Here is a 140,266-nt window from a genome sequence, read left to right on the forward strand (position 1 = left end):
CATTACATTTTCCGCTGCTATCACAGTTACAGAATAAAACTATTTTATACACAAACTTCATTGAAAACCTAAAAACTTTTAGCCCTTTGTTAGAGGGAAAATGCAATATGCAGGCTTTAACTACCTGAGGATGATGATACTGTGTGTTTCCAAGTTTTTGTAAGTTATTCAACTTACTGTGTGTAAGAGAAATCTTTCTTTTTTTTTTGATGATGAAGAGAACTCAATTCTCAGCTCCTCATATTCAAGAAGACGACTAATCCCTCTTGAAGGCACTGACTCAAGGAGAGAAGAGGATTTATCTCAACAGCATTTATTTATGTCTGGTGTGCAGTGCACATTATGACTAATTTGGTAGTGAATATATTTTCTAAACACTGGACTTGATGCAGAAATCCAAAAAGCACTTTGCTGTGCAACACTTGCCCCAAAGATCACTGAGGAATTAGGCATTACATTCATGTTGCAGACCGGAGGATACCTGTAGAAGTAGTGATCGTTATAGTTTTATTTCTAGTTCATCATACTGAATGTGAATTCTTTTTTTTCTTATTGCTTTGTTGTAAGGACTGCTATGAAATAGTTAAAGCTGGTGAAAATTTTACTCTTCATAATTAAAAAAAATCTTAACAAAAGTATGAAAAATGCTCAGATTCAACAAACAGCACGTCTTATAACGGTACTCAATGTGCTATGTCATATGCATAAACATAAATAATGAAGACATACATGAATATATATATATATACATATATATGTATATGTATGTGTGTGTATATATGAAAACACTGGCGATCGAGAGACAGAAAACATTAACTGACTTCCATTTTCAATATAATATATATTTTTATAATGTGTGCTGACACATCAAAAATATTTCTATTGCAACAAGCAAATGGGAGAAGCTGTTTCTATTTTTAACACATGCTTTAAACTTTATTGGCTCTCGCTTTCATTGACAAGCAGGCACTTTCTGAACGTAGGTGTTATATTTGAATGTATTTTCTATGGAATGAATGTAATGTGATAAGGCCCAATAAATGAGTACATTAAATAAGCTCCATGGCCTACTCTTTTTACAAAATTAAACGACTAGTTAAAAGGTGACGTGTTTTTGAAGATCAAAGAAAATCTGGATCTCCCCGGGCGCCTCAGCTGCACACATTAAGCCATAAAAGCAGTGCTTTATTCAGTATTCAGACTCTCTGATTAACATATAATATTTCCTAACAAAATAAATACACTAGATAAATTGATTGTTTTATGGTCCACTGTGCATGGCCTAGATTGGAGGGTTCAGGAGTCTACGGCCATGCTAGCAGCTCTGTGATGATTGAAGCTACACACTAACCCCTGCTGATATTTCTATGGTGTCAGTGCCAGTGTGCTTATATTCGCCATCTTATTTGCAAATAAACACTACACACAGAGCTAGAAGCCAGCAGAGGGGCGGTGAAAATTTTGGACACATTAGTTTTTTTTTACCCTGATGATGGCACTATATAAAATGCCAAGAAATTAGAAATGTGCTTCTGACCACCTGAAGAATATGATTAATCTACATTTTGATCAGTTTGAGCTCAACCAACATGTGGTTCTTGAGCTGCTAATGCTAATCTCTCAATGCTTGTCTCTTAACAAGTATAGAGTAGAAGCTTATCATGAAGACTGTAGACGACTGTAAAACCAAAACAATGAGGGGAGAGATTGCAGGACGAAGGGGAACCACAGAGTTTGAAGACAATTCTTGAGTAATTCGTCTTGAGAGTTTTAAGGAAGCTGTTTACATCCCCAAAAATACTGATTTAAAAAAGAATAAAGGTTTTACTGTGACACTGTGACTCACCGTTAGTGTTTTGTGTAACCTTTGGAGTCCCTTTGCCCTCCACTGTTTCAACATTGAAAAAAAAAAAACCCCACACTCTCATTCTTCATATATTTCCTCTTATTTTGTGGGCAGCCAGAAAGTAAATTACTTTACAGAGAGTCTGTGCATGACAGGTATTCACTGTGTCTCTACACCCGCAGGGGAGGGAACATTTTGATCCTGAAGATGTGGCACTATAGGCCTACCATATTCGTCATATTTCTATTTCAGCCTTAATTTTTCTTTTTTTGGTGAAGCCTGAAAATATGTGAAAACAAGCTTCTCTGGTGGCTGGTGTGCAGTGATAGGGGTGATAGATAAAACTGTACCGTATACGATGTACTACTACAACTGAGGTATCTCTGAAATAATAAATATTTGATGCTGCCCATTTTCTGACTGAAAATACATACTGTATACTCATTACCTTTACTGCAGTTTTCCAATTAGGGTTAAGAAGACTATAGATAAATTACAAATACTTTTCTCAAGAGGGGATTACTTACTTACTTAGGCTACTTACTGCAAGTAATGCCTTAATATTTGAGATTAGAGAACATATATCGAAGAGCAAGTCGTAATAGTTACAATTTATTTCAGAATATAGACAGAAAAAAAACAATGAAACAGTTATTGCACAAATCACATTCACTGTACAGTTCTTACACATGAAAAATAGTTAAAAACAAAGCAAAAATGTTTTAACTTCTAATAACTGTGTGTACTGCATCATGACTGCTAATACTGAGTTGTTATTTACTATTCATTTAATTTGTTTAGACAATGAATAGTGGAGTCCAGCTATTTCTTTACTTCTCTAATTTTAAAGATAACTATCTGCACTGCACCAACCTCTACTCAACAAACCCCCAACCATCTGCACCATTTTATTTCATGTACATGCTAACAGCACGGAAATGGCTGGATGATGTGGTGCAGAGATACAACCACAGACACTTTTTTAAAAGGCGAAGGTTGAGGTTTCACAAGCGTGTGAGGTGAAAATGAGAAAAATAGTTCTTGGTAATATTATTGTCACTTTAGTCTCATACTTATCATTTCACTTCAGAAGTCGTCTCAATGCCAACTTTACAAAAAACTTTCTTTCTTTCTTTTTTTTTACTTGGATGTGTGTGTCCACCTCTCCTTAAATGTACAACAATCACAAATGTGTCAAAAGAGAAAAGATAATGATGATACATTTTAGTTTGAAATATATTTTAAAGCCAATTTATTTATTATTATTAGGCTACTATTAACTAAACTTACAACTACAAACAGCTGTTAAAGCTGTTAAAAGTGCCTGCAAAATTACATTCTACTCTGAAAACACAATTTCTGCAATATGAGACTGATTTCACCCATCGTGCGGTGCAACATTAACTGAGCTAAGTACATGTTTCGATGTTGGCTCAAGCTTGATTCTTCAGTTTGTGAGCAGTTGAATAGCAGATCTGTATCCTGCCAAGAGCAGAAAAGTGCGACAATAATGCTCATTTTCAGTGTGAATCAGTATAAATTTGATTTAACATCTTTTTAATTGTCCTGTTTATCAACTGCACCTTTGAAAAGAGCATTTTTCTTGCTACATGAATGCCTAGAATGACACCTCTAGATGTGTGTGGAAGCTCTTCCGTCCACAGAGCTGGACCTGGACAGGTATCGGCTGGTGGTGCGGCACTCCTCTCCCATCGCATTCTTCATGTTTGAGACCACAGATCTCATGAACTTCCGCTTGAAGTCGTTGCCCATGAAAACGTACAGAACTGGGTTGAGGAAGCTGTTCCCTGCTGCCACATAGGTGCCTATTTTGAGTCCAGCAGCTAAAATACTGTGTTCGTACTTATGGGGGTTCAGCTCAAGCAGGACAAACACGTGGTAGGGCAGCCAGCAGATGAAGAAAGCAGCGACTAATGCACTCATCACTTTGAAGGGTTTAGTAGACTTAGTCATCCTGTTGGTGCGAAGTTTGTAGATGATGACAGAGTAGCAGATGATGATGATGATGAAAGGGACAACAAATCCTGTGAGGAAGCGGCTCAGTGCAACAATCTTGTGACTGTATTGGTTTGCGGTATAATTGTTGAGGCAAACAGTCCTACCGAGGTGGGAACCAAGGTCCCGAAAGATCACAGAGGGAATGCTCAGACCGACAGCGGGAATCCAGGCCAGCACCACGACAACAGATGCCTTTTTAACAGTGCGCTGGTTCTGGGCCCAAACTGGAAACATGACGGAGATACAGCGGTCGACACTGATGACGACCAGGAGGAAGATGCTGCTGAACATGTTGAGGAACATAACGGAGGAGGTGAACTTGCACATGAAGTAGCCGAAGATCCAGTCCTCCATCACCATGTAGGCGATGTTGAACGGCAGGAAGCAGCAGAAGATGAAGTCGGAGATGGCGAGGCTCAGGTACCAGGTGGTGTTGACCGTCTTGTTCATCTTGAAGCCAGCAATCCAGATGACCAGGGCATTCCCAATGAAGCCCAGCAGGAAAATGATGACACTGACCACCAGCAAAGACACACACAAGGCCTCGTGCATACACATCGATTTGTGCTTAAAAACTGGTTCCTCGTGTGGAGTCAAATCTTCAGTGTAGTTGTAGTCGTAGTCAATGAATTGATAATCCTCCATTGTTCCTTTAGTATTGAGATCTCTGTGGAAGAACAAGAAAATTATTTTAAATGATTCTATTCAATTTTCAAATAATATAATCAGATTTTTCCATTTAAAAAAATTTAAAAATCTGATATAATCAGATAACATACAGTATATCAGATAATTAAACCTTCATACCTTCAGGACAGACCTTCTGCTGCTGCTGTCTTTGTGGTTGTCAGAGCTGAGTGTGGACAGGGTTGAGCTCTATTTCCTCTATATGTGTCAGAAACACCAAACAACCCAATATCAGCTGACTGAATGGTTTCTCAACACTTCCATCCCCCCAATGCTTTCAGTACTGCATTTTGAGGCATCTGCATGTTCCAAGGGGAGAAGAAAATTGGAGAAGAGATCTGAGTAGTCTTTCATTAATTTCTTCTAAATAACTTTTCAATCCATGTGAAACCAAAATGAGACTTATTTCTCCTTTTTCTCGTTTTCTTTTCTCAGGAACAAAAAGGTGCACAAAATCTCAATATTATATAACGACTCATTTAAAGTTTCAAGAGAGACCTCATTGAGCTCTAAATTAATTCTTAGATTATCTCAACTTTTTTTTTTTTTTTTTCAACTCTCTTTATTGATTTTTCTCATTTTGAACATAGAACACATCAGACACAACAGACATCTTACACATTTACACGTACACGTTTACATAAAAAGGGTCATTTAAATTGTATTAACTTATGTATCTCAAAATGAAAAATAGACAGATTTGATTAATTTAAAAATAAAAAAAGGAAATAAACAAGATTATACGTAGATTATCTCAACTTTTTGTGGCTCTTTTTGCTCTCAGGCAGAGAAATCAGAGCGGTCTTTCTGTGAACTCGATCTACTCTCATCCCAGCCTCTAGATTCATGCATCTCAGGTTGATCTAAATCTGAGCAAATAAAGAACCCTATAGGCACACACTCACTGAATTATAATCCAGATTTAAATATTGTTTGGGAAAAAACACGACTCACGTGTAAAACGAGGCTGAAATGAGAACCACAGTATTGTCTTCTGAGATGTAGAGCAAGCTTTGAGCCGTTTCCTCTGGGTTAGTGAGCACCCATCTTGGTTAGAAGTGTTAAACCAAACTTCTACTGACTCTCCCCTCTGATGCGAAAAGTGTTGCACATTACAAGTGTGTCTGCAATCTTTCTCTTTTCTCTGTTTCTCTTTTTTTGCCAGATGCATGTTATTGGCCAGATGTGTTGGTTCAAACAGACAGCAGAGGAAAGAGTGCTGGGCCACAAAATGTTGAGTGTCTCACACTGTAAACACAATGATTTGATATTTCAACCTCAGATAATGCAGATGTTTCTAATAGCACAGACAAAAAGCAACAGCTGTTGTAAACACAGGTCAGAGAACAGCGCTGCCATCATTACTGACTCAATCAGCCGTCCATGGTTGTCCTGTTTCATGGAGTCATTATCATCAAGGCAGATGCAAACGTTCACAGCGTTCCATGTTTCTCCTGACCTCGAGGAAGCAGCAGCAAGAACAGCTGCAAGAGGAAGAGACACAGATGTTGCTCAGTGAAGTTGTTTTGTTATCATGAGTGAGGAAGGCAGCATTGATCCAAACAGACAACCGGATTTACTCATTCAACCACAACCATCCACTGCTGAAGGCCTCTGAACTATAGTGACCCCAGGTATAAGCACAGACAAAGGGCAGACGAAGCTGGAGATTAAGATAACTTACTGAAGATAGTAATGGAGATGATGGTGCTGCAGAGTCCAGCAATGAGGCAAGAAGAGGAGGCCAGTGCTGAAATTACAGGGGGGAGATGAGGCAAAGGCTGGGGGTTGGGATACAGGCGGTAGGTAATGGACTGAAGCAGAATAGCAAGGAGCTACAAGCTGGCAGTGCGGTCGTGACAAAGCTGTGTAGAGTTCTGGAGAGCTTGATGATGGTGATGAGGAGCAGCAGGTCTGGATCTGCTCTGACTCCTGCACACCTACTCCCACTCACACACTCACACAGAGGCATGCAAAGGGAGTGATGGGGAGGTTACTTCCAGAAGATAAAAAAACTGATTAGTTAGAGGGAGATAAAGAAATTATTTTAAAAGAAAGGTTGAAAAAATACATAAGATGTCATATTATCATAGTAATGCATTTACGTCAAATTCCATACTGAGCTAGTTAGTTTGTTAGTTGGTTATGAAAGTTAGTTTATTGAAACAAACAGTTCACAATAATATTTGGGTCCAAACAATATAATAAAATAAAAATATATATCTTTATAGCTACCTTTGTTCCTTCCTCCAACAAAAGCACAAACTGATGAATTGAAATGAAATGAAACCCTAAACTGTCACCTGCTTCATGATGATAAAAAATAATAAAACTACAGCATTAGAAGACCATTAGTCTCAGACAGTTAAATGTCCGTAAATGCACTTATTGCTATATTTCACAGTAAAGAGCTACCATAACAGAGACCCTAGACAGTCACTGTAAACCATGAATTTAATTAATTAGGCTGTGGAGGCCTCTTGATTACCTTCTCCTGGGCTCACATTATCACTAGATCTAACTCCCAACATCACTCTGGTCATTTTCAACCTAGGCAGAGATCCAGTGGACCAGCATCGCTGAAAACACCTGTGTGTTGTGCAGAGCCTTTAAAGTGAGAATGAAGCAGTCTCAAATGCAGTTTATACACAACATTAACTCTATTGCTGACATCCCCCTCTAATAAAAGGATTCTGCATTGTGTGTGTGTGCGTGCGTGTGTGTGCTGGTGCTAATAAGCGCTTCTAGACATATCACATAATTCATCTTCTGTCTCTTTGATATTGCAAGTAATGATATGTTATGAAAAATTTCTTGGGCTCTGCAGAGGCATCCCACCACTGAATGCTTAATGTGTTTGCCTTTTGTATTTCCCTCTTACGCTGTAGCCCTTTCTTTCAAAACACTTGGCTGAAACAAAGAATAGCAGTAAATCTAATCTATGAAGTGGCTGAGTCAGACATGCACTGTTGTTCTCTGAAACAATGATATTAATCATGAATAATTAACACAACGATTCAATCAACTGCTTTTTGTTGTTTTTACACTGTTACTGAACTATCTGAGACATATTAAATACTGTAAGAATATAATATTCAGTATACAATGTTGATGATAATGCAGATTGTATTACTGACAGTCTGTGCATCACTCCGCTACGAGGATGTTACTGCTGTCAAAAAATGAATGAGACTCTCCAATTAGAGACAGAAAAAAACAACACACATTCACCACAGAATGTGCACTCTGGTAAATGAAAAACTATCTAATTGCATGCAGCATGCCAACCTGACCTATTTAGATGTATTTCAGCTAAATCACTTTCACCATGGAGGCCATGCAGACCTGTCAGTGCCCTGTAGATTGGATTTCCTAATGAAGGTTGAGGTTATAAATAATCGAGCACAAGCACAATAACCAGGTATTAGCTTTCTCTGGGCGGTGCACAGCAAACCCTCTGAGGAAACTCCGAGGATACTGTATATTTCAGAAGCTTCCTTTGCACTTTGATAAAGACCTACAGGCAATTCTGCTTCCTAATCCTATTTACAACAACAAAAAAACATTTTTTACAAGGGGTAATTGAAATACAGTTATATACTGGCACTACAAAGTACAATTTACATTATAGCATTCACACACAGAAAGTCTAGTGCAGTGGATCTGAGCACAGTTACACCCTGGGTTCACCAGCGCAGCACAGTAGGAAGAGGGAGGCAATCTTTCAACCGATGACTTTATTTCAAGCACCTCCAACATCCTGATGGAAGCTCAAACTGTGCTACTCCGATCTCAACAAAGAGGAGGGAACCTGAACACAACAGTCACATTACCATAAATAAAGCACTATGTTCAATTTGACTTTTTGCACAGACCCTGCAGAGTTACAGTGTAAAGTGATGGAGGCACTGTGCTGTGACCTAGCTACTAATATAGAAAAAATATCAAGATTCAGAATAAACCATATTATTTTTTTCATTTCCTACTCCTTGAGCACAGTGCACTAATAAATGTGTCTCTTCATTAATAACTGGCTCTGGAGTTATAACTCCATTGCTGTGAGAAATTGAATACCAACATTTACTGCGTATTAGATAACAAAACAAAAACAATTTTAACCATTTTTTCTCATTTTGCATCTCTGCAAATACTGTGATACAGGAACTGAAGGAGAGACAAGCCATCACAAAAGCTCATAGGAACAGACAAATGTAATAAGCTTCTGTATGTTAGTAATGCCTCTCACATTTTGTGCAATACGTTCATGTTCTTTCCAGAAACATCTGACATGAACCTTAGATATTGTGGATGTAGGTTTTCGGCTTTGAACAGATGATTCTCTCGTTGAGCAATCACTGCATAACTCACTGACATTTGGAGAGGAACTGCGTATGGATGACGTGGAAACTAACTGGTAATGTTTTGTCTCAGCTGTCAACCTCTCTGAGCCTCACTGTGGGAAATTTCCATGACATGTAACGGAAAGAAATGACCTGATCAATAATCCTATCAATCTTTTACATCCCTCCTGCCCCATAAAGTTACAACTGTGGTTATGTCTATTCATATACTGTATATACTCTGACATCATTTCTTAACATTGACTAATACTCATCCACTTTCTCTGCACCACTGATGAATGTATACAGGGATTCACAGAGTTCATTCTTCATCTACAGGCTGATGCTGAAACATGTCTTCAATAACAATGACAGTCACTTATGAAACTTTCCTGTGTGATATACATCTTGATATCAATCTACTAGTTTGTTTTTCAAGCCTTCAAAACCTGCAACACTCAACATTTATCCCTGCAATCGGACCAGCTCTCCCCCTCCTCTCCTGCAGTCCAATGAAGGGTCCTTTGCTGTGATGTATCAGGTTCCTCTCCTGCCAGCCCGAGTGCCATTTGAACTGTACTGTAAAGTAACTTGAGCATTATGACAACGTTAGTGTCTTCTCCTTGAAACCCATTATATAGATTAGAGTGTAGCAGAGATGCAGCATAAATCTGCTTACCTAAAATCCATCACCACAACCAAGATTAAAATGGGCCGAGTTTTTGAATTACAGTATCAGAAATAGATAGCAATCAGGGGTTAAAATGTGGCATTAACCTCAGGAAGTGATGTTGTAATTTCATACACCACCGTTCTTCCTGTTACCATTAGAACTATAATGGTTTTACAGCATTTCTGGAGTGATCCGATATGTGTGATGGGACCGCTGCGGCTGCAGTACCCATGCTGACGTTCATATAAGTCTATTTTTACTTTCATGGACACTCAGTACTCAAGGGTTGGGCCACACCCATCTTCAAACTCTTCATTGTCTTCACTGTAAAGTTTTGCTATTGTCGTGTCACAACTGTCCGCAGACACAAAGAAGCACACACCCACCAACTGCCCATGTCTAACTCCTGCAGTTATATCAACAACAGGTATGGGTGAAACAGTCTTTTTTTGATTTAAAATTGTTGTGGGTGCAAAAAGATTGACAATGATTCAGACAGTAGAGACTCACTAAAAAGGTTCAGAAAGTCATTTGTGATCATGTTGTAAACCTTTCATGGCAATAAACAAATGTCAAGATAAATTTGAATATTTACTGCTCTCATGTCAGACTCACCTTCACCTTCAGTCAGTGATTGCCAGTTTAGTACTGACCGCAGAATCAATTGACTCTCAGTGTGACATGAGCAGCACTGACTGTCATTGAGCCTCTTTAAAATAGGCCAGTAGTTTGATGCTGAGTGGAAAAATGTCATCCTCTAGAGTTGTGGCAACTTTGGCTTCCCCCTGCTATAGGAAAAAAGCCAGTGGCAATAGGATTATTTTTTAGCTTTGCTTGTGATGTGATTCTGGGCATAGTGTTGCTGCAGTTGGTCAAACAGTGGACCAAATTAGGCGAAAATATACTGTATCAATAACTGCTGAATGAACTGCAATTCATAAAGGCAGTCATTGTTCCAGGATGAATATCTTTAGTGAAAACCCATCCTCCTTTTCTCTAGTGCCACTACATTTATAACATATTCTATGATTTGTGTAGTTTATGATCAAACAGCTGCAAAACTAAACATTAAGCATTAATATCATCATGCTGTCCTTACACCAAATGGATTTTTAAGCAATCTTACGGTCATAGACAAATTTATATTCCAGGCAGGGATTGCAGATTATCAGCATTTTGTTAATGTTAACTCTGACAGCAGATATACAAAACTCCACACACATATATTATGCACTCACCGGCCACATTCTCTGGTAGTACACCTTTGCAGTACCACACTGGACCCCGTCTAGCCGTCAGAGCTGCCGTAATTCATCGTGGCATAGATTCATCGAAGGGCTGGAACCATTCCTCAGAGGTTTTGGTCCATTTAACATGATAGCATTTGTCAGCGGATGAGACTGAGTCTGCAGCCTGTGGATTCAAAAGATGTTTATTTGCAAAGAAGCTGAACCCCCACTTGTATTTATACCCTCATCAAAGGTTTCCGCTGCACTCTCCCAAAGCATAAGGCAGGGACTTCCAGTTTCCTTGTAATTCACTTTCCCACGCCTTCCTGTTATTGTATCTTAGCCCAACATGTCTTACTGTCCTACATAACCACACACTCATACAGTTACTCCTAGTGGAATCAGCATCATGTAAACACAACTAATATACATTTAGTATACCACTGTTGCTGCAGATTTGTTGGTTTAACACTCATGATGCAAATCTGCCACTATGCTCTATTGGACTGGGATCTGGTGACTCTAGATCATATTAGAAGAGTTTGAGAAGACTTGAATCTTGTGTCATGTCAAGTAGCTGTGAGAGGATGGGTATATTGTGGACATAAAGGCATGGACCTGGTCAGCAACAATGCTCTGGTAGGCTGTGGTGTCTAAATGATACCCAGTTGGTACGAAGGAGCCCAAACCAGCAGCCTGAACCACTGATACATGGCGGGATGAATCCACGCATTCATGTTGTTTAGGCTCTCTATTCTGACTAGTATCCCAATGCTGCAGCAGGAACCAAGACTCATTCTATTGTCCAGTGTTGGTGCCTTTGTGAATAGTAGTGGCCTTAGTTTCCGGATCTTAGCTGTCAGGAGTGGCATCATTATCTGTTGCACTTTCTAGTTTGGCCTTGGTGTCTCGCACGCTCTCTGTGTTTCCATAGATCCACCGGAGCTCCATCTCTCTGCACCAACCGCCACCTGCACCCCCCATTTCAGGGGCCAGCTCTTCTGCAGGTGTGGTGCAGAAGTAGCTGAGAACAAAACACTTGAATGGCCGCAGAGAAGCTGTTTCTGCTTTTCTCATTGACTTGGTGCCATTGACCTTTTTAACCCGAGAAAAGGCCTAAAAATAGGTTTGGTTTTTAAAACGTTAATCAGCACACCAGAAATGACAAACAACACTCCCTTTATAAAATAAGGCGCAGACAGGAGGGTATCTGCCTCCTTGTTATAAAGTAGAGTACCGTATTTTGTGTCATCTTTGTATGTACACAGTGAAAACAGATGTCTAGAAAAGGAGGACTGACTAATGCATCCAATGAATATGTTAATTTTACACTCTTGGCATCTCACTCACTGTGGAAAAGATTACCCTGTGAATGTGTTTGTACCATGTCATAGTACATTCAAAAGATACACTTTGCCTTTCCTAAACATTTACTATTATCATTATTATTTCAGATTATAAAATATTCTGCATTGAAGCATTTATTTGAAAATAAAGCTTTTATATGAAAAAAAAAATCAAACTAATAGGATAGAGCAGAAATATCATAAATAATCTAGAATCTGTGGTTTTATGTGATCATCTGTGGCGCTTTTAACCAAATCCTGTTAGAGTGATCAGACAGATCCTATGGCACTGAAAAAGTCAATTAACAACTCTAATCCTCAAACTGACCTCGGCTCATGATCATGGGATTTCTGTGTGTAATTACAGTATCACAACATGTGGCTCTCAAATATTAGTTAGATGATAATCAGTCCATCTGTGACATAATAACAACAATTTCAAATGATAGTAGGCCTATGTTTAGAATAAAAATGTCAGGGGGAAAGTTTTAATGAGATGAAAAACGTTCCTTCGCTCTCAGGTGGTTCCACGCCTCTGTTTCTTCTGAAGTGTGTAGTACAGTGTACATTTTAGGACATCCTCAGGATCAGGCTTCAACATCAGACCTCAGATGAAAAGGTATAAGGTCTCTGGAAAACCTCTGTCACACTCGCACCAAACAGGGCCTAAGAAAAAAAACTTGTCACACTGAACGGCATCAGTAACTAAGTTGTCACACTGATCATGGGGAAAAAATTGTCACACTGAACGGCATCACCACAAAAGTTGATATTCGAAGATTTGGACTTCCGGGATCAATAACTAGTTATTTGGACTTCCTAATAACTAGTTATTGATCCTGGAAGTCCGAATCTGTGAATATCAACTTTTGTGGTGATGCCGTTCAGTGTGACAATTTTTTCCCCATGATCAGTGTGACAACTTAGTTACTGATGCCGTTCAGTGTGAGGACTTTTGTCCTGAGGCCGTTCAATGTGAGAATTTTTTTTCCATGATCAGTGTGACAATTTTAACTTTAAATCCTGTAAGAGTGATAAGACAGATCCCACTGAAAAAGTCAATTAACAACTCTAATCCTTAAAACTGACCTCGGCTCATGATCATGGGATTTGTGTCACAACATTTGTGGCTCTCAAATATTAGTTAGATGATAATCAGTCCATCTGTGACATAATAACAACAATTTCAAATGATAATATGTTTAGAATAAAAATGTCAGGGGGAAAGTTTTGATGAGAGAGAAACTTTCCTTCGCTCTCAGCTGGTTCCACGCCTCTGTCTGTGTCTTCTGAAGTGTGCAGGACTGTGAGAGCTCTGGCAGACGCTGACATGTAAATACAAAGCTGGAGGGAAGGGACAGAGAGGAAGTTGCCGCTGGCTATTTGTTTTTATTTAACATGTTGAAGTCAACCTCCAGATGGGATCCCTGTATGATTACCATATGGGCCCCCACAATGATTAATTAGACATGCTGGCGCAGGATGCCTCTGGAGCACAAATAGCCAACCACCTGCCAGCAACACTGATCTCTGTCATGGGAAGTTTTCAAATGAGAGCTTTTTACATCTGGTGCTCTCACCTGTCTTTCAGATGAATAGACTGAATTCAGACTGAAGCAGCTGAATTTCACTTTCAGATCTTCTGAAAAAGGCAAAAGCAAAAGTGATTTACTTGCAATAAGAGTCCACAATGTCTACATGATGCTGACATTTATGTTTGCCATAGTCATCATCATATTAGCTTACCAATAGCAAATTACCGTAGAAAATTAAGATGAGGAAGATGTATGACGCGGGTAAAAATTAAAACTGGGGGGGGGGGTCCTAGATTCCCTGTCTGCTGTCCCAGTGTCCTGTGATCTCTAACTCTATAGCACAAATTAGGGACATGAAAAGAAAAGAAAAGTTCCCCTGCTTCGTATTTGCTCGATGTGACATGGGCTGGTGGGAACCAGCACTGCTGTGTGACTCTCAGTGTAATAGACCTACACTTGAGAGAATTTATCAGCTTATTGGGGTTAAGGTTAAGAAAGTAAGCCGTCTCGATGACCATTGACTGGGCTGGTCAAGACAGACAGAAGTTAGGATCAAGTTTGTTGAGAAAACGATTGATATTTATTGAATATTTTGTTTTGGAAACAGGTCAAATGTGACCAGAACAGTGTTGTTAACAGAATATTGAACTGGTGACCTTAAAGCAGAAGTAAGCGGAATATTTGTGTTAATATAAGTCTTAAAGGGATAGTTCAACATTTTGGCAAATTGGCCCATTGCCATAATCGCTATAGTCATAGCAGTAGGTTCGTTACCTTTAATTGTCGGTGTAAGCTATTTTTAGAACGGAGGAGCGGAGCGGCAGGCTGCTCAGGGCTATTTTCTTGGTTTTCCTCATCAAACTCATCAAATACACAACTCAACAACTCCAAAAGGCTGTCGTGGACAAGTTGTGAGCTGCACAATCACTACGCTATGAGATAATAATGGAACATTACGAGACAGAGTTGTTTTAGAGGGAAATTCATGCAAAACCGCTGATGCGCGTTGCGTTCAGTGACAGTTTTTCGGCAAGCAGACTCTGTATTTAGCCTGTATATACCTCGAAAACGGCTCCATTTCGTAACGTTCCATTATTATCTCATAGCGTGGTGATTTTGCAGGTCACTTCTTGTCCACGACAGCGTTTTGGAGTTTTGGGATTTTGTATTTGATGAGTTTGGTGAGGGAAACCAAGAAATTCCTTTAGCCTCCATAGCGTAGCTCTGAGCAGCCTGCCACTCCGCTCCTCCGTTCTAAAAATAGCTTACACCGACAAATAAAGGTAATGAACCTACTGCTATGACTATAGCGATTATGGCAATGGGCCAATTTGCCAAAATGTTGAACTATCCCTTTAAATAGTTATATCTTCCGACAGCAATCACTTATATAGAGTGTTTGGTCCGAAACACGGGTCTGTCAGTCACTCTGCTCTGCTGTAAGCCGAGGAGAAAACTTTCCTTGTATCCTTTATCCAGTGAGGAGAGAGAACGGCATAAAGGGGCGGTCCTCTCTGTGTGTGCAGCCAAGGGATGCGCGTGAATGTGGTGACGTAGGGACGAGGGCGGGGACTGCTAACTCCATCGACTGACAAGAAATTAGCCAAAATGACCGGATCGCTTACTTCTGCTTTAAGGTAGGACTTTGGGGACAAACATACACCCCCACTGAAAAGTCAGGGGACAATCAAACTAATTAGCATTCATCTTCTGAAGACTACGAATGTCTGGACAAATTTCAGGCAAATCTGTGTGAGTTGTTTTACTCTGGTGCAAAGTGCTGGACTGACTGACAGAGCCTTGCAGCCAGCCTGCCAAAAACATGGGTCCAAGAAACACTGATGTTGCTAGTTCACACCTTTCCTACCTTGCTGATATGTATTTAAATCATCATTATGCATTTTAGTTTGGGGTTATCACTGAAACATCGCTTGGAAACACTAACATACTGCACATAACTGACTGTTGACAGGCCCATTTCAAAGGCATCCAAACAGGAGCTGTGTCTGTGAGAGCTTTTGTACTCAGACAGTGTGATTAGTTTTCCGTGACACAATCAGTAATTTTGCAAAGTCTCAGAAACGAGTTACAAAACAGCTACAGGGAGGTCAGGACGCACAAGCAGACACTGTCATCCAGGAGTAGTATTGCATTTAATCATGTTACAAGGAGCAATATTTTATTTCATACAACCTTGTACGTTACCAAAGAAACCAAACAAAGTCACCAGCCAGTCATCTCTTGGTGGGTGAAGAAAATAATGAGCCGCCCACGGTTGCTAAGTCATCACCGTGTGTTGTAAGATGTGCCTGTTAGTGCTGGAATTGGTACGTCTGACAGAGCTAGTGGCTCACACACCCACTCCTCTGAACAGCACAGGCCAGTGTGGAAGTGAGATAATAAATGAAACAGCAAGAAGCGCCTCAGGGAGGTCTCTGGTAATGGCTGCCCCTCAGTGGAGAGCTAATTATGTCTGTTTCCTGTCTTTCCAGCGGATCATCTACTCACCTGTTGGTGCCGCTGAGACCCTGCGGTGGGTGACAGGCCTGCAGGACCTGACAAGGACACAGGACCTGAGGGACAATGTCTAATCTGACTTTGTGTGCTACATCTGAGGACAGTGCTGAACACATCAAGTCTATTACCAAAACCAAACATCACATGCAAAAACCTGGCTTCATTAACCATGTTTTGGTATTAAATGTTTCTCTTTAGGGGGCCGTGACAACCCAAAAAGAGAACAGACAGATAGGATCTTGAATTTAATAAATCATATGCTATTCAATTAGCCTGACAAGCCAGACTATATCATTAAAATGTACACCTACGGAGCAAATATTTGCTGCCGCTAGGGTGCGTCTAGATTTCTAGGCTACTATTCAATGCTATTCTGCAGCAAAAAAGCATTCACACAACCTCCCTCTCTGTTTCTGTTTTTACTGCACAGCCATTCATTGAATAACATAAATCATCAGTCATTCATTTGGTTTATGTATTGCAACAGTTTATTTCCTCAGTGAGATTTAAGTTCAATCAGGCGACTCAGCTACATCTTCATGAAGAACGTGCGTCAGGCAGATTGTTGGTTGGACAGCTTATTTAGAAAAAATGCCAGATGAGTAACAGAAGCAGTAGCAGCAAGTGTTCACAGTGTTTGCAGCAGAGATGAAGAAGAATGAATGGGTGGAGAATGAACAGATTAAACATACAAACTTAAGGGTGTGTTGAATAGTAGCATCTGGGATAGGCCTACTTTCATGTGAGTTGTCTGCCTGAACCACCTCTATAATTTGCTGTGTTACAGTAAAAAACGGGGAAGAAGAAATTAATGACAAGGAGTCAGATGTCAGAATAAAGTGCTGATCATTACAATGTATGTAATGAAGAAATGAAAGAAAGAAAGAAAGAAAGAAAGAAAGAAAGAAAGAAAGAAAGAAAGAAAGAAAGAAAGAAACTAAATGATTCTATGATTTTAGAGTACAGCTTTAATGTGGAGGGGATTTTGCTTCTCAGGGGTGATGTTATATTTGAAGATGAGTGTTTGGATTATAGTAAGTACATATTTGGCCATTATAGAGGGCATCTGTATGGGACTACACTTGGTGGAAGAGAAGCCTCCACAATAAATTAATAACAGTTGTATTATTTACAATTTCTGTGCACTAGAAGATACATTTTATTTGTATGTTTTTGCTGGTTGTATTTAATGTTGGTGTTGTATGTATTTTGAATGTGATAGTTACATTGCAACTGTTTTTGTTCATTATAGCCTCTACTGCACATTACAAACACGAAAAAAAGCAACAAAAAAAAAGCAAAAAACAAAAACAAAACATCATCACCTGTTTCAGGCCTTCATCAGGAGCAGAATTTAATCATCCGAGTATGACATTGTTGTGGACAGTGGTCCCTTTCTCAGTGCAGAGAGGACTGCAGGGACAGAGCTCCAGTAATTACCTGCTTGACACCCGGGGATGTCGCCACAGGTGTGCCACATGTCTTCACTTTCCTCCAACCTGCTCTGAGCTCCTTCCAGCAGAGGCAGCTTGGGGGGAGCGTCAGCAACACACTGAGACTCACCGGGCGGCTGGGTCAAAGGGAGACGTGTGGTGGAAACATCAGATTATTGTTGTTGTCACACAGTTTAGAGACTTTTTAACCTATAGTTATTTTGTTGCAGGTGTATTTTATCTCGTCTGATTTCACAGAGGAGCGTCTGGCCAAACAAAAGCAACACTCTGCCCTCTGTCACCAGGGAAAAACAAGACATCCTGACCACCACAGTCGTTGGGTTAGCAGCATTTGTCAGTCTCCCCATGGAGTGGTGTGTGGATCTTGCATTTTGGAGCAAACCCTCCATTTAGATAGGTATTTTGGATGCTGACAGTTGTTGCTCCCAGTGCAGCTCTCCTTCACTCTGTCATCCATTTTATGCCCACCCTCATCCTTGCTTTCTGAGCCATCCATACTCAGAGAGTGGAAAGAGAGCCACCATCCCTCTCCCTTTGACTGTTTAACGTGATTCTCTATCGCTGACACCCAGCTCTGTCACCCAGAACAAAGCCCCTTCTCAGACAGAAAGGCAAGCAGACTGACGGCTCCACAGAGGCTGGAGAGAGGAGAGCCGGTAGGGGAGGCGGCGAAGCGTCTGTATCAGAGGGATTTATTTCCTGCCCTGACAGGTCGCGGTTTTTTTTCTCCAGGTGGGCAGATGGATTTTCTACCTCTTGAAGCAGAGTTCCAGCAAGTAGTGAAAAGACAGGGTGTTATTTTTAAAAATAGACTTTGACAGGTCATCTTGAATGTGCTTCACGTTTACATGTCAGCTGGTGTGAGGGTCATGCTGATGCATGTAGCGATAAAATCTGCTAAATATTCAGTGAAGTTTTAATACACAGGTTAATGAGAAAGCTTGTAAATCATGTCCCATGCATCACAGTCATTTAACAGCACTGATACAGGAGATAAAGGCAATAGTGAAGGCATGCATTGAAGATAAGGAAGACACCTAACTTTTCATGAAACGGTTCCATTCTGATGATAATCCCAAAGTGATGTGGGGCGTTTAATGGCTCATTAGTAATTTTAACTGCAGTCCCGTGCTGTTTTATCTGTTTCCACAGCTGAGGGGGTTTTAGCTCATGTGAGCATATGCCAGATGGGCATAGAATTAGTCCACAGTATGACCAGAGGGCCATTCATTTCATGCCATCATTTCTCCTTGATCAGTTGCTCTCTCTGCCATATTAGACTTTGCTTTTCCACTAAAATAGGACCTAAATTCAACTGTTGTGGAAATGAAGAAGTGGCCAAGATGTCAATGATTTAATGCTTATTTGGATTGTAAATAATTGGGCAGCAGCCAAAAAAACAGGATCCAAGAGAGGAGGAAAGTTGGTGCCTCATGTTAGTTCAGCATCTGCTCATTCTGTTAAAAACCTCAATTTACAGAAGAAAACACCTAGCTAATTCCTCGAGAACAGCATTACAGTAAAAAAAAAAAAAAAAAAAAGGAAGGATGGGGATTCTCTTTGAAGACACTATCACAATTACAAGGTTAGCTTCTCAGAAAACCTTATTAAGCTAAATGGCAGGTTTTGACTTTTTCAAGAAAACTTGAGGGGAAAAAAATCAAAAAGATCCAAAAGCCTGATCTAAGGAAACCCAGGAAGGCTTTGAGACGCCCACTGGTGTCATACTCTCTGCTGCCTCCGGAGGTTTGATTATGATCAAAAATATGTTACTTTTCTGTCATTTTAGATAAAAAGGATAGCTAAAGTAATGATACTAAAGTGATACTCTCTAACCATTTCATCTACATTACAGATTTTGATGTTAGCTCATACAGATGCATTGTTTTCAGTGCAGATCACTGCAGACAAACTAGAAATGTTATCACTGTAATGTTTTGGGTTAGTTTTATCAACATTTGCAAGTATTTCATTTGTTTAAACTCTCTGAGAGTCCTTTCAATTTAAATTAGGAAAATAATCAACAGAGCTTTGGTCACCTTGTATGTGGCTACATGTAGCTCATGGAGCATATACGTGTTGTTCATAGTGCATAATTCATCAGATTTTTGCATGCAATAATAATCAACAACATCTTATATAATGTGTAGGTCTTAAGATTATCACTTTCATTTTTGCTGTGAAGAGAACAATAAATTAAAGGATCTCTTCATGTGAAAATAAAAACCTGTGAAGTCTTTGCCTTCTATCTTCCAACTGCAACCAGCTGAAGGCCTGGTTTCATACATGACACAGAGAAAGCTGCTTCCAAGCCAAAAAGTAATGAAGGTAAAAAGATTGTGATTCAGTGGCAAAGAAATTATACAGCACCAAGTCTGATTTGAGCAACACACAAAATGCAGAGCTAGTGTCCCACAGGCTGCAGCCGTCTTTCCACCCATCACAGTTAATCATTAGTGGCATGTTGATTAAATATTCCCTCAAGGTTTTTTTCTATCTATCTATCTTTCTTTTTTTTTCTATATAATTTGCTAGAGCCTTTGCATTGCTCTGAGATTTGCGTGTGACAGAGGGCAAATAACAGAAATAAAGAAATAATGCAGCTCAAGTACATTCAAACAGGCTGCTCCATTATCCTCCAAGGTGAAACTGCTGTGGGTCAGTGCAGCACAGAGGGACTCTGTGGTGGTAAATGATGTTAGTGTGCAGCTCCAGGTCTCACATAGTGCACAGTGTGCAACACAGACAAATGCAAAAGCCCAAATTTCAGACAGACCCACTGAATCTCTAAACTGCTCACACAGTCATCTACGTGGTTGTTCATTCATAACTTCCCTGCAGAGTCTGTGAGGACAGCGTGTTACTGCAGAGCCACAGCCTAATGCCTAACACTGTTGGCTTTGGCTCACAGCCACAAATCAGCCCTCATCAACACAGGCTGTTCACAGCTGGTGGTGATTTCTATCAAGGCAGTCTCACAACACTAGACATAGATTACACATATAAAAAAAGATAGAAATAGAAGCCTTTGAAAAATCCATAAAGCCTAACAAAAACTGAACATCAAGGACATTAAACACAGATATAAATAGAACTGAAAGATTAGAAAATGGTACATGAAAGAGAGGAAACAAAAGGCAAGAGGCATTTCTTAATCGTGCTTCATCCAAATACTGATTCATTTTTACTGCATTCAAAACTTCATTATAATCTTCATTGTAATGACTGGGAGGTCAAATGGCTACTGGGGTCTTCAGTGGATATGCTGCACCATGACAGTGATATTTGCATAACGGAGCAATACTGCCCTCTTCTGTTCCCTCTAAAGTGGTAGAGGAGGAACAAGTGGTAAACTGAAGATCTTGGTGTTAGTAGCTGCATAATTTAAAAAAAATAAAAATAAAAATAAAAAAGAACTACTGAGCAATTGATTCAATTTTGTCAAAAAACAACAACTTTATCTTCTGTTCCTTCATGCAAATTACGTGAAATTAAACACACACATTGCTAGGCAATAACATCCAGGTGAATTTTTTCTGTAGCTAGTACTTTCTGCTTGTCTTCAGTCAAAAAATGACATATCAGTCCCAAAATATCAGAGCATCCAGGTTTCATGAGTATTTGCACCACCTGTTTGTGAGAAATAGATTTAGTTATCATAACTCTGTGGTTGTATGAGTTATATCAGTTGAAAAAAAATTATAAAATAATCTATAATCTAAAATGATACAGATGTTCAATAAGGGATTGATAGATTGTATTGTACCCATAGATTGTATTCCACCAAGTTACTGCTCTGTGGGATAGTGCGTTATATTTCCTGAAAGACTAAACTTTGGGCAAAATGTCCCATGCTTTATCCAATCAGAGACGGTTACGAACCATCTGCTGTATTGCTGTGTTTTCAGCCAATCAGCGCCGTCCTTTATTAACATTCTGACCAATGGCGTTCGAGATTCTTCACATGTCAGCCCGAGGAGATGATGTGTATATTTTGTACACAACGGAGCTGACGCCGACACGAAGTCGATGTTTGAGTGAAGTAGCGGTGAGTTTAGTGTTTGTTTCCAGTTTAGAGTCGCACACAGGGACGACAGACGAGCTGTTGGAGGTGGAGACCTGAGCTGAAACCCCCCGCGGTGTCTCCGACTCTCCGCTGTCATGTTGGCCGCGCTCTCCGTCCTGCCCGCCGGCCGCCGGCCCTCCTAGCCGGTGTGGGTACAGCCTACATGGGCCACCGTGTCGACGACGGAGGATGGACGATTTAATCTGGGAGCATCATGGCTGCTGTGACGGTGTGGCGTTACACCAGTGGCCGAGTCCTGGGAGGATGGGGCCCGCTGCTGTGTGTCCTGGTCGGCTCTCTGGTGGTCCTCCTGATGCCCCTGGTTGGGGTGGAAAACGAGTGCTGCGCCGCCCTGAAGGGCATCGCCCAGCTCCGCTGTCATCTGTGGGGCAGCGCGCAGCAGCCTCCGGCGGTGCAGTCCACCAGCCTCACCGTCTCCTTCACGGCCCTTGACCTGCTGCCTCACAGGTCCAAGCCGAGCAAAGGTAATCCAGAGCAGATGTAGCCTACTGATCCACTGCCTTCACAGCTCAACCAGGTACCATATGTTATGTTGTCTCAAGGGCAACATCCCAACATTTAAAGTTCTCAGGTTAATTAAATATGACGATTTGGGCCTACAAATTCCCAAAGCCACGGTTTCCTGTTATGATCATTTTCATGCAATGTTATATTTTATGAGCTAAATCAGAAACAAGTAAATAGGTATCATGTTGCACTCCTATCATCTGTTATGTAGGTAGGTAGGTAGGTAGGTAGGTAGGTAGTCTAACAATTCACACTTGAAAGGTGTTTGTACCAGTGCTTCCATAGCTCAGATGTGTAGTGTGTGGCACTGTACCCATTACCTAATGTTCACCATTGTAATGTCATATAATACGTTATGATGAATATCAGTTTTCTAAACAACAGGTTATTTGATCACTGCTGGAAAATGATCCTCTGGATATTATACTTATATCCAACACTGCTGTGCTCTGTTGTCTGTTTGTTTCACCTGCTGTTGTTGACAGTGTCTCTCACGCTCTGTTTGCAGAGATGGAGCTGGAGGCCAAGGCGGCGCTGCAGCAGGCTCTGGAAATGAAGAAGCTGGGGAAGAGAGGAAAGGCTCACAAGCTGCTGGTGCATGCACTGAGCATGAACCCTGATTTTGTGGATGCCTTGACAGAGCTGGGGACCATTCTGGAGGAGGACAAGGACGTGGTCCAGGCAGACCACCTGTACACCAAGGCCTTGGCCATCTCCCCGTGTAACGAGCGGGCTCTGGTCAGCCGAGACCGAACCCTGCCCTTGGTCGAAGAGATTGACCAGCGTTACTTTAGCATCATTGACAGTAAAGTGCGCAGGCTCATGTCCATTCCTAAAGGTAACTCGGCGCTCCGCCGAGTGATGGAGGAGACCTACTACCACCACATCTACCACACGGTGGCCATCGAAGGCAGTACCCTCACTCTGTCTGAAATCCGCCACATCATCGAGACACGCTACGCCGTCGCTGGGAAGAGCCTGCAGGAGCAGAACGAGGCCATCGGGGTCGACGCGGCCATGAAGTACATCAACACCACCCTGTTGTCCAGATCAGGAGCTATGGCGGTGGGCGACATCCTGGAGATTCACAGACGGGTGCTCGGCTACGTGGACCCCGTGGAAGGAGGGCGGCTGCGCACCAACCAGGTGTTCGTGGGCCACCACATCCCGCCGCACCCCCAGGACCTGCAGAGACACATGCAGGAGCTGGTTCAGTGGCTCAACTCTGAAGAGGCCCTGCAGCTGCACCCTGTCGAGTACTCGGCTCTCGCCCACTACAAACTGGTGTACGTGCACCCGTTCGTAGACGGCAACGGACGCACGTCGCGCCTGCTGATGAACCTCGTGCTCATGCAGGCGCGATACCCACCCATCACCATCCGCAAAGAGCAAAGGGCCGAATACTACGCAGCTCTGGACACGGCTAACGAGGGCGACGTGAGGCCTTTCATTCGCTTCATAGCCAAGTGTACTGAGATAACATTGGACACACTGTTGATTTCTACGACAGAGCACGCCGTGGGACTGCCGGGAACCAGGGACGACCAGGCCTGTCCCGACTGCAAGCAGACCATCCCCATCCAGAACTGAGCCAGAGACGCCAGCATGCAGACATAGGTTCCAATTATTGATAAATAACAATCTAATGAAAATAACAATCGTGACATGTGTTGCCTTGTTCCACCTCACTGTCCCTGTGCCTCAGTCTCAGCTCTGTCCTGCTGAATTCCTTGAAGCTGCTGCAGGATGTTGAATGGATTTTTTTTTCTGCATTTATGGTTTGTTTGTTTTTTATACAAATCATTTTCCTGCACAATGAAAAGAAACATTTTCTTCCCCACTTTTAATAAGTAACAGTGTTCCCATGGGATTTAAAATCTTTTTGGTTATCATTAGAATCCAATCGGAAGGTTTGACTACTGGTGATTTGATGAGGAAACAAAGCTTTATGTCGTTTGACTTGAGATGCTTTAGTAATTTCCACTTAAGATATATACAGTCAGTGAACATTTAGTTCACCATGTCTCATAATGCTGAAAGCACTTTGTTTGAATATTTATTTTATTTTAAGATGCAATTGTTGTCTGAACTTTCATAATGTCTTCAGATTATAAACTTTCAGAATGAACAACGCTGTGAGTGTCATACTGGGATCAAAGATGATTTATACATCTTAATTAAAACAAATTTTAGAGCAGAAAAAAAAACATGACACAACTTGTTTTAATTTTTCTTTTTTTCCTACATGACCCAAAACACAGGGGTGAATGAAACAAACAGGAAAATAAATACAGTGATTGAACAGAAAAATAGCCATTTATTATTCACCTATTCAAAACATTGACTATATAAATCATACAAAACAACAGCAATGCACTCACCTCACCTTGGGTAAGGTCGAGGGTGAATTCTAAAGACCAACATATTTATTTTTTTAATTTTTAATTTTAACATTAGGCCACTTTGGTGAGAGCAATACATATAGCTTGTATTCCATCTGTTTTTAAACTTAGATTTGTATTTATTACAAACTATGGTGACCTTTTTGAAATCAACAGACTGAACATTACATACACACTCTTCACTATCCAAACAGGGCAAGCAGACTGCTGGACAAATGGTTGACTCCTAACAGAGGAAAAACAGAAATGGGAAACTGCATAGATTCTCTTCTCGTGTAGAAAGGAGCTGCAGACCTAAATAACATGGAGATGAAAGCAGAAGTCTCTTCATCGCAGCTCATCTGACACCAGCTTCATACAGACTGTGAGGTCATCTTAATGAACCCATGAAGAAAACCAGCTCCAAACCACATTTATAAAACTGTACGACTACTGTCCACGTGTACTTACTAATATTTAAGGATATGATCTAACTGTTTAACATCTAAAACTACTTCATGTGTTCTCTTATACCAATGAACGGTCGCAGGGCTGCAAGCAATCCTTATTATATATGAATCTTGTTATATTCTCAGTTAAGTGTTTTGTCTACAAAACATGAAAACTGTGAAAAGTTTGTGACATGTCATCAATTGTCTTTCTTTGTCTCATCAATTGTCCCTTATCGTTCAATTCACCATAATGTAAGAAAAGTAAAACCCAAAATCAAATACTGTTGAAAATTTCCATAAATATGGATTTAAAAGGGTTCATTATCAAAACAGTTACCAATTTATTTTCAGTTAATCACCTGCTCATTGCAGATCTTGTTGTGACGATTAGCCACTTTATGTAAACCAAACTAAAAGAACATTATGTTTAGTCTGGGATGTGTCCAGCCACCAAAGCAGCTCATCAGACTACATTCAATCTGAATCATTAACTTTTAATGTGCTATTAATGTGCACATCTGGAATAGCAAATGAGATGAAGGGAGTACGGTTCATTTCTCACTGTAGCTCGATTTCATTCCCAACATACACATCAGACTGATGTATATACGTACTGTAACAACTACAGTGACTGGATGATGGATGTTTGTACCCTGAACAGACAGGCCACATTATCAGTGATGGAAGTAAAGTATGCAAACAGATAATTCATGAGAAAATATAGTTTGTATATACTAATAGCAATATCATGTGTTAGCAGTGTGACATGAGGACAGTTGTCATACTGTAACAACTTGTCTTGAGGCCAAGATAAAGCCAGTTCACTAATACTAATTTGCTGGAGCCTGTCGGGTTCTCTTAGCATCACAATATTGATGATTACTAGCAGATGGTAACTCAGAGATGATATTATGCTAAACAAAAAAAATAATGATTAAGCTGTAGTATAGAGTCACAAAAAACTTTGCTAGTCTTGTTAGCTGTGTCCTCCTCCTCAGAGGTGAAAATAAGTTACACAAAAAAAGTCATAGGTTTCCTAAAAACATCTGGAGAATATGTCTTTAAATCACTGTAGCACGTCCAACTTATGTACACACAGCAACTATGTTACACATCTGTACTGTCAAACCTTTGCATATTACCTTTTTTTTTTTTAAACAACATTCTCAAGTTTTGTTGTTTTGAATATTTAAAAAAATACTCTCTCATATGCTTCTGTCAGGTCCCCTTCACATTTCACAACAAAAGAAGACACCTTGCACATAAGGCTTACAATTTAAACACAGTATATTTACACACAAATATGATACACTTTTCTCTTATAAAATAGCCTGCCAGCCACCTTCAAACACATCCAACAAAAACAATCTGTCACACTGGTGAAAAGTCTCAGTGGGGTTTGTGATGGAGGGCAGGAGCTTGGCGATTAAGGCAATCTCGCAGAACGGATGATAAACATGAACAAACAATGAGATTAAAGGGAAGTCAGGAAACCAATTATGGAAAAAAAAAAATCACCAACACTAATTTGTAAGGACACAAGATGGCTTTCAGTGTGAAGGCGTTCAAAAACTCTCTTGCTCATCTTCTCACTTATTGAGAAGCATCCGGGCAAAGTCTGAGTTTGACAAGGGTTTCGTCTCTGAGGCTGCGTTCGCCGACGCGCTGGCTGCTGCCGGCGCTCGCTCGGCCGCCGTCCCGTTCTCGACCTTGCTGGTGGCCTCGCTTTGTCGGTGGAGGGAACGAGGGAGCAGCGACAGCTGGGTGCGTCCTCTTCCTCTCCTGGGAAAAGAGAGAGAGAGAACAGCTCTGTATCTGCTTCTGTGAACGTGTGAGAATGGCAGACTTTCACAACAGCAGAAGAGACGTAAACTTACGCTCCAAAAACCTGTCGAGGCATCAAGTCCGTGTGTCTACTGGAACCAGGTTTGTCCATCATGTTTCTGCGAGGGGGGTTACTTATAGCAACAGAGATTTTGTTACCCTCCACTTCAGTACTGTCCATTTTCAGAACCGCCTGAGATGCCTCGATTTCATTTGCAAACTCAACATATGCCAGACCCTGCGGAGACACACAGCAGGAGAGCCAACAGTTAACTCCTCACTCAGACCGCACTAAGCATCTGCATGGTCGAGGGTGGTCACTTTTTAGCTTCATCAAGAACTCCATTTTTAGCCAAACATCTGTACTCTGTCCTTCACTTCACGCCTCACCTTGGGTTTTCCTGAGCGATACGTGACCAGACGAACTTCTTTGATGGTGCCATGACTTTTGCAGATTTCCTCCAGTTGCTCCTTAGTGCACGAGAACGGCAGCCCGGAAATGAAGATTTTGTGTTTCTCCATTGCTGTGTTGTATTTGAACACCTACGGAGACAATATGTGAATATACGGTATGTCACATTCTCCTTTTTAATGTCACAAAGAATCCAATTTAATTTGTACAGTCACGCTGGAAATACAGTTGGGGTGATACTGCCTAGATTTAGAGATTAGTAAAATTTTCGGTAATTGTTGCAATTGCATTGTATGACCTGACCCTGATAAGTGGCATAAAAGTGACAGATTAACCACTTAGAAATAATTAATTCAATTAAATGTGCAGGTCACTTGTGTTCAGTACAGAGACCAAGCTGTGTTCCAGTGACTGTGAACTCAAAAACATTTGTTCTACCTTCATCAAATGTGAACAAAACTCTGTATGTGCGTGAAAGAGCACAGGATGTCTCCAGTGAGTTCAGTCAAGCTTCAGTTATAAACACACGTGATAGGCCACACCCACTAATTCCCAAAGGGGTTAAACCCTTATTACTTTCAAGGTAAAATTTGTAAATGAAAGATTATTTAGTACTGTCTAATTTCTTTTTTTAAGAAAACTCATTGAGTGTTTTTTTAAGACTGTTTGATCCCCTGTCATGAAAACCAGATGAGTCCCCTCACGGTCATATTTACCTTAAAGTCAGGGTTTTTGTTTTTATCCACACAAGGCGACACAAACATGGGCCTGCCCTCCACCTCCAGTCTGTCCAGCTTCAGGGCTTCGGGGACCGACACCTGGGATTCAAACTGTATGTAGCAGTAGCCTTTGAAGGTTCCTTTGGTGCCGAACACCGGGCGAATCTGTTTGATGGGACCACATTTCTCAAACAGCGGCTTGAGCTTTGCCTCTGGCTCCTCCATGGTGTACGCCAGGTTGCTGATGAACACACTGCTGTTGTCGTTTCGAAGCTCTGGCTTGTCCTCGACCTGCCTTTGGGCCGCCGCCGCTGCGCCGTGCTGGACTTTTTTAGCACCAGGTGGCGCAGGTTTAAAGCCGGGGGGAGCGTTTCTCCCAAAGAGTCCTGTCTCCGTCTCCATGTCCTCTGTGCTTTGGTCCCCGTTTCCTCTGTGCCTTTTAGGGGCTTGTTCTGTCACAGAGAAATAAAAGATTAGGAACATGAATAACATTGGACTGAAAAGTCAAAGCGATAGTTCAACATTTTGGCAAATTGGCCCATTGCCATAATCCCTATGGTTCTTGGAGTAGGTTCGTTACCTTTAATTGTCAGTGCAAGCTATTTTTAGAAAGTCGGGAGCTGCTCAGAGCTACACTACGGAGGCTAATAGGATTTCTTGGTTTCCCTCATCAAACTCATCAAATACACAATCCAACAACTCCAAAACACTCTCGTGGACAAGTTGTGACCTGCACATTCACCACGCTATGAGATAATAACGGAACGTGGAGTTGCTGGATTGTCTATTTTGATGAGTTTGATGAGGGAAACCAAGAAATCCCATTAGCCTCCGTAGTGTAGCTCTGAGCAGCTCACGGCTCGGCTCCGCCGTTCTAAATATAGCTTGCACCGACAATTAAAAGTAACGAACCTACTCCTAAAACTATAGGGATTATGGCAATGGGCCAATTTGCCAAAATGTTGAACTATCCCTTTAAGTTATAACATTCACACCAAGTAGTGTATCTTACCAGAGTCTTCATTCCATTCGTCCTGATCATCATCCTGCTCCGCTTTCCTCTTCTCGCCGAATCGGGTTCCCTTCTGGACCTTCTTCTGAGTTTTCTTGTCTGACTTGGCTTTCCGCCGCTGCTCAGCTCTGTCCTCCTCTTGGCGAGCCAGGTTGGCCTCCTTCACAGCCGCCTAACAGATGGGCACAACATGGTAACATTAGCCGAGAGCAGCTGAAGGATACTGCCCCACAGTGCAGTGCTGGTATGACGTATGTGCTCACCTTTGCTCGTTGCTCATTAACCCTGTTCAGCCGGGTCTCCGTCTTCAGCACTGCCACATCCCAGTCCTCCAGAGAACCTGCATGTGTGGACACCAAATGTAGACACATTGTCATTTGTGATAATCAAATCTATACCTTTTGCTTCATTTTCATTTTGGGGCTCACCTTCTACCCTCTCGAAGGTGAGCAGGACTTCACACACATGCTCTGGGTAGTCTGACGTGCACTGAACCGCTCTGTGAAGAGCTTTCCGGCAGTGAACAGGGTCTCCGTAAGACCTGCAGTTAAAGTAAAAAAAAGAAAAAGAAAAAAAAAAGACACATTTTGGTTAAATGATTAGTCACCAGATTTCAACAACCTCTTTCTCCTCAGATGTGCACTGACAGACCTTTCAAGGTTATAGTACTCCAGCCACATGTTGGCATATTTGGCATTGCCTTTTGTCATGATGCTGTCCCACAGTTCTCTGGCTTTTTGTATGTTCTTGCAGTGGAGAGCCTGGGAGCAGAAGGAAAGGAGAATTATGAAATGTTCAGTTGTGCATCTTGTTTCCATATTGCACATGTGGCAGTGTTGTGTTTGTTCCTATTAGAATTTAAAACATGCATTGAGATTAGCAGGTAAATGACAATTTAGAGTAAATATGTCATAGTCAGGGCTTAAAGTAAAAAAAAATCCTGAGCCTGAACTTTTTTCCTAGGAGCGGGGGTGCAGTGGAGCCGACGCATAGCCTACACATTATAGGCAATTTAGAAAACAACTTTTTGGCATTGTGCTTGGTAATGTACACAGGGTTCATACACATTTTAACCAACAAATTTCCATGACTTTCCCATGACTTGGCAACAAGTTTCCATGACATTACAAGACCTCTAAAACATCAATATATGCATGAAATGTATGAAAACTATGTAAAAAAAAAAAAAAAAAAAAAAAGTGGAAAAAATAGATCTAATGACAATGGGCTTTATCCTTTTTCCACTACTTCCTGAGCTCAAGCCAGCTTCATTATTACATACAGACAAACTGATAAATCCAGGTGTGTCTGACCTCACAACAATGGTCATTCCCCCCAAGAAAATAAATGAAATGTGATTTTAACACATTGAAGCATTCTGGTGTACTCTGAGAAGAACATGAAGGGAAAATTTGTTTCAGATTTAAAAAAAAAAAAAAAAAAAAAAAAAAAGCACATTGAGTATTGACTGAGGGTCCTAATAGCTTTGTTGCCTTACAATTGTAAAGCAACAAGGCATGGCTGAAGTGTATTAACTGAACTCAACTGGTCTAGTGGGGAGCAAAAACAAATCTCATATTTTAAATCTAGGGGTCTGGACCAGCCATTCAAGGGCCCGTTTCCTCTGTTATGGGGCGTGGGGGGGGGAGGGGCACGTCCGTGCAGCGTTGCGCTGCGGACATGCACGGAGAAAAAAAAAAAAAAACGAAATCGAATGCGCGCCGTTACGTCCGCTCGGACCACCAGGTTCGTTTGTGCCGACGTCAACAGCGGCAAGAGACCCGACGCTACCTGGCGTATCACTGCCTCCAGCGAGTGACTGAGTCACGTCACCAGGCTCATACAGTACGTGCAGGCAGGCCAGGGTTGTCTTGCATACGACACATTTAGCTTTGTCTTTGTCCTCCGTCCTCTCCAGCCATGAACTTCTCTGTGTGCAGCCAAATATTGTGTGTGTTTTTTTTTTTTTTCTGAAATTTTCAAACGCCGGAGATCCGGCACGGGGCCGGAATACTTTAAGCCCTGCATAGTATTTGTACTCACTGAAGTGTTTACACAATATAACTTAAAAATGCACAAAACTAATCCATTAATAACGTCAATAAGTGAAAAGAACACACACACTAAAACCCAATTTAATACAGGGTTAACACAACTGATCATAACAGAGGTCCCGCTCTTGAAAATGGTCGTCATAGTAACAATGCTTACCTCTATTCTTGCCCAGACCTGCATGATGATACAAGATGGATCTCCACTTTCACCAAATCCTGCAAAGCCACAGCAGCAGTGAATCACATGAAAACCAGAACGAGCACAGCAGGAAAACAAACCTCAGTGAAACCCACTTACTTTCTTCCACATCTTGTTTCATGTAGTCTAGAGATCGAGAGAAGGTTCCTCTCAGCTCTTCTAACTCTTTACTTGATTCTGTTGAAAAAAGAAAGAAACATTACAAAAAACTATTTGAGTTAGGTTTTTTTTTTATTATTATTGTTTGACACACGGCTGCTCACAAACTGCTAATCACCTTTACTGAAATCCACACGTCTCCTCAGGTAGTCGAGGTATGCCTGCCAAATCTCCACATAATCTGTAGCTTGAATGAAACCTGCATTCAGCGCCTTCTCAAACACATCTGTGAGGAGGGAACAGGAATGGTGTAATATTAGAAAACGAGTTCCAACATACGTCTAAAAGGATTATTTCCCTGTGACTGTGCTATCATTTAAAAACATATTGAAGCTAGGTACGACTCTCCAACACTTAAATTGTACATACATACACTAAATACATGGAAACAGCAACCGAGTCGTGATCTGTATGGCTTCCTGCTGCACTCTGCTTGTTACCTGAGACCACCTGGTGATCGGCTCCGTGCCTCTCCAGAGCTAACACGTAGCTCTTCCACAGACCCATGGTCCACGGGCAGTTCCTCACAGCACGTTCATGAATGGGAAGAACCAAATCTTTGATCTTCAGCTGACGATCCTACAGAGCCCAGAGAGACTCTACACTTAACACTGTGGCCACAAGGAAATCCAATCCAGTAAAAACAACAACAACTTGAATTTCACTGCTTTACCCTTTGCAGATGAGAAAAAAAGATAATCATTCTTATATGTAAATTGAAGATTGTGTCCAAGTTTAGTGTTTAAGGCATCAGAAACAATCTTTGGCTGTAATTTAGCGAGATAAGCTCAACACAAGCTGCAACACTTTTGATCATGGCTGTGTTGCTCTTGCTGGCAGACAATGAAATTGGCAAGTTTCAGGTGCCAAACAAGATCAGTCTGACTGGGAGGTAATGGTGTGTGAAAACAGCTCAAACCCTACACAGCAAACATCACAGTCTCACCGGGAGCCAGCACCACACCAATCACTGACCGGTACTCACAAGATAGGTTGTGTATTTTGCCCACATGTCTGGTACCAGGCAGTTCTCAGCCAGGGTTCGCTCATAGGTTATCTGGATCCGAGCTGGGTCGCCCTCCTTTAGTTCAAAGTCGATGTAGGTCTGATACTCGGCCAGCTTCGGAGGCTCCGCCACCAGCTGCAGCGAGACAACAGCATGCAGATGTTAGACAGGGCAAATAATGCAACAGATGCAACATATTATGTTCAGACAGAATTGTAGTTACCAGTGCCTCTTCAAAACCTTTGCACTTCTCCATCTGCTGTGTAGCCTTTTTGTACTGATGTACGACCGTATCGCGGACCCCATGCTCAGACCACTCCTCGTATTCTGCATAGGTGGCTTGCATGTCTATAAGGAAACCAAACACAACACAATTTGAAAGGTGCTTTTCCCTTTGTCAGCATCATTAACACAGATACACACACCATATTTATGTGAAGGAGTAACACTGAAAAGTATCAGTTTTAAGTACATGTTTGCTACCTAAGCTCTGCTCCATATTTTAGCAAACTGAAACCATGGTCAAAGCCTAAGGAGGAGTTCTCTCTCTAATCGTGTATCGGTATTTCAAAGGCCACGTCACATCACTGCCTCTTTTCACTTATCACTTTTTAAATGAGGTAATTCACAGTTTTTCAGGGTGGCCCTTGGCCATGACACACGGCCCTCACAGCAGGAATCATGCCCACTTTACAGCAACCCGTCTGGACAGAAGAGGCGTCATGCTTACCCATTAAGGGGACGGCCAGCTGGCGGCGAAACAGTGTATGGATTCGCTCAAGCTGAGTGTTCAGCAGCTCCTGCTCCTCGCGACTGGGAATCCTGCCAGGAGGAGGCTGAGAGGAAAGGCAGCAGAGAAAACTGTGTCAAAATTTAGCAAAAGCCCATTTAGTCTCCAATCAAAGGGATTCAAGTAATTTCATTTTGAATTGCAGCAGTGGATTATCACATCAAATGCACGGACAAAAAGAGAAAAGAGACTGCAATTACCTGGACCATACTACTTCTGCAGGACAAAAGTAAGTCTCTTAAACAGTGGTGTCTTAAATTATATTATATTTTTTTAGACTAGCTCAATAAAATTAAAATCCTTCTTTCACGTACAAACATCATCAAACAAATTCAGAGTGTATGTGTCACCACCACTTCTGAGATCTGTTCTACTGATGGAAACACAAACCTGTACTGTGGACAGGATGGCGTTCTCAAACTCTCTGTACGCCTCCCACACTGTCTGTCCCTTGGTCATGTGAAGCCCCACAGCCGTCACAGCTCTTTCAAAGATGGATCGCACTTTCTCTATCCCACCTGGTGAGCCCATGCCGCCAATTGAATACTGAGCATATTCGAGCCAGATATCTGGACCTGGACATAAAGGCACAGTTAAATATTAAGATTATGAAATAACTTAATGTCAAATTAAAGGCTGTAACAATAGTGTGATGTACTCACAGATGTAGTCTTTTATAGCTTTCTCAAAAAGTTCATATACTTTCTCCCGGTTTGGCTCCTCCTCTGTCAAGCGGATCTCATCCTTGAGCCAATCCAGCCAGATCTCTGCAGGATTAAACAAAACCAGGTTTCAGTTTCACAAATAATGCAGGGCTACTTTGGGTCTATGTTATTGACCCCAATCAATATATCAGACATATACCGACCTTCAGTGAGAGGGAAAAGTTCACTCATCTTCTGCCTCGCCTTTCGCAGTCGGGAAAGCTCTCCCTCTTGTTTCAGGAGTTTGATGAGATCCACATGGCAGTTGTAGTCGAACGCATTGATTGACAGCTGAAAAACCACACAAAGATGAAAGGGGGTGATGTGTTAATGCAATGAAATACTTGAGCTTCTGCTGTACTTAGCTGTGATTTATTTTCACTGCCTAACTTGAATATATTGAATTAAAACTATAATTCGATTGCAGCACTCTTAATAAATACAGTAATTTTATAACCCAACTATTTAGGCAGCAGTTTGTTTACAGATTTTGAGCAAATTCAATACTTTAATCATAATTAGTATGCAGTTTAATGGGATAGTCCTGTTTCAACATTCAAATTTTGAGGATTTGGTGTGCTTCTTCAATTTACGTAAAGGGTTCATTTGTGTTACTTATAGTTTATTGCACAAAACAAGCGTATTGGAATAATATTATTTTCTAAGAGAAAATAAATCAAGGATGAAAACAACTGTTAGTAGGAGCCCTTAATTTAGTTATAATTGTTTGAGGTTCTTTGTCTAAACTCTTTCATTCTTGTCATTTGGCAGCAGTTTGGTGCTGGTGAACTGTGCCTTGTTATTCTGAGATGTGCATCTAATGTTTTTATTTATAGCAGAAGAGGTAGACTGACTATTGAGAGACACTTTTCAGTTTAATGCAACAGCACCACAAACTGCAGCCTCCAAAATGACCATTACTGTACGTTGAATCAATACCTCCCTGAATATAGTAACATAATACACTTTAGTAATGGCTGCATTTACTACTCAGCTTTACTGTTGAACTGCATTAGTTTGAGCAAGGTGTACCGTCCTAATAAACCTTCAACTATGGCACACAGTGATACACAGGTAACGTGATTTTGTATGTGGAAGCATGGACAACAACAGCCTTTAATATACGTAATGAATCGTTAACAATCGGCACAGATACAACTCCTTAAACATGAAGCTAGGACAGTGTGTGCTAGTGTCTACTACACATGTGTACTTCTTCTCTGACCACACTGGAGGCTGCGATGCCACACTGACTGAAAAGTAGAGAGACGCATGTGACACCGGACTGAGAAGCAAGCCATTAGCATCACAGCTAATCACGACAGCTACGTGAATGGCGTAGTTATCGAGCACACACGGCGCCCTTTTAACTGTTTATTATAATAACAGAGGCAGCAATTAATGTTTCTACACGTCTTCTTTCCTCTGAGCCCACAGACAGCGGGACAGAGCAGCCCGCGGGTTGAAAGCTACAGACTGGTTGTAGTCGGGCTGTGTTTGCCGCCCATTCATTCTCATTAGCTCCTCGGCTAACCTGAGTTAACTACGCTCGGCTTGGCTGTTGTTGGCTTTAATTACCTGCTCCTCCAAACGCTGGATTTCGGCTTCGTTTTCCTTCTCATCTTCAGACGAGTCCTCCTCCTCCTCGTCGTCGTCTGAATTTTCTACCCCCATGCCCTCCTCCTCGTCCTGCTGCTGCTCTCCGTCCGACTCCATCTCTCTCTCCTCCATCCCTGCATCTTCCTCCTCCATGTCTTGCAACTGCGTTTGCTCTGCGTTGCCTGACGCTGCCATGTTGGATCGTCTGTCTGCCTGGTAACAACCTGACGAGCCCGCGGCTGCTCCGGGAGAGGCGGAGCCAGCGGAGCGCTGCTCTGCCTGAAGCCGCCGAGGAGCCGCTACAGCACCGCCTCTCAGCCAGGCGGACTCGGACCCCTAGTGGTGCTTGGTGTAACTGCAAGGGGTACTTGAAAAATGAAAAAATAAAGTCTATGGATTGACATTTTGTAACTTCGTTTCATTTATTATTATATAAAGTGATGTGACAAAAAGGCACCATGAAATGAAAACCAAATAAAAGAACAGACAAATTCACAGACAACATCATTCCTAATAACAAAAGAGCCCGAAAAGGAATAGGAGGAAGTGTTTTCCACTTATTTAGTGCTACCCCACATACACATAAAAACTAAAATGTATCTATTCTGCAGATAGCAAATTAGGCTGAAAGTGAAATGAAACAAAAAAAAGCACAACACAACAATACAATTTTATTACTAAAGGCAATTTGCAAAGGTTCATTCATAAATGTGAGTTTAGGGTTTACACAAAGAAAACCCTATGTTGTTGCTTTTCACAATGAGCCCAAATCAGCATGTTTCCTCTTTCACGGCCGAAGTTACAGGGGGAAACAATTATTTCAGACTGTCTTTGATAAAACTAGAATACTAAAACGATGAATCAAACATTGCAAATGTGCGTAGTTTCCTTTATTTAGATGAAATCAAGCCCAGTTGTATCATGTTACACCTTCCCTGGATGCACGCGCGCTCCCGCGGCCAGGGGCAACTGTTCCTACCGGGGTTCGCACCTTGGCACGACCCCTGCTGCTGTGCAGTGTAACCATGGATGTATTAGTGAAACCACGGACGGTTGTATCTGTGGTGTAACCGCCGCTGTCGGTCGCTGGTTGGCGCTGCTCCGTCGCTGGACGCTTCCTCCTTTCTCTGTTTGTCAACAAAGTCCAGTCTTCACCGCTCGGCTCGACTCGTTGGTTTCCGTCTATCATCGGCATCGAGCTGAACATGGCGACCTTCTGCTTACGAAACTCCGCGACCTCGCTGTTGTTATTCAGAAGGAGTTTGTTGAGCCCGCGGCTGAACGCTGTCTGTTCATATCACAAAAAGGTAACCGACTAAAAATATGTTTCCAAACTGCTGCTGTGATGAAGTTAGCGAGCTGGTTAAGTTACCCAGTTAGCTTGTCGTGTCTGTTGTCTGTCTGTTGTCTAAGTACGGTTGGCTAACCTAATCAACAGAGCAGCCTACTGTCGTTTTGACTCATAATAACCCGAAACAACAGAGACGTAATGTATTGTTTTCTTCACCCGTCGTGACTCAGTTGAGGTTTACTTTTTAATCTCATGTTTTCTCTTTGTTTTTTTTATCGTATATTACTGATGTTTCTATCCTGTAATGCTGCCTTCGTGTGCTATGGTACAGATGGTATTTTCCACTTGTGACCTGGTATTTACTAGTGCGTTGTGTTCATGTGCTTTTGTTGTTGTACAGAGAAAATAAAGATGGTGGACACACAAATTCAGACTTGTTACTTGGGTAAAATCATAGATGTACACACGTGCGACATCTACATGTATATATCTATGGGGTGAAACAATCTTGGATTGCCTATAGTTCATCTCTTACAGCAAGAAGATGAATTATCAAAACTCAAACGGTAAATATTAATATTCATGGAGATTTAGCACTGGCTATTTGGCTAGCTTTTTAAAAGCGTACATAAAGTGAATAGCTGCTAACTGTTTTCTAAAGGCTTGCCTTGCTTACCATTAACGAATCTTGCGTTGCTCGCCGCCATGTTGAAAAGGTCAAAGGTTATTCTCATCTCGGCAACTCGGGCATCAAAAAATTCTACGAGTTGCCCAGTGGAAAATACCACATGAGAGGGTGTTCATGTGCACTTTTCAAGTCGTCTTTTGGTATTTACCATAATTACCATAGCACATGAAGGTAGCATTCTTATGTTGCTATGGACCTCTCTTTAGGATGTGTCTTTACTAAAGTCTATCTATCTGTCTCCCGAAGGTGGTGGACCACTATGAAAACCCCAGAAATGTGGGCTCTCTGGACAAAAGGTCAAAGAACGTGGGCACTGGGTTGGTGGGTGCACCAGCCTGTGGCGATGTAATGAAACTTCAGGTAAGGTGGAGGTGTCACATCCAAGTCACTGTTGCCATGTCTTAAAACTTTCCGCTGTGTTACATATAGGCGTGTTATTCTCTGTGTCTTTTGCAGGTCGAGGTGGATGAAAACGGCAAGATTGTGGATGCAAAATTCAAAACCTTTGGCTGCGGATCAGCCATCGCCTCCAGTTCTCTAGTCACAGAGTGGGTGAAGGGGAAGTCGGTGAGTTGGTACAGTACAACACAGATAGTAAGGAGAGGCTTTATCGTGTTTTTTGTGGTCTGTTTGTTGTTGATCTGGTTGTTTTGCTCTCACCCTGCAGGTCGACGAAGCACTGAAGATAAGGAATACAGATATTGCTAAAGAGCTCTGCCTTCCCCCAGTCAAGCTTCACTGTTCAAGTAAGTTATTAACCTAGAAACTTAATTCACAAAGAAATTGATAACAAATGAATGGAACAATTTAGAACTAAAAGTATCTCTGTTAACCTTTTTAAATGCTAATTGAAATAGTCTCCTAGTTTCCTGAGCTCCACAGTCCACACAAAAGAGTTGTTTTGATGATAGTTGATACTGTAGGTACATGACACATCCATTCAAGGTCTTGCAAAAGTGTCCAGTTTTCATACTCATACTCAAAATATTAATGAACCCCCCCAATGACCTACACTGAAGCATATGCATTTTTAAGTTTTTCCAATAATTTATTCAGTTTTTAAGTTGTTACCCATCAATATTATTTGGCTACTAGGACACAATATAAAAATGGCAACCAACCAGAAAGTTTGCCTTTCTGTTAGTTTAGCTGTTTAAAAGGATATTAAGCAGTATGGTAAATCCATGAGAAATATTATATTTTTATATAGTTTGAGTAATAATGTAATGAAACACTATAAGGCAGCTACTTAATTCATTGGATTAGCCACAACTAGATATACTCAGTGGTTTGATGCCAAAATAATTCTGATTTAAACCAGCATATACCAAAGCTTTTTCTGTAGCTAAACTTATCAAAATGTTTCTAAACCTCCACCTCTCCTTTTCTTTTAGTGCTTGCAGAAGATGCTATAAAAGCAGCGCTGTCAGACTACAGACTAAAACAACAGGACAAGAAGGAGGAACGTGTCAAAGCCAGCAGTTAGGGCTATATGGGGTATCAAACTGATATCTCTGCACCAGCTAATGTCTTGTTGCCATGCGGTCTTGTAGATGAGTGGCCATAATACTACATCCGGTCTTGCAGCCATCTGGAATTTCTGGGAGTTTAATAGCCTTTAAAAATCTCCATGGTTGTTGGGTCAGTCTCTTGACAAGAATACCCATATGTTCAAGTGCCAGGTGTTAATGGTGTGTATGGATTAATCTCATCAGATGATGAGAAATGTTAATTAATTAATGCTTTTGGTGGTGGAAGTTCATGGTGAATATTCTTAGACAACTTTGATCCTGATTGCAGCACTTTGCTATACAGAACACAACGGAGATGCATAGTAATTCAAAAGTCGAGATCAGATTTTTGGGGGTTTCTTTTGATACATTTCTTTAGGCTTTATTTTGGCTTGAATGCATTAAATAATTGCTCCCTTGTAGAGGGTTGAGTACGAAAAGGTCAACAGCTAAAGTACATGTACAAAACCATAATACAGAACATTGTATGAGACTGTGCTTATTGTGAATTAAACGATCTAAAAACATTTCCAGTCTGTGTCTTGGCTGATGTCATCCACCAGATCCCACATCGAGAGGAGCCACCATCTGTTGACGTAAGAGTACCTGTTTCAATACAAGAAGCACTGCCAGCATTAGGAGAGCCACTAACACGCACAACACGGCGAGTAGAGCGACGACCGCGGCCGAGTCTTGTGGTGTGAGCGGCCGTGGGTGGGGAGTCGGCCAGGCTGCATCTCTGTTCGTAGAGAGCAAAGGCCGTGTCCCCTCTGCAGAGGTTGTGTTACTCTCAGGAGACAAACCTGTGATGTTTTCTCTGCATTTCTGTTGCCCATCAGGAAGAGCACTGGATGTTTTCAAATGGGAGGGGCTCACCGATTGTGTTTTATTTAGGAACAAACAATCCTCGTAGGTGAGGGTCTCTAAAGTGTAGTGTTCAATGAGAGCGACTCTTGATTTTGGCTCTGACAAGTCTCCCGCAGTCCTCTTGTTTTCAAACGAGCCTTGCGCTGTTGGCACCTCTGTCGACGTCTCCAGCCTCCTCTCCGGGGCAGAGTGAGGGTCCAGGCGGTGCGTCCGCTCGTTTGGCTTCAGCACGCGAGGACAGATCGCCATGACGGAGAGGTTGAGGAGCAGACGGTGAGCGAGATGGACAGGCTCGGTGCACACCAAGTCCGTGGCCATCTTCAGCCTCCCGCTCAGCAGCCAGCGGTAGAGATAGAGGATGTCACACTCGCACACCCACAGGTTGTTGGTGAGGTCCACGGATCTGAGACGCAGCAGGCCGTCGAAGGCGCTCTCTGGGACGGAGCGCAGGCAGTTGCTGTTGATCCTCAGGACCTGCAGGTTGACCAGGGCGGACAGCGAGGGCAGGTCCAGGGTGGAGATGCAGTTGGCCGAGAGGTCTAGATGTGTGAGCGATGGGGGGAGGTTCTGGGGGAGGCTCGTGAGCTGGTTCCCTCTCAGCGACAGGATCTGCAGCTTGTTGAGACCCCGCAGGGCCTCGGGCTGGATGGCACGGATGCGGTTGTCCTCCAGATCCAGACGAGTGAGGTTCCCCAGCTGCCTCAGGGCGCCCACAGTGATGTAAGTGATCTGGTTCTCCTGCAGCAGCAGCGACTCCAGGCTGGCGGGCAGGCCGCGGGGGAAGCGGGCCAGCAGGTTGTGACTGAGGCTGAGCTCCTGGAGGCTGGAGAAGGGGCGCAGCAGGTGGTCCACGTTGCAGAGCTGGTTTCTGGCCACGGACAGAGCCGAGGTGCTGAGAGGGACGGAGCGAGGAAGAGACCTGAGGCCCAGGGACTCGCACAGGACCAGAAGTCCTGGGTGAGGACAGCAGCAGCCGGGGGGACAGGGAGACATTGTGAGGCAGGCTAGAGGACAGATGCAGAGAACCAGTAGGACACCACATGTGTACCAAAGCATGACTCACTGCGAAGAATACCAGAGGAGAGATGACCACATTAGGCACATCAAACTTTGTGAGAAAGAATCTGATGCCTCACTTATTTGAACTAAAAATAGAGTGGTACCACTTCAGATTAATGCACCCTTTCTTAAGGGTTTATAAACTGTAATTAACGGCTTTATTAAATAATTAATTAACTTGTAGTTGTAAGTTGTAGCTCAGATATTCATGGACTAATTGACCACTGATCTTTTGGAAGAGAGCTGCAGGACATCTGGACTAAAATCCATTAAAACTTTAATAACAGATTATCTATTGATTTATTAACACTTAACAATTGTGTTATATTTGGAATTATACACAATTATAATTACAACTCTTGCTCAAGGTTTAAGACACTAGAAACCTTTGATTCTTAAGTAATGACTTGACTTGATTTGACTTAATTAGCAGCTGCAGGACTGTTGTTGTTTTTTTACCCTTCATGAATGAATTTAGTGACTTATCATCCACAGGGATTCCCCACAAGTCATTCTCATCACTAGTTGATTTATAATGAATCATGAAGCTGTTACTAACAACTTATAAACAACTTATAAAATGGTACAGAAAGAGATATAAAAGCAGGAGCGCTCACCATTCCTCTGTTTCTGTATTATCTGCTCCTCCGTGGAGATGGGCAGGCATCTTTCCCCATGGTCCTCACATGATCCAATGTCTCTCTAAAGATAACCCGTTAGAATTCCAGGCAGATGCTCATCAAAGTTTAACGACAGCCTTAAGGTGCTGTATTACCTATTCTGGATCCTCTTCACCATTCAAATTGATTGAGAGGCCATATTGTCTGTCCGTGGCAGACGGTGAAGGGAAGAGACATGATGTTAAACAAAGGGAAAAAAAGGAAACGACAAGAGACGCACATGTTCCCTCATCCGAGAAGCTGGAGGTTCCTGAAAGCTGCACAGATAGTGAATCTGGTGAACCTGCCCTGTGAGAGAGATTGCTGCTGAATGATCCTGTGGCCAAGTGTCTTGTGGTGGGAGGAGTGAAAGTGAAGGGGTAGTATTTTCTCGAATTATTTAGCACCTCCTCGACAAAAGAGCTGGGAATCTGACCCTAGAGCGAGACTCTATCAGGGCTCACGTTTCAGCTGTCACAGGCTTACACTTGCTTTTTAGCTGCTGTGCTGTCACCTTTGATGTTTGATCTCTGGCAAGTTAATTAATATGTCATAAAATTTTAATTTATCACCAATTTTAAATGTGCTCTGAATGCAGCCATCAGAAAATGTAAATGTAATATATTTAAAAGCAAAGAAGAGCAACTATACACACAGCTGATTAATCATTTCTGTTGTTCACATGAGGGCAGTGTTTCGTCACTTGTTCCAAATAGCAAACACAGAAATTAAAGTTATTTGACTTCACATTTACTGGGACAAATCAGTGTGTCCAGGATTTGTATAGGCAAAACATGAGCTCCTGTTTTGGAGAGAAGGGCTCTTTATGTGTCTGCTTTACTGCTGTTGAAATATTTAAACAATCTTGTACAGTAGCCAGTGTAAGATAAAGGAGGCCCTCGTCATCTACAGGCTCTGATACCTTCTGCAGTCCTTGTGTTTGGGTGTCGTGCTGTAAGCTGCATCATCACGACCATTCAGGAAGCTGCAGCAGAGTTGGTGTTACTATGTTGTGCGTGAAACATCTCAGGCTTGAAATGTGAAGCTAGAATTTAGCATTTGTCTCGACAGAGCGTATGTCACAAATCTTGACATTCTTGAATGGATGCGGCTCAAAATTACAGATTTGCAAGTTGAACATAATGTGCACATACTGAAGCAAACATCCCCCTTTCTTAAAAATAGAAAAGCCCTGTTCGCCTTTTCTAATCTTAGGTTTCTCCAGGGCTGTATTTGTGTTTCACCATGGCACAGCTTTTACACAGTTTTCAATGTAAAATGTTCAATAAAGACAGAAACATCAATACCAACACTTTTATTAATCATAAGCAAAACAAAGTTGTCATTTTGTAAACAATAAAACTGTCACTTACAGAGGAAGCATCTGTCTGGAAACATCTGAGGATAAAAATCAAGTCTGAGGTTCAACGGAAGTAAAGTAGAAGAGTAATTAAACATGACAAAATCCTGGCCCATACGTCACATATATTGTATATCACACACTATTTCTCTATCATTAACTGAAGTAATAGGACAGGAAGTTGAATCAAATTGATCTGATAAGTAACCAGCCACATTGACTTTTTTTTAAGCTCAAGCTGTTACACTAGCAGAGCTGGCCAACTATCTGTCACTGTACTCAAGTTTTTTTTTTTCTCATTAAAAATCATTACATTAAAAATAATAACCATAATTTACCTTATACAGTAATATTTAGAAAACTCAAACCCTTATTCACAAAGATTTCATACCAAAAGAAAGCCTGCTTTAATGTGCATGCCAGTTGAAGGCAGATCAAAATTACTCACCACATAAATGATATATAGACAAACATATGTATTCTTTCTCTAACTTCAGCTACCCAGAAATAACACAGTTACAAATGATACTTTTGGTAAAAAAAAAAAAAAATCTTTGTCAAATAGGTTCGTACAGTAAGATACAATATGATATGATATAAAATAACATTATGGAAAAACAAATGTAGGTAAATATGAATGTAAATAAAGACTTTTTTTCTTCTTAAGTCCAACAGGTCAAGTTTACTGCTTTATTTACAGCACTAAAGATTTTTCTCTAAAAGACTGTTTAAGCCAATGGAGCTTAGCTGCTTAAAAGATGTCGTAGCGTACAGCAGGACAGACTGAGGAGATTCCTCTGTCTTGGCAGGCATATGGAGTAATACATCTCTCTATTAAAACACACATTTTCATTTATACCTGGTAATTGTGGGAAATTCAAATACAGTTATTTCTATGTTACGATATTCCCTTTTTCTTGTCGTTCTCCCCTTTATAAAAACATGAAGTGATGCAACCTCAATAACACAACGGTTTGATGTTAGGCTGTTGAGAATGGGTCGTTCTGCGATCACTGATAAAAGATAAAACTAATCAATGACCTTGCCCACATTTCCAAATCCCCTCACTTAGTCTCCACATGAATCAGAAACGAGATGTGGGTAACATTTGTAGACTTTTGCAAACACATTTGAGTGTTCTTCTGTTTTCTTTTTTCTTTGTGATAATACTTGATATTTCTGTGTAAGTGTTTAGATTTTAGTGTTTAAAATTTTTCATTTTTCGTATGAGGTATGATCTTCACTTCTATATGTCTCCGTCTGTGAAAAGCTCTTTCAATTAAAAGATGTTTTACACATACTGTTTCATGTCATAGTTGAAACTTTTAACCTCTTTTGCCATCCAGACCCTTGGTCTTGGTCTAGTGGTGGTGGCCCTTTTTCAGGTGGCAGGTGCACACCTGCTGACCGGAGCTGGAGCTCTGCTGCGCCTCCTCCCTGTGCCTCGACTGCTCTTTGTGCTTCGGCTCCTCCTTTCGCTTTTGCACCTCCTCTACCTCCCGGACCTTCCTGGCCTCCTGGCGCGGTGATGACCTGACATCTCTCCCTCTCTCTCCCACCAGAGCCTTCGAGGGCTGGCGCAGGTTCTTGGGGGAGGCCATAGTCTGGACCCTCTTGACATGGTCGACAGCATAAGGCCTGTCCTGGAGCTCACTTGAATTCTTGTGTCCAGCAGTCTTATCTGCCATATACTTCCTGGGTGGGTTAGGAGGGGGCTTGTAGGCCTCCAGCTTGCGCTTATGACTCATGGCAGAGGCACAGCAGATGATGAAGACCATGACAATGAGGAGAGAGGTCACAACGATGATGATGAGCAAATTTTCCTGCAGGAAATCCACCACTCGGCTCAGGACGAAGTCCTTCAGGCGGATCATGGTGGTGGTGATGCTGTTGGTGAGGGTGGGAGGTCCAGTTGCAGTGGTGATTTGTACAGGTGCACGGGTGGAGAAAGAGACTGGGAAAAGGAGCTCCAGCTCCGCGTCACCACTGCTGTCCATGGAGGCATTGTAGTACATAGGAGCAGAGTGACACACACTGCACCACAGTGAGAGCAGGGTCACACAAGTGATGTGAAGAGCCAAGTGAGACTTCATCTTGTGAGTCCTGTGAAAACAACAAAAGGAGCTGTTTTTAATTCAGGATCGGGGAAAAAAGAAAAAAAAAATTGTACTTGCACTACAATGCCACTTTAAGAAAACATGTTAAGAAAAACATTATTTACTTTCCTGCAGACGGTTAGATGAGAAGGTTCTGTACATTAATTATTCAGATAGAGTCACAGGGTGATTAGCTTACGGTAGCTTAATTTAACATGTCAAGACAGAAAACAAGCAGAAGCAGCCTGTCCAAAGCGCACAGATTAACCCATTAATTTGTGATTAATCAACAAGCTATAATGAGCAGTTGTGTTCATATGGGGACAGGGCCGTTGTATAGGGGAGAAAGGTGATGATAATTCTAGGGGCCCAGCGCCCAGTAGGGCCCACAAAAAAACCCAGTAGTCTAATCTTTGTATGACTGAATTATTCTGCATAAGACCCTGACTAATACTCATAGTAATGCTGCATTAGCATTAAAACAAAGTAGGCTAAATAAAAAATGATAATACATACGTAGTCTAAGAAAAAAAAGTGGAAAAGTCAGGGGCCCACTTTAGTATTCTTTCAGGGGGCCCAGAATTCCTAGCAACGGCCCTGTATGGGGAGTCAGATGAAACGATCTCATGGCAAACACATAAAAGCACAGACTCAAGCTGTGGAGGTGCTGACAGAGGTTTAGTTGAACAGAGCCACGTCAGATCATGGGCTCCTACTTTTATACTTGGGGTCATTCCTATGTTCCCACAGCCCTATGTTCCCACAGCCTTATGTTCCCACATTTCTAACTTTTGTTGTCACTGAAAATTAGGCCCTATGTTCCCACAGCCCTTTGGTCCCACCATTGGTTGTGTTTAGGCAATGAAGAAAGGAGTTGGTTAAGTTTAGTAAAAAAAAGACCCGGTAGAGGCTAGACAGGCCAGATAGGTAGAGCCCAGATAGGTAGAGAGTCCAGTGGGAACATAGGGCCTAATTTTGAGAAAAATCTTAGAATTGTGGGAACATAGGGCTGTGGGAACATAGGGCTGTGGGAACATAAGGCTGTGGGAACATAGGCATGGACCCCTTTACTTTACTTTATGCTAAGCTAAGCTCATTGCACTTGCACTAGTTTCATATGTAGCTAATGTACAGGCCTGGTGGTGTCATCCTGCTGTCATCAAGCCAACAAACAGTGTTTTCCCCAAAACATTTTAGTTGTTCAATACGAAGGAGGTGTTCCTCTCACATTTATCCAGTTTGAATGGTTTTTAGAGGCAAAACTATCCCGTAGTTCTCAACTGTAATAAAAAAAAAAGGTGTTGAGAAAAGTCAGGAAGGGGTCAAAATTATTTGTGTTTCGATGTATTTTACTTATTTTAATCATCTTGCAACCCCTCTTATTTTTCTTGCTAACTGTTAAGCCACTATGCTAACAAGCCTACTGACAATCAGTTGCACAGCAGACACACACTGATAAAATAATCTCATGTTTTAGGGCTGCTTCCATCTGAAATGTAACCCCAGTATCCATCTCGACTCAGTCTTGCACCAGGTCTATTTTAGCAGGCAGCAGAGTAGCCATTACTTATTTGGGGTGGAGACAGTGAGTTTGGTGCTGAAGGCCTTATAATTTGTGAAGAGGAGGGCGGCCACCCATCCACCACACCAAAGTCAGTAGGAAGCTATATACCAGAGGGAGCACAGAGGCGTGGGAGACCTGTGGCTGTGGCCTCTATATTTACACTGGGCACCAGCTGCTGCACACCAGCCCACAGCAGCACAGGCCCGATGAGGATATTTCTGCCTCCAGGGGAAACCTGCATTTACTTCCAGTACAACTGACTAAATAAACTTACCGACCCAATTTTTCCATTATTTTGTCTTCACCTCAATGTGAAATGAAACTTTAACAGAGAAAACTGAAACCTTTAGTGCAGAGCTCAGTCTGGTAGCAATACAATTCTGTTGAACTCTAATCACAGTGTGTAATTACACAGTGCTAAACTGTAAAGACAAGTTTCTAATCAGCATCAGGCTATAGTAGTGAACCTGCTGCCGTTCTGTTTTATGGTCTACGTAGTGCATGTTCGACCCCCCTCCCCCTCCCTGTGTGGTCGAGCATGCACTGTACTCTGCTGGGCCAGATGGTAGGCTGGGTCTTCATCCTTGGATGTACAGCTATAGGACAGCACTGCCCCTTAAATCCCCATAATTACAGCCATAATTACATCCCGTCTTTTACTGCAGGGCTGACATTACCTTCGACTGAAGGCCATCAACCTATGCCATCATCACACTGATATACAATTAATTCATTTTTATGACATCCCATTGAGTGTCTTTGAATTCACAAATGTATGATGGAATCACATAGGAGCTTGTCTGGTAATGTTCACACCGAGTGAAAAACACCATGTTTTTATGACTGCGTCTTGGAGATAGAAATGTAGTGGCCGTCCTACTCAAAAATCAGTAGGATGCACACAGTAGTTTTAAAAATGTCTCAACTCAAAGGTAAAAATGAGCATGCTTGGTAAAATGTGGATCTGCTGCAGAAAACTTGTCTTACATGAAACCTCATTACTGTAAACTCTGAAATCTAAAGGCTCTGTGAGGTTAAAAAAAAAAGAAAAGAAAAAAATGTTCCATTAGTATATGATAAAACTCAATCATGTCATTGATAAATAGATGTAGATAATGTTAGCAAGAGAGGAATAAGTATCTGCATTTCTTTACTCTTTTCTTTACTTAAGTTAAAGTTAAAGTTCTTAATAAAAAAAAAGATGCTCACCCACTAAAAAAGTAGACATATTATATTACAATGTATTATCACTAACATGCAAAGTAACATGTACTAATTCAGGAAATTATATGTGTCTATATACAGTATATAGTTGTTACCTTTTACACTCTGATTTGTGGCAGTGTAAGTGCATATTTATAAATACAGACCATAGGATATGGTTTCCATGAATACATGTACTGGAGTAAAAAGTAAAGTAGGTGAAGTAAGTAAAATATCATGAGTATAAATATAAAATCAAAGAATATAGTTTCTCTCTCCAGCCTCTAAAACCCCTATCTGTACTTAATCTAAAATATGAACCAAATGGATCCTAAAATCTGACTCTTACTGAACGTGTTGTCAATGTTGATACAAAGAGTGGCTTTAAATTCATAATAAATTATATACTTACAGAGAGTGTTATCCTTGGTTATTCTTCTGGACAGCTCAATGCAGTGCAGAGGACAGACAGGAAAAAAGGGGGAGGCAGAGTGATGAGAAGAAAGTAAGAAAGAAAGAGAGTTTCCGAGCACTCGCCCTCCCTGCTATGTTAGACTGAGGTTTTTTCTCACTGGGCTCTAAAAAGGCTCCTCGCTTCAAACTGATGTTCAGCCCTCTATTTTAAACCTCTCCTCCCTCTTTCTTTCTCAGCCTCCCATCCTTAGACCTCATCCTCCTCTTCTTATGAAGCCATCATTTTTATTCAACAGTGTGTATGAATTATGAATTATTATAAGAGAGAACAGTCGTGCGGAAGTGACTGTGTGCATGATGACATTTTTTGTAGCTTACTTATTATATACCGTTAATCTGTAGAAATGGCCTGAAAAGTGTGACTGACCAGAATGTGTAGATTCATTCAAAGCTTGTTAAACAGATACACATCAGCCTTCTGCTTTTAAACTAATGGCAGTAATAGCCTGTAAAGACTCTGCAGCTATAGTACAACAGTCCCATGTTTTAGGGAAATGGGTATTTCTGTACATGGGGCGAGTCCTAAGACTTCACTGCCTCCCACTGAGTCCTCTCTAATTTAGTCCATGTTGATTACAGCCTGTCTGTACATGGCATACAAGACCAGCAAAGAGAGAAAGCACCCTTTTCATCCCAAAACACATGTACAGAGTGAACATATAAACTCCATGGTCTTTTAGGAGCACTTATCTCTGTATACGTCTCTAAATATGCCAGAGATTTATTTAAGGCTGCTCATGTCTCCTTTCTTATTTTATTCAGTTGTTTTGACAGACGGTGTGAGATGTTGATATAATAGTTGGTAAGCTGTAAAGAAGGTGACAATTTACAAAACTAGAGGACGCAAGAGTCTGTTGGCAATATTGAAAACTACAGGGAGAGAGAGTTGCCGTGTGCCGTTTCTATGCTTCACATTTCTGCCATTACAAATCTGCGACTCACAACAGTCCTGCGTTTCTCCCTGATGCTATAACAGAGACGTGTCCTCAAGTGTCACAGTCTATGGTGCCCGTACCGAAACAGTTTGTTGGGTTATTTTTGGTGGCTCTCAAACAATAATAGAGTGCAATAAATCAGCTAAGGCAAAACAATACAGTTCAAAGTATCATCTCTGCTCACAAACCAGGTTCCCACACTTCAAGGACCAAGCATGGCATGATTTGAGGCACATTTATGAATTTCACCTACACAAACTTGTTGTTCTCCATGTACACACATGTAAACATGTACAGTATCTACCAGATAAGACAACATGTCCAAACTGAGTGACTGAACGAAAATGATACATCAACAAATGCAAATTGAAAACTGCACAATGAGCCCGTTTTAAAAATTCTTTATTAATTTTTCTTATAATCAATGTTTGATATTTGAAGCATGAATAATGAACAAAAATGCTGAGCAGATCTCCACATGAGGTTTCAACCTGGTTCCTTTTTGTCTGATTTTCTCTCTTGATATTCATACGACCTCCAATATAACAGAGGTTCTGTTGTCTCATGATGCATTATGGCAAGGTGCAGGGAACACAGACAAGGGGAAACATTTATAACCCACCTCCCTTACAAATACCCTCTTCAGCACAACCACAAAACAAAAATGAAATTAAAAAAAAAAAAAAAAAAATACAGAAAATATGGTCATGTTATTTACACATCTTTCACTCTTTTTATTCTAGACCTTTATTACAAACATACATCTATCTTTCAACTGCACATTTCTCCAACCTACAGTGTCCCTTTGGATTGCTATCACTACTACTCCTCAAAACACAGCTCTCGTGCCAACAGTGCTATAAAGAATCCGTAGAGTGGCAGTCTGATATACAAGATAGGGCAGTATAATTAGTCAGATCCACATTTCTGTAGCACTCTGTAGATTTCCAGTCACTAATATTCAAAGACTTCCTGCTCGAATTGCATCTTGACAACACAATGACTGAAAAAGCTGTGCGTTCAGTCGACAGCTTCTTGTTTTTAGCTTCTTCTTTTTTTTTTACTTTTTTTTTTTTTTTTTATGTGTTGAATACCCGTACCGAGGTGGAAAGTGTCAAAATGCCAGGGGCATGATGCTTTTAACAAACCCTGACCAGCAATGCTGCCTGGTGTATTGTGGGATATCATCCAGGTGGCCAACATACAGTACTTTAGGAACAGGGTCCTTTGAACATAGTGTCTGCACTAAATATAGCACCTCAAAGTGGTTTTAAAATTCGGGCACCTACCAACGCTTCCATTTACTACACGAATCTACTCACACAACAGTCCCCTACAAACACTTCCATGGTCACCTCTATGGCACTTTCAGGTCTTTACAGTGGTAACAATTGTTGAAGGCAAATAACAGACTGAACCATTACCCGTCTCGGCTTCCCACTGGGAAACAAATCTACAACATCAAGAAAATAGAGCTTTTTATCAGAGCAACGTGGCTCAGGTTGGACAATTCAACGGTTCAATGTTATTGAAGTAACTAAACTGAACGGGGGGATCCGAGAAATAACCATTAAAAAAAAAAAAAAATGTGGAAGTGCTAAGAGGGATATAAGCACAGCTGGAACAAGAAAACAGGCTAAAATTAACAGTGAACTATTCAATTCAACCAGGTTAGAGGCAAGTTTTGGATCATCTACTGAGAATCCATTTGATAACAACCCACCAAAGAAGAAACAAAGCAGGAACATCCATAGTGACAGGTACCAAAAAGGCCAAAGACATGAGGCACATATTCACACACAATCTCGGCCTTAAAGGTTGATTGTGAACAGTTTCTGTAGCAATCTCCAGTTTTATCACAGTCAAAATAGTCAAGTCAATGTGTGATTACTTGGTGTCGTCTCATATCAACTCCTGTTTGGTTTGTACAGAAATCACACATATCTGAGATGGCATGTAATGCAAAGGAACCGTGACAGAAAATAGTCACACTACACTTGACTAAACTTGTGTGCTGGGCTAACCGGTGAATACTAAACACTGAGGTTGGTGACTGAACCTCTCACAAAAACAAAAGCAGGGCTGACAGACGATTTTCTACACAGAAGGTTGAAAATCCACAAAGTTGGTGTTTTCCTTGGGCAGCACATAAAATGTCACAATAACAACGAACCAGTGTAACCGAGTCACTACAGTATAGACTTGACAGAATGAGGAATGTTACAGGAGCACCCCCCCACCCCCACCCCCCCGCACCAACAAGAGCCAATCAATCAGATTTGTGGAATGTATTTTTTCATTTTCTCCAATAAGCACACAGTGCATGTTAATGAAGCACAAGAGAAGAGAGGAATGCATGTTTACGTGGGCTACTGTGTCCACAGTCAGAATGATGTGAAGCGACGGGAATGAAAAGAAAAGAAAAGAAAAGAAAAGCAGAGAGCAGGTTTTGATTTGTGCAGCTTCAACACAGACAGAAAGAATTTGTTCTAGATGATTTATCTGAGACTGCGGCAGCTAAACACGTCTTCAGTCAAGTTTATTGGCATGTCGAGCTTCATTTTCTAACAACTGAAAATATTTTAATTCCACAGAAAGTTATTGATGAAGTTCTTCTTGTATAACCTGCACTGAACTTCCCTGTTTGTATTTTGAATATTCCCACAACAGAGAGAACGAAATACTGTTAAGGAGGTGTAAACAAAATTCAGTTTTGGCAAAAAATTTTGGAGTACGGTAACATGGAACAGCGATACCTCTTTTAAAAAAAAAAATATTTGGGTTTACAATAGTAAATGGGAGCTGCTGCTGACATTGACATTTTCTTGGTCATTATTCTAAAATGAAAAGAATTATGTAAGACCTTATTGTACAAGTAGACAAAATAAAAAGTCACCAAAAAAGCAAAGAGTATTTTCTGCTAAATTTGCCACACGTCCTTCTTATTCCACCTGTGTTAAACTGAGGGTCGGGGGCTGGCTAAGAAAAAGTTCATCTGGAATGTTGCTAGGGATCGTTGCTGGGCAGGACTCGGACAAAACGCCGTCACTGAAGAGGCAGTGTCCGGTCCTGCCCACCCCCAGCCAAAGGAACGTCCTGAATTGTAGCGGGTTGGGTAAAGGGTCTTTAAATGGCCACTTTGGACATTTGCTCTTCAAGGTTGATGATTCGCTTCTCCTGACTGCTGACCAGGTCCTTGAGGGATTTGATTTCTTTCAAGATCTCCTCCAGCTTGGCTTCAGATTTCTGTGGGAGACACAAGAGACAAATGAGACCTTTTGTCATGTTGATGCAGCCACTCATAAACCTGATACTGTATGTCTCGATATCGAAGACACCGACTGTGTCAAAAGCAGGGACTGGTACTCTGAGGGTTAACGTGTTACGCCAGCACTGGAGCCAAGTGGGCTGTGATTACAGAGCAGGATTGCAGAAAGACACATGGGCTGGGTCCTGGGCGGGAGGCTGTGTTGTGGGTGAGGTGCGGCAGGACGCCCAGCAGCAGGCGCCCAGAGCAGCAGCAGACCCCTCAGTTTGTGGGTCAGAGAGTGGGTTGAACAACATCTACAAACCACCTCATGAAGACAGACAGGAATCTGCTCTGCTTCTTCTCCACACAATTTGTTTAACACTATGAGCTCCAGGGAAGCAGCTACAGAGAGACCAGAGCAGCAGTAAGCGGCGCTGATGTCTGATGATACCGAAATATAATAGTATGGACTGATTGTCCATAACCTCAGTACTTCAAACAAACCACATGACTATTTAATTTATTATCTTTGGAAGAAATCTTTTAATGCAATAAAAAACATTTCCCAGTTCTAATGTCTGAGGTGTGAGGGTTTACTGCTTTTCTTGTCTTGTTTTGTTTTAATCAAGGTCTTTTTCTTTTGGAAACTACCCCACTAACTCACACACCCACACTCTCTCAAATAACAAACAAACAGACAAAAAAAACAGTATAGCATACAGAGATCACATCCATTAAAAAAAGGATAGAAAAGATAAATAACATGAAACTGAAAAGAAATAACAGAAGGCAGCAGCAGCACTATCTTGTTGGCCTCCATATCTTCAGCTTTTCCTGTTTGGTTCATTTTCACTAATTCATTTGGTTCTGAGCTGTTGGTTGGAAAATTAAAACCATATCAAGACATCACCTCTTCACCTCCTTGGGAAACAGTGCTAGGCTAATATGAGACGCTCCAAAGGGTTTAGAAAAACCAAATACTCACAATCGATGGAGTCGGGGAGGCAGACTTGTTGGCAGGGCTCGAGTTCTCTGTGTTCTTGGTCGCCTTGCTGTCCAAAATGTTCTTTTTGACCACCTTGAACTCGCGGTTCTTGCCCGGCACGTAGCCGTTCCTGAGGGAGATTGGTATGGGGTCTCCATTCTTGCCCTCAAACCACTCCTCGGCCTCCAGGGCAGGGTCAGGTCCAGCTGTGTCTGGGTACAAGTCGTCCTGGAACAGGTCCGACTGAGGGGGTAGAAAAGAGTGACCAGCTGTGAGGAAAAGTCTAGAGCCAGCACATTGTAAGACAAGGCCTCACTGTGCAGCCTGTGATTCGTCAGGGCACATTAGTGGTGCAGTAGCTGTGTGCAAAGTGGTAACTTGGGATGAGGACTCACCTTTCTAGGCACAGTCATCACAATAGGCTCACACTTCCTCTCATGCAGTTTATAGAACCTGGAAACAGACAAAATCAAACCAATTACCCGCAAGCCAGTGAATCATGAAACCAAATACACACTACGGCCCCCCTGTGAGATAAATGAATATGTTCTGCCTCCTGGTGGTGAAGCTCAGAGCTCCACAGTAGATGTGGCTGAGTAAACTCTAAACTCAAGATGAATTCTGTAGTAAGAAATGATGAGAAGTCGTGTATCTTTGATTAACTTACCTCGCAATTTCACACTTGTTGACATCAAGGCCCCTTTTGGGCATGTAGCCCATGCCCCTCTGGGGCTCCTTGGTGGCAAAGGTGCTGAGGAAGTGAACATATGGAGCCTCGTCTGTGATTTCAAAGTAACGGATGCTGCTGTCACCCTGTCGAGAAATAAAGTGTTTTCATTTCTGCATTAAGTTACGCTGAAATTAAATGTAATGTGCACCGTTATAACAATAGCTGATGTAATTACTGAGTGTTAAAAAGCAGCACACCTTCCCACAGAGGTAAACAACGCTGGTGTCTGGATCATAGAACGGCAACAGTACTCCGTTGCTGGTGTCCATCTCATTAACAGTCATGGGATCCTCCATGTTTTGCTGGGGGAAAAAGTATAACGATAAATCAGAATACTGTGGAAGAGACTGCAAATATAGAAAATGGAAAAAAAAGTGATGGGCTTGAAAAACAGGACGACGTGGGTGAAATTTTAATAGCTGTGGAGAATTGTAGATTCCATCGTAATAAAGTTGTGAATATAGTGATCATTTCTAACATGTGAATGGTTTTATTTATGGTGTTGGTGTTATGACTGTGGTGTAAATCAACAGTTGAAACTTCTTCTTCTTCTTCCAAGACCGACATCTTACATAATTATATGATTACATGTGACATGTGGAACCAGTGAGGAGAAGTGCAGCGAGTCAGCGTTCATGAAGCAGCCTACCGTGTTCCAGAGGGCTAGCTGTCTCTCACTCATGCGGCTGAAACCTGTGGTGAGGACGTTTCCATCAGCCAGGAAAATGGCTCTCATTGGGCGAGCACCCTCATGCGCCTTCTCCTTCTCCTGTGAAGTGCAGTTTATAGGTCAACATGATGGATGCGTGGCATGTCACCATTTCTTGAACTTGTTTATTATGGCACTTTTACTTTAGCAGCATAAAAAGAAAAGATCTGTGCGTGAATCTCTTCCGACTAATTTTGCTTTGTTGTTCTCTTGCAAATCACAGTGTAAGCTCTACTTTTAGATAAACGGCAATATAAATCATATTATTCAGCTCAGACTTTGTTTCCTTCTGAAGGTCAGCGACAGCTTTACAGCAATGAACCAGTTCAGAAATAATTCAGGGTTGAACTCAAGTACAGTTTTAAGAGCCAACCTCTATTTGACCACACCTGGATTAATATTTACCTCTCACACAGATACAAGCAAATAAACAAGAAAATATCTGAAAAGTGCTTACAGCAATAATCATCTCCTTGCGAGGGTCAATGACACGGATGCCCTTGTCCTTGCAGGAAGTGCAGATGAGGCTACCGTTGCGGTTCCAGCACACATTGTAAATGACATCAGGGTGCATGTCCTCCAGGTTGATCATGGCCTCACCTGTGCCCACGTTCCAGATGATGACCTGGTTGTCACAACCTGGGGACAGACACATGTAAGGTTGTGCAGCCAAACAGTATATCAAATTCACACACAGTGTCCTGTGTTTGCTATAAGTTGCAAATTAGTGCTCAAACAGACTTTCAGCAAGCTCCGGAGCAACTCTCAGGACCAAGGAGATTCTTTTTTACCTGCACTAAGAAGGACATTGCGAGCTGTTGGGTGCCATGTGATGATCCCAACACGCTTGGAGTGGCCCTCCAGTACCACCACTGGCTCAGACATGGAAGTGACGAGGCCATTCTCAGGAATCTGCCACACCTGTAGAGAACATCGACAGGACAGAGGTCAGGAACAGAAAACAGACAGGAACCCCGCATCAGATATCACGCGAGTACAGGCACAAAAAAACTTGTAGTTACCAGACTACACCTGAGGGAGGCAGCAGCAACTAAGACTCCAGTGGCTATGATTCACTGACAGATGGGACGTAGTCATATTTTAAAAGAACACAGTGAGCTTTCTTGTCATCAGAACTGGTGCGGTAGTGATCGTTCTTCCAGTAGTATGACCGGTATGCGGGCAACTCAGAGGGTTAACTGAGTTTTGAGGAAAATTCTGATTATAATTCCAGAGGATGAGACCACAAATGTAAATCACTGCATTGCTTAAATATCTGCCATGATTTAATACATGACAATATATATTTTCCATCATACTTTTGTTAGAAAGCTATTTAGATGCAGCACAATATTGCAGCAATTATTAGCTAGTTTTATTCATTCATGATGGGAATGTATTGCAACACAAAGCTGACACTGTGTGTGGCCATTAGGAATTGAAATCCTTCAAATTTGCAAAAGAAGAGCTTTTTGGTGATACATTGTTACCTACAGTACCATACTATCACCTTGTGCATTCCCACAGATGATCAGTTTTTGCTAAATCCATCAGTGCCACTACTTATATAACTCTGTAGGATCCATCTTCATTTAATCGCCCACTTTTATTGAGCAAACTGATACATTTTACAGTGCAAGTAAAAAGGAAAAAGTAGGCTCACATATTTTAATTGGTTTATCAGTGACGTGTAAAAATCCCATGGTATAGATGAAAAAACTATCAGACAGTATGTGTGTTGGCTGTGAACTTTTCCCATCAAATGTCACAGAGAGCAGAGCCACTCATAGTTCCTGTCTCTATAAATGGCTTATAGCTACTTCTGCAAACAAGAAATAAATGTTCCATTGATTTAGGGTGGGGTAACAGGAAGTCAGGACTTTCAGGTGAGGAAGTAGCACCTAAACAGGCAGCACACTCACGTCTGCCTTTCTCAGCCCATATAAGGACATTAGAAGGAAAGTACGACTAGATTCTCAAAAAAGTCAGTGACCTCAGCTCAATAAACAGCTAAATCATTTCCCAGCCCTGATTCCTACAACACATATTTGAGTCTAATCTAATCCAGAGGGTGAGGTCTGCACCCATCCCTGAGTTACAACAGTCCTGCCTTTCGCAATAAAAGCATGTCGGCTCTTGTCACTTATTAGCTCAAGAATGTGTGATGACGTTTTCCCTCAATTAAGAGAGCTGGAGTTCAGGTGTACAGGCGAACCTCACCATCACTGTGCAGTCCTCGGAGCCGCTGGCGATGACCTGATCATTGTGGGGGCACCAGTCAATGTCTAACACCGGGCCTGTGTGACCACACACTGTGGGGTAGGATTTGTCAATGCGTCCCGTCTGTAAAGACAAAGATAAACAACACAGAGTAATGAGATTAGTCTTAGTCTGGACCTGCTTAGAGAACATTGTCCATGCTGGAGGAGTGAGCATGTTTTGAAACAGGACAATTACAGTATAATCCCAAAGCCCACCTGCAAAATTAAGCTCTCACACACACACTCAAACAACATTTAAGAAAAGACGCTTAAACGGATTTATTCTACAATGAAACTACATGTTAGTAAGACAAATTGAAAGGAACCACTACATTTTGAACTGGGCATGTCACATTTTATATACAAACGCACATTACAAGTCAGGTGGATGTCAGAACTTACACAAATACACACATACATTGCATTTTCATTTAAGTCTTCTTACATGGCTCACTGATAAAAAAAAAAAATATTACTGTCTAAAACCAGAGAGTCATCAGTCTTGATCTTTCCCGGATTGCCAAAAAAGAGGCTTGGGTTTTATTGGCACAACACAGAAGCAAAGTGAGATTAGACTTAGCCCCTATTGGACTACCCACAGTAATTAAAGAAAGTTATTAATGGTGACGTCATTATACAGTACACACATGGCATAGTACTAACAGACCATCTCCTCACTTTAAATGTGTAACCCTGAATCTGACACGAAACTGTGCCCAGAAGTTGAAGTTGAAATGAATTTCTGACGCACGCAAACACACACTGGCAAACACACAAAGGACCTTCAATAATTGCCGTCCATCCTCCTAAAACCAGCCTGCAGCTAAATCTGACCTCTGAACTCCACAAGACAGGAGAACCAGGTGCTCTCTCTCTCTCTGCACGGTGAGGTGACTTAGCAAAGCCATGCTGTAGCGACTGGGGAGCCTGAGACACACCCTAGTCTGTGAGCACTCTGAGTACCACTGCAGGGCCAGAGGAATGATGTCACTTGCTGGGGAAAGAGTTGTGATGCTGCTGCAGCCCTATATAAAGCATGATGGCTTCCTTAATACAAAAAAAGAGAGAAAATAATCGCTCAGTGCCCACAGCTATTCTGCCATTATACTGACATAGCAGCAATAATTGGTTTAGCACCACCGCTTACTCCAGGAACAGCACATTCAGTAATGAGTAAGAGGTACAACCAAAACTAGGATTGAACCTCATGAGAACATAACTCAAAGTAATAACTAATATTAATCCAAACAAAAGATGTAAGCTCCTGTACCATGCATTTAACACCAAATAGCCACACACTATGCTTCAAAGGGAATTAAAACAGATTTATGTCAGTATACTCCAAACACATTGGGAGATCACACAAGCAAAATGACATGTTTTAATTCACAAGAAGCAGTGCATTTGACATCAGTCGTTCGACTGTATCTAGGCAGGCCAGATGAGTTTTACATTTTTTACCCAGATCTTTTTTTTTTTAAACCAGCCACAATATGCTGTAGCAATTATAGGTTATGTAATTGTTTGCGTTTCTTCAGTGGCCCTGGGGACTCATTTTTTCCAGTCTATTTCTTCTTTTTAAAAAGGTAATTCTGAATCATGTCTTCTTCCCACTGCAACTCACAAACGCTCCACGTGGTGTGGAAGTCAAACAAACTTGTTTGACTATAAAAAAGGCAGGGAAACTGATACGAGAAGTAACAGTCAAAAGTACCTATCAGACCGAGCTCACCCCCAATTGTAAATTATACATTTATAGATTACGCTGACTTAAATCTATATAAATATAAATACAGGAGGCAGTGATGACTCTTGACACTATTTCTGTCTGCAGGACACCATAACAAGAGTGGAAAATTTAAAAAAGGACAGGATTTGCAGCGGATTTGCAGCTTCACACTTAACAATTTTCGAAAAAAAACACAGTGAGAAAAACACAACTAAACAAAAAAAAAAGGCAGTATCCAGTCCAGGATATGAGTGTCATGTTGCTCAGGCATTCTTGTTCTTAGACATTTCCCTGCCCCTGCCACAGGGGATAATGCAGCTTAGCAGAATACACTTACAGCCTGCTGCTATTACCATATTCCCAGGTAACAAGATTCATATCTAAGAGGCCTCGTATTCAGTGAGACAGCAGATATAAAGGTCAGTACAGTCCCTCAGTGGCTGGACATTCATAAAAAGCACAGTAGGTGACTTGATGAAAATATTAGGCTTGTAACCATGCAGTCACCTGACTGACACAGAGTTGGGCTATGACACATAGTCCAGCTCCAAGTGTAGTGATCAAAGTCCAGTGTATGTGAGAATGTACTCTGTGTTCGTGTACGTGTAGTATGTGAAAATCACAAGATCTTGTCTAAACCTCACCCTAACGGCTGAACACACCCTGAAATCTGCCCCGAAGGAGAGTGTAAAGAAAGCAGACTTTGACACTGCGGTCAACAGGAAGCTCTGAGCCACCATCAGGTATCAGATAACATTACCATTAGATATGACTGAGACTGCTGACTGCTCCTACGCAGCACAGTCCATTTGAGGATTTTACTTTCATTTAGCAAATCCCAGTTTTCAAGTTATTTTCATTGCCAGAGAGACATGGTGTATATGTGCATAGAAATTTCAGATTTATATCACACTTTAGTTAAGGATATTCCCATACATGATGTCTTTAGGTCAGCCGAAACAGGATGTAAAGCAGGAAGTGCACAGACTGATGACCAGGTGTAGCAACAGAAACAATAAACAAACCGATCACAGAGATAAGACGAGCCAACACTTCAAACTTGTGTGCCACGGCACTTCATTTTCTCTAATAATGCTTTACCTTTGACTTCACACTATTGAAAATATCATGTTCAGTCAAGTTCAACATTTTGCACACCCACCGAAAAGATCGCTCTTCGTTATACCATTGTTAAACACGTCCTGTCATGCAAGACTGCCACTATCATTTTGACATCATGGGGCCGAGCCCTTTAATCTTTTCTGATACCAAGTACTTATGGTATATTATATTAAACTATGCTGTGCATTAACACTTAGTGAAACACTGTTTATCTTCACACAGCTGATTTTATGCTTTAAACACACACATGCAATTCTGTGCTGAAGTTTTCCAGCAGATGTTATAGTTTATGTATAAGACAAAAAGGGAGTAAACTGTGACCTGGGTATGTTTACAGCATTAGCACTGTGTACTGCAGATGCACAGTCAAATGTTAGTTATCTGAACCTCAGAGTTCAGTTTGGACTTCAGGCGGTCCTCACAGGGCTGTGAACATCAGCTTCTCTACCAATGACAAGTTTAAAAGATAGATTTTCTTGAATGTAATTACAGCCATAACATTTATGAGAAGCGCATACATTCATGTTTTCTGTCTGGATTTGCAGAAGTCTGCTGGTCAGAGCCGATGAAGATTTGGACCACCCAAATGAGCAGCATTTCAACTTCAATACTCAAGAGACACTTCACAGCCACATCACACATTAGCTCCAGTTCAGACACGCTACAGAGACTGGAATGACCCCTTACATAACTTTCAATTTGCTACAATTTTCCAGTAACATTATTAAACCACCAGAATAAGCTAAAAATAATAATAATTGTACAGTCTTTATTAATAAATAGTAGCTGCTACGGTTGTCACCTAGCAATCAACCATGAAGCCCTTGTAACACTTCTATTAAGCCATGGCGTTCGACCTCCTGATCAACCCGGGCATGGCAGAGGAGACGACAGTTTGACCAGAGAGACACACGTTCTTTACATTCCTCACCTTGGCCCCGGGGACCTCTGGTATGTGTATGGCTAATGAGAGCAAGAGGGCCGCTGAGGTGTCAAATATAGCACCCTTTGAGGTGTTAATGGTGTTTGTGTCTGATATATGATTGAGAATGCCAGGGTCTGGAGAGCTAATACAAGTGGATCTTGCCTCAAGCCTCCATACACATCTGATAACATGATACACAGGCCAGGAATGCTGTTTGTATGAAGTGAGTTCACTGTAATTGCCAGCAGCGCCAATTAAGAGTTTAACTAAAAACAACAATCCAGAGCTCAAGGTAGCTCATAACACAAGCTCAGTGCAATGGGATCAGTGTTGCAGATGGGTTAACCTACGGCGACCCGTTGCATTCAACCCTCTGTCGCTCCAGAAATGCAGCCCTTCAGGCTAATTTGCGAGCCTGAATTTGTCTCAGAATTTGACTCGACTAAAACATCTATAACATCAAGTAGCAAGCACAAGCTTAATGAGACGTTACCTCAGGAGAGGAAGATACAGGGTTATAAATCAGACATTTTATCACAAGGGGACAAACAGTCATTTAGCCAGGTCAGTTGTAGAAATTTTGTTTAATGCAACCAACACAAAACCTCTTGCTCAGACTATAGAAAATTATAAAATGAGAAAGAAAGGGACAGGACAGGGAGACACAGATTTGCCGTAACAACCAATTAGCTGGTTGTGAATTTCCTGTTTGTAGCCATTTGAACCCTGAGCAGAATATAAAACATCTTGACCTACATTTATTTGACAGGAACTAGTTCCTCTCATGCACAGGACTACGTAGCTGCAGCTCACCTCTGTGCTACATGCAAGATAAAAGTGACGCTAAACGCTATCTTACACTACACACTGAGATTATGAAAAGCTACCTACAGTGAAGCCAGCTTGCAAATTAACTCTAAAAGAGATGGGAGCAGGTATTTATTCTAATTCTCCTTCAAGTTTGATCAAATCCTGTTTTCAGATTATTTGACTATCAAATGAGTTGAATAAACCTGGTTCAACTTGTCGTAAATGTTTACTTAGTGCTGTGATAAATCCTGTTGGAGAGGATTCCTCGCAATTTGTTATGAGATCCAAGGTTTACCAACCATATCAAGCTCTTACACCTTGGCTGACAGGTGAACATTTATGTAGGAGTGTTGGTAGCATCAGACTTTCACAACACGGCTAAAAAAGGGCTCCAACAGACCAAACCAGCCAAACAAGAAAATCATCTCCACAGCAACCAGTCTAAGGTACAGAAAACATACTTGGCAAGACATGCAGCATAGAAGTGAGCATCATTTTGCCCTTAAAGGGGGAAAAAATTAACAATCGAAACGATACCTACAGCAACAGTAAGGGGCTAAACTAAGCAGCTGGATACCCAACATGTCCATAACCACCCTACAGACATTTGTATCCTGCGAGAGGAATGTCTGACGCCTAGAAAACAACCAGTTGCATAGCAACAAGTAAGACTGCAGAAAATGAGAGTGAATCACCCAGCGATAGATACAAAGCACAACACTGAAGCGCACAAAAATGGATGACCAAGATTCTCTCAAGGCGAGAGGACATTCTTTTCATTCACACAAGAGGCCAGCACACTTCATGTCCTTGCAGCCCAACATGTGATTCACACATGCACAGCACTAAAGGGTCTTCCATGCCTGCTGTCCAGTGCTGCTCAAGGCTCCATGGAAATTTCCACTTTAACAAGTCTCTGCATCTGTATGGTTGAGACAAACAGCTGAGGCAGGAGCAGCAGCAGTGCTGCTGTCACACCCGCAACCTTTTCTTAAGATTTAAAATGTCTTTATGAGGAACAATACAACCCCGCAGTACAGACGGAGTGGAAACATGAGCTATATTTAGCTGGAGAGATTACGTAGACATACTTATTGAGATATACTGTTTTGGTACATGGCTAGTGAAACCACCGCCTGCATTAGATACATTTGAAATAGTAGCTGAGACCACTATTTCTGAAAAACATTTCAGACCAGTTGCTCTGAATGAAATTTTTAATCACATCTATTGTCAGTGTCCAATTGAAGTACAAGATATTTAGACGATATTTATTTTTATTTAGACGACTGTTCTCATATGTCTAAAGACATGGTTAGTTAATGGTTGGCTGCCAATCACTGATGACAGAGAAAAGCGTATTTCCAGTATGACTATGTTCATAGCAAGTACTGCCACACACTGTAAGGGGACATTGAAAAATAATCAGGAGGGTCATTAACTTCTGTCATCTCTTTGATGAGACTGCTCTGAATAGGTATTGTATTCCCCTGTGAAGGATGTCCTCAGTACACAATGTCTCCACGTCTTCCTACTGTCTCCCCAGTGCACGCTGCGATACAGCCCAGCACCTGTGGCGTGAAAAAATGATCAGCTGCAGAAACAGGCAGCGTATGAAAGAACAGATCCTTTGTGTAATAACTTGAAACATTTCAATGACAACCCAAATAAATTATTATTATTTTGAGATTTTCTTCTGCCAGATTCGGTTAGTCTGTGAATTAACTGCTCTTTTGCGGCTGACATTTAATGTATCACATGGTTGAAAAATAGTTCTGCATACACCATCCCCTATTAAAGAGTCACAGCTTTGTTCTAAGGTTCAGAGCCCAAAAAATAGTCTGGTTTATTTAACAAAGCTATCGGGGCTCACAGCTCTATATGAATAGATTACATCATTCAGTAGCCCAAATCACTATTAACTGAATATCACATTTAAAAAAAAAGGTATAATTCAAGATAATAAATATAATATGGCGCTTGAATACAGTGAATGACTCTGTGACAGAGACAACATCTGACTTCAACCTAGTTCTCTCATCTTGGCCGCTCTTCATATTTCGGCCTATCCCAGAATTCACGTGTGTACCGACACTGCATGAAGCAGCCAATGGCAGGGCAGGGAGGAAATGGTCTTGGAAGGCTGTCAGGCAGGGAGCAGTGAATGACCATATATGGTAAAATCTGCAGTCAGCAGGACTGAGCGGCAGAAGCGGCAAAGGCAGAGGCGACTGAGCAGTATAGAGGTCTTGGAAACACAGGCTGACCAAAGTATGGGGAAAGACCCTGGATATCGCGCACATGCAAGTATTTTGGTGTGAAGAGACAAGAGTGCAGCTCAGTTAGCAGCCAAACTGGTGTATGAGAGACAGAACAGAAATAATGTGTCACTGTGCAACACACCCAGGGATTACTAACAGCAAAGGTTGAGCACTGGATGAATGGTGCATTGAGGGATTGAATCCAAATCAAACACACACTCCACATCTGATCGTCCTTTCTGCACAGAGGCAGCGTTTGAAGCACTAACGTGGAACATGCCTTCTACATTAGACAATACACTGTGTGGTGTTGAGGCTGGAGTTAAGGTCACTGAGCCGAAATAGAGAAAAGAGGAAACTAAAGATGCTAACGATTGACAAAAAGGACTGACACATGGAAAAATAAGACACTGATGGCTAAAACAGGAAGTAAAGCATGGGACATTTAACAAGGGCATGCTTTGATAAGTCAAATAAGCCATAAAAAGGGATATAAATAAAAACAACTGTAATGATTTACCGATGCTTCCCACCTCCTAAACTGAGCAGACAGAGGCGAACTATAAGGAATTTTTCACTGAACACTTGCTAGCTACTGCATTTACTCCCACAGCTTCCTTCATATGGAAATCAGGGAATAAATTAGCAGGCATCCAGCTAGGAAAGAGAAAGGGGGAGATTGAAAGCATGAGGGAAGGGAATGACATGTGTTGAGCAGGACATCTGATGCCCTCTCTATAAATCCCTGTGTTCTGACAGGAGGAAGCAACAATACTCATGGCTGTGCTGAGTCACGAAGGCCTGCCACACTAACCTCACCCCAGTGAGTCACATAAAGAGCCAGTCAAATTAGTCGACTGCTAAAAACCAGGCTCAAACCTCAGGTCAAGTCGCAGATCCACAACATCAACCTCTGCACTCTAGACGATACTTTTCCCCATCTATTTCCTGACACAATTATGACGAATCATCATGTGTATGAGGAGTGGGAGTACAATTCTTTTTTGGGGGGCGGCCACAATTTCAATGCTTTGTCGTAATGATGCAATAGTGTTAGGGGAACAAAGACGGTGCACAGTTGCATATGGTTTAATTGTGAAGGGGGAGCATCATCACACTTCTTCCTCCCCCCAGTCCAAGTGTGGTGATGACAAAGGGCTGTGCTGGGAGTGAGCGTAGGACAAAGGGCCTGAGCAGCTGGCTGCCCACAGAGACTGAGAGCAACACAGCATAGGCAGATGGGTTAGCCGGACAGATGCACCCTCACATTAGAGATGGAAAAGGGGTCGGTGGGTGGGTGGGGACATTGAGGGGATGTCTGTCCTCGGCGCAACGAAAGTAAATGAGACCCAACTGAGTCAAATATCAAATGTCTTTCAATCAACCAGGGAGTTTTATCCACACAGTGCAGCTGATTATGCCAAAACCTCATAAAATAAAATAGACTGAGGGTGCAAGGAAAAGCAGAGTGATCCACACAGAAATCAGCCCCATCAAGGTCTAATAAAACAGCAACTTCATAATCTTTTTCAATTCAGTTTATTAGAAATGTTCTCAGGTGTTTAGACTACCTCTATATTAATATTCCACTGCACTGCAGCGTAGTCATACCATTTACAAGAACAGACTCGCCCCACTTTCGAGACCTGCATTGCCAGCTGAGGCCATACTGAGATTTCCAGATGGACCTGCTTTGTCAGAAAAAAAGCATTTGAGTACTAGAGAGTACTGTGGTGATAAATTCCCCAAAATAGATGTTAAAAGTAAAATCATGGATAAGTTTAAAGAGGAATTAAATGTTTTTCCTATGACCCGGACAGTAGCTGACTTTCTTCGTTACGCAAAGCCTCGGGCAAGGCAAACAGGTTTGGTGGCAATATATAATGGTCACGGTGTCCAAAGTCATGGATTTCACACCCGACTCACGACAATTCTTAAATAACATGGTATTTCCCTTTCGGCTCCAGATTCTCAATGCACGGCCTGTAGAAATGAGGAAAACACTACATCTGAAGGATTAGTCTGTGTCACGCCTGCCAGCCTGAATGTGGGAAGATCTAAAAATCACGAGAGCTTTTTAAAATCTTTCATTAAAGGAAATTGCCTGAGGTTTGCTCTGTACATAAAGATCTTGGTCTCCCACCACTTTTAAAATTCAGCAGTGAAAGTAGACTTTGTTCAACAGACACACCATTACTGTATTGGGACATGGCATGCAGAGGGCAGCTCATTCAAACACAGACAAAGAGAGGAGGGCAGGAGGAGTGTGAAACCAGTCGAGCTCGCAGCCCACCTCCAGTACAAGCTCCGTGCTGAATGAGGCGCTGAGAGGTGTAAGCTGTGTGATGACAGGCCTGAGGATCGGCCCCCTATGCTGGAGTCTTCTCAGATGACATAGCAGTGTACTGGTGAACACTAATTACAGGCCCAGGTTAGATCTGTCAACAGTGTTGCAGTGCTTATGTCACTCATGGTGTCAGGACCTGCCGCTTGGCACTTGCTTTTAGCAGCCAAACAGAAACAGCAGCAGCCAGCAATTCACCACTATCAACCATAATGGCACCCTAGGGCTCTCTGGGGGACATGCCAGAGCCCCCCCCCCTAAATGTATTCAGTTTGACCTCTATTGCACCTTAATTAGACCAATTATGACAGAATGGTTCAAACAAAAGGGCGACATATTCACCCAGGAAACTTGTTTACGGCCAAACACTCTTCAAATGCTGTCTTGCCCAACCAAAGAGAAGTTGAAGTGAGAGGATTCCTTATATGGAGGCCAGAGTCAGGAGACCGTTCACTCCAGGGCTTTTGAGTAGTTTCTGTTGTACACATGAGGGTGTGTTTAACAGTCCGCTGGTAAACATTAATCCTAAAGTACACTGACATGTAGAGGCAGAAGTCCTTCTTGTTAGACGTAAAGCCTTCAATTCAAGCATTATTTGCTGTACACATCCCACGTCAAATATGTTTGTTAATCTCAAATCAAAAACAGAGAGGTATCCAGATTTTTGATTAGATGCTTTTATTTGCTTTACGTATTGATATCCATCCAATTAGGATCCCTCACATAAGCGTGGTTCTCCTTCTCCTTGTCGTCAAGGACAGGAGACAATATCAAGATTTCCCCCACCCGCGTCTAAAAATACTGTGACGTAATTCCATCCACTGAAATCATCCGTAACAAAAACATCACATGCACAACAGCACTCAAAAAGGCACACAATGCCTTTAAAAAGCTTAACATTATACCCTTCAGTGCATATTTTTTCTCCCACTGAGGACAAAACAAGTTACCTTCAAACTAGTTATATGTTTATATGTGAATTTCATCCCAAGACCAATGTCTGGGAGAGAACAGACAGACTGCCGACTGATTTAATGACTTTACTGTTACGAATGACCAAATTCTCAGTGGTCATTAAAATTATAAGGGTGTGCACATATATATTATAGTAATCTGCCATCTTGACTGATGTTCACCTTTGCCCTGAATAGATGGTGACCAAAAGTGTCAAGCAAGCAAAAAATGTGCACCAAAGTAAACCAACCAAAGTAGCTGACTCATAGAGAAGTGGTAAAAACTTCCTATAAACCCTGAATAACCATTGCAATGGCGGGATTTCAGCATGCGCTACTAACTGAAGGATCACTAAATGCAAACATGCCATTGCCTACACATCCAGTTCATTTTCATCAGCCCTGACTGATGTGCTCTGTACACAATACAATGTTTATTCACAGAGGAATTCATTATTATATGATACACACACACATACCTTGTGAAGAGGAAGAACGAGGAAAGCTCCGCCACCACTGGCCTCAATGATTAGGGCAACATATCTGGGATTGACTGCACAGAATGAGCTGTCCCATGTGACCCTTGAAACCCGGATATCATCGTAGCATTGGTCATTCTTCACCGCCTGGCCAAAGACATGACGGAATTTGCTCTGCCGTACAACTCGTCTCATATCTGTAGAGAGAGCAGATGTTAGGATTAAAATCACAGTCACAAAAAAAACAAAGTATGCAGCAGGATGGAGGGTGGAACTAACACATGCACAGACCATGTCAACTTTTGGAAGAACACAAAACATCCCATCCACACACTGCAGCAAAGCTTCTGGACTAGACTGAGGTCACGTGTGGGGTTTCTTTTTTTTTTTTTTTACCATTTGCTACTCCATGGGTCTCCCAGGAGTTTTACCAACACAGATTATCAATTGTGTAGTACAGTGAGTAAAGTTCAAAACTGAAACGCTCCAGTCAAACTTCATCATGATACAGAACATTAATATTAACAGTAAACACGCATGCTTGATGCCATTTCAAATGACTTCAAACAATTTGTTTATCATCTTCTATTGTGCCAAACGTTAAACTGAAATACTAAGGCGCTTTATCTGTGGCACGCTTCGAAAGAGCCACTTCCAAGGGAAAATAGGACATACCCAATCCAAACAAAAACAGACTTTGTAGCTGGTTCAGCTAAAATCTTCACCAAGACAAGAATCTGCTGGCAGAAAGGACAGCTTTGGAAAACAAGCTGATTCAAAAGCTACATGTCCCACTGCTCTGCTTACAATAACAGGACACTTCCAAAGATAATGGAAAGCTGGCTAGTTTGAGATAAACGACCAGAACCATGGTCCAGTCTGACCTACAGCCTAGACACAGACAAAAGCTCTTTAGTGGTTTTGTAAACCTCCTCAAATCGTTTTTTTTTTTTTTTTTGACACAGCACATGGTAACAGTTTCCCAGCCTGAATCACCAACATGACCAAAGCACAGGATGTGGGACATGTTTTCGAGGTGGTTTTCCATTGTGTGCGTGTGTGTATGCATGTGTGAGTGTGTGCAAGAGAGAGAGGGAGAAAGAATAAGCGCAAGCAAGAAAAGCTTGTATGGCATGTTTCCGACAGGACGAGTATCGCAACACAAGCAGGAAGTTCTTCCTGTAGGGATATGGGAGTATCCTAGCCAAAGTCTTCTGCAAAACACGTCAGTCATTACAACATTTCAGAGATCTCCAACGCCAGTGGGCAAAAGAGGCAAATTTGTTTGAATTTGATCAAACAGTTAATGACACTCAAGTGTTAATCTTCCTTGAATTGAGGAGGAGTTGCATCAGATTCAGTAAAGCCTCCCTTAAGTTTATCTGGATCAGAAGTGCATTTGTCTAGGAAATGGAATTTGATTACTCCGGGAAAGGCTGACGCATCCAATCCAATTATAAACAGTCTCCAGAAGGCCTGCTAGATATATTTGTAGTTTTTTTTTTTTTTTTTTAAAAAAGGCCACATTCATTTTAATGGCTAGGAGTGGATACTCTGAAAAAATATGTTTTATTCTCTTATTCCTAAAAACACAGCACGTCATCAAAACAATCAGCCTTTTGTCACTGCTAAGAAAAACTTACATAATCGTTTACAATTAATTTCCAACCATGTCCAAAAAGGGAAAAGTCTGTCTTCCTTACAGTAATGTGACGATACTCTGGGGAAACACTCAACAAGGACAACGTTGTCATGGAGGGGTGAGGTTTGTGTGTTACCTTTAGAGCTGTAGCTTGGTTGAAATAGAAGCTACATGTGAACAGACACCTAAATCAGCCACCTGTCTAGTGGGAGACCTGACAACCGTTAAAAACAGTCTTTATTGGGATGACAACGGAGACTGCTGCACAGTTTGCACAGTTCTAACTCCGTGGACTGACCAAGAGTCTTACATTCACAGCTAATCTAGTGATAATTCATGATACATACATGATGATCTTTGCTTCTATGTAATGGGTCCTTCTGATGATGTGCACGTGGCAGCTTTTCACCTCATGTGTGCATCAGCGCTGGCTGTAACATATGTTCTGCATACCGAGAAAATACCAGCAAATCTAAACGAGGTACAGAGTGTGCCGTGCGCATCAGGCAATTTAGACATGATGGCGTGTTTGTTCTTAGGCAGATATTCTCCCTGGCAAAATATGCGGCTCCTGGTGTGCTAGAGTATTAAACCGATAAGAGCACTGAAAAGCCTTAAATTATTTTAACAGTCCACTCATTCTCCTGCCAAATGTACAACTAGTGAGCGAGCCGGAGCAGATTGGGACTTCTGCCAGCTTGCCTTACAACTTGTTGTCAAAGACCAACTTATATATGATTATGTAATTCTGTGGTCATGAGAGAACAATGACTGCACCTTAGAAACTTCCTCAGAGTTTAGGACTTCATGTCCGACCTGAGGTGAAACAATGTACACCGTATTTTCCACAATGGAGAACATTTTTTAGGTCCAATCAGCGATAGAAATTTTGCACAGTGGAAATTTACTTAAACTGTGCAAAAAATTATTTTAGCAGCATCTTTTTTTCTCTGCCGTACAGTTACAGTTCTTTTCAGAATTCAAAATGACTTAAAAAAACCTATATCAGGGAAATTAATTCATGAAATTGGAGAGAAGGTGAATTAGGCATATTGCTTGAATTGAATGTCTGTTGAGTTGAGTTAATTGCTGGCCACTTACAGCTGGTTGTCTTCTGGAACAATTTGATAGCACCAAGTGCTTTTTCATAAAGGGGAAGGGGTTAAAAAGGGGTAGCACAGCAACCGCTGACCTATGAGGCCATCACAAGTTCATCAGAAATTTAGTGGACAACAGAAAGAAAGGTAATCTATTTTGACCATTTCTGCTTTCAAGAATGTTGTAGCTGCAATCTGTCTCCAAGACATCCTTGGTAACACAGACATGGTGCTTAGCAACATCAGGTAAATACCAAAAAACACTGCAAATAGTAAGAAATACAAACTCGTGTCTTAAAGGGTTACTTAAACAAACAACTGTTTTAAATTAAATTACATTTCCTTGTTTACAATTATTCCTCGGCCTACAAAAGCAGATAAAATTTAATGAGCTGAGATTTCTCAACAAGATTTTAGCCTGGAAAAAAACTAACGGTGCTGTGTTGAGCAGCTGTACGCCAGACCAATCAGAAAACTATGGTAGGTGTTTAGGAAGATGACAAGAACAAGCAGAGCTGTATTGAAGTAACCAAAGTAACAGCTCTTGAGATAAGATGTAGTGCAGTTTCATGATTATGTCATTGAGGAGAGCGCTCTCCAATCATTTCTTTGTTGGATAAAGTCTGGTCTAGTCATCTGCTGGATGATTTCTCTACCGATGACATCCCTAACCCACATTAAATGCTTGAGCCTTCCCCAGTCTTAACACAGAACAAGCAGTGAAACTATCCTGCTGCTCTTGGCGCTGTTTATTTGCAGCAGAATAGTGCATTGTTTTATGCAGGAGAACTTTATAAGATGTGCTGTTTTATCACCACAATAGTGAGACTAGCCTAGACAAAACAATCACCACATTCTTGAGGTTAGTCTGGGCATGCACAACGATCCTCAGTCACACTATCCTTTAGCTCTCCAAACAGCGCTACAAATGTTCAATATCACATGTCAGTGCTGTAACATCCAACCACTCTAAATACAACAAAATCAGGCTTTTGATTTAGGCAGGGCAATTTGGCCATAACATGAAATCTCTTTTTTTTTTTCAAAAGTAGGATAGTGTTTTAGTTTTCTGCCAAGATGAACTCAAGGCAAAACATGATACAAAAATTGTTTTCTTATTAAACCTATTTACGCACATGTGTAATATCAGCAATAACTGATTTTGTCATACCTGGCAACGCTGGAAAATTAGGCAGGCAAAGTTTGCTGCTTTTTCGCTGTGGTATTGTAATTGGAACCAAGCATTAAAATCTCAAAGTGACAACCACTGTTCCATTTGTGAACAATTTACAGATGTTTGCCAAATGCCTCATACAGATTATGTGCACAACGAAGCCTCTCGTCCTGATCAGTTACTTCCGCACATACAACAGGTGTGTGAACAAAGAATCGGTTAGCTAAGAGGGCCAAGGGGGCTGCTGAATGGTGAGACTTGTCTATGATTGCACATAAGGCTGTGGCTACCATTACTCAAGTCTGTTGTTGACCGACAAGCTTGGACGTGCAGGTCCTCGGCAGGGAAACAGCAGCAGCTGATGTTATTGTGGTAACAGAGAACTGCTGACATGGGCTCAAAACAATACCTAAATGTTATATTGTACCAGAAAATAATGACAATTCTTAAGCCCTATGCATTATCATCAAACGTTACCCTGATGTGTGAAAACATTTATGGGAAATGACTCCACACTACTGCAGCTGAATTAGTGTTGCCCATCATGATTCGTTGTCTGTGATTGTCCTACATGTTGAAGACATTTTAGATAAGCTAGACTGCAGACAGAGGATATGACACCTTTACAGAAAGGGTTGTGTTGTATCGGTGTACACGCCGCAGGTCAGAGCGGACTGGGTGGAGTTGCAGCTGATTATGCAATACTGAGTCTTGGTGAGAAAGCTTTGTTGTGTGGTGGTGGTATCCTGACAGGCCTTTTGGGGGCCATAGCACCATTTCTTAGTCAACGAATGTTCATTGTGGTTTGATTAAAAAAATTCCCATTTATGCATTTGTACAGTTGAGAGCAAAACATTAAATTCAGGATTCACTTTCGGGGAAATCATTTATGTGAGCCTGAAATCAAGTTTTACTTAGACCTTGGAAGTGTACATGACAGGACTTGTTACCAGCCTTACATGCAACACTCCTCTATAGTTCCAGGTAAATCTCACTTGCTTTCCTCGATCCTAACCTGCCATGGCCAAATGCCAAACCAAAAACTCCCTTATTCAACAAGAGTCTTATGTAAGAACATCATTATCTCTTACTCACACCTGATGAGCTGAGCCTGGAATGAGCAAAGCTACAAAGACCCCAGAGGCAGCAGAAAATCAAGGTGAATTCTTGTGTTGTAACTAAAGCTGTGAGTAACAATAAAAAAGGAAAATTATTATTATTATTATTAATAATAATAATAACTAAGTTATAACTTCCCACAACTCAAGGATCTCTATGAAGCAGAGCAGGACCAGGCTCAGGTGTTTGACTGTGATAAGAGAAGAGAAAAAAGCAACTGTAATGTTACAGCTGCAGTAAAATGTGATTTTCAATTTTGAAAGAGGCAGAAAATTGGTCATGTCAGTTCTATTTAAAAATAATTCTTTTCACATGTACCCTGTGTGGTTATAAAACTTTAACACTATCCTGAGTGTACTTCAGAGGTTGACAAGATGAGTTTTTGTAAAAACAGACAGGCTTCAAAGGACAACACGCAGGAACTAGAAGGGCAGGGTCATTCTGCTCAAAACCAGCAGAGGCCTTATCCAAACGACCCACTTCCTGTTAAACTCCTGTGGCTACCAGAGAAATCCTGCATGGTAATAGTAAACACAGTCATTCTCAATAGGAGTAAAACATCTATGAAGAACAAGAGTATAGCATAGGTTTTTCTCAGTACGTTGAGCACAGTGTTATGAACACGTTTAAATTAAAGAGTGACTAAGAGAAAAAGTGACGGATTTATTGGTCAAACTAAGAAAATGAATATGGCAAAACAAAGGACTGCAAAAATAACTGCAGAGCTTAAAGTGAGGACTCAGCAGTGACTGCAGCAAATTAATTATTTAATATTCAGTTTTTATGACCCATCCTCATTCATTCCCAATCATCAACATTATAAAGATCATCACAATTGTATGTTACAATGCCAGTGTAGGATATGCTGAGGCAGTGAAGGGCTGGCACCAGTTTAACAGTCTCTCCCATGCCAGAGGTACAGAGACACACCTTGGGCAAATGCGACGCCGCTCGCTCTGTGAAACTCTCCTGAGATTTACGGCTCACTGATCCAGCTCTAATTCAGGCAAAATGACCTCAACTATCTGCTGGGCAAATGAGATGAAAGGGGAGCCATGTACCTTATTGTCTCCTGAACCAGCAGAGCTGACCCTGATGTGCAGAGACAGAAGGAGGACCCCACCGCCCGGGGAAACGACTAACAGGAAGTGGGACCAGTGTGACACAGTTTTGGGAGCATCCTTCTCTGCAATCCTCAACACCACTCACATCTGTGGACACGTTTGTGTAGCAAACTGTACCTCGCTGCACCAAACCTCAGTGTCAGAGGTCATTTTAAGCACGCTGCAAGAGAACAAACAACCCTGACGTGGTTGCGGGTTCCCTTGCGATCTCACTAAATACAAGTCTTGTCATGTGTCCGTAGTGTAACAGACAACCCTACACTTCAGGAGACAGTATGAAAAGGAAGGCGAGAAGAATTCAGCTGTGTTTGAGCTCCCCGGTTAGGCCATCGAGGGTTTCCCTCTCATCTCCGCCCCAGAGTTACAGTACAGATTGCTGCCCTCCACTAAACCAGAGGGAAATTGTTTTGTTCTGACATAAGACTGCAAAAGAGCTACGGAGAGGAAACAAGTTAAAAAGAAGAAAAAGAAAGCTTAGCGCAGGCTCATGTTTAGCCAGTGAGCCAAAATGCAATTCCTACATTTGTTATTACTGGAAGAACAAAGGCTTTTTCGGTCACTTGATCCAAGATGCATCTCACTAACTGAACACTAAGATCAATGAGGAACTTGAAGGTGACCAAGTTCCAGGAAAATCTTCTCCCCTTACTTCATGTTAGTCATGATTAGAGGCCCATAAAACTGGGGCATCCAGTCTTTGGAAAGCGACTATGTAAAGATTTTGGACCATGTGCATAAATACCAAAGATTGTGGTACATCCTCTGAGACAGGAGACATTTAATGCTGCCTATCGCTGCCACACCGAATCATGTTCACACGTTCCAATTAAAACATGGGGCCACCCCATTCTGTCGACACCTATTTGCACTTCAACTGATTTCTCATTGACAGGGCTACACAATAACACCGTATCATTGCCCCACCCTAATAATGAAGATACAGCGATAGTAAAGAAATTGTTGCTCACAGAAATGTCAGGAGATTAGTGTTGTCACGATACCAACATTTTGGTACCGGTATCGGTACCAACATGTTTTTCGATACTTTTCGATACTTTTCGGTACTTTTCCACATAAAAAGAGAACACAAAAAATGTCATTATTGGCTTTATTTTAATAGAAAAATGTTGGACCATAAAACAGTAAACAGTTACTGCTGCTGCAGGATTAACATTCCATCTATATTAATCTGAACTCTTCCTAAATTAAAAAATGTCTGTTTAAAAATGAACATCAACTTGTTTTCTTTGCATTATTTGAGGTCTGAAAACACTGCATCTTTTTTTGTTATTTTGACCAGTTGTAATTTTTGGGATAAATTGTTATCAGTAGTTTATAGAATGAAACACAAATGTTCATGTTACTCAAACATCTACACCTATTGTTTCCCATATGTAGACCAAATTGATTCTGTTCCCCCCACCCCATCAACGCAATATCGTTCCGTTAATTCATCTCTGCGTAGCGCTGCTTCGCCGTGCTCACTCACTCACAGAGAGAGAGAGAGAGAGAGAGAGAGAGAGACACACAGAGAGAGCATGCAGCCAGTGGTGATCCGCGGTAAAAACAAAATTTATTAACGAGGCTGTGGCGGCCGCCTCTCTCTCGCGCGCGGCACACAGACACACACACAAACACAGGCACATGGACAGGTGGCGCTGTAACGGTAATGATAAAAAGCACCTTGCTTCGTTTGTGACTCGCTCTCTCGCTCCTCGCGGCTCAAATTACAATGCGGCGACTTCACGCGGCGACGTCACCGCTGCTGGCGGCGCAGAATGAAAGTACCGGTCCCATCTAAGCGCAGTATGGTACCGTTTTAAATGCGTTAGTACCCCGGTACCAATCTAGTACCGGTATACCGTGCAACCCTACAGGAGATACAACTCAAGTCTTCACTTCCAGGAGAAAACTCTGGACAAGGACGAGATTTACTAAACTGCTTACCTACAACATGTGGACAATGACAATGAGATCCCCGCTACGGCAGATAGCCAGTCTGACCTGGATTAAAACTCATTCCCACGTTACAGCTCTCTGAAATCCAGAGATAATGGCTTATTCTGGACAATGGGCAATGCAAAAACATGAGTGGGCAATGTTTGTCAACGCAAACCCCATAGATTGGTTTTATATTTTCACCCCTAGTGTTGTTGCGGGGCAAAACTGTTCCTGATGTCCTGTGTTTCATAGTGTGCTTGGTGAGCAAGATGTGACATAACATGAAAATCCCACAAATCAGGATGAGCTGATGTAGGAGAGGGAGGGGCGGCAGAATTAGAGCAGAATTATGACCAAGCCTAAACAGTCTCCGCTGCACAGTCATGCTGGATACTGTGTACTAGTGTCTGTTTATGGATGGACATGTAGGTATCTCTATTACTGTCTATTATTCTATTAACATGAGCTTCTATCATCAAAAATGCTCGGCACAAATATCCCTCAAATGGCTCCTCCAGTGGTTGTTAACCTGAAGAGGGGAGCTGACTGTAATGTTGACAGAAAACAGACCTGTTTCTCACAACAGGTTGAGCTGGACCAGGCAGAAAAAAGCCCACTGGTCCTCCCACAGCCTTCATATGCAGCCAGAAACATCAAGACTTCCAACCAGGAGGAGAGTAAAAGAAAAAGAGATTGTATTTTACCTTGGTAACTGACAAAAACACAGATTTTCACGGTTAACTGTTTGACTAACAGATTAACCAATAAGCTGTTTCAACACGAGAAAATATACAAACATTGTGATACTTGTGAACTTTTGACTGTAAAACAGACGTGTATTTCTGTTGGTCTGTTATCTCATTTGTCATCATCATTCACAATCCAACATTTGTCTCATCTGGTGCCATGTGTGTTGAAAATGGCATGTAGTCTGAAGCTGGGATCACTGGTGTGCGATAAAAGCCCCATTTGGAAAAACACAGTCATCAAATAAAACAAGGCTCAACGATGTTTCTCAGTCGGTCTTATCTGCTACATGTTTAGTTTCGCAATTCCTTTGTTTGTTGATGCTTTTCATCATCGTTATTGCCGACTTCCATGCAATGTGGCTGCTAATGTCATGTTAAAGGCCGCAGCCTCAGTCAGAGCAGCATCTGATACATGTGTACACATACTACACATTACTGGTGTCAGATGGTTTCCTGTTGAAACTTTAGAGACATAACTACCATCGCTCGTCACAGACTTTTCTTTCCCACACTTTTGCTACCCATGTTCCCCCTCACCCCCACTACACACACACACCAGCGATGTCGCCTCAGTGCTCTCCATACACAGGCTGCCTTTTTGCCTTTTGTCACCAAGACCGCATGAGACGCCACCTAAATCCCCTTCCTGTAACCAAGGCCACGGACCACCATTGTAATCAGATTCCAGCTACATTCCAGTGCTTTTTGCAACAATGAGATAAGGTGCCGTTTTTTCACCTCTCTCCAACCCCGAGTGACCATGCAGTCAGTCTGTGGTCTGCTCGGTTTAAATGCTACTGCAACGCAATATTTGATGCACCACTGTTTTAAGGGATGCTATTGTATTCTTTCATACTTTGTAGAGGAAATGAGATTTGCAGACACAAGACATGAATGTCTCAGAAAAGGTCTGTTTGGTGCGTAACTGAGCATGCCTTGAACTGTACTCCAGCAACCTCTTTCTAACTCTCTATCACTTTCTGTGCCATGAGTCTTAAAAGGCTAAATCCTAAACTTCTTATCCTACTTAAAAGTCAAGGTTTAAAGAGAGACCACTTTAAAATCCTATAAAATTACTCACAATAGGAAAAGCTCTGTTTTTATGTGTGCGGCTACATATGCAGCATATGACATTTGCCCAGGGTTTTTCAAACACCTTTCCTATCAGATGATAACAAAAATAGACATAAGGAAACAGGACAGAACCCAAAATCTGCTAATCTGCTCAACTCTAAAAATAATAATAGTAAAAAAAAAAAAAAAAAAAAACATGAACAAACAATACTAACAAATATTACAGTATAATTGTACGAGGCATGATCCTTCCTTTTCCTGATCCGCTACTTCCCCTTTCGCCCAGCACAGCACAAACCCCAACTTCATTTCAACAGATGTTGTCAGCTGTGGTGGGAATGACCAGTGGAAGAAACAGTATTAGTCTGTGAGCATCTGCTGGAATAACTAAGCCACAAAACATAACAAAACTAAAAGAAGAGGTTCAACAAAACAGGGAGGGGATCTGAACTGAGACTCCAAGGAAGGAAAACCAGCCTATTATTGAACATTTAAAAACACAGACAACTCAATCAAGTAATAGGCTGAAAGACACTACATCTTTTTATCTTTTTATACACATCTATGTTTTTACCATAATTATGGGTTATCATATGACGCGGTTTGGTTAATGTTTCTTTGTCACTTTTACCTATGATTTTTATTGTTCCCCTTGTAAATTGTGTATTGTCATAAAAAAAGGAACAGTCTGCAGGTTGTCTTACTGTGTAAACAATTAGCAGCACAGATTTAGCCATGTGATCCTCTTCATCCCACTGGCTGGTCCAAACAAACAAACAAACAAACGCTAACATGCTAAGCAGGCGATTAGAGACTGACATATTTCTTTCCACCTGTCCTCCTTAGAAAGATAACCACCAAACAACATTTGTGGGGAAAAAATAAATCTCGAGTAAAACAAATTCCAAAATGTGACTCAAGAGTCAGTTAAGGCTGTGCCACTTCACTCTGAAGTTTTCTGGCAGAACGTCCTGTTGAAAGAGTTCAGTGAGATAACATCATACACAGACAGGACTAGACACAAACGGAGGTATGTCAGACATGTTGAAAGAATGCAGTCTTTCGGTCCAACTGAGATACATACATGTAGACCAAGCGCTTGACCTATTATTCTGTTTCTTTCCATAGGATGATGATTGTTCCAGCAGTATGTGGGAACTAACGGTTACAAGACAGATATCAAACTACTACTACGCCATTTAGTACCTAATGTACACATGCTTTAGGCCACAAAATAAGCCCAAGCCTGACCTGCGACTTCTGAACAACTTCTCCACACTAATGAACAACAAAATGAACACGGACCACTGCGAACCGCTGGACCTCACTCAACACTGTTGGAGCAGATGCAATCAAATGAATGTGCTGGATATACTGGATATAAATCCTCATGATCCTCCTGAAGCCAATTCAAAATGTTAAAAATGCACTCAAGAGTTCATCACAGCCCACACAAGAGCGCCTTGCTACAGCTGATAGGAACCAAACACTCCCTCACATCTCATGCTTAGTTTCCCTCTGCTTCCTGACCCACTTCCTCTCTCAGCTCAGCCATAGGAAGGCAGGCTACGCACTTCTAAAGACGCTGTACTGCAAGGCAGCCGCCAGAGGTTGATGCGTCTGGAAAGGGGAACAAGCCCAAACACAGCTGTACTACCGCTGACTGTCGACCCTGAGGTTGCTGACTCTCTCGTCCCTCACCTGCTCCGCATCCCACAGCGAGACCCAGCAAGAGAAAATTCCTTCAACCCCAAAGCTGCTTAAACATGAATGTTAAGTAACCTAGTTCAGGACAGGGGCCAAATATGCAAATCATGCTGCCCTTTTGGCACACAAGCCATGGATATTACAAATCAAACTGCTCTATTGTCATGAGCAAGCAAGTGAGCTGATGGTGGCCTGCGCACAGACGGGTCACACAGAGGACTATTTGGCTCATTAGCCAGTCATTAAGGCTCAACTTCAGTGACTATTTACGACTGCCAAGTAAGGAGGAGAGCAGCATCAAGCCTTGAGTGTTCACCCTTCGACCTTCAATTTGGATCAATTTCCACCTGCAATGGCTTCCCAAGAGGGATATTGATATCTAAGAATCATATTACTCACCGCTCTATGGAAAACCAAGCCAAATTCCAGGAATGACATTCATGAATTACTAAATAGTAGCCATCAATAAATCGTTTATGAAGCAATTGATTCTTCAATCATCTCATTTGAAAATTTGTCAAATGGCTTCAGGTCCCAGTGAGCCAAATATGAAAAATGTGATTCTTTATTTATTGTGATTGTGAATTGATTATGTAATGGTTTTTGACTGATGGTTAACAAATCAGGACATTTGTAAGTGTCTTTATTTTGAGACACATTACGAATCAAAAATAACAGCCAAATAATCTTTCTCACATACCTACATGTATGTAACATAGCCTACTCCAGGATTGTATGGCCCTGTCAAACGTAACGTACTAATGTCCAACCAATTTAACCACAGCACATGTGGTCGAGTTGTAGCCTACAAACTTTAACTATTAAAAAATGTAGATAGACTATATGCAACTAATTCGGCAAAAAATGGTAATATGGATACAAATAAATACCGTCCGAGTATGACATAAGCACACCAAACCTTTTTTTTTTTTTTTTTTTCTGTGAATGGACTGTAATTACAAACAGCTGTCAACATAGAACTGGTGGACGCCATTTATAAGCAGGAATACACTCAGGTGCAGCAACATTCATGTTTCTCTGCCTGTCCTCATTACAACTACTCAGTGCTGGAGATGGCTGAAACGGTATGTGTGCGAAATCTGCGCAATTTCATACTAACAAATCTGCACGTGTTTTATGTAAAACCAAACAAGCAGAGAGGTGGAGGTGGAGAAGGACGCACGGATCAACTGTGCAACTGGGCTGGCCAGTATTTGGGAGTTGCAAGCACGGAAGCAGCGACCACTTCTGTGCTATGACCCTTTTCCCATTTTTCTTCCATAGCAGTGTGTTAGTGGGTCATATCTGAAGCTGGCATCTGGATATTAGGCTAAATGTTACGGATACGGGCGGTTTAAATCAAAGTGAGGGTTTTTTGTCTGTCTGTGCGAGTGAAGAAGCTGCTTGTTGGGTGGATTTTATGTCTGGAGCTAATGATTCAGTCAAAATAGACCATGTTAATACACAGGATGCGAGGGGGCCAGGGCGCGGTTTGTGCTGCCAGCACCTCCGTCTGTGTGTGTGGACCTATCTAAGTTTTCCTGCCGCACTATGGTTAGCTACCCCACCCCGTTCAATAACGTACAACAGCACATTTCACACCGTGAAGTGGACCACGAAACCCACCCAACACCGTCAGGGGAAAGGGGGGAAACAAAAATGACGTGGAAAAAACGGGTATTTCTTCGGTTATCGCTCAGAAACTTTCCTGGCATTGTCAGTTGAGTGCTAGCTTAAAAAAAACAGTTCACATTATATCCCGATTCATTTTAGCTAGCGCCTGCACTTTCTTCTTCTGAGGGTGGACAAACGAAGACCGTTGCAATTTTCTTAAGAAAAAAAAAAACAAAACACGTAAAACGTCGTAAACGGACCATATAATCTATAACTTACCTTCTGAGAGAAAAATGAAAGTATTCCCGAAAGCCGAGTGATATAACACAGCCCGACGTGGTGTATCCCAATTGATTCCTCCCTGTGCCGGAGCCGCTGCTGTGCCGCTGACACCACTCGCTCTGTGCTCTTTCCCCACTCCTACACTAGCCCCGCCCCCTCGTTTGGCTTGGCGAGCCCTGAGTGGATCAGCGGTGTTTGACGGACAGTTCGATTAGCCAATCAGAGCGACGTATTGAATATCCAAGGGAGCAGGATGCACGCCTCCTTTCTTCAGGTTCCCAGTCACAGAAAATCACCTTCAATTTTGTGTTTGTTGTTGTGGTTTTATTCATTCCTGTGATATTTCTATTTTCTGTTTATTGTCTATCTCTTATCTTTTTCTGTTATATTCTGGTCAGAACATTTAGAAAAGCACAAAATAGAAAAACACAGTAGCCATCTCATCAGTCAGTATGAGATGGCTACATACATTCTCTTTGATGGAGGAATAGACAAACGTGTCTCAGTAACTCATTTGTCAACATTTCTAATGCGCCAAGACTTCCACAACTTAACATACCGATTAAGGTGAAACATCAATAATTGAGTTAGTAGGGTGTGGCTTTACATGTAGATATATGTATGTACTACATCTTTGTGTAAATGTGGGTGATGGTTGCTGTTTATTATTTAGAAAATATAAGCAGCAGTATACAAAAAAATATGTAAGACTGCATGGTTCTGTGATGGAAATGTCTCTGTTAGATAATATATTCCACTTCTGATGCAGACTGTTTTTAACAACCATGACTGTAAGCTTTAAAATGCAATCTGCAGTAAACCAATCAGGCATATTTATTAGTGTTCTGGATATAATTTTACAATATTTAAAAAATGATTTCCATTCTCCTGAAGAACACAATGTACCTCTAGTGTAAAACAGTACCACAAGATGGTGCTATTTTACAAATCCATGGCGACGCAGACTTTGACAGCAGAAAACATCTGTATTCTATCATAGTTTTCTTCACTCTCCTTCAGTATTTTTGATTATGGTTGATGCAAGTGTTTGTGGTGACTCTGGCAGCCTAACATCTAAGGCCTCGTGTTCCAGGAACACACACTTCAGTGGCTGATTGCTTTTTCAATCACAAATGACTCACTGATTAATTTACCTGCCACACTGTTATTCCCAGTGTTTTGCACTATCCGGAGTTTCTACTTACTTGATACTGAAGTATATGTAGCTATATAAAGCAGTTAGCTAGATTTAAATGCCCTTACCTTTTCTTACTGATGGTTTCCTCTCGATTGCCTTGTCCGGGGATTTTTGAGGTGAGTCAAAAGCAGCCTTCATCTGTGCCACTTTCACCGACTGGCCTTGCTCATCAGCCCTGACTTCAACTGGCTTTGGCCGGTCCTGGTGGTGCTGCAGCTTTTCATGCAGTTGAATGGTCTCCTTTATGAGTTCTGATACAGGCCTAGATTTGGGAGTGCTCTGGGATTTATCTCTCAGTGTGACACCGTCATCTGTTTCTTTGCCAGGTTTTTTATCAAGCTGGTCTGTGTTAAGTGTCATATGAAGATCCTGCTTCATGCCGGTCGTGACCTCTGAGCGAGCATCAACAGCTGGAGTAACAGTGTCCTCACTGTGGTTCTTTACCTCTGTTTTCTTCACAGAATGAGTATTTTCCTTCTCAGTCCCAGATAACTTTGGATTAATCTCGCCCTCGCTGTCACTCTTTATTTTAAGAGGTAGCCTTCCAGTGCTGGTCTTTGGCTTCTCAGCAAGAAGTAAATGGCATGACTCTGCAATTTGCCCATCGCTTTTTGTGGGTGGAGGTTTTGCAACAGAGGCTGAGGAAGGTGCAGATGCCTCAGAGATCACACCACTCACTTCACATGACATTGTTTCATGTGAAGTGGCTGATTGTGAGTTGTCTGAAGACAGGTTTTTAGAGGGACACAAATCTGAGTAGGCATCTGTTGGGTTAATGTTCTTCTCTGAACTCTGACGGTCAACTTTGGAATAATGTGATTTTGCGAGTGCGCTGTCAGACACAATATTTCCAATTACCCCAGGCTGCAAACAAAGTCCATCTGAGGCCCCATTGTCGGTGGTGTCTGCCTGTTTCACGTCCGAGCCTTTGATGTGGTGATCCTTTGCTGCGAGGTTTGTTTTCTTTTTTGAATCTGCAGAGGAGGGTAAAATGGCCCTGCCGTCATATTCCGACTGATCAATCTCATCACTGGATGTGTCCGTTGCTGCACTGTCAGGCTTCTTCTCTGCATCATACTCCATCGTGTCCTTGTCGTCAAAGTCAACCTCTTTTTCTTTTGCCTCCTTTCTGTTTCTCTTCAGTAGCTTCTCCAAAATAGAGCTGGGCTCGGTGGCTGACACCGGTCTTGATGCTGTATCTGAGTCTCTCTTGTCATTTGTGATTGTTTCAGCTGTGTCCACTTGTTGATAAGGCCTCACTGACCCCCTTTGATCATCAGCACCAGTGACCTTTGGTTTTCTTGAAGAGTAGTCATTGAAAACTGGCGTCACTTCACGTGTGAGCGTTTCCTCTTTCATGTTATTCTCTGTTCTCTCTTTTGGACGTGCACAGTGAATGGTATCACTCACGTCTAATAGAGACTCTTTCTGCAGACTGTTTTTCAAAGGATGTTGGGGTTGAGCTGGAGGCGGTTCCTTCCTCTCACTCAAACAGCTCACTGTTCCTGCACAGAGCTTGATATCTCCAGATTCAGCCATCATGGCCTCAGTCTGATGGTCAGACAGCAACTTGCCTCCTGCATGAGCTCCACATCTGCTGATCTTCATCACCGCAGAGCCCTCTTCAGTGTCATCAATACAGTTTGCATCCTCTGAGGTAACAACAAGGCCATACTTTTCACAAGACCCTCCTGCTGGAAAGTTTTCACCTTGTTTCTCCTCATGGGGGGAAGTTCCTTCATCCTGATTCTCCATCTTGATCTTTGAGGATGTTCGAAGCTCCTCCTCAGTCTTCCTTCCCTCTCTCTTACTTTGACTGAACAGCTTGTATGCCGTGGTTCTTTCCTCAATCCTCGCACTACTCTTTCGGTTCTTGTCCGTCTCCTGTGGAACCTCTGGAACGGTCTTGCCTCCGTCTCCTCCTCCTCCCTCCTTTCCTGCAGCCCCTCCCTGTCTCACCTCCCTTGCAGAGAAAGGACTCTCCCGCAAATTTATGTGCTTCTCACTAGAAGGTGGTGTTGGCTCGTGGCCGGGGCTCTCGTCCAGATCCTGTGCGTCTGGCTCCCCTGAATTTTCCCCGGCGTTACCAGCCTCCAACTCGCAGGAGCTTCCTCCCTCCATGACATCACCTGTGTGACTGCCTGAACCTCCAGAGTCAGGGCACGGCCCCATCTCCTCCGATCCTTCACCCAGGGCCTGCTCTCCCCCTTCCAGTTTTTCCTGGTTCTGTCCCATGTTGGTCTGTGGAGAACAACATGGTGTTAACCTTATCGTACCACATAGGAATGCCAACACAGACGTATTTTCTTTTTAATCCGCACCCCGACTAATATGAAATAAAACACTGAGAAGTGGAAGGAGGAGGAAAAAAAGGAGCAGACACCTGGGATTAACATCACAGTCTACACAATGTTTTAGTTTCCGGAACAGACCATGTAGCATTGAGAAAACAATACATAGTCACACAGGAGCTATATTCATGCAAGTAGTGAATCGACGTATCTTATGACTGCTATAGTATACGCTCTGTTGGCTTATTCATGCACTTGCAATTTCCACACCAGTTCAACTATAGGACAAATTACAGTCACAAGATAATGCTACAATCTGAATTGTGAATTTCAATCCTTTGTTTTGGCCTGATGAGTGATTCAGCAGCATGATTTCTCTCCATACACTGAGTCAGATGTTCAATATTTCCTCACCATTGTCACTCACACAAATTGAATTGATTATTTGAATTTAACACATAAAGCCTCATCAAAAACAGTGTTGATGTGTGAAATCTGTTATCAGTGTTTCGCAATAATCAGCATCAAAGCAGTTGGGGTGAACAGATCACACTGACTGACTAAATGATTGGACTCTGTTGGTTTTCAGGGTTTACAGAGTCTTATGACAGTCTGTTCATAGGTTGTTTTTTCTCTCCCACATGTTGCATTTTAAAACTTGTTCATTCACTTCTTGTCAACTTTTTGTTCTTTCATGTGACCCAATCAATTGATTAGGCACCACTGCGCCAGTCAGTCCTGTCTTTTTATGTTCCCACATGGCTTGTATGACGTAGACATGCATCTCTATGATATACTGTAACTTTTCCACTCACCTATTAAAAAATAATTAAACCCAGAGAGCCCTGTATCATACTACATCAACTTTGCTTTTGCATTTATTTCTCCATCTCTCAGCAGCATTATATGGTACTGGTGCCTGAGGCTGTTCCTCTTACGAGGATTATCTTGATGGTTATAGTGCTGATGATGAATAATAAGATGTGAATATAGAAGTACTAGACACACAAAGCGAAATTATTAATGTTAGATGTTGTTGTCAAAAGAAAACAGAACATTAAGAAAAATCTGAATGTTGCAGACATGAACTTTTCCATGGTTGTCTAAAAGTGCGATTACTTTTCACCCACTAAACTGCAGCAGTGAGCAAAGAAGACGGCAAAGCACAATGAACAATGATGTGGCCCATGAGTGTGTTTTCCAGTCTATGGCCTCATCCATCCATCTGTGTGACAACATATGACTGCTGTTGTCTATCATCTGACAGGCCAGACACATGGCTGGGGGAGCTCATGTAATCACACTACAATGGTGGCATAGCTGCGCGAAGAAGATACAAACATGTTGTTGTTTTGTTTCTTCGTGCCAGGATATTGAGAGAAAGGGAGAAAGAGGGAGCAGAAATTCATGGTAACTTAAGACGTAAAAGACAAAAGGACAACATGCAAGGAGATCAATAAAACTGATTAACTGTCTTTTCTCTACCTCTCTTCAGATCATGTGGACTCATCAGGTTAAAGCCACTGTCAGAGCTGAGTGGAATCTGTGTTCATTGATTAACCTCCACCTACTCTACCAGGCAGTGTGGGGAACCCCTTCCCTGAAGGCAGTCCATCCCTGTTAACAACCGGCCCATTATCCTGTCTCATCCTCCCTGAATGCCCGAAGCTGATCACTTGATCACCATGTGCTCTGCTGCCTCCACATATTCAGATATACAGGAATTCAAACCAGTGAACCAGTAACCTTTCTCAAACCAAAGTTTCAGCATCTGGGAAAGTGAGAACTGAATCTTTGATATCAGCGCTGAGCTCTGAGCGATACAACACAGCACACTTAGCACAGGCCTTGCTCATGACAGCTGACTACTGACTACTTTCAATCTAATGCATGTAATATCGATCCCCTATCATATGTTGCGGCTGACACTTACCAGTAAGACGATGTAGTTGAGGCGATCGCTCTCCCTCAGGACCGACAGAGTGCTCTTTGTTGGTTGTTTGGTTCTGTTCAGTCCTCCCTCAAATGCACAAGCAATGGGAGCCTTATATTACATCCATGTGATGTCACAGCACATTTGACTAACACAATCAGTGGAAATTCGGACTTGTGGCTTTACTTTATGCTGCCTGAGGAAAACTTGGAGAAGTTGTTTGTAAATGTGGATTCAGGTGTACAGAAAATCTGTATGATCCTGAGCTGGGATTTAAGATACATAAGATACAAATACATAGGAATACAAATGGATGTTATGGTATGTGGCCAGTGGGCTGATTATTTGCATAATGGTGGCATGGACTGCACAGTTTAGACTGTTTTCACCCCAGGAACCTGGTTAAAGACATGGAAGACACATTAAAAGAATAGTTGTGTCTGGGATAAATAGTGAGTAATTGTAGCCAACCTGTGTATGTCCAGGAGTGTGGGAAATTATCTGAAAAATAGCTCAGCCTTTTTTTTCTTCTTTTGTTTCCCTTGGTCTCTATAGTAACATCCAAAACAGGATACGTCCTCAGATAATAAAACAAAAGTGGAGGCAAAGCAGCCAAGAATTCACCGGCAGAAGAAGGGGAAGAGAGGCCGGCCCACACCCAGAGCCTGCAGACTGAAGGCTGCTGTGTTGACAGACAAGCAGCTCGTCGTCCTCCGTTTCTTGCCAACTGCTCTTTTTTGCGTTTGTAAAGTGCAACAGGTCACTCTCCGTCTTGTCTAGACAAAAGCCAATTTGTCTGAAGTTTAAGATCATTGTTAATCTATTCTAAAACATCCCACAGGCGTCTTGGCACACTAATGATGTTTTATTTTCTTTTTTCTTTAATGAAGCTTCTTATTTACTTATCTATAAATGTTTATAAGTCATCACTTTTCCATTTCACATTTGCATCAGTCTCACGTGTCTACATGTACAGAAAACAGAAGCTTTATACCGGTGTCGACTCACTCGCACACAAACAACATTAAATAACATCTTTGCCGCCTCGGTGCCTCCACCACATGCTATAATGCACACATTCACTACACAGACACGCACAGTCACATAGGCCGGGGGGCGAACAAGAGCGTGTAACTTAAGTAATTCACTGATGTCATGCAAACTGTGACGGGAAGCCAAATGTTATATAAGCTGGCTGTTAGAAAATGGCTCTCCTGCCAAAGTATACAGATGGGGGCACACTGACGTAGTGTCAGGATACACACACCATCATAATCAAGTCAGTGCACAGATATTTGGTTTTGCCTACATATCTGTGTGCGTTGTTTTCCCCCCATTCAGGAAGAGCCTGAGCGCTTCATCTGCAGCGTTCAGGCTGATGTGATACATAATCACATCACTGTTCTTCTTCAGGGATATTGTGAATGGTTTCGAGTGAATTATGCTCAATAAAATGATGGGAACAAAACAGGATGCATGGTATATTATGTAAAAGAAATGTTTATTTTCATAATTAACACAAACAGTACATTATTTTGACCAACATAAAAAGTGCAATATGCATTCAAACTACAGCAATGTACAGTACAAAAGTTACTGCATACTTAAATATAAAAAGAAAATGGTTACAAAACTGTGAAGTAACCTATTGTGATCGTTGTCACGTCAGTGTGACAAAAGCTTTAAAACTCATTGATGATATGAGCATAAAAGCTTAACAGCTATGAGCCTGACAACTCCGCCGAGTCTCTTTCATTTCTCCCGAAAGGTGCAATAAGGTGTGACAGCATTTAAATACGTACGTGATTGACATTATGGTTCACAGATTTTTGTACAGCTTTAATGGTGTTTCCAATTTGTCGAGACAGCCGAACAACTTTGGTCTTTCACATTTCAAAAAGCACAAATGAGTTAAAAATGTTGGCAACCCCCAAGGATGAAATTTTAAGGTGTAGAAGGTTTGGTTGTGAAATGTTTGATGTTTTCTGTTCATATGTCATTGAGAACAGTTGAATAACTTGAGCTCGGGGGTGGAGGGGGGGATCCTCACATACATTTATGATTTGACTGCTGTAAATCCTCAGTTCCTGTCACACTAGGCGTTTGTTTTATGATTTCAAGCCATGCAGCCTGACTCCTCACTCTGCTCTCCCAAGAACACCGTACATTTTAAGGGAATGATGAGGTCAATAACATTATACTAATGTTATTTTGGAAGATAGCTTGCCGTGTACCAGTATTCACTCGATAAAAAAAAAGCAGTGCAAAAAGGAACAACAATCTCACAAGTGTTTCTGTTCTGTTTGTTGAAAACAGTGAGCATGCCTCTGGCAAAACAAAGCCGCATCCTTTTCTCTCTCTCTCTCTCTCTCTCTCTCTCTGCGCTCATCGCTCATCCAACTTCACTCACTCGGAGACTCACACACATACTAGTTAAGCGTCAGTTCACTAACATACACCTCTGCATTAAAATGAGTTCAAAACTGATTTCCTCACTTTAACTTCACGTCAGCGAATGAACTGAATAAAACTCCAGCCCAGTGTTCATCTGAGAAAGAGCTTCATGAATGCAACATGAGGTAACCATTAATTTTACAACCCTCTAGCATCTAAAACATAAACTGTGCGGTAAACAACTATACATTTATTTAACACTTTGCTTTCTGCCAAGCTCCACTGAGGGACTCAAGTTCATCAATGTAGGCTACTACTTTGTACCAGACAGGTAAAAATAATCTAAGTGCCGATGGATACCGTGATTTGGTACATATCAGGTACTAACAGTTACAGCTGTGAAGTTAAAGGTTATAGAGCGTCCTGTACCGTCTCATCCTGCAGTTTAACACACAGCTCTGTGCCTCTGGTCTCATAGGTAAGGCACTTGTTTGTCTGGGAATCAAACCAAGTTAGAGGTGAACTGATGGCTTTACACACTTGTCAGATACAGCAATATGACTTTCATCACTGTGAACAGCAGTTTGAGAAACAATGTGGCAAAGGAGAGTGTACAATCCTTATAACAAAAGTTGGCATTGGTTTTTTTTGTGTCCTTTTGTTTTATTCTGTTTTGTTTTCGTTTGTTTCCTCAGACTCAGCTCTCTCCTTTCTCCAGGATCTGTACAGCCCTCTCCAGCCCTGCGGGGTGACAGATGAGAGGGTGGGGTGGAGCGTACACGACCTCCAGTTGATGTGTCAGCTGCTGGGCTCGCCTGGTAGTGCTCTCTCTGGAGTGTGCAGGTCCTTGTAGGGCCGGGGCAGAGCTGAGGCGGTGGGCGACTCCCACTCCAGGCCGCCGTCCGGCTCTGGCGACAGCGAGAGCAGCAGCAGCGTTCCTGCGTCCGAGGAGCAGGCCGAGCACAGATCCTCGGAGGAGAAGTTGAGGCTGCCCAACTTGGCCAGCGAGTTGGAGCGCTTCAGCCTCGAGGATACGGTCAGGCCCGCCAGCCGCATGCGGGTCTCGATCTCCTGCGCCCTCTGACGTACGAGGCCCGGTTTCCCCCTCACGCTGCGCAGGCTGTCGCTGCTGGAGCTGCGTGTCAGCGTGGAGCCGTGAGGCGAGGAGGTGGGCGTGAGCAGCCCAGATCCCACCACCCCCAACAAGGCGTCATTGGTCAGTGGCATCACCAGTGGCTCTAACCGCACTTGGCATGGTGTCGAAGACTTGGCGAAGTCCCCGGTGAAGCCAGAGAACTCCTCTTCCTCCTCGGCGTCGTGGAGAGGGCTCTTTTTGGACCTTTGGCACGCGTGCAGAGGCTTCAGAGAGTTCACGCTCTCCTGAGACGACCCCGAAAGTCTCTCTAGTCTCTCTGCACGCCGGCGGACCAGCCCGGATCTCCGCAGCTGTAGAAGGGTCTCCTGTTGTTGGCCAAGGAAACAAGCCACCGCAGCCTTGTCTTCCTCCGAATCCATGCTCATCAGCTCGGGGAGAGCCTCCGAGGCAGCTGCAGCCTGCTGCTCTTCATCAAGCTCAGTCTCTACCTCCGACAAACCGCCACCGTCCTCCGGCTCCACTGAGTGCGGCGATTCTCCTGGCTGCTCCTCCAGAGCTGTGGGTGTGGGAGCAGCACAGTTGGCACAGTCACACAGAGCGCCACAGGAGCACTCAGGTCCCGTTGAAGAGCTGAGGCCTTCAGGAGAGGGATGGGACTGTGGGAGTGAAGCACTTGGGACTTCAGGAGGACTTGGGTTAAGGCAAAGCTTCGATGTCGGGGTCGGAGAATCTTCTTTCTGCTTGGACTCTGAATCCCCCCAAGGCGGCATCGAAGTATCAGTTGGAAGAAGGATGGATGAAGGTTTTTCCTAAACGAAGAGGAGAGAAAAAAGTCCCAGAGAGAATATTGTTATTTCTGCATTTCTGCATTCAAATGTTAGTCACGTTAATTAAACTTACATTGTGGTTACATAGAGTGCTCAAATGGTTGTTGTTGTTGGAATTTTCATTCAGGGTTGCCAGATCCATCCCATTACCCTCCGTATCCCCCTCCACTTCCACATCTTGTGTTTCCTCTCCTCCACCTCCGTCTCCTCCCCCTCCGTCATCTGGCTGCATCAGTACCTCCATTTCCGCCTCTTCCTTTTGCACCTCCTCCTCATCCTCCTCCTCCACCGTGCTGAACTCCAGCCTGAGGCGGAGCTCCTCCAGGGGCTCGGGGCCACGGTTGCAGGTCTGGGCGGCGGTTCCCTCTGCCGTTGGTCCAAAGTGGGGGAGGGGCAGGCCCTCGCGTCCATCAAAGGCCTCGTCGTCCAGCAGAGCGTCCCGCTCCACGTCGTCAATCTCTATAAAGACTTTTTCCATGCCGAGAAGGGGCGGGCCGCGTACAGGCGTCGACGGTTCACTATCCAGCGCTGAGTCAGAGAGTCGGCGGAAATAGTAGTTGTTGTAGGCGGGGTCGATCTCCAGAGAGACAGTCCTGCACGGGGAAGGACACGCTGCACCTTTATCAGACAGCACCTCTTCGCAGCAGGGAGACATCCCTGGCTCGGGAGTCAGGTGGCCTCCCTCCTCCCCTCCGCAGCACTGAGCCGACCCCTGCTGCCCTTCCGCCATCTCACAGTCGCCGTCTGGATGCCACAGCTTGTTGTGCCGCTGTTTGCTGGAAGTACAGAAATACAATGTGCAGGAGGAGAGAGTGAGGTCAGCTGTGGAAAGACTAGTCAACGACAGCACCCACACACACACACACACCAAGTGTGGGACTGTACCTGGCATCCAGGATGCCCTCGTACTCCGCCAGCTGTCTCATGAAACCTGGATTTGGTCGTGTGATGCTCCTCTTCTGCTTGACAAAGTTGTAGGCCTTCTCTAGCGACCAGCCGAACTCCTTCATGGCGTAAGCAATGACGGTGGAGGCAGACCGGCTGACACCCATCTTACAGTGGACTAGACACTTGGAGTGGTTCTTTCTGTGGGTGAGTATTATGATTTTTAAATTGAAACTCCATTCACAAAAGTTCAAAAATAAAATTATTTCTTTAAGTGAAGTTACTAAATCAAAGACTCGGAAATGTAAAAAAAAAATATTGGAACAAGCTACAGAAATTCATGACTTTTGAGAGTGTAGAATAATTATTTTTTCTTTAACCCCTTTGTTTTCTCTTTCAAAATCACATTTGACTTAATGTTGGAAATTAAATGAGCGACTCTCCTGTGCAGATAAGATATCTTTGTGGATAAACTGAAAACAAAAAAAACATGAGCAGTGTGTTTCCTGTTCCACTCAGGACTCACTTTGCTTTAACAATGAAGTTGTATGTGTCATTCCAGTGAGCCAGCAGGTCAGTGGCGTCCTCATCGTAGACGCGTATGTTATGATAACTGAAAGTGCCTGGAAAGAAGTTGTCGATTTCCCTGGTAACGTTGAGGATATATCCCACCCTGGAAAAAGAAAAGATACTGGTAACTCATCAACATTCTTACTTGCTCAAATCATAATACAAAATACGTTTTGTGTGTGCTTATCTTAGCTCCTCCATAATATAAAATAAATCACCCTGACTCTTGCAGCTCCTCCAAGTTCGAGGCATTCCATTCGGAACCCTAAACACAAATGAGAGGAAACACTGTTTAGACTGTGTAGTGAAGAGAGTACTTTGTAAGACTGTTCTTTATTCAACAACACACAACACATTTGTCACACCAGTCGTGTTTTGAGATGGAAAATAATAATGTAATAGATTTAGGTCAGTTATTCACAGCAAACAACAGGTATAACAGATGTTTTTCTTAATGTAAGTGACAGTATTATCAGCTGTCCCACCAGGTAGACGTGGTCAAAGATGAGAGTGGCTTTGTCCATCTGGCCCAGGATCAGCAGCATCTCATTGTCAATGAACTCTTTGTATTCCTTCAGGTTGCAGTTCATGTGCTGCTCCAACTCTGTACGGATCTGACAAAAAAACATGTACAGTGTAATTTGATTTGTGTGTGTGTTTTTGTGAGGTCATAGTCACTGGTTTGCCTTAAATCCCTCATCCTAAACACTACATTAATATTCTGTAACAGACTAATACACAATAGTAAAATAATAATGTTAGATGGTAATAGTGAATTAAATACACTGAATAATTAAGAGTGTAAAAATGGTGTCAGTCAGATTCCTGTAATAAGCAACATCTTTATCAAAATATTATACAAGAAATATTCACATTTAAATAAGTCTGCCAAATTCCCACTTCAATGTCAGTTTAAAAAAGAGTAGGAGAACTGAGCTGTGTTCATCTTTAGTGCAAATTAAACTAGACAATGACAAAACAGTGGTTTATTTCAGTGTGAGCGTGTGTATTCCTGTATATTTACTTGTTTGCAAGTGACGTTCTCGAGGTCCTGGCACGTCATGATGCTTCTGAGTTTGGCTTTAATAAGGCACTCTGTCCTCTCTCTCTCTGAAGGCCTAGCGGAGATTCAAATCACAGCCCTCATTCAACAACAGCTGCTCCCGAAACATCTTGTACAAAAGTAATCTGACGCGAGTCGCTCTGTGTCTACTGACTTGTCGACGAACATGGTGGGTGAGTCTGGCCGCGTGGTCTCCAAGTCCTTCATGGCGTTCCACTCGTTGATGCAGCTCTGCTCTGAACCGATGGAGCTCTCGTAGTAGCCCATCCAGGTGAGAGCCATGCCTCCAGGGAAGTAGTTATACCTGCGTGACACCTCACACGCCTTGTGCAGCACCTGAAGAGCTGACCTGATCGTTGTTGATTGGGGAAAATGAAGGTTCAAGTTGTAGATGACTGATGTAAATCTGAATGTATGACAAAAAAAACTTCATGGTATGTGCGTGTTCATGCCAGCAGGTGGCAGAATGAACCAACACTGTCTCAGCCTAGTGCCTCGCTGCTGCAGTGTGTGTCTATCAGGAGATTTATAGCGGTGTGTCATGACGCTACACTTGTTGCAGACAGCCACCGTGGCTCCAGAGGTTGTTTATTACTCACCACATTGCCTGCACTGACACCGGTTTGAAAACATGAGTCCGACCCGCCGTGTTCACAGTAAAGCCCCTGAGGAGCAAACAAAACAGACAGTTATTCTCCGAGCCAGAGCACCGTGAAGCTACACTATGTGTGCATCATGTTCACCTCAAGTGTCAGATACAGATACAGGGGAATATCACTGGGTTAAAAGCTGTAGCTGTGTTGTCTGTTCTTACAGCGGGGGGGGGGTCACACTAACAGAAATAAAACTCACCCATCTCCATCCAGATGGATCTTTGTGTCACTCCACAGAGGTAGCGCCATGCCGATCGAACAGCTTTTGCTGGAAGAATGAAAGTGTGAGTGAAAATCTACTTCTCATGTGCAAAGTAGAAAGCATAAACAGAGAACAGATCACGTGTGACAGTTGTAGTGTATATAAAGCAGGTGAGCCTGAGGCATCTAGCTCTATACATTTACAAAATACACAGAAACAGTTTGTATGGCTTGTCAACAAGTAAGACCAGAACAAAGGGAGCTCCCTTAGCCTTTTATAGGTTTACAGCAAACAGTGATCACAGCACCCGTGCATGTTGAGCCTATTCATACCAGTCTTTGTTGGTAAAGTCAATTCCCAGTAGGATGTTCTCCTCCGTGTCCTGTCGCCCACTTGTGTACACCACCACCATGTAGCGCACGCGGTCTGACCATGCACTCTCCAGCCGCACCGCCTGCACAAGGTTCAGACAATTCAAGTCAAAATGTTTCTTGTTTTTTTTGTAGTAGTACCTGAGAGCCAAAACAAACTTCCCTGCTATTTAATGGATAATTTGTCTGGAAGGAAATTACTTTTGGCATACAAACGTTTACTTTTAAATGTATCAAAAAACTTGTGCGTTTGACCAAACTTCATTCAAAAAAAAAAAAAACATGTAGAAAGGGTAGGCCTGTGTTAAAAGAGTGCTCTTTTTACACAAGTGCAAGAACTCGAGTGTGCTGCAAAAACCCACATCTAACAAAGTGTCACATATAAATGTGCAAAGAAAACTGGGACACAAAATGGATGTAATAAGGTAACAAGAGTCCTCAGGACGTGTGAGAGTACAGAGGCGGTAAACATAAAATTAAATAACGCACACCAACACATACACGCACCATGGAAACATTAGGTAATGCCCTCCAGAGTGAGTGCGCATGAGCTAATAATTACAGTCAGCAAATAAGCATCGTAAGTACACAATAAAATGCATTCTAGAGGGTCTGCTATGCCAGATTGTTAGTCAGTGGTCTTTATGAGTGTATGTGTGTGTGCTTGTTTTTGTTTTGAAGTGAACATGGACATATATCGCCTCGTACCAGTTTGATCCTGTCCTCCGAGCGAAGAATGTTTATCATCACCTGCAGGTGCTGAGGTAAGTCGCCTGTTGAGGAGGATCATAAAGAAAATGGATCAATGACGTTGTGGCTGCTTGGTGTCAGAGATGTAACACTGATACATTTGGACTTGAGAGAGAAGATACAAGGTTTACGTCTGCTTTATTATGACAGCTCCTGAGTGACTGTATTAATGTATGATATGATGCCTGCTGCAGTCAGGATGATATCACTGCTACGGTCTACTGCAAGTACACACTGGGGGTGACACTGCTCCCTAGTGTTCAACACCGACGCTAAAACTAAAGCTTCACCCTGAACCTGTTCTTGTCTTGTTCTTCAGATGACATGTGTTGTTAACTGATTGAGGGGAATTGAACTGACAATAAATTTGCCATTTGTCAGTCGCAAAAAAACACAATGGAAGAACTTGTCCTTGTTCATTATGAGTTACTCAGCGCTCCCTGCGCCAAGATGTCAGACAAGATAAAACAGGGAGTGGAGACGGACCAACGGCAAAGGCATAGTAGCAGCTGACAGAGAGCCAACTATTCTGAGATATGTCACAACAGGCAAAACAGACAAATCATGACATCCTGGCTAGTTTTAAAAGACATCAAACAGAAAGTGTCTGATGCTCATGTATCTCATGATTTACAGCCGTCTCTTTGGGAAGAAAAAAAAAAAAAGCTGTAAGTGACACAATCTACACAACATGTGACTCATCACTTTGTATAATATCTAAGTCAGATTGGAAAACTTACAAAGAATGACAATAAGATCAAAACAAATATTCCTGAACACATCAACTACAATGATCCTGCAGCAAAGTGATAAAACATGTACAATGCAAAATAATTGGCTCCTTCATGATCATATGGACAATACAGAATATAACTTAAATAACAAGACCTGTTTCAAGCTATCAGATTTTACCAATAATCATTGTCATGAAAAAAACTTTGCAAAATATTTCACTTTGAAATGAAAATGGATTGAGAATGAGCTCCAGATGTTTGGATAACTAATTAAAAACATCTTTATTGTGGAATGTAACTCTCATAACAAAAGTGAAAATGAACAATATGATTATTTTTTCACATTGTGCCAAAATCGTCCTTTAAGACTGAATAAGAGAAAATGCTTTAAACAGAGTTACAAACTATATGCATCATTTCCTGCTGACTTCAAACACATCTCCCACAACATCCAGTGATTACGTCTGATTGTTAGTTGAAACTCAGCAGATGGTTTTGTTCTCCTCGAAATATGTTTGGAACAAATTTCGAGCTCTTTTACATAAACAATTTAAACATGATTAAAAAGATTAAGGTTTTTAAAAACTATGAACTCGTTTTAAGGTCTCACGGTGCTCCACCTGTAAGTCTGTGCTTGAACACGTTGGCCTGCTAAAGCGTGTTTAGCCATTATTTGATGCCACATATGCAGTCAGTTTTTGTCCGTAGCCTCTGGAGGAAAAACCTGGCAACCATCTAAGTGTGCTTTTGACGGTTATGATGGACATGTGGCTCTCACTGTTAACTGAGAGAAGTCAACTGAGTTCATGGCCTTAGTTCACATGGCTCTGTGGCAGCCAAGTTGGCATCTGTTCTGAATAGTAACAGCTGCAAGATGTGAGAGTCATCCACAGAAACATAAATACATCTTCAGGCAATTATGCATCATGTGTCCATGTTGATGTGAATAAAGGACGCTGGTTCCTTAGAGCAGGAATACCTTCATCAAACACGTTGCAAAAGGTCATCCAAGTCAGCCTGTCGGTCTCTTTCTTTCCTAAAAGCCACAGTTACTAGGAAATGACACAACTATTTCCTCCGCCAAATGTTTTGAGCACAAAGCAGGGCAAGCAAATATGTGGGCTACCTGACAGAGAGGCTGGTAGAGTAGGCAAAGCTGCCAACCACAGCCATGACTTGCCAAATGACTTGGCAGCATGTTGTTTGTTGGCTGGTGCTGAATTCCCATCATGCCAGTGGACTGTCAGGTCAGCCCTGTGTATTTAAAGCAATAAATTGTGTCTTTGACTTGTGACATTTTAATCAATGATAAAAGACACTGGTCAGTTCTTTGTTCCGGCTAACTTGTCACATGACCTCAATGTTCAATAAATATTAATTTTGTATAATATTAATCATACAATTCATCATATAAATGTCATGGAGGGTTTGCTGAGAAGAGTCATTTACCTTATGCTCCCTTTACTTGCTAAAGTTTTACAGCGATAAAAGCAGAGAACTCGAGGTTCACAGAAACAATAAAAGCCTGCTTGAATCGTGCTCCCGTGCGCTGGATTTAAGCGCTAATCTGCCTAAGCTATATGTCTGGAACATGCTTATCAACGAGGCAGCCTCCGTCCTCCTCACCTCAGCTACAAACATCTGCTCAAGTGTTAGCGAGAACACCACATGAACACGTCACACAAACTGAGCTGTAAAGTCGGAGGGAGGCTGATGAGGTCAGAGCTACGGTTGAGGATCACTGAACGTGGGTAACAGGGTGTGATTTCTGGGTGTCCTGTGGTTCTCACCTGCATGTTTGTGGTGAGGATGTGCTTTCTGGCCCTGGTGGCTGCTCCCCTGCTGCAGGAACAGAGCAGCACCCTTCACCATGAAGAAGCTCTCGCTCAGGCTGCGGGAAATGGAAGAGAGCGGTTAGACGCAGCGACACACAGACGTTAGACATCGGACACCACACTGCAGAGAAACAGCTCAGCACAACTGTTCCAATTTGTTTATTGTTTATTTTAGGCCGAGAAGTGGGACACAAGACAAATGAAATATTCAATTCAGTTCAGCGGACGCAGCCATTGAGATGAGCATAAATCACAGTTTGTCTGTTGCTGGTGAATTAGCTCAACAGCTGAGTGGAGGAGCTCAGCTGCCACGTTACAGAGGCAGACCTCAGGTCTGCAGCAGCCATGAATCAAGCTTTGATCCTGAGTGCTTATCTGTCTTTTATCTGCTGCATGGGCTGCACTCAATTTGACTTGTCAGGTCTGTGCTGGCTTGGTGTAATGCAACTAAATAATCGACCAAACTGCAGTTGCTGCTTGTGAGGCTTTAACTTTCACAAAGCAGCAATTATCAGTTCACACCAGTCCTGACTTTTTTCCGGCCGAGCTCTGGAGCTGTCAACAGTTGACGTAAGTGAGGTGTTTCCTTCAGGCTGAATTCAATTATTCCGTTTCATTGAAAAACAACATGAGCACATTCATAAGTCTACCTGGCAGCAGGGTGGGACACATGCACCGTGTATTCAGTGTGTTCAATCTGGCAAATCAGGGCATGATTAGGAAAACACAGAGCTGATGAGTGACAGCAACAAAACAAAATCCACACACATACTAAGGATAGACCCAGCCCTAAATATAGAAACCATTGTATTGGTATTGGGTAGCTATTACTGGCTTAAAAGAGCAATGCTGGCATCAGTGTTTACTAATGCCACCTGAACTGTTACACAAACCACTGACCAAATCCCTTTGGATTAAAGGGGCAAAATAAAAGTATCAACAACAGCGAGTTTGAACATCAGATTTTTGTATCCAGCTCTGAAACTGCTCCCTCGCTGAGCTTTCACTGATCACGCTTTCAAAACCCACATACAGAAGAGCAGGCCTGGGCCAAACAGATGATTTTGTGGGAACAATGGACTTGGTTTTGTGCACCTCACAATAAATTCCCTCCGCCCCGGCAGCACAGAAACAAAGTTCCACAGTGACTAAGCACGGGGGTGGACACTTCCAAACAAGAGCTTTGTCTCTTTTTTTTTTGTTTCAGTCTGTTCTCAGTTTGAGATTTATGAGGCGACCAGGAGGGTCCACTGTCAGGGGGTGATGGATAATATGAGGCAAAGTGGCAAAAGTAGGAAGAGGGGTGCAGCTTCACCACTGCTTAGTGCTGTGTAGAAATCCCTGCTTTCTGCTCGTAACCCAACTCTCAGTCCATCGTAGCCTTTGATACCTGATACCTTCCTGGACAAAAAAACCCAAAACCTTTAAGGTGAAATCTGAGGATGTGTGAAACTTGTGCTGAAGTGTAAATCAAGAGCTGTCCCAGCGCTTCACAGGCCAAACTCTGACAGACATCCTAATTAAACAGGGTTATAGCTCTACTGTCTCTTGCCCCACGGCAACCTGCTATCAGCTTCCCCACAAACACTAGGGCTAAAAATACATGTGCTATCAAAGCAAACAAAGACTCCGACAGCAAAAAAAAACAACCTTGCCAGATAGCTGCAATGATTCCACATGATTACAACCTATAGTATCGATACCTACTTTACAGACAGAGAGACAAAAAGGACAACAAAACATCAATGAGCCTGTGCACCTCTGCATTTCAGCTGCTGGGGAACAACAACTTATTTGGAATAAGGGCCAATGTTTCTATCATCCACATCACGACTTGGAACAAGTTTAGTGACTGATTAAGGTCAGCTGGCCTGAATGACACCATAGTATCTGTTGCAGAGTTATTCAAATAGAATTCAAAATCTTACACTGAACTTATTGATTAAAAGTTACAATATAAAAAACAAATTAAAATTAGTTTCAGAACTTGTTTCAGCAAAAAAAAACAAAAAAAAAAACACTGAGCTAAGACCATGTGGTCCAAAGTGTCTGGTGTCAAATGAGTAAAGGACCAGTTTCAATAAGATAAACTCGACTCACATGCGGTTTATCTCACTCTGGGTCAACACAGCGTTCTCCACAAAATAAGGTAGCATCTTCATCACAGCCTCCTGAATGGTTTCTACAACCAGATGCATCCTGTTGACCGGAGCGACGACCCAGGCCTCTGCAGCGCGCGCTACCTCGTCTTCATCAGCCTCCAGAAACAGTGAAGATGAGTAGAGCGCCAGTCAGAGAAGTAGAACAATGCTTCCAAGTGTCTTCTGAGTGACAGACTGACTGACAGCCTGCACTCATCTGTGCTGCGCCGTGAAGAAATGCCGTCTGCTTCGATGCCACTCCCTCTGTTGCCTCCTCCTCTTCTTCCTCCTCCTCCTCCTCCTCCTCCTCCTTCCTTCATCTGAGTGTCTGAGTGTGAGTCAGTCTCCTGCCTGGAGGGACTCTCGCTGCCTGCAGCCTCCTCCCGCTGCCTCAGGCACACACAACTGTGCTCATGTCCGCCGTCCTTCAGTCTGTTTTGTCCGTGTCACGCTCCTATAGTACTAAAGGTCCACATTTGTATGAGAAGAGAGGTAGTTTCACTCTTTCATTCATGAATAAGCACTTGTATGCTTTTCTCAAGAGCCCTAGAGTAAATCACATGCCTTCTTCTGGTTATAAAAAAAAACTCTAGAGCAAAAAGCCAGATGGTGGCAGAGGACAATGAATCTTATAGAAATCAAGATGTGGATTCCCCCCCTCACTCTACTTAAGTATAAAAGTGAACAACAGGTTTCCTCTTTAGCCGGGGCACGACTTGCCGAATAGGAATCGTCTCTCCAAAACCTGCCGACTGCTGTGTGCTCTCTACGTCTTCCTGGGGAAAAGCAAGACCATGCACAATTGAAGGAAGACAACAACAGCAACAAAAAAGGCAGGCAGTGGAATTTTGGCACAACACATACTAATGGGATGTCTCCATGCGCATGCCACCTTGGGGGTCAGCAGCATCCAAGGTACTGCCTCCAGGGAGCTTAACACATGGGCCAAGCATGGGTGGAAAGGGCAGTGAGAGCTGGCAATCTCCCAAAACTCCCAAATCTCATTATAGCCAGGCTTATAAGGGAGGGATTATCTTGTCTATCTCTCTTTCAAGTGGTCAGCGCTGGTTGTCACTCACTAACATGAACCACAAAGAAACCATAGCGTGTTTCTTTATCAAAGGGGACAATGGACATGTTTGGACAAAAATATAGTTTATGTCTATTGCATTTGCAACACCAGTGGCTGATCTTGGTATAGGTGCAAATTAGGAGAGTAAAACAAAAAGACAATGAAAAGCAACTCTGGAGGATAAACATGAAATTCCAGTCTGAAAGAAATGTTGAAATTCAGCCTGCATATTAATATGTTTGGGTCTAACTTTCCCTCTCTTACTAAGCATTCCCCCTGTCCATCAAGTAAAGAAAGAAGTAGCACGACACTGTTAATCTGGGAGGATCTGCTAACAGACAATGACAATAGTTCTGCGACACAGATAACAAGATAGCTTTCCTAGTAGTCTCCTTAACAATAGTGTAACGTCTGTAACACCTGGTCGCCGCCAGTGAGCTGACGTATGCTCAGTCTGGTCCAGGTGGAAACTTGGACAGCTCAATGCGTCAGGTGCCTGTAGGAGCGCAGGGACCTGGTTGGATACTACAGCTTCTTCTCATGCATGATGTGAGAGCTGGAGCTTTAGGAGCAGGAGGCAGAGAGATGGCATGTCACCGAGTTAAGGAAGTGGTACACTACTGCAACAGCAGCAGATGGACCTGGAAGGGGCCAAACGGGACCAGATGTCCTCTAAGCCACTGAGTCACCAGGTGTACTGGCTATATGAGAGAGGTGCACTGGATTACGCAGAGAACTCACTACAAAGAGGTTACACAGAGGCAGCAAAACGCGCTAGATTTATTCATGGTCTCAGAGTGTTTTGCACACATCGAAACAATGAGCAGGAAAAAAAAACTTCTCTTGGGGCTGCCAGTTGCATAATTCTGACATTTTCTCATTTGCGCCACTGAAAGGGGGTAGTGACGGAGAGGAACAAAACTCCTCAGGTGTCAGTGGAGACATTTAGGGCTTGAATATGACATCATCATGTTACTGAGGAAAGACTGGCCCACAATAACTAACTGGAAATGTTATTTCTGATGTAATCTTTCTATGTTTCTTTTATCCACAGGAACATTGAGATCTTACAGCATTTAAATCACTTGTCAACAAGTCTCGAAAAGTGAGTTTGAACTAGGAGTAATCGTGTCCTGTCTGTCTCCATGTGCAAAACACATTTACACACACAAGACTGCTTCTTGCCCAACTCTGCTGTGTACAAGTTGGTAAGATGAAATCATCCTTGGTCCAGAGCCACCAACACCTGCGCAGTGTTTATGTCAGCCTCTGTCAACCCTTTGGGCTTGTCATTTTTATCAAGGTCAGCCTGGATCAGCAAGCGCAAATACTTGGCAGTTGCATGCCCATCAACAGATGTACCAATCTATCAAGTGCACTATTCAGTACATCCTGGTGTGAGGAGAAATGTATCTGTCAAATAAAAGACTATTTCATGTGCCATATTATTATAAACCATGAATTTACAGGGAATTTAACTGTATAATGTGGCTCATAAAATGGAAGCTCAGTTGAGGCAAGTCAGGACTCACACTATGCACAGATCATTCTCACACACATGCATTGCTTAAGGGCACTGCTGTTGCATAAGCTACAAGAAACTTAACTAAAAAAATGCATTCAGTCATCTTATCATCTAGTTCACAGTTTAAAAAAACATGTATCTTACAACAGCAAACCACAAATTCATAACAAGAGTCCACATGAAGATCTACTTTGATGTGGGATCAAAAAACAGGTAGGCTATTAGAGCGGTGGGTTAGATAATAGAAGATCTGACCTGAAATTAAATCTCTCAAGTAAGCAACTTTACCAAGGTTTGCTTACAAAAAGATGCTTGCTATCCAATTCGACTCACTCCAGTTTTTTTATGTGATTCATTTTTTACAGATACACACTCCACAAACCATGTTGTTACGCATTACTCACGGCATTTCTGTGGATTAATCTACATCTACACATTATGGACGGTTATTAGTCCACAGGAAACCAAAAAGATACTTATCCTGACGATTCACTTTCAATATCTGAGAGGCATACATCATTTAAATCCTATTCACTTCAAACTGACAAACTACATTTATACTGCTGCTGTCAATACACGGAGTAAAAGTACAAAGTGGAAGTGTCAGTTCTTTCAGTCTAAAATAGCTCTCTTTACTGTAAAGCTTTCCCATGGACTGTGCTGCAGCCTTTGCCAGATAACTAACTTTTTCAGGTTTTACTAAAGCACTCAGTTCTTATTCAAAGATAAAATCACAAATACTTGGTCTTTCACTATTTATCAGAATCCAGTGAAGAGAACACACAACAAGTTACAGGAGCCAAGCAGTTTCTAGAAATAATTTACTTAACCATATTTGAAATGTGTTCTTGGCCCATCATATCATCAGAAACGCAAACAAACACACAAAAATTTTGATTGAAAAAGCATCTATTGCAACACAATGGGCTGTCACGCACTTTCTGAGTGTTTATGGAAGTTCTCACAGCGTAACTTTGACACAGCGGGCAGAAGAATAGCAAATAACATGTGACTCATTTGATTTATCTTTGTAATGTACAAATGAACGAATGATGTCTGTGCTCATCCAGAGTAAAACAATGTCTCTCTCTCTGATGTGTGAACTCTCTCATGGTGCTTTATAATTTCCCTGTCTTTCTACATTCTGTAACCAAACTCAATACGACACAATGCACTGTGCTACATCTCATGTTTTGATGGGAGACAAAGTATGCTGTTTATTCAGAATGGAGGAAAAGAGGAAAACAAAAATCTTCACCTTTTAAGCTACAACCAGCAAGTAATTAGTTTGATAACCAAAACAATCAAATCCCAGAATTCTAACCATCCTTCTGTCAATCCATGTGAAACATTCACTCGGTAGAAAGCTTAAATAAATAAATAAAAAGCTGGGGAGAGGCCAAGTGAGTCAACAGATGATGCACAATTGAAGGGCAAGTTCATCCATCTAAGCACAGTCACGCCTGTCAACTCGTTACTTGAGAGATTATTGAGTATAAGAAGGTTTTTACAGTTGGTTATTATGAATGACTGTGCCAATAAAACAGACAAACAGGTGTTTTATTACACTGGCACTGATTTGTTGATGCCACCTAGTCTGCCCAGACTCCAGACTTATATGACTCAAAGACAGATGCAGCTACTCAGTCAACAGCACCTGTGTATGAAGTTTGACCTGCTCTACCATGTACCATGCAACAGAGGAGCTGAACTTAAGATAAACTTACCTCTGATTTATTCGCCGTTCATCTTCACTCCCAAAATCCTGCAATGAAGACAACACAGAAAAAAAATGAATGGAACATCCCGACTATTTTGATGGTATTCTAACAAATACTCCCAGCCTGCCGCATAGATTGGAGCTGCAGGCTTGTCCATATTGTACCAGACATTAACTCTGATAATCTACAATGGAAACATCTAACATACTGTGTGCAATGTCAAAATATAGTACTTTCTGAAAAGCCCAAGTGCAAAAACAATGATGCTACATCTCAACACTGGTATACTTTTTTAAGGTAGAAACAGCCATTCATTTAAAAGCAACCAGACAAGCGGGCTAAAGAATAAAAGTGCATTTGACTAAATAGACAAAATATGGTCTAAACAGGTATGTAGCATGGAAATTATAGAAAACATGTAATGGGAGGCTGGTGACAAAACTGTGAATATTTTTTGACCAGTTAAAGCAGAAGTGAGTGATATATTTGTGTTAATTGTTAAGTCTTAAATAGTTATATCTTCCATCAGCAATCACTTACATAGAGTGTTTGGACTGAAACACGGGTCTCTCAGTCCCTCTGCTCTGCTCTGAGCCGAAGAGAAAACATTTATCGTATCCTACAGTTTTTATCCAATGAGGAGAGAGAACGGCATGCAGGGCTGTGTGTGCAGCCAAGGAACGCCGTGAATGTGGTGACGTAGCGACGAGGACTGTTATGGTGCGTTCAAGGAAACTCGTATTTTTCCGACCGTGAAGTGGTACCAGTTCAATCTGGTACGAGTTCACCGGTCGGAAGTTACGAGTGGCCGTTATAGTGACTCTCACTGGTAAAACAGGTCGGAAAAACACGAGTGGGTTGCCTGGAACGCTACAAAGTCGTAAGTTGTGACTTGAAGCTGTAATTTACGATTTCAAAAGCCTGCCTGGAACGCAGCATTAGCGAAAACGACCGGATCACTCACTTCTGCTTTAAGCCAGGTCATACCGCAGCAAACAAAACAAAACGATTTATTTTGTTTTTTTGTTGCAAATCTGCCATTTTCGCATGCAGAAACTAAATCAAATTCAACCTGCAAGTTTGGGGTTTGATCTCGGAAAAGGTGTGTAGAGCTGGGTCGATGAGGGTGGAAAATAATGTAAAATGTCAGCAGGAAGCTTTATCTGGCGGGATACTTTCCACCACAAAAAGAGATTTTGCTTTATTATTTTTGACCTAATTGGAAATCTGTGTTAAACTATGAATTGGTGGGAAGGGGGGGGGGGTTGTGCAATAAATTTAAAATACTTAGAACATCAAATGAGAGAGTTTATGCATCAACATTCATGAGCAGACTCAATGAACAAAATCCCAGTTGTGACCAGAAAAAAAAAAAGCTTAAGGTTCACCCAAAAAGCAAAAGTTGTGGAAACAAATGAAAGGCCATTGCAACAAGAAGTGACAGAAAGGATTAAGGGTCTTAAGACACATTTTTCCACCTTCTATGGCCAGATATACACAGCTGAAAAACTGCTGAATGGAGAGTACCATTTTTGCATTCAAACAATCCAATCTCAATAGTTCTGTATAAGGAGAAATAATCTCATACATTTAGTGCTTGTGCCAGCATCTCGTAAATCCCTGTTTACATACGCTCTCCCTTCCCTTCCCTCCACTCCTATAGTTGTACTCCTCCACCCCACCCACCCCTCATGAGTAGATGACATCATAGCTGCAGCAGCTTCCTGCCAGCTTTATCTGTCACACCTCACCGTGATATTGCTACACCGCCCGGTCAGCAGGACACTTGGCAGCAGGGACACAGTCCAACCAGCAAAACTAATTCTTTTAAAAGAAAGAAATCAAATTTGCAATACAGAGCTGCTACGCCATGATACTTAAGTGTTGCATGGTTTTGTAGCCTACATGCAGTAAAAAAAAGATAAGGAGCATTTTTGCCCTACTTTTGGTTTGACTGAACACAGCTGTAGCTCAGACACTTGTGGCTGTAAATAAAATGCAGCCATAGATGTCAGTTCTGGTTTCTGTGATGTGGCCATGCAGAGCAGAACAAGGTGAGCTGATCTGTTTCTGGCTGTAGTTAGTTGGCGCCCCCACCTGGCAACTGATAACTGCACTTAAAGATATAAAGATGGAAGTTATCTTTGATTATTACAGTTCAGTAGTAAATATTTTTTTTTACTTTTCATGTTTTGAGTGCCAGAAAACTTAATGTCAAATGTCTACTCATCAGAAGTAGCGTTAAACATTAAGGTTGAGTCTTTCAGCACCAAATAGATGTTTTCCAGTCTGGAAATCTCATACTTTTCGTCCCTATACTTACCGGAAAGACCAAACAAGTCTGAACTGAATGGAAGCTGACATAGAAATATGCAGTGGAGCTGTTTCTCATTTCCTGTCTACTGAGGAGAACAGAAACTCACACTAATATAATAAAACATTTAAAAAAAAATCTCAGATGTAGCATTAGCAAGTTGATGTGACTTTAGCAGTGTAGTTTTTTTTTCAGAGAGCCTGCTGCAGCTGTGCAGGTGGTGGTGGTGTGTGTCAACCAGACTGCGATATAGTTAATGTTGAATAAAAAGTGAATTTGTCAATGTCAGCCAGCCTTATCATAAACAGCTAACGTTAGCTACAGCTTATATCATTCATAAGGCACTTGACACACCGCTTTAAAATAACGCCAAATCCATCCTACAGGTGTGACAGTTGTGTCACACCGTCTGTAGAAATGATTAGTTTGACAGATGTATAGACAAACAAACGCGTTGTCCAGATTAATAAATGTGGCCATCAGCACCGAAGACGTCTGCTAGCTCCCGTTAGCTAATAACCTAGCATAACATGATTACTACGGGAGCTAACGTAACGTAGCTTCAGTGTGCGGGCCTTTCTCCCGCAACATCTCCCTCATCCCCCCGCCTGCCCCGCCGACACCTCCCCGCGCCCCCGGAGCATCGCTGCAGCTCGCCGGGGACCGGACTCACCTCCCCCGCGGTCGTCGTCGCGGTGCTGGCGGTGGAGGCGGCGCTGGGGGTCGGGGACCGCTGCAGAGTGACCAACGCCATGGCTGGAGGCTGGGGACGATGCACCGGCTGCCGGTGGCCGCTGTGGCCTGGTGGTGAGCTGCTGCTGCTGCTGCCGCCGCCGCCGCTGCTGCTGCTAGCTGCCTGCTAGGCTAACGATACATACAGCTGACGGATGGAGAGATGGAGAGAGAGAGAGAGAGAGAGAGAGAGACAGAGAGAGAGAGAGACAGAGGCAAAGAGAGAGGAGCCTCCTGCAGGAAGCCTCCCTGTGCAGGAAGTGCTGCCTTCACGGCTCTGTCCAGTCTGATGATGGCACAATTATTGACTCAACTAGCCTACTACAATATAGTAGTAGCTACATAGTTAAAATAAGACTTACAAGATGCAACAAAAACACAAGACAGTTTAAGCAGTTTTTTAAAAATCTAAATTAAATACAGACTCCAAAAGAATAAAAAGAGTAAAAAGAAAAGAAAAGAAAAGAAAAGATTATGAATGAAATATATGAAACAATGACCAATGCGTTTTTCTTCTTTTTCTATTATTATTATTATTATTATTATTATTATTATTATTATTATTATTATTATTATTATTATTATTATTAGGCCTATTATTATTAGTGTTATTATTATTGTTGTTATTGTTATAGTAACGGTAGTATTATCAGTCGATTTCAAAATAAAGGAAATCACTACTCTGGACATCTACCTAGTGAATCTATGAAAACTGGTGTCAGTTGTAGGCTACCAGTAATCAGCAATGTAACACTAGATCTCTCTCTCTCTCTCTCTCTCTCTCTCTCTCTCTCTCTCTCTCTCTCTCTCTCTCTCTCTCTCTCTCTCTCTCTCTCTCTCTCACACACACACACACACACACACACACGGACGGACGGACGGACGGAGACACACTTTAACTCAGTGGGGTTGATCATGTGCTGTTGTTCCCTCCCACTTTCCCCAGCCGGGACAAGTGAGTGAGGGGTTGTTGTGCGACTTGTTACACACTCCAGCAGCTCTTAGAGCCTAGGCCGAGGACCGGACTGAAGGTAAATACAAACTTTCTCCTCGGACATTCATAGATCCAGTCTATGCAGCTGATCTATCTGATTAGTTTTAGCGTGCTGCACTGACTTAAGTCTCAAGCTTTCAAGGTCAACAATGTGGCACTAAAGGGTTGTTTCGCTAAACCAAGATTTAATTTTGCCAGACCTGTTGTTTGCGGTGTTACATAATTTACTCTCCCACAGATCGTTTACTAAGTTGCAGTGCATTCAGGCAACCCTGCAGTAGCCTACAGTATATAGCCTATTCAGCAGCAGGTGTGTGAAAGTGAGTGAATCTGACTGGGTGTGACCTTTTATGGCTTTTTCTACTCAACTGCTCATTAATAATATTAGCCCATTATTACACAAGTATTGTACAAGCTCAGTACAGTATTATACATTAATATATTCTCTATCGATACAGACAGTGTAATCATGTCCAACCAGGTGTTATATGGTGGACTATGGTGTCCAGTAGCGTAGTCCAGCAGTGATCCAGGTTGTCACATCCTCACATAGATTGTCTAAGGATGCACTTGGGCCTCAATCTGTTGTGTCATGTTTTTTGTTCATTCAGACATGCGGGTGGCAGTGATTGGAGCTGGAGTCATTGGTCTGTCGACCGCTCAGAGCATCTATGAGCGCTATCATTCATACGTCCGTCCACTGACCATCGAGGTGTATGCAGACCGTTTCACCCCGCTGACCACTAGTGATGGAGCTGCTGGCCTTTGGCAGCCCTACCTGCACGATAAGGGCAACGTCCAGGAGACGTAAGTGCATTCTTCTTATCCGTCTCTTGAGTCTCCTCTTTATATCTAAAAAGTAACCACCACTTTAACGCTGTATTTGTCCTCACCTCCAGAAAATGGAATAAAGAGACATTTGACTACTTGCTGAGCCAACTCAGTTCACCAGAGTCTGTAAATATGGGTATATTCCTTCAGTCTGGCTACAACGTCTGCACTGAACCAGTCCCAGTGAGTAGCACTTGAGTCTTGAAGTCAAATTGACCTCAAAGATAAGAATTGACCTGAAGCCTTTTACAGCCAAGATCAAAGGTCCTGTTCAAAGAGAAAAGCAGACACATTAACAGTGTGATTTCAATAACTCATTGATAAATGTAGCCTATCACATACCAGTGCAACATCTACCATAAACATTGTCCTTTGGTATTCAGGGGCGCTGTAACTAGAGCTTTGTTGATTGGCACAATGAATGGTGCCCGAGAGCGGCCGTCAACAGAGAGGCCTCAGTAAGGGCTGGGTTTACATTCAGTCTCAGGGGTTAATTAGGATTCTGTATCCTGTGTGGTCTCACAACATCGACTTGTTTTTGATTGTAGGATCCCTCATTCAAAGACATTGTCCTGGGCTTCAGACAGCTCACAGAACGTGAGCTGCAGATGTTTCCTGGATATAAGTAGGTTTTCACTAAAACTGCCACAACACAGTTTTCAACATAGTTTTGTTGCATCATGTTAAACATTATATTTCACATCCTCAAAGAACATCCATACAAAAGAAGAAAAACGTAAATTATAACATTACAAACACTACGAAATGTCTTCTAATAAATAATGTAAAGAGAGTTACTCCAATATCCTAAGAAAGGCTTTTTTCCTCTTCTCTCGGTATTTCTCCGTGTAACTGGCTAAATTAAATATATGTGAATATAAAACCAACTTCATGCACATTGCCAGTTTACATCAATTTTAATTCTGCTGCACTGCATTGTGTGATTCCATATAAAGCATATCAAAAGTTATGATTGGATGGATAATTTTGTTTTGCAGCTCTCTGACGGTAACATATTTGTCTCTTCTGATATCTCCAGTTATGGGTGGTTCAACACTGCTCTCATGGTGGAAGGTAAAACATACTTACCTTGGATGATGGATTGGTAAGTGATTATCTTTATTCCTCCTATGTCAGCTTTTTTTTTTTTAACAAGAACTTAACAAGTCCTGAGTTGAACTCAATCTTTGCAACATTTATTACCCAATAAAAACCTGAAAGGAGACACCTGATACCAGAAGTATTGGTTCCCTTGGCTCACAACATACAACACACAGGCTTAGTTTAGTTTATCCGTCTGAAAGTCTGTAATATTTATGTGATTTAATGTAATGATGTATACATTATCTTTGCTATTTAGTCAACTTAAATGACCTTAGTACGAAGTAAAAAGTAGGGCACTGCGCACTCACTAGTCGCTAACTAGCGAGAACTAACTACTATCATGCATTTTGCAAGATATCAAGTTTATTTTTCTGCAGTGGTTTTCCAGTTCACACATCTGGTTTTGTCTTATTTTCAGGTTGCAAAAAAGGGGGGTGAAATTTCACCACAGGAAAATAGAGTCCTTTAAGGAGGTTAGTGAAGGTATTTCTTTATTATTGTTGCATTTTTTAAAATGTAGGTTTTTTGGTGTTAGACATACTTTTGATAGCCAGTCGGTAATCTTATAATATTGACTACAAAATGTTCACAAGACTCACAAAATGTTATCTCTTGTCATATTTGTTATCTCTTATCTTGCATGCCTGTTTTTAGCTGGCTGAAACTGGGGCAGATGTGATTATAAACTGCACTGGGATGAGATCGGGAGCGCTCCAGCCAGATCCAGACCTGAAACCAGGTCGTGGTCAGATAGTGAAGGTGAGAGTGAAAAGGTTTAAGCATCTAAGTATGGTTTTTAAAACCAACTAAGAGAGGAATGGAAGTTGAACCGTGTTGACGCTCTGTGTTTCAGGTGGATGCTCCATGGTTGAAACATTGGGTTCTTACACACAACATTGCAGCAGGAGTCTACAATTCACCATACATCATTCCAGGGTAGCTATAGAGACAGGACACACTGAACTGCAGATGCGCACGAAACGTGTTTCTGTACTAGGTCACTTCTGCATCTTAGACATGCTTTTGTGAAGTTTTAGCTTATTTGACTACTTCTCTACTTTGGTAGACTAGGTGCAGGCGAGGCGCATCTGCCCTGCGCCTCGCCTTCGCTTCGCCAACGGGGAGTGGTCAGGAGCAGATTGCGATTTTGCTTCGAGACGCAGCGGAGCGCATCCCGCCTACTTCCCTCCCACCGGCGCAAATGGCATAGAGGGAGGAGAGAAGGCGTGGAGTGGGTTTGACACAGCCGAGTCAGATCTTCACCAATCAAATGAGCTCCTCTCCTCGCCTTTAAATCCGCCGCGCGCGCAAGGCGGACGTTTGATTTCACCGTGGAAGAGAAGATTTGAATCAGCACCTACAGATTACAGCATAGACAGTACATCTATTATCGATTGTCCCGTCACACTTATGACACATCAACAGGGGTGGACTGGGACAAAAATTTGGCCCTGGACTTTTTGGTCCAGACCGGCCCGCTATCTGCACGCGGATATTTTGCCAACTAGCATCGTTGATGTACATACAAACACACAAGCTCTTAATAACACCACTACTAAACGATAGGCTATACAATATACAACAAAGTTGTGGAATTGTGTGGAATAGGTTAAGTTTGGACAAGATTACATGCACATAATGAGTCTGCATGCAATCAGAACTTTGGCTAGTTGGCTAAATGGAAAACAATAGTACAATGATCTGAAAAATGGACAAACACTAATTTTATCTTAGAAAGACAGTACAGCTCAACATAATGTATAGACAATGAAGCATGACAAGAAATACTTGTAATTTGTGTACTGCATCATGAGTAATATGTATGCAGAATGATGTTTTACTGTAACAGTAGTTAATCTGTGTTTTATTAATTTTAGCTGTATAATGTTAAACTGTTGAAAGGACAATAAACCATAAACACTGACTGAAAAAAATATGGAAAGCATACATATTTGTTAAGTTGTTAGCTCAATGTCCTTCATGACCAAATTTGAGTGAGGGCACTTTAATAAAAGCAACTAATTAATTAATCAGGATAGTATATGAATATAGTTATTGTTTTCCAATACTTTAGATAACTAGATTTAGCTGTAACACACCACACCATCAGAGTTATTAGCTATAGCTATTATGTCAAGTAAAGTTCATAGCAACCGTTCTGGACCATTTACAGTATTTTAATGAATGTTTACAACACCATTCTGGAAAGCACATACCTGCTTAAGACGGTTATCACTACCTCCTTCACATGGTGGAGAGTTTTCCTCAACACTTATTTTTTCAGCCTCCTCCTGCACCATAAGGGCACTGATAATGGGAGCCTCGATCACTCTCTTCAGACTCACGTGAAGGACCTGCTGCTGAAGCTGCAGCATGGTGCTTCTAGCCCCGGCCAGGCCAGGCGGCCCCTGATCTGCGTAATTGTTGTACTTTTAGCAGTCTGTGCTGCTAGAGCTTTTCTTTTTCTGTTACTTTCCTCCATTTTTCCGCGCTGCCTTTGCGTTTTTTTTTAACTTTTCTTTTCCGTTTTCGTGCGCTGGTGTTTTTGTTTTTTTCTCTCTCTCGCTCTCTCTCTCATCATGACTCCTCATCATTAAAAAGTGATTGGATGAGGGGGGGTCTAGAGCATGCGTGGGTGGGACTCCTGGGCCTCTGTAGCCTCTCATAGGGCCATTGGGCCAGGTAGACAAGCCACTAGGCCAATCGTCACCTCTCTGCTGTGTCTGCAGCTGAGCACTGTGGGCCGAGCCGATGCATGTCTCTCTCCCTGGGCCGGGAGAGTTACAATAGGCGAGGCGAGGCATGGCGAAAAAAAAAGTTAAATAAATAAATAAAAAACGGCCGCCTATCGGCCCATTAGTGACCGGCCCACCGGGAAAACTCCCGGTACTCCCTATGGCCAATCCACCCCTGCACATCAAAGGCTGCACAGATGAAAGATGAGGATGGATTACTGCTGTGTTGACACTACACGATTATCTGCTATATTTATGTATTTACTTATTGATTTATTGAGCCGCATCGTCACGCGACCATAACAAATAAAACTGAAAACAAATAAACCACAAGCAGCCTGGCATCATAGTGAGCAGATATTCACAACTCCATCTCAGGTAAATTCTAAAGAAAAAAGAAAAAGAGAGACGCTCCGTGATCTCCGTTACGCACAGCTGTTTGTTGTGATCTGTGCACACCTGTTTAAATATAGGTTACTAAATATGAGTGTCTTTATTAATGGAAAAGGGGTGTGTGTGTGTTTTTTTTTTTTTTTTTTTTTACTGGGCAACAGCTCTCAATCTGTCAGAGCAAGTGAGACGGGAGGAAACTGATGTTCTGGTCCGGTCCAAGCTGGCAGTGTCCGGTCGCGCGAACAGACCTCACGGGCTGATGATGCAAAAGTAGTCTGGGAGGGAGGAGGGAGGAGGAGGGAGCAGGTCTATCTATCTATCTAACCTATATTTAAACACGTGTGCACAGATCACAGCATAAACAAACAGCGCTGTGCGTAACGGAGGCATTTCAGTTTTATTTGTTATGGTCGCGTGACGATGCGGCGCTGGCCCCTAATAAATCAATAAGTAAATAAATAAATAAATAGCTGATCATCTGCAACGGCACAGTGTGTAGTGTCAACACCTGCTCTTGGGACATCCACGGCTGTCTCAGTCCCTCCCTGGTTTCATCTGTGTTAATTCAGTCAGGCTGAGTTTCCATTACGCAAGCCTTTGGTCTGCCATCAGTGTGACGGGACAATCTATATAGATATAGGTGTATGTGCTGATTCAGATACAATAAATAGGGGTTATTGTGATGATTATTATTATTATTATTGTTGTTAATTGCATTTAAATGTGCCTGGAAGTGTGGAAATCTGCCTGTGAGGTCTTGGTGACGTGGGCGCACTGCGCGCTGGGCAGTCAAAATACCAGTCCGCTGGCTGCGCTTCGCCTTGCGCTGAGACTAGACCAGGTTGGAGCTGGCGAGCTTTCGGCGCACTCTCCGCGCGGTCTATCTGTAACAAATTGTCACTGCGCCACGGCGAATCTGTCGACACCTCCCCCTGCTGCGCGACCACTCCCATCTCAGCGCACAGCAGTCTGCCAATTTACCGAATCCACTGCGCACCTTGTTGAACTGGAGGAAAATACCACTTCGCCAGCTGCGTCAGGGCTCGCTTCGCTGCGCCACCCTGAGTTGCGCCACTAAAATAGGGCCCATATTGCTTCAATTCGATTTTCTAAAAGACCATCTGTGTCTGCAGGAGTCGTCTCGTGACCGTCGGTGGGTGTTTCCAGGTAGGAAACTGGAGTGAGCAGAACAGCTCCTTAGACCATAAGGGAATCTGGGAAGCTGCCTGTCAGCTTGAGCCCAGTCTCAAGGTAAGTTTGAAGTGCTGTTTCTCAAAGAGTCCATAAAAAGACTTAATGTAATTAATAATTTACTGTGTGTCTTCAGTAGTGTTAAATATTTATTTTGTCTTTTGATATATTTAGAATACTCATTTTGTAAACCATGTTTGTAATAAGGGACAACTTGCTCTTACTGAAGCATTTGTTTAAAATGAACTGTATAAAAATACCAGGACAGCCAATATAATAATAATAATTAACACATTTTTTTTTATATTTGGACACATATAAAATTTTCAAATGTGTCACAGCTTATGTCTTGTTGTTGTGCAACATTAGCATGCCAGGATAGTGGAGGACTGGTCTGGCCTCAGACCTGTTCGGAGTAAAGTCCGACTGGAAAGGGAGACCATACAGTCTGGTGATACTACAATCGAGGTAAACCATAACTGTTGATCAGGACTCTAAGCATGAATGTTGTAGTATTGATCTTATATAAAATATTGTAACTTTTATTCAGGTGATACACAACTATGGTCATGGAGGTTTCGGACTCACCATTCACCGGGGCTGCGCCGAGGAGGCGGCGAGGCTCTTTGGTCTGATTGTAGAAGGAAAAGGAAAAGGTCCAAGAGCTCGTTTGTAAATTTGTGTGATTGATGCATTCCTTTTTCAAATTTCAACAACATCTGTGCCTTGTATCCTGTGGTGCTCAATCTAATGTAATAATGTAACATAAAAGACGACACAACAGTTTTTTGTCATTACTAAGAGGTCCATTCTCATGCTTAAATTCATAGGAGGTTGGGTAATAGAAAAAAGTACATAGTAATGAACTGACAGTGGTTATTAGGTTTTTTTAGTAATAAACACAACATGAATCCACAGCTATTTTTTAAAGATTATTTACTATCATACTATATCATACACATTTACATCCAGTGCACTGACAAGAATCTGTGCACACAGACACTTAATGTAGCACTATATCTCCAACACTGGCAGCTCGCTGCACCTGTGCTGGTTGATCTGATTTTTTTTTTTTTTGGGGGGGGGGGGACCAAACATTGCTCAGTGTGTCACTTGTAGTCTGCCGCCACATTGCCTTTGATACAAACAAAAGCAAAGACAACAACTAAACCAGGTATTTGATATTTACAGAAAGACAGAAAGTAACATCCTGCTAAATGTTAGTATGTGTAGGTCTATGTGTGCGCAGTCACAGAGACCCTGCATGGTTTAAAAATCATAACACCATACAACACCATATACTGATACTCACGTTGATGTAATTTTTTTCAAATCATGTAGTTTTTTGTGCTAACTAGGTCTGAGTCAGCTTTGAGTGATGTAAATACACGGATTTAAATTCCCTAATACTTCAGTATTAACTTACATACTGTAGTGTTGCCCTGTTTGTGTTTTACTCGTGAAATATTGTCAAGTGTATGACATCATTGATGAAGGCTTTGGCAGATTTGTCAGCATGTCATAAATAAACAGCAACATGATGATCTAGACATGAGGTATTAGGTATTTTTGTTATTATCAGAGTAATAACTCCATATTCCTTATTTCTTTAGCAGGAAACAAATATAATCCCTGATAAAATGTGAAATAATACTGACACAAGAACATAAAGAACATACTTAACACTGACTTTAAGAAAACTGGTGACTGTACAGTTTGTTTTGTCACTGTCTTGACAGAAGTGAATCTCAAAATGAAGCAACTCACTACTTTATGTAATCAAATGGTCTGTTGATCGGATGATGTGGAACTGTTCTCCATTCCAGCAATGCACTTTTTGTAAAGCTGAGTTTGTAATTCGTGTATTTTACAGGCAATTTGGGTTCATGAGATGATGCTCCTTCTTATCTACACATCTACAGCCAGTATGCTAATTGAAGCAGCTTTTTCAAAGGGTTGAGAGCAGGTCTCTCAACCACAAAATGAATAGGTAGTTTTAAGGCTCTTTGATAAGAGGATAGTGGTTTGAACCTAACCCTTAACACCTGACACTCTCCCTTTTCCATTGGCTTCTCTTGCATTAGAAGAGCAGGATTCAAATAATTTGCTTTAAGTACTTAAATGCTCACTTGTTCATGAAGGTGTCCCACTCTGTCCACCATTTAATCTTGCGCTCATGTAGGTCATTTGGTCTGTCCGGTTGCCCTGTGTGCAGATATACTGTACAGTGGCAAGATAGTGACAGCAATGGTGGTTGAAGACTACAAATACAGTGACATGTCAAAAAACATTGTGCTGCCTGGCTCTCTGAAGCCACCGTGGTGTTTAAACTGAAGAGTCAGAGTGGGACCAGAGATGGCCACAGAAAGCTGCTTTAGCCCTCTTGCCTCTCGTTGCCTCCTTTCTCCACTGCGGTCACTTCTGATTTTTACTCCAGCCAGCGAGTCCTCAGCCTTGGGAGCCGGAGCTGAGTCCCCCTGAGCTGTGGGAGGAGGCGCGGCCCATCATCTCCTGGCCCCACTCACGGTGGTTGGACTCCTGCAGCCCCCGGCCTGTTGTCTCAATTGGAAGTGCACAGGAGGCGATGGCGGCTAGGAGGCAGCAGCAGCAGTAGACGGAGAGAGCCAGGTATACAGAGGACTCCAACATCACCTGCGAGATAGAGAGGCACAGGGACAAACAATCATCTTAATTCTTTCTCAATTCTGTCCATGTTCAAAAAGAAAAAATATGGCAGCTATGTGTTACCTGTGCAACGAACGGTGTAATGAGGGCTCCGACTCTGGCCATCCCACTGCTTGTTCCCAGACCTAAAGCCCTGGTCGCTGTTGGGTACACCTGCAGGGTTTCAGAAGATACTGAGGAGGCTCATTCTCTGTCTCTCTTAACTCAGCTATTCACTTAAGACTAACAACTGTCTGTACTTTACACAATACAAGCACAAAACGCCACTCAGCTTTGGATATCTGACCTCAGGAGTGTACACATAAGCTGCCTGGAACCCTCCTGCAATAAACGCTCTGGCGATGAATATCAACACAGTCATGGATGTTCTGCAAGAGAGAAACCAATGCCAGTTAGACTGGAAGGAGCCACAATTAATCAAAAGAGCTGCAGATTTAAAAGTCGAGGTATGACCCTCCTTACCTCCCGACACAACCGTAGAGTGGAATGATGCACATAGAGAAGACGAAGAAGCACAATGCCATGGTCTTCCTCCTCCCCAGTCGATCAATAGCCCACAGTGTCACCAGCAGTCCTATGCAACATGAACACTATACCTCACTCAACCTGCGTGTTTGCACACTATATTAACTGGTTTAACCTTTAATTGATCTGGATGCACTGCTCCTTTTTTCTGTATGTAGCAGCGTTTACAGTATGAACAAAATTTACAATGTCCTACTAAAAATCTAGGTATAAAAAAAAAAACAGACACTTTATTCATCACCATTTCATCCAAATGGCCTGTCTATGAATTATATTACAAAACAATAATATACAAGTGCACCTTTGCCCCAATCTGAAGAGAATTCAGTAACCTTTACCTGGGAATTCAGATAACGTCGTCCACAGCAGGTCTTTATAATCATCAGAGTTAAGATATTTACACTCCAAGCTGCAACTGGGCTCCCTCCTATTTCCTTTGGACACTAGAGGGGGGTATAAAACAACAAACGGGATAGTACACACCCAATACTGACTCAGTCCATTGTGGTGCTTTTTGCAAAAACAAAGCTGTACAGCAGAGTCTGTACATACGAATCAAGCACAGGTGGAATTGACAACATTAAGCCATTGTTAGTGTCATGAGCTACACCTCATTATGACACTGAGAAGCGTGGTTTATTTATCTCTACAGTAGGTGGCATTGATCACACAAGTCAGTAAACCACGATATCTTTTTCATCAGTATCTCAAATTAAAATGTGTGTGTGTGTGTGTGTGTGTGTGTGTGTGTGTGTGTGTGTGTGTGTGTGTGTGTGTGTGTGTGTGTGTGTGTGTGTGTGTGTGTGTGTCGCTGACTGAGTGTGGACCTCTGTGGGTGGGAGTGTGGAGCACTGACTCACCTCCACATGCACCTCCCTCCTGAAACAGCTCTGTGGTCAGGAGCACTAGCCCATAGTAGGAGAAAGCATTTGCAAACCTGTGCAGAAAGGGACACAGGATGAGAAATGACAAATACAATGAAGTGGGTAGTAACTGAGCATATGACTGGGTGACAGGCTCATTCTCTCCATTTACCAAATAAACCACAGCAGAACTGTGGTCCAGCGAAACTGGGATGAAAACAGGTCTCGAATCTTCCCACGATCCTCCTAATTAAAAGATGAGACATACAGAATTGAATGCACAGATGACAAAATAAAGGTTAGTCCTACAAGAAAAATGTCTGGATTACATTCAGAGCATTTGTGCTCTGTAGAAAAAGACTCCACCTGTCTGGCAGCAATTAGTTTCCCCAGTGGCATTGGTGCTCCGTTCTCTGTGGCGATGCGTTTCAGTGTGGCCAGAGCTTTTTCCTGGTTCCCTGTCAGGACATCGTATCGAGCACTCTCTGGTAACCACTGCTCACAACACACCACCACAAAAACAGGTATGCTAGTTGATAGAGCTGTAACTTGTTATGTTTAAATATTGTAGAACATCTCCCGACTGATATACTCACAAAACACAGGATGGCAAAGATGAAGAGAGGAATGGTAGAAAGGCCAAGCAGCCAGCGCCATCCCAGAGTGGGCATCACCAGGATTGCTAAGAGGACCTCAAACACAGTGCCCAGTGCCCAAAATATCTGCAGACCAACAGCAGTGAAAATCATTTTAAAAAAAAAATCTAATTTTCATTTCATCACAACTGTTGCATGCATTTTCATTTCTGGATGTTATTAATGCTCTGGCTAGAGAGATGATAAAAGAGTGAAACAGTAGGACAGTGTGGTCCGTACCTCAATTAGCAAGATGCAAGTGGCTCGAGACTTCATAGGCAGAAATTCAGCGTACAGTGTCACCCTTAATAAGAAGGGACATGACAGTGTTAATCCAAACTCAAGTCTTTAATTACTGCGCTGGTTTTAGAGACATAAATTAGGGTTACTCACGACTGTGGAGCTCCTCCAATTCCAAAGCCCACAAGTGCACGGAGGACGAGGATCCACCCATAAATTGGGGCAAACGCACTCATCACGCCATAGAACATAGTCCACAACACGCTCATCTTCAGACCCTGTGTGTGCATATGATGAAAACGTAACAGGCTGCTAAATAAATCATGGTGATCACATAAGGCTCTTGTGCTGGTACTGTCCAATGTTGATTACAGCTAAACTTTTAAGGCACATAAACCCCAAGATACACTTTGTGTTATGGGAAACCACGCCATGTGAAACAGAAATGTTATTAGAACTTACTGTCTTTCTGCCATATCTGTCAGATATGTTTCCCCAAAGAGATGAGCTGATCATCATCCCAATAAACACGGCCTGGATCAGTGACAGTGAAAAAGCACAAAGAATATTCATGGGATTGGGCAAGGGTTTCACTACACATAGTTGATACAATGCACAACCTTAATGCATAATTCCATACTGCAAACACTAGAAATCACTGCATGGGAACATTTTCATATAAAACATCTTCTTGTGAACACAAAATGTAATATTAATTGTATTTAGTATATCACAATAAGTGACTACTGAAAATATGCACAGTTCAATGTAATACCTTCGGTAAAATGTGGTGTACTTTGCACGTTCTTTCATATTATCGGCTACTCACAGAAGTAAATAAGTCCATGATAAATATTTAGGTCTACAGTACACTGTAAATATTGCAACAAAATCTACTGACCCATTAGGGACTGGGCTGTGTTCCACGTGACTGTAACTGTTCAATACAAGCACTTATTTCAAAAACAATCCCTGAACACTGAATCGATAACTATCAGGACAGTCATGTGGCATTGGAGGCAAGAGCACTTTGCAGACATTAGAGAGCCATTACCGATGTAAGCAGTGCCACCTCGAGGCTGGGCAGTCTCCATTCACAGTGGAGCTGTGGGGCTAAGATGCTGAGGATCATCATCTCCATGGCATCGGCCATCTGAGAAAACAAACAAACAAAACCCATAGGTACAAGGTAAAAAAAATCGACTTATCTATTATTCTTATTGACAAATTCCCTTGAATGTTGTATTTGTTTTTAAATGAAAGAGCAGTTCTCACCCAGGACAGACCGGTGAGGATGGAGAGTTTCCATTGGAATGTCCCAAAGCCTATGGCCTCCACCGCATCTTCTACCATGAAGGTGTCTGAAGGGATGGGAGATTTTGCTGAGGGCCATATTATGCAAGATTTAACTTGAGTATGTATTTAATGTAGGTACATGTAGTAACAAGGAGTCAAAAAGTTGTCAGAGAAAAATGGAGCCCGGCTGCTGCCATACTGTACCATCAGTAGGATTTGCAAAATCCCGAGGTACCGGAGGTCCTTCTGTAAGTGCCACAGACTCCACGTCGGTCTGCTCTGCAATCCTGATAACCTGCTCTCTATTGTCGCCATTATCCTCAGAGCGTGTGCTCTCACCTGTGCGACGGAATCGGACAACACTAAAATAGAATTTAAAAAAAGATTAAAAATATTTTATAACCCCAGGAGGATTAACACATCAACAACATGGCTGTCCATATGAGTTACAGAGGACTAGACAGGGCAAAGCTGAGCACAAATGAGAGTCGGAGGCTGTTGCCTAGGTGACATGAGCTTTTTCTGTCTGTGATTTTGTGAATGGGTGGTAATATCATCCTATGGGCGAACCATGTCAGGTCAACTGATACTCTGCACACTCTACTTTACTGCTAAATACCCAGAGTTATACAGGCTCTCTACTGATGGGAGGTATAATCTTCTCCCACATGTAGATAATGGATAGTTCATAAAGGATAAACACTGTAAGAGAACTTGGAGAGAACTGGTGATGTCTTAATCACTGTAATTACGTAACATTGCTTTCTTGCAGCAGGGCTGCAGAAGAGTGTGTGACATGTCCATGAATGTCCTTTACTGTAGGCCACTATAATTTCCATCATCAGGGTCTACTGAAATAAATCATGTCAGGGAATATGTACTTATGGAATACTACAGTATAGGGATACCATAGCAAATCCTACAGCCATACATTATCCTTCTTGTCTTTCATTCAGTGGAATAGAGTTGTAAGTGCTTAGTAAACTATTTCATTACTAGACTATATCATTATTTATATATAATTCTACTAAATTGACAATCTACTGTTGAGTACCCTTTATTCCCCATGGTAAGCCTGAATGATATAGGCTATATGGGCCAACCGTGTCTTAGGGCTGAAATAAATCACGCAAGGTACTGAGTCATGACAGCAAACATAATCACATTACAAGTTAAGATGGAAAACTTATCAGCCAGAAATCACAGTGGAGCTGTTTCTTGTGACTACATAACCAGAAAAGCCTCCCCGAGCGAAATGCTACGACTGTAAACAAAGTGCACCACCAGCAGCAGTGCCTGGAGAAGCGAGGTTGTTTTGATCTAATCATGTCTTTGTTTATCAAATCTGGGCACATGTCTCTGTAATACAGCTGGACAAATGTCGTTATGAAATGACTGGTGCTTTTGAGGAATGTCAGGTTGTTTGTGGTCCAGCGAGCTAATCAGACACGACGCGAAGCTGTCAGAGGGCGACGCGTTGGACAAACGTGCTGTCATGGTTGAAAACGGACCAAACAACGGCGCAAAGGCGGCGATGTGCAGATTGTGGTTTACTCACGGCAGCTGTCTCAGTTGGAACAGATCATCGTCCATTTTGGTCTCTGTTGGCCGACGCTCCGTTTGGCCACATCGCCGTTTACATTATCACGAGGAGCAGCGATTTCAGCACCGAGGAGAGCGACCTGCTCCGGTGTCCGCCGACGACAGCCAATGAGAAGCCACCGTGCGCGAGTCAAAGCACGAGACACGGAGAGGGAGCGTCGGGATGAGCTGATCTGCGACTGCAGGACCGCTGTGGTCCACACATGACCTCACAGTGATGATGAAACATGGGTGAACCCAGATAATCTATGTATGTAAATGAATAGGGGTATTCCCATCCTCAATCATGTCCTGTTGAAAATTGTTGTCCATCATCAGATTTGAGAAGATATCAGATTTGGAACTAGGCCTATAGCTCTTTTATAGGCTATCTACATGGCCTTTGAAACATCATGGAAAGTCGTGGAGCACATTTCAAACAATGTGCTTTAAATAGGGAAGAAATGCTAAAACACACTGATTGAAATGAAATAAAATAAGGAATAAGGTGTTTTGTATTTCAAATACATGCTATTCAATATAACGTCAACAGATTCCTGCATCTATTTATCCACTTGTTGTTTTGGGGCCATTGTACTGCTTCAAATATATGAAATAAGACCATATTTGCCAAATTGCACGAGAGAAACAAAATTAGGGATTGACATCCCGTGAATATTAAATTTAACAACGAATATAGAAGTATAGCCTAGCGATTGTTGATTTAGATTAAATAAACACATTTTAGGTGTTAAGATGTGAAAAGCTTTGAAAGCTTTTTTACCCCTTGAAATTAATTTAATAAATGATAGAAAATCTGTAGGCTATGTGTATGGCCAGTGATAATTGAAAATAGAAAGCCAATTGTTAAACCTAGCTATTTCAAACTGAGATTTAGGCATAAATATTGTTTACAAATCCAGAAGATTTCTATCTCTATAGTTAAAAATGTAAAAACAAAAAAACAAGAAAAAAAACACTAACAACAAGAACCAACAAGTTCCAGTTCATATCTGCTCTGACGTTTGTCAGTTAGTATCTTGAGATGTTTCTCTTAACTGCAGAGAGAAATGTGCGCAACCAACACTACTTCGCTCACCGGAGCGTAAACTGCGGACACATCCGTCTGCGCGCTCTTCCGTGAGTCCGTGCTGCAACACGCAGCTCAGCTCACAGACTCCAGTTCCGCAATGAAAGCAGGATGTTGCGCTGCAGACCCGAGACCTCTGATAAGCTTGTCGGGGAGTTCCTTGGCACCGGACCCGTAGTCAGGTAAAATCTCTCCACCTGGCACAACAACAACAACCACCAGCAGCAGCAGCAGCACCGCAGCTTAGCCGGTGCACCGGGGCAGGATGACCGCGGGTCACGGCGGCGCCGCTCGTTGGACCCGGAGTGTAACATGCGCAGACAGACAGACACGGGAGTCCGGTTTAACGTCAAGCTGCTGTTACTAAACCTGAAAACGGACGCATGTAGCAATGATATATGTCAATAGTGTTTTAACAACAGTTTGGATATGTATTAATGGAGGCGACATAGTTCACCAGGGCCGGTGTGACCCGGTGTTGTCGGTAAGCTGCTCTGTGTGTGTGTGCTAATGTTGCTGTGGGCTAGTTCACCGAAAATACGTGTCCGGGGGGTGAGCTGCTGTAGTTACTAGATAAACTGTGTGTTTGTGTGACCTTGTTGATCAGTAACATCGAATAACAGTATCAAGTTATTTTTGGTGACTTGTTTGATAGTTTTGTTTTGTTGTACGTCATAGTTGAACTAATCGGATCGGGTCAGTGGATCAAGTCAGTAACTCTTTGAGCTTGTATTACGTGTTACGTCGTTTGATCTGCGTGTGTTTACACAGCGTGACTCGTTCATTGAGGAGGGAAATTAAGTTTGACCCACATGTGAGAGACAAAAAACAGGACAGTGCTTTAGCTACTTCCTCTGTTGGAAACATAAGAAGAAACCCCGTTTATTGGTGGAAAAATGGACAGAGGACACTTGGTTGCAGCTGTGTGGAGAATATGGTCTGGTATGAGACACAGTGGAGCTGCAGTGAAACAATAGGCAGGATTAAAACAACATACACTGACATTGTTAGGATGATACAGCTACAGCTACAGATAATGCTGTTTAATACAAGGGTTGTGGTGTTTTGTTTAAAGTTGTGTTGATTCAACTCGCATCATGTTTAGGAGTGTATCCCACATGTTGTTGACTGCAGCTACATCTGAAGGTAGACAGGCCCAGGGTATTACAAACACACTCAGTATGTCTCAGTCAGTAGGGCCCAATACAGTGCTTGATATGGAGAAGACACTACAAACTTGTATTACATGTCTTATTGATGTTACTGCCAAAAATCAACTTTGTGTCAAATTCATTGCTCAGCTCATAAAGAAAAGCACACCTCAGTATCATTGTTGTCTGTTTCTAATGTCACCTCTATGTGATCTTTACAGAAACAAGATGATTAAAAACTGGGGAGTTATCGGAGGGATAGCTGCTGCGATTGCAGCTGGAGTATATGTTTTGTGGGGCCCAATTACAGAGAGGAAGAAGAGAAAGAGAGGTAAGAATTGATGTATAGCTGTAATCCACAGAGTTTGTTTGGCAGTAGTCACAACGCAGTAACTTACATGGACTCATGTTTTCTGTCAGGTATGGTTCCTGGTCTGTTGAACCTGGGCAACACCTGCTTCCTGAACTCTTTACTTCAGGGTTTGGCAGCGTGTCCGTCATTCATCAGGTGGCTGGAGAAGTCCTCAGTTTCGCCTATTATCCAGTCATGCAAAGACAACCAGCTGTCCATGACGCTGTTACAGCTTCTCAAAGGTATGTAGCAGCAGTCTGTCGGATGGATCATTACGGCGTATCGGACACCTACTGTTTATTTGTATTTATGACATGGTGGCTGTATTTACGCCGACAGCTCTGTCCAGTGATGAGCCCGGGGAGGAAGACGTACTTGACGCCGGATGCCTCCTGGATGTTCTCAGACTCTACCGCTGGCACATCAGTTCATTTGAAGAGCAGGTTGGTCATAGTGCTGTTGAGTGGCATTTTGTCATTCCTATCATGTATTACGTTAGATGCTGTGTTTTATTAAAATCTCAATAGCTGTTTGTTTGTTTTGCTTAATTCCCTCTAGGATGCACATGAGCTTTTTCACGTCCTTACATCTTCCCTGGAGGAGGAGCGGGACCGCCAACCCAAAGTCACTCACTTGTTTGACATGCAGTCCCTCGAGGTGAGTTATCGCATCCCGACCTGCACCGTCTCTAAAGCTTCACACAAATCTCTTTTGCATGTTGCAGCTCAGCACTTTGGAGCTGAGCTGAGGAAGCATTTGCACTATTTTAAACCAAACTCTGCCTCCTACATCTTTTTTTTTTTAATCTCGGTCTGTCACAGCTGTAGCCAGTGTCGTAGCAAATCTTGTGCTGCACTCCCAGTTACACTGTGTTTATTTTACACCAGAGTCTCCCTGATCAAGATGAGAAAACTATGACCTGCAGAAGTCGAGGTGAGGATACAAAGGAGTTAGTTTGTATAGAATATTTTTTATACCACATAAAAGTAAACTTCAACTGTATTTATCTATTTTTTGCAGCCCCTCTCCATCCAATACCAAGCCCTTGGAAGTTTCAGCATCCTTTTCATGGCCGTTTAACGAGCAACATGTCGTGCAAGCGCTGTGAACAGCAAGTGAGTTTTTTCAATTTGTGAATACCAAGTAAATTTGTGTTAGTTGACCTCTGAGGTGGTTAATACTAATACCACTGCTTTTCATGATTATAGAGTCCAGTGCGATATGACTCATTTGAGAGCCTCTCCCTGTCCATACCATTACCTCAGTGGGTAAGCAAACATATCAGATACAGTTAGAATAACACTACATAATATGCCTGTTTGCTGTTCTGTTTGTTCTAATTTTATCCATATTTGTCGTCAGGGTCGACCTATCTCGCTAGATCAGTGTCTTCAGCATTTCATCTCCTCAGAAACCATCAAAGAAGTCGAGTGTGAAAACTGCACAAAGGTACATTCGCTACTGTAACAGTGTCTTTCCAGATTCTGCTAATCCATTTTGTCAGATGTGTAATTCACTGAAACGCCTAGACAGGAAACTTTTGTGACCAAACTAGTGTCCCCCATTTGAATTCATATGTCTGAATATTTTACATCAAAAGCTTCTATGTTTTTCTTTGCTTATTTTGTTTCACTTCTGTTTTGGATAATTTCTCCTCAGCTTCAACAAGAGACGACAGTAAATGGGCAGATTCTGGAAAGTCAGAGGACAACATTTGTCAAACAGCTGAAACTGGGAAAAGTATACTTACAATGTCATTATTATTATAATATATTATGTCAGCATTGTTTTCTAAGTGAGACATTCAAAAGTTGTATGTACATCAAACCTTTCTCTGTCTCTCTCTCCAAGCTCCCCCAGTGTCTCTGCATCCATTTACAAAGACTGACTTGGTCCAGTGAAGGAACCCCCATCAAAAGACAGGAGCATGTGCAGTTCTCAGAGTATCTATCAATGGACCGCTACAAACACAATGTTTCCACACAGAGAAATCAGCTGCAGACTACATGTGCTCCAAAGGCTGTGAAGGCAGAACATTTAGAGGATGTCATTGAAAAACCCTCTGCCAACGGCACCGGTGCGTTGGATTTGTCAACCCTGTAATAAAAGTTTGCTTCATGTTGCTTTGTTTTTTGCCTTACTCATCATAAATGTATTTTGTTTTATTTTCCAGATGCAGATTATCATAACAACAACCCTTTTTCTAATGGAACCTGTGCATCTTTATTTCTTCATTCTTCTGCTCTGAACCCACCACTCGGCCTCACATATGACTACAGGTAAACTTAAGAAAAGCAGTTTATGGCAGCGCAACAACAGCAGGAACTCGTGCATATCAAGTTATTCAAACTCAAACTAATGTCTGTCCTTCCAGTTCTACAGAGTACCTTTTCCAGCTCACGGCCGTGCTGGTTCACCACGGTGACATGCACTCAGGACATTTCGTCACATACCGCCGCAGCCCTTCGTCACCTTGCAGCTCTTCGTCACCTCGCGCCGGCTCTTCGCCCTTCAGCTCCCAGTGGCTCTGGGTGTCGGACGACTCTGTGCGGAAAGCCAGCCTGCATGAGGTGCTGTCTTCCAACGCGTACATGCTCTTCTATGAGAGAATCTGAGGACTGAAGCCTCGCTGTGCGTTCAGAGGAGAGACTTGAATCGCACAACCCCAAAGCCCGACGGACTTCTGGCTTTACACAGCTGTATGTGCCAGTTACAACATGAATACCATCAGACTGCTTTTTGAGACATTGAGGCCAGAGAGGAAAGCCATCATTAGTTATTTTAGAGCTAATTATGCATCATTGAGCACAGCAACATGTTGAGGATCACTGTATAATGTTTAATTCTATGAGTGGACACTTTGCCTGCTACTCTGATTCAGAGTAGGATGCTCGTAGCCCAAAGATTATGGACCTGCAGGACTTTAGTCAGATATCTTGTCACAGGTGAAACCGTTTCTGTCATGTAACATTTTGGCTTCTACAGGACAAAAGAAAAAAGTCAGGAACATATGACGATGTTGTGGATTGTAACTCTACAGTACATTGTTATGGCTCAAGTTTATAGTTTTTTGTTGAGTCTCTCAGAGGAGCTGATTCAGCGCAACAAAAGTAGATTATTAGGACTTCATGGAGCTCAGTTGTTACATATGAAATGTCAAATAGGTACTTCATCGACTCTGGTTCACTGTTGTGTATCTAATCTAATCTAATTTGCCTAATAATTCCCAGCAGTGTATATCAACTGTAATGGAAATAATGTTTCAATTGAATTTGATATTTTTCTATGTTTCCAATAATCCTTGAACTGTAATGATTTGCAGAGCTGCACAGTTGAGGTTAAAGTGCCATGTTGTCTTCAATGCTTGAGATTTTAAACACGTGAAAAGACGTCCGCTACAACTAATGGGAACATACAATAAGACTTCTTATTGCAGAAGAGCTGTATCAGAGCCGTTTGGCATGCTGACAGTCTATTCATGATGTGCTCTCAGCTACTAAAGCCAGGGCGCGACTGCAGGTGTCTTAGCAAGTTATCCTGAACATTTTTAACTCTGTGTTAACTGATAACTGCCATTTTCCTCCAACCAACCCAACTATATCAAATTTTGAGAAATGGCCTGGTGGAAATCTCCTTGTTGATGTTTGCGATTTGCACTAATGTATATTCACGTGAGATTGTGTGTATTTGTGTGCGGTCTGTTAAGGTGGTTGTTTTTGGATATTAAAGCTATAAAACTACCGAATGTCCACGACCAAAACATTGAATCTCTACCAAAATTAATTTTCTGGAAGATGACCAGGCAAGAGGTCTTCACAGAGGAAACAAAAGATTTTCTTTGTAGAGAAAAACAGGACAGATTTCAATCAACAACTTCCATCACCAGAGAAAAGGATAAAGGTGTCGGTGCTTAAACTTTAGTTGAATTGACTTTGCATAAACCTATCTAGAGTTATTTGTTCTTTTTCTGTCAAACAGCCATTTTCCAGGATCAGGTTTGAACAAGTGATGTTCAACACTTCACCACCACCGTACAACAAGTCACATAATCCATTGTCTATTGATCAATCAAATGATATATTTACACATCTGCACCCTGGAACATTACACATAAACAGTGGAAAAAGGCCTTATCTGCTTCAGTGAATTTTGGCTCAATGCAGCCCATACGTAATCTGCTCTCAATTTTTCAAGAAGATTGAATTATTTACAGTAGTTGATTTTCTTGTCCGTGTGAGCTGTTTTGCAGAATGTACAGTATCTTGAGAAAAGCTAAAGAAATATTGGTAGTGTGAACTTCAGTCTGTCAGAACTTTGTGCCCATCTCGTTTTAAATCACTGATTCATTATCCAGAGTTCATGGTTCTCTCTTATTTCACCCATTGCCGCCCTTTAGTCACTCAGATCCAGCTGCTGCACTAAGAAACACATTAGATAGGCGAGACTTGTCCATGTGCTCGAGGGATTCTACCCAGTGTTGATAATCCATGCTTGTTGGTGGCTACCTCTCATTTCTTACTCGTCAGTATAATGCGTCTAAAAGTGAGGTTGATGCGAGGCAGGACGACTTTCTTGCGCACAGGAAGGCTGTGGTACCAAAAAGTGTTGGTCGGGCGATTCATGAGGAGAAGGCTCCCATGAGCAAGTTCCAGCTTCACAGGTTCAATCTGTCGGCAGCTCTGTTTCCCCCGCGCGTCTCTATGCCTGAAGATGAAGTCTCGTGCTGCTCCCAGAGAGACAGACGCGATGGGACACAGGGGGTCCAGGTCCTTTTCATCATCACGATGCTCACCCATGTGATCCTGGCCATCTTTGTACCTGGTACGTGATCAAAAACACTTTCAGCCGCAAGACACATCAAGCTGACTTCCACAACTTTGTCTTAAATAATTGGATCAATAACGTGATGTAACCCAATGTCAAGTGATGAAACCGGCATTTTTTTCATAAAGATCTATATGCAGGAAAATTAATCTGGACTTAGAAAAAAAGTGGTGTTTTTAGGTGTTTTATGTCCTGCTTGGTGTTGCTTAAATGCATTAAACATAAACATTCAGTTACATTTTTTCAAAGGAAAGTATACTTTTTACATTGTACACTGTAGGTTACATCTTTGACATTTTCAGGGCAAAAAAGGTTTAAGTCACTTCAAATGATATAAAAACCAACATGAATACAAAATGTGCACAAATCTGATGCATACTTTTAAAACAATCATTTTTTAAAAACTTTTTTTTTTGTCTCTGACCCAATTACTCACCTGTTGACTAAGACAAAGTTGAATGTCTGTCCTGTTGTTTTTGTGACAGCATCTCGAATGGTTTCCAAAGTCGGAGTCCATGGGCAGGCTGAACGCATCACCCCAGAATAAGTGTAGGTCAGACCTGCATCTCCGTACGTTGCCTGCTTTCTTGGTATATTGTACACCTTTCCGAACACCTGGACCTTTGCCTCTTCTCCTGGAACAGAAAACAGCCATTACTTCTCAGCACCGCAACCTCTCATAGATCATAGCTTCACAAAGAAAGGATTTTGAAGGAAGGGTTAATGTTGTAGCTACCTGTTGAGTACACCACCTCCTCCTCCAGCTGCTTAAAAAGATGGTCTGCATCGTCTTTGGAGAAGAGTAAAGCGTAATCACAGTCTAGTCCCTCTGCCTCGATTTTTTGCCAGGGCACAGGATGAGAGAACTCTGCTAAAGCTGCATCTTCATCTACTTCATCCTCCTCTTCCTCCAGTTTCATCTTTTTCCTTGGACTTATTCTGAGGGCTTCACTGGAGCAGGAGCGTTTCTTCTTCTGTCCCTCAATCACAAACTTCTCCATCACAGCAGCCTCATCTGTCTGCTTTAGTTTTACTTTGTGAGACCTAGATGATGCAAAGAAGAATTAGACATTACTATTTGGATGGGGGATTGTGAAAAATACATCCTGTGGGTCTGCCTGACATGTTTACTACTGTATTTAAAAAAAAAAATTGGGGGGTGAAATGTTTTACATTTTGTTATATTCAACCATGTTGTTATTTTCTCGATAGTCTTATGGCGAAAGTGCAAGCATTTTGCTTGGAAAAACAACAACAACAAGTATGAAAACACGTCTATATAGTTGTTGAACCTTCTAGTATAGAAATATAGTTTTGCATTTACCTCAGGTCAGTGCTATGTGCTGTAGCCTACTCATCACAAACACACAGTGGAGAACAAACAGGAGCAGTTTTTGCCTTGAACAGCGCTCAGCTCATTATCATAACATCCGCTTTCGTCACTTTGTGTTGGCGCCAAGCAGCTTTATCTCAGTCGGAGAGTTTTAGTTTTCCGTGGAGCCCACCCGTGTTTTGCTTTTATTTGAACTATTTGGAGAATTTAATCGCTTTACTGCACCTTCCTGTTCAACTCTTTCTCAGCAAAATGATTGGACAGAAAACTATTCATTCATTTTTTTCACCCGTCTCGAAAAAACGGGTTTCCAAGGAGGTGAATGAAACCGAGGAGAATGCGAAAGACCCGGTGAGTGTCACTTTCTGTGTCGGACAGCTAACACAAACCACGTGCTTAGCTTGTAGTGTTAAAACATACCGTTGTCTTACTTTAAAATCCGCTGTTTACTTGCACTGAACTGTTTCAAACAGACTTCGGTCCCGCGCAAGTACTCGTACGCGTTTGCGCAACCCCAGGCTGCGTTCACCATCACCACGCTGCTCTGGCTTGTTGTTAAAAGTGTTGCCGCCGCGGCGTGAGCATGTTTGTACTGCACTGTGGACGGTTTCTGACGCCTTTTGCCCCTCCAACTGCATGCTTCTCACCTGCTCTGTATTTTGCTCAATACACTAAAATATTGCAGAAGAAGCGGAAGCCTTCAGCGGTGGAGTCCGAGCCGCCCAGCCCCGCTTCCACCCCCCTGTCCCCGGAGCAGCTGGACAAGATCGCCCGCAACAAGAGAGCGGCGCAAGAGAAACTCGCGTCCGCTCAAACGCCTGAAGGTTTCGGGGAGAGTTGGAGGAAGGGGCTGTCTGCAGAGTTTGGGAAGCCCTACTTTAAGCAAGTGAGGGGAAAAAATAAAGTCACCACACTACACACGGTGTCTCTGTATGTTTGTCTTCATACTAAACCCCATGTTCTCCGTCACAGCTGATGAGTTTTGTGTCTGGGGAGAGGAAAGGCCACACTGTGTACCCACCTGCTGAACATGTCTTCACCTGGACTCAGATGTGTGACATCAGAGACGTAAGTGAAACAAAACTGACCGAGAAAAAAAAATGCACTGACACCACCATCACTTACTGTGTCAGACTTTACCCAACAAAAGTTGTCAGACTGTGTGGTCTGAAAATGTATGAACAGAAGATAAAAGTCACCAGAGTTGTGTAAATCAGTAATGTCTATGCTCTTCTTGATTATGGGTAAAGTTACAGGCAACTGAAATGCATCATAACAATGCTGTCAAACTGCAGACATACAGTCATATTATGCTTCTCAAGCAGGATTTGTCAACTGAGTCAATGACATGGATCAGTTTGCTGTGTGGGGATTGTTTTTTTTTCTTTTTGTTGTAACTTTATTAAAAAGAGAAGAAACTTGACTTCTTAGAGGGGAGGGGAGCGCACACCAGCGTTGATGAGGTGCTCTCAAACGGCAAATAGACAGAGGAGAAAGGATGTGTCACACTCGTAGCCTTAGATGCAATAAATGATTGAATAAAGTTGTGTGAACAAGACCAACGTTTCGACCATGATGGTCTTCGTCAGGGTATGAGATTAATCAGAGAAGCATCAGCTGTCATGGTGGTCTCACTTGCACTGACTCTCCCTGCAGGTCAAAGTGGTGATCCTCGGTCAGGATCCGTATCATGGTCCTAACCAAGCCCATGGACTGTGCTTCAGTGTCAAAAGACCAGTGCCTCCTCCACCCAGGTTTGAATCCCTTTGAGTCTCTCTTAAAACTTTTTCAACCCTTCTTCTTTGTGACCCAGTCAGTTTTCCTTAAAAACTCAAAATCAGATGTTGCTTATGAATCACTCTTTTGACATGTTGATCACATCCTTGTTCCTGTTCATGTCCAGTCTGGTGAACATGTATAAAGAACTGGCGTCAGACATCGAAGGCTTCCAGCATCCTGGACATGGAGATCTGACTGGATGGGCCGAACAAGGTACTTTTAAAATAGCAGCCTGTTTGTGTTTACACACAGTTGCCCAACAAAAGAGCTGTTGGTGATTAACAGACCTGCCATCCTCTCCGTCTGTCTGTGGTTCATCAGGTGTGTTGTTGCTCAACGCTGTGTTGACTGTCCGAGCGCATCAGGCCAACTCGCACAAAGAAAAAGGCTGGGAGACCTTCACTGACGCTGTGGTCCAGTGGCTCAGCAACAACCAGCAGGGCCTCGTCTTCATGCTGTGGGGGTCATATGCTCAGAAGAAAGGAGCTGCTATTAACAGGGTGGGTTTGGACTTTCTGCTTTACTTTACAGAAGCATTTTATTGTGTTTTTATTGTGTTGTCATATCTAAGTTTTTCACTTGCTCCTTTTTATAGAAACACCACCATGTGCTGCAGGCTGTGCACCCATCTCCCTTGTCTGCTCACCGTGGGTTCTTTGGGTGCAAACATTTCTCCAAGGCCAACGAGCTGCTAAAGAAATCTGGAAAGTCTCCCATAGACTGGACGGCACTTTAAGTTGTTATACATGTTTGTAACATGTGTGACCACTACAGACCAAAACCTACACATAAGCTTTCTCGGTTTACTGTTTCAGTCGCTTTTGTAGTAAGATAATTCATGTTTGCAGGTTGTTCTATGCACTGAGTTTTCTTAAAACGTACTGCTGAAGTGCCTGTTTGCATCTTCAACCTTTCAGTTTCAGCTGTAAATATGTCTTTGTACGCTACTAGTCTTTTTAGTTTTTACATTAAAGTTTCTTTTTTTTCTACTTTTCAAGGAAATGTTGGTTCCATTAAAGTGGTTCCCAAACATGGATGTGGTATTTTAATATCCCTGCATTTGCTCCGTGGGGTCTAATGTAAAATATGCTGGCTTTCTCAAACACCCACAATTCAGCAGGTGTCCACACTAATGCAGGAGTTCAGATTCATTCAGCAAAAAAGAAAAATTGCAAAGCACACGTTTTTGCAAAACATGAGGTCAATGAGTCAACAGGAAATGTACTGTGGAAGTTAGATTAACCATTAAACAAGTTATTGTAACTTGTTAACAATCATTAACATGCTATTGACTCGCATTTGAGTTTTATCTTTGTTGCAGATCATGCAAAACCTTAGGATGTCTAATTCTTAAGAGACACAAACATGGGACTGTTTTTAAAATCAGCATCAAACAAAGGAAGTATCCTCCCCCAACTGGCAGCCGGTGGTTTCACCAGTTGCTGTGCGGGCAAAGAGTGCTGACAGAACTACTTGTTACCACCCATACATCTTTCAGAAACAGAATGAGGTTGAATGAGCACACATGTTTTAAATTGTTACAAATATACCGTAATCAACTTTTCCGCTAGAGCCTTTATGGAAATGTGCCATCAATCTTGCTCAAGTGTAAAATCTTCATTATAAGACTGTCAGCTTTATAATATGCAGGACCTTTTTATTTGCCTAAATATGTTATTTGTGTATATGTGATGACTGACATTATCTGCACTTTATGTGGGTGCTCACATATCAAACCACATTATCATATTAAACCTGAAGAACGATAAACGATGCAGGTTTTATATTTGTTATAATTGTGTATTTACTTAATATTATCTGGGAAAGGATTTAAAAAAAACTTTTTTACAATCATAGTTTTATTTCCATGTCAACTGCATTCTATACTGTATTACACCTTATTCAGCTTTATAGATTTTATCATCTCTGTTATTATTATAATTTATTTCTCCGCAGCCAAACATTTAATTGCGTCAAACATCCAAACATCAAACTAGCGAAATAGATCAAACACCCTTGGCCGTCGACGTGAAGGCGTGGCTCCACTTGTGACGCAATGACGTTTACAGGAAGACAGTAGCGGAGTTTCCTCTCCAACTTCGCCCCTTGTCCCTCTCCAGTTGTGTGGTGGTAATGTTAATGTTTATACCACACGAGTGACAATGCCTGTGGCGAGTGTGCCAGTCCGGGACGCGTCCATTCATGTCCGTCTCCTGCAGCAGTACCTGGTCCTGCTGAAGAAATACCCCATCCTCACTAAATCTGTCACCAGGTCAGTAGCTCGGCTCGTTCACTGACTCCACACCCTGCTGCTGGTTTCTGTCGGGTTTCCTGAAACTAAACTAACACACAGAAGAGACAAGTTCGATCTCGTCTACTGTGGGACTGACAAAGGCAAAGCATTGGAATTAGCAGTGTAGCATTTAGTTTATTTGGTGCATGCTAATTAATGCTTATTCATTTCACTTGTCTGTTCATTGTGTGACCACAAACACACACAGTGAACAGTGTCTGTTTGCCCTGACCACAGACTGACCCTTTGTCTCAGCCCTCTGTCCTTAGCCAATCAGCATCCACCTGGAGAACCTCCCCTAACAACTGACCATCAGATATTACAACATAACATTTAGTTAAAGGCACATTTTATTCTATGAGAGTGTCATGTTATAATACACTTGTAACAAACTGTGTGTGTGTGTGTGTTCTTGTTTTTTCAGTGGCATACTCTCAGCTTTAGGAAATCTTCTATCTCAAATTTTGGAGGCAAGAAAAAAGGCCAAACATGGAGCCCCGATCAATGAGATTGACACAGCCGGAGCTGCACGCTATGCTATTTACGGGTGAGACTGTTTACAGTTTTTAAAGCAGATAAATGACATGTTTCATTTACACTGAGCGTGGCATAGATACTGCCACTGATAACAAAATATTTGCACACACTGACAACAATGTCAGTGTGTAAACAACACATCCACTGTTAATGTTTGTGGTGGTTACATTCTACCTTGTGGCTGCTGCAGGTTCTTAATCACAGGACCAGTGAGCCATTACTTCTACCAGCTGATGGAGGTGTGGATGCCCACCACAGACCCGTACTGTATAGTCAAACGGCTGCTACTGGATCGGCTCTTTTTTGCCCCCGGCTTTCTACTCCTTTTCTACTTTGTTATGAACATCCTGGAGGTGGGTCATCTTGGAAAACACTCCCTCCTCATCTCAATAAACACCCAACCCATTGATTTGATATTGCATTTGCAGAAAGTTGAACATCATACAAGAGACATAATATAGGAATAAGCGAACTTGCTGCAGCAGAGGTCAAGATGTCCTGGCCTTCAGCACCTAATATGTTGTTGTTTTTTATGTTTTGCACTTCCAGTAATTGCTGTAGCAACACTGTTAATATTTCAAGTGTGTGGAAGTTTATTAAAGCTGGGATAAGGATATCTTATACTAAATACTCAAATTGACTGAAGGTACAGATAGGTGGGATCGAACAGACATTATCACTGTTAGAATCAGTTATTACAGTCAGTGTAATTAATTAAACCAAGTTGTCGCTAGAGGCACAAGGGTCGACTGTAGATAAGGAATGTTACGTGATATTTTTAATGTTTTTTTGCGATACAAACTTTAAGGATGCATTTAATCTTATTGAAAGGACATCATAATTAACATTCAACTTGACAGTGTCAGATACAGTACAGAGAGTAATATATTATGTGGGGATGGTGTTATAACTTTGTAGTGTTTAGAAATTAATGATAATAATCATGTTAAAGCTACATGTCATAAAATGAAACATATTCATATCTGTTGATTGTCGTTGGTCCTAAATCCATCCTATATGGTATTATGACCACCAACTAGACTGGTGTGATATAGCAGACTGGTGAATTGTGAACTGTGAATACCACTTCAGAGTTTCAGGGGAAAAGTCTGCATCAGTTGCGCAAAATATGCACAAATGTAGAGACTTTGCACTGTGTTTTCAGGCTAAAGGGTGGGAGGACTTTGAAAGGAAAATGAAAACAAGTTACTGGACTGCTCTGAAGATGAACTGGAAAGTTTGGACTCCCTTCCAGTTCATCAATATCAACTTTGTGCCTGTTCAGGTATGGATTTCACTCAAGTCCTCTTGTTGAACAGATGAGTCATACTCTGACACTGTAATAATAGTCTTCTCCTCTTTCTGTGTCCCTGTGTGTTTTTGCCTGCAGTTCCGAGTGCTCTTTGCCAATGTGATCGCCTTATTTTGGTATGCCTATCTTGCATCAGTGAGGAAATGATTCCTATGAAGATAACTTCACAGAAAACAAATCTGGAGGAACCACTTCATCACAGAGCTGGGAAATGTTACAGACCTGATGATACAAACTGGCTGTTTAGTGTACCACTGTTAACCTGGATGGTCATTTTCACATACAGTAGCTCTTCTGATTAAATCCTAACATACATGTACAATGAGTTTAAGCCATTTTAACATGCTGCTATGATATTTTGTAATAACTGAACATGAATTAATGCAGTTTGTAATTAATGTATTTGTTACAGAGCACATCCAAAAATCTTGTAAGATGTTACAGTTTTTCTAAAATTAAAATAATGTAATACATTAAAATAATGTCTGTTTTAACTTTGCAAACTTTAGGCTGGCTTATTTTCTCTTGGGGTCTATAGCTATAGGATATAGTGGCTCCATCCCTGAGCCGAAGAAAAGGACAGGAAAATGAGAAACGTAAATTCACATTTGAGACTTTATTCTGGTTTTACCATGTAAACATCACTTTGTATGTCATTTTAAAATTGTATAATAATCAACAACAATTGTATTACCAGAGAAAACAAGAAAACGGTTTAAATAAAATTAACAGCCTATTGGTCCTGAGTAAAACATTAAAACATTTTTCTATACTACAGCACAATACAAACAGTTTAAATACTTTATAATAGGTGACAGATTATCTCATGGACGTGTCCTCAGCCTCCTCTCAGACGGAACATCATCTCGATTACGCTGCCAGCTTTGATGTGGTAGTCGGACAGTTTATTACCATCCATCAAGTCTCTGCTTTGGTAGCTGAGCCTGAACTGGTCACCACTAACCGACTCTCTCTCTTGGACCCTGCGCCTGAAGTTGCTGACCGTCTCGTCGGGTTTGATATCGTACGGCTTCGAAGTCGCATCCCTTCTCACCAACACCTGGATGGTCTTCGGCTCGGTGACCAGCAGCGCCACCCTGCAGCCGGACTGCAGGCCGTAGGAGCTGAGTGTCCGGGAGTCCTCGGTCAGAGTTGTCCGCTGACCGTTCTCCAGCACCAGCTTCTGCTTGTTGACGGGGACTTTTTCTCTCTGGTGGATGAGATCTTTCAGAGAGGCGACGGTGCTCTGGGGCTGCACCGTCAGGGTGAGGGTCCTACCCGTCAGAGGGATGATGGATATGTCCATGCTCAAAGTTGTCTGAAAAACAATTCAAAACATTATTAAAATATTTTTCCTCTTAAATAAAATAACAGTTGATGTAATCAATGTGGCGATTTCAAAGGTTTCTTACCTGTTGGTGTTATAGCCGTTCAAGTCTTGAGTGATTGACTGAATAATAAGTGATGCTCAGCAGTGGTTGTTGGTGTCTGAGGATTTGAACTCATCACGGTTTATATAGGCTACAGCCCGCACCCCCTCCCACCACCACCACCAACAACAACACATTCGTTTTCCCTTCTTTCCGTCACTGCGATAAAAAGTTTCAGTTTCCATTCTCCAAACATTAGTCAGCTGCTATGGGGGCGTGTCATGTTTTGATCATTGATACTGCCCCAGGCCAGTTTATGAGTTTACAGCTGTGTAGAAAAAAAAGAAAAAACACAGGTGGGGAAGAGAATGACTTATCCTGAAATGCAGGCAACAGTTGGTACATGTGAGGTCAAATCAGGGCTGTTCATTCGAAGTGACTGACTCATGTTATGTATCAGATAAATTGTGATTGACAGGCTCAGAGTATTTTTAGTTTGTGATGGAAACAAAACGAGCATGAAACGCCCATGTAAAAGAAGATATGTCAAAACAAAGTAGGTTGTCATTGCACTGAATGGCGTCATCACACCCTCTGTCCAAGGCAGAGCACTGCACTCACCATTTTCATGAACTGATACTGAAACTAATAAAACTTAACCACTGGTGTCAAAGTAAACAGTAAAACAGATACAAATGACCAGCTACTGTTAAAATGTTCTTATATTTTAATCTCTGTTTCTCTGCAAATAAGCAATGGAGTCTTGGCCTGACATATTATAGACAAGACATTATATAGATAAGATATCACTGCATCACCCCTCAGGTATGAAGCCCTGAACATGGCAAAGATAAAACATGACCACAGTGATACAGTAGGTTTCACATAAGTATAAAACTGCTAACTCCACATGTCATCTGGTTGTAGCTGTTGAAAAGTGACGTTGCTTCCTGAGTTTGTTTCTGTGTCTGATTTGGTTTACAGTTCAATGTGCTGTTCACCAACATCCTCTCCTTGCTCTGAAATGCCTAGACTACTTTGCATTAGTGAGGAAATAAATAGGCTAATGCTTCATCACAGTGAGGCTTGCAACACAGACTGTGGTTGTTTGGGCACATGTCTGATGGTACCAGACCTACAGTATAGTGGTTATAGGCTGAGGCCATCCTGAAGTTAGTTTTTGTAATATTTTTATTCTAATCAGGCTGTATTATTGTTTTCTTATTGGTACAGTCCACTCAGACAGGCCATTGTTATCAAAGTTGAAAAGCATTCACGATTCATTACTACTTTCAAATTTATGAGGAACTGTTGTAGCTACCTCCTGATCCTGATGTGAGATTGGGAGAATTGATTCATTTTCTTTTGCTCTATATTTCTTCCATCCATTTTCATTAATCCATCATTGCTGATGACTACATACTATTCGTACCATAACACAAGGAACAGCAGTGCGGTAAGAACTCAACAAACCGGCTCCCCTGCAGCTTCATTTTGCAGTGAAAA

At 42.1% G+C, this 140,266-nt stretch overlaps 16 protein-coding genes across 22 annotated transcripts in view; 7 read left to right on the forward strand and 9 right to left on the reverse strand.

Annotated features, from left to right (window-relative positions):
* wscd2 (WSC domain containing 2) overlaps positions 1-954 on the forward strand; it is a 15,289-nt gene extending 14,335 nt beyond the window's left edge. The window contains exon 8 of the mRNA XM_083979948.1: positions 1-954. This exon is cut by the window's left edge and continues 883 nt beyond it. The gene's annotated coding sequence lies outside the window, so the exon portion shown is untranslated.
* A 1,589-nt stretch (positions 955-2,543) lies between these two features.
* cmklr1 (chemokine-like receptor 1) lies at positions 2,544-5,989 on the reverse strand. 3 transcript variants are annotated; one of them, XM_083979957.1, is made up of 3 exons: positions 5,922-5,989; positions 4,673-4,851; positions 2,544-4,532 (listed from the first exon to the last, which is right to left on the reverse strand). In XM_083979957.1, exon 3 carries the CDS (start codon positions 4,508-4,510, stop codon positions 3,479-3,481), a length of 1,032 nt encoding a protein of 343 aa, XP_083836083.1. In that variant the 5' UTR covers positions 4,511-4,532; positions 4,673-4,851; positions 5,922-5,989; the 3' UTR covers positions 2,544-3,478. The 3 variants fall into 3 exon arrangements, with proteins under 3 accessions (XP_083836083.1, XP_083836082.1, XP_083836084.1); XM_083979956.1 differs by lacking the exon at positions 5,922-5,989 and adding an exon at positions 5,507-5,548; XM_083979958.1 differs by lacking the exon at positions 5,922-5,989 and having other exon boundaries at positions 4,686-4,713.
* Positions 5,990-21,625: 15,636 nt separating this feature from the next.
* ficd (FIC domain protein adenylyltransferase) lies at positions 21,626-24,419 on the forward strand. Its single transcript, XM_083979953.1, has 2 exons — positions 21,626-22,197; positions 22,749-24,419. The coding sequence occupies exons 1-2, from the start codon at positions 21,927-21,929 to the stop codon at positions 23,828-23,830; spliced, it is 1,353 nt and encodes a 450-aa protein (XP_083836079.1). The 5' UTR covers positions 21,626-21,926; the 3' UTR covers positions 23,831-24,419.
* A 137-nt stretch (positions 24,420-24,556) lies between these two features.
* Positions 24,557-35,772, reverse strand: sart3 (spliceosome associated factor 3, U4/U6 recycling protein). Of its 2 annotated transcripts, none has more exons than XM_083979946.1 (19): positions 35,531-35,772; positions 34,117-34,243; positions 33,911-34,015; positions 33,639-33,823; positions 33,189-33,294; positions 32,682-32,806; positions 32,438-32,593; positions 31,893-32,031; positions 31,571-31,678; positions 31,393-31,470; positions 31,252-31,310; positions 29,692-29,801; positions 29,469-29,581; positions 29,304-29,380; positions 29,041-29,212; positions 28,026-28,474; positions 27,288-27,440; positions 26,951-27,135; positions 24,557-26,855 (listed from the first exon to the last, which is right to left on the reverse strand). In XM_083979946.1, the coding sequence occupies exons 1-19, from the start codon at positions 35,744-35,746 to the stop codon at positions 26,663-26,665; spliced, it is 2,856 nt and encodes a 951-aa protein (XP_083836072.1). In that variant the 5' UTR covers positions 35,747-35,772; the 3' UTR covers positions 24,557-26,662. The 2 variants fall into 2 exon arrangements, with proteins under 2 accessions (XP_083836072.1, XP_083836071.1); XM_083979945.1 differs by having other exon boundaries at positions 28,026-28,480.
* A 775-nt stretch (positions 35,773-36,547) lies between these two features.
* iscua (iron-sulfur cluster assembly enzyme a) lies at positions 36,548-39,570 on the forward strand. Its single transcript, XM_083979965.1, has 5 exons — positions 36,548-36,858; positions 37,777-37,890; positions 37,987-38,097; positions 38,198-38,276; positions 38,925-39,570. The coding sequence occupies exons 1-5, from the start codon at positions 36,757-36,759 to the stop codon at positions 39,014-39,016; spliced, it is 498 nt and encodes a 165-aa protein (XP_083836091.1). The 5' UTR covers positions 36,548-36,756; the 3' UTR covers positions 39,017-39,570.
* Positions 39,571-44,347: 4,777 nt separating this feature from the next.
* Positions 44,348-45,001, reverse strand: tmem119a (transmembrane protein 119a; the record flags this gene model as incomplete). The annotated part of the gene is made up of 1 exon (XM_083978596.1): positions 44,348-45,001. The coding sequence occupies one exon, from the start codon at positions 44,999-45,001 to the stop codon at positions 44,348-44,350; it is 654 nt and encodes a 217-aa protein (XP_083834722.1).
* Positions 45,002-49,643: 4,642 nt separating this feature from the next.
* Positions 49,644-81,443, reverse strand: coro1ca (coronin, actin binding protein, 1Ca). Its single transcript, XM_083979952.1, has 11 exons — positions 81,337-81,443; positions 67,817-68,013; positions 57,153-57,275; positions 55,724-55,853; positions 55,390-55,571; positions 54,873-54,992; positions 54,421-54,525; positions 54,161-54,306; positions 53,889-53,946; positions 53,494-53,736; positions 49,644-52,504 (listed from the first exon to the last, which is right to left on the reverse strand). Exons 2-11 carry the CDS (start codon positions 68,009-68,011, stop codon positions 52,385-52,387), a joined length of 1,422 nt encoding a protein of 473 aa, XP_083836078.1. The 5' UTR covers positions 68,012-68,013; positions 81,337-81,443; the 3' UTR covers positions 49,644-52,384.
* Positions 81,444-88,249: 6,806 nt separating this feature from the next.
* Positions 88,250-108,412, reverse strand: ssh1a (slingshot protein phosphatase 1a). The gene is made up of 15 exons (XM_083979944.1): positions 107,588-108,412; positions 104,607-104,644; positions 98,097-98,197; positions 95,531-95,595; positions 94,784-94,905; positions 94,449-94,517; positions 94,196-94,261; positions 93,751-93,945; positions 93,558-93,651; positions 93,019-93,147; positions 92,752-92,798; positions 92,490-92,636; positions 91,964-92,164; positions 91,152-91,854; positions 88,250-91,060 (listed from the first exon to the last, which is right to left on the reverse strand). Exons 1-15 carry the CDS (start codon positions 107,666-107,668, stop codon positions 89,954-89,956), a joined length of 3,165 nt encoding a protein of 1,054 aa, XP_083836070.1. The 5' UTR covers positions 107,669-108,412; the 3' UTR covers positions 88,250-89,953.
* An 81-nt stretch (positions 108,413-108,493) lies between these two features.
* LOC310992004 (D-amino-acid oxidase-like) lies at positions 108,494-116,442 on the forward strand. Its single transcript, XM_083979954.1, has 11 exons — positions 108,494-108,677; positions 109,252-109,447; positions 109,540-109,654; positions 110,020-110,096; positions 110,511-110,576; positions 110,994-111,048; positions 111,230-111,334; positions 111,429-111,511; positions 114,837-114,954; positions 115,264-115,362; positions 115,445-116,442. Exons 2-11 carry the CDS (start codon positions 109,254-109,256, stop codon positions 115,568-115,570), a joined length of 1,038 nt encoding a protein of 345 aa, XP_083836080.1. The 5' UTR covers positions 108,494-108,677; positions 109,252-109,253; the 3' UTR covers positions 115,571-116,442.
* Positions 113,519-140,266, reverse strand: part of gatc (glutamyl-tRNA amidotransferase subunit C) — a 33,141-nt gene continuing 6,393 nt past the window's right edge. Inside the window, exon 6 of the transcript XR_014595657.1 lies at positions 113,519-113,528. The gene's annotated coding sequence lies outside the window, so the exon portion shown is untranslated. The remainder of the gene's footprint in view (positions 113,529-140,266) is intronic.
* Positions 117,294-122,840, reverse strand: svopa (SV2 related protein a). The gene is made up of 16 exons (XM_083979949.1): positions 122,697-122,840; positions 121,343-121,500; positions 121,118-121,203; positions 120,897-120,995; positions 120,305-120,376; positions 119,996-120,120; positions 119,843-119,906; positions 119,564-119,689; positions 119,334-119,462; positions 119,140-119,213; positions 118,965-119,041; positions 118,443-118,547; positions 118,042-118,153; positions 117,866-117,947; positions 117,643-117,732; positions 117,294-117,546 (listed from the first exon to the last, which is right to left on the reverse strand). The coding sequence occupies exons 1-16, from the start codon at positions 122,729-122,731 to the stop codon at positions 117,343-117,345; spliced, it is 1,638 nt and encodes a 545-aa protein (XP_083836075.1). The 5' UTR covers positions 122,732-122,840; the 3' UTR covers positions 117,294-117,342.
* On the forward strand, positions 123,903-127,927 carry usp30 (ubiquitin specific peptidase 30; the record flags this gene model as incomplete). Of its 2 annotated transcripts, none has more annotated exons than XM_083979950.1 (13): positions 123,903-123,991; positions 125,182-125,291; positions 125,381-125,554; positions 125,652-125,755; positions 125,871-125,969; positions 126,200-126,245; positions 126,333-126,427; positions 126,521-126,580; positions 126,675-126,761; positions 126,972-127,052; positions 127,164-127,389; positions 127,486-127,591; positions 127,687-127,927. In XM_083979950.1, exons 1-13 carry the CDS (start codon positions 123,921-123,923, stop codon positions 127,925-127,927), a joined length of 1,500 nt encoding a protein of 499 aa, XP_083836076.1. In that variant the 5' UTR covers positions 123,903-123,920. The 2 variants fall into 2 exon arrangements, with proteins under 2 accessions (XP_083836076.1, XP_083836077.1); XM_083979951.1 differs by lacking the exon at positions 123,903-123,991 and adding an exon at positions 124,111-124,293.
* On the reverse strand, positions 129,797-132,258 carry alkbh2 (alkB homolog 2, alpha-ketoglutarate dependent dioxygenase). Of its 2 annotated transcripts, none has more exons than XM_083979961.1 (4): positions 132,117-132,258; positions 130,873-131,180; positions 130,573-130,771; positions 129,797-130,130 (listed from the first exon to the last, which is right to left on the reverse strand). In XM_083979961.1, the coding sequence occupies exons 2-4, from the start codon at positions 131,135-131,137 to the stop codon at positions 129,821-129,823; spliced, it is 774 nt and encodes a 257-aa protein (XP_083836087.1). In that variant the 5' UTR covers positions 131,138-131,180; positions 132,117-132,258; the 3' UTR covers positions 129,797-129,820. The 2 variants fall into 2 exon arrangements, with proteins under 2 accessions (XP_083836087.1, XP_083836088.1); XM_083979962.1 differs by lacking the exon at positions 132,117-132,258 and adding an exon at positions 131,461-131,515.
* On the forward strand, positions 131,610-134,424 carry unga (uracil DNA glycosylase a). 2 transcript variants are annotated; one of them, XM_083979960.1, is made up of 7 exons: positions 131,610-131,820; positions 132,155-132,355; positions 132,442-132,537; positions 133,126-133,223; positions 133,373-133,461; positions 133,570-133,748; positions 133,844-134,424. In XM_083979960.1, the coding sequence occupies exons 1-7, from the start codon at positions 131,722-131,724 to the stop codon at positions 133,982-133,984; spliced, it is 903 nt and encodes a 300-aa protein (XP_083836086.1). In that variant the 5' UTR covers positions 131,610-131,721; the 3' UTR covers positions 133,985-134,424. The 2 variants fall into 2 exon arrangements, with proteins under 2 accessions (XP_083836086.1, XP_083836085.1); XM_083979959.1 differs by lacking the exon at positions 131,610-131,820 and having other exon boundaries at positions 131,893-132,355; positions 133,844-134,423.
* Positions 135,329-138,114, forward strand: pxmp2 (peroxisomal membrane protein 2). Its single transcript, XM_083979963.1, has 5 exons — positions 135,329-135,520; positions 135,966-136,088; positions 136,269-136,431; positions 137,244-137,363; positions 137,469-138,114. The coding sequence occupies exons 1-5, from the start codon at positions 135,411-135,413 to the stop codon at positions 137,535-137,537; spliced, it is 585 nt and encodes a 194-aa protein (XP_083836089.1). The 5' UTR covers positions 135,329-135,410; the 3' UTR covers positions 137,538-138,114.
* LOC310992014 (polyubiquitin-like) lies at positions 138,225-138,948 on the reverse strand. Its single transcript, XM_083979968.1, has 2 exons — positions 138,803-138,948; positions 138,225-138,708 (listed from the first exon to the last, which is right to left on the reverse strand). Exon 2 carries the CDS (start codon positions 138,694-138,696, stop codon positions 138,229-138,231), a length of 468 nt encoding a protein of 155 aa, XP_083836094.1. The 5' UTR covers positions 138,697-138,708; positions 138,803-138,948; the 3' UTR covers positions 138,225-138,228.

Source organism: Trachurus trachurus, assembly GCF_905171665.1.
Source record: "Trachurus trachurus genome assembly, chromosome: 9".
NCBI lineage: Eukaryota > Metazoa > Chordata > Actinopteri > Carangiformes > Carangidae > Trachurus > Trachurus trachurus.

Excerpts from the sequence above, each read along its gene's own strand:
- cmklr1 (XM_083979957.1), bottom strand. The coding sequence starts at position 4,510 with ATGGAGGATTATCAATTCATTGACTACGACTACAACTACACTGAAGAT.
- ficd (XM_083979953.1), top strand. The coding sequence starts at position 21,927 with ATGGCTGCTGTGACGGTGTGGCGTTACACCAGTGGCCGAGTCCTGGGA. Across the intron at positions 22,198-22,748 it reads CAGGTCCAAGCCGAGCAAAG|AGATGGAGCTGGAGGCCAAG; the intron begins GTAATCCAGAGC and ends CTCTGTTTGCAG.
- sart3 (XM_083979945.1), bottom strand. The coding sequence starts at position 35,746 with ATGGCAGCGTCAGGCAACGCAGAGCAAACGCAGTTGCAAGACATGGAG. Across the intron at positions 32,594-32,681 it reads AAGGTTTTGAAGAGGCACTG|CTGGTGGCGGAGCCTCCGAA; the intron begins GTAACTACAATT and ends GTCTCGCTGCAG. Across the intron at positions 31,311-31,392 it reads GAAACAAGATGTGGAAGAAA|GATTTGGTGAAAGTGGAGAT; the intron begins GTAAGTGGGTTT and ends GTGGCTTTGCAG.
- iscua (XM_083979965.1), top strand. The coding sequence starts at position 36,757 with ATGGCGACCTTCTGCTTACGAAACTCCGCGACCTCGCTGTTGTTATTC. Across the intron at positions 37,891-37,986 it reads GCGATGTAATGAAACTTCAG|GTCGAGGTGGATGAAAACGG; the intron begins GTAAGGTGGAGG and ends TGTCTTTTGCAG. Across the intron at positions 38,098-38,197 it reads AGTGGGTGAAGGGGAAGTCG|GTCGACGAAGCACTGAAGAT; the intron begins GTGAGTTGGTAC and ends CTCACCCTGCAG.
- coro1ca (XM_083979952.1), bottom strand. The coding sequence starts at position 68,011 with ATGAGACGAGTTGTACGGCAGAGCAAATTCCGTCATGTCTTTGGCCAG. Across the intron at positions 57,276-67,816 it reads TCGTTCTTCCTCTTCACAAG|ACGGGACGCATTGACAAATC; the intron begins GTATGTGTGTGT and ends TTGTCTTTACAG. Across the intron at positions 53,947-54,160 it reads AACAAGTGTGAAATTGCGAG|GTTCTATAAACTGCATGAGA; the intron begins GTAAGTTAATCA and ends GTCTGTTTCCAG.
- ssh1a (XM_083979944.1), bottom strand. The coding sequence starts at position 107,668 with ATGGCGTTGGTCACTCTGCAGCGGTCCCCGACCCCCAGCGCCGCCTCC. Across the intron at positions 104,645-107,587 it reads CGACGACGACCGCGGGGGAG|GATTTTGGGAGTGAAGATGA; the intron begins GTGAGTCCGGTC and ends TCTTCATTGCAG. Across the intron at positions 94,906-95,530 it reads CGGAGGACAGGATCAAACTG|GCGGTGCGGCTGGAGAGTGC; the intron begins GTACGAGGCGAT and ends AACCTTGTGCAG.
- LOC310992004 (XM_083979954.1), top strand. The coding sequence starts at position 109,254 with ATGCGGGTGGCAGTGATTGGAGCTGGAGTCATTGGTCTGTCGACCGCT. Across the intron at positions 109,655-110,019 it reads TCTGCACTGAACCAGTCCCA|GATCCCTCATTCAAAGACAT; the intron begins GTGAGTAGCACT and ends TTTTGATTGTAG. Across the intron at positions 111,335-111,428 it reads GTCGTGGTCAGATAGTGAAG|GTGGATGCTCCATGGTTGAA; the intron begins GTGAGAGTGAAA and ends TCTGTGTTTCAG.
- svopa (XM_083979949.1), bottom strand. The coding sequence starts at position 122,731 with ATGGACGATGATCTGTTCCAACTGAGACAGCTGCC. Across the intron at positions 121,204-121,342 it reads TTTTGCAAATCCTACTGATG|ACACCTTCATGGTAGAAGAT; the intron begins GTACAGTATGGC and ends CCATCCCTTCAG. Across the intron at positions 118,154-118,442 it reads GACGTTATCTGAATTCCCAG|GACTGCTGGTGACACTGTGG; the intron begins GTAAAGGTTACT and ends CATGTTGCATAG.
- alkbh2 (XM_083979961.1), bottom strand. The coding sequence starts at position 131,137 with ATGGAGAAGTTTGTGATTGAGGGACAGAAGAAGAAACGCTCCTGCTCC. Across the intron at positions 130,772-130,872 it reads GGAGGTGGTGTACTCAACAG|GAGAAGAGGCAAAGGTCCAG; the intron begins GTAGCTACAACA and ends TTTCTGTTCCAG. Across the intron at positions 130,131-130,572 it reads AACTTTGTCTTAGTCAACAG|GTACAAAGATGGCCAGGATC; the intron begins GTGAGTAATTGG and ends ATCACGTACCAG.
- unga (XM_083979959.1), top strand. The coding sequence starts at position 132,053 with ATGTTTGTACTGCACTGTGGACGGTTTCTGACGCCTTTTGCCCCTCCA. Across the intron at positions 132,538-133,125 it reads AGATGTGTGACATCAGAGAC|GTCAAAGTGGTGATCCTCGG; the intron begins GTAAGTGAAACA and ends CTCTCCCTGCAG. Across the intron at positions 133,462-133,569 it reads GACTGGATGGGCCGAACAAG|GTGTGTTGTTGCTCAACGCT; the intron begins GTACTTTTAAAA and ends GTGGTTCATCAG.
- pxmp2 (XM_083979963.1), top strand. The coding sequence starts at position 135,411 with ATGCCTGTGGCGAGTGTGCCAGTCCGGGACGCGTCCATTCATGTCCGT. Across the intron at positions 135,521-135,965 it reads CTCACTAAATCTGTCACCAG|TGGCATACTCTCAGCTTTAG; the intron begins GTCAGTAGCTCG and ends TTGTTTTTTCAG. Across the intron at positions 137,364-137,468 it reads TCAACTTTGTGCCTGTTCAG|TTCCGAGTGCTCTTTGCCAA; the intron begins GTATGGATTTCA and ends TTTTGCCTGCAG.
- LOC310992014 (XM_083979968.1), bottom strand. The coding sequence starts at position 138,696 with ATGGACATATCCATCATCCCTCTGACGGGTAGGACCCTCACCCTGACG.